The sequence below is a fragment of the Nannobrachium achirus genome, assembly GCF_963921795.1.
Source record: "Nannobrachium achirus genome assembly, chromosome: 11".
NCBI classification, from domain to species: Eukaryota; Metazoa; Chordata; class Actinopteri; order Myctophiformes; family Myctophidae; genus Nannobrachium; species Nannobrachium achirus.
The window spans coordinates 22,254,712-22,398,890 of NC_137820.1; the positions used below are offsets into that span (position 1 = coordinate 22,254,712).

Below are 144,179 nucleotides of genomic sequence, written 5' to 3' on the forward strand. Positions count from 1 at the left end.
GAGTGCATAGCTGCTCACATTGTGCTTCCTGGAAAATTTAAACATATTTTTGTATCCATTTAGACATGAAAATTATACAATGGATTTTCACATAACCTTAAATAAATGTAAATGTTTTGTTTTAACAAAAATAAAACAAAGTAACACTAATTAATAATAATACTAATTGCAGTATTTATTCAGTCTTAGCATTTCTCAAGTTCTTTAGTAAACAGTATCCCTGGAGGAAATGTATGTGCCCTGATACAAACGTGCCCAAGAGATAAAATAAAAAAGATTAACCTTCCCTAGGGGTGTCACAATATATTGTCCTACGATATATTAATATTAAAATGTGACAATAAGAATATTCTTATACATATTAAATATTGATTTAATATTTTATTTTATTATTATGTGTGTGTGTGTGTGTGTGTGTGTGTGTGTGTGTGTGTGTGTGTGTGTGTGTGTGTGTGTGTGTGTGTGTCCAGCTGATGCTCATTTGATGATCGTTAATATTACATGCATCAAAGCAATTATGCTTCTCCACTGTCAAATAGGCCAAGATGATGGCCATTGTTGAAGATAATTGAAAAAAGAGCCGATATTATCGGCATATAAAAACTATTTTATTAATACAATTTTGTATGACCCTCCATTGGACTCAAATAAAATTAGCTGACCTTCCCTTGGACTAAAATTAGAAAGGCATGACCCTCCCCTATTTTTCTCCATGGGTACCCTTCTTTAAAAACGGACCTGTCCCTAATTTCTATCGTTTATCCTGTATCGGGTATTAGTTCTCTCAGCTGACTGCATCACATTTATATCTTTACTGAAAATGTTTCTGTATATTTTCTGTTTACTAAAGAGCTAGAGAGAGGGGGAGGCTCGCATGTTACTGAACAAACACTCTGTAGCAATGATTGCTATCGCATTATAGGGCTCAACACTCATTTTAACAACACAATATCACTTATACCCTCTTTAATAAAGATTGACTTTGTCTGGCCGCAGGGGCGTCAATTGGGTATGGCAGGGGTATGCAGCTGCCATACCCTGCGGGTCCAGGGGGGAAAATACAAGTTACTTTGAAATATAAATCCATGAATGTCTCTTTGTCTATCTGTGCTGGTTATGTTGTTAAATTACATTAAAATAACTACAAATGCAAAATGTAACAATATTATAATTATATTCTCCTCATCTTGACATAATGGTAAATTCCCAGGTTCTGCAGGTCAGCTGCACAGGTGCAAACAATGCATTATTGTTAATTGTGGCACGTTTACTAACATGCCAAGTTTAGCTGCACTTGAACAACCGTTCCAGACTGCCATATCCAGCCCAAGAAACCATAGAAATTTTGGGGGAAAACATAAAATGTACTTCTTAAAATAAATGTATCATGCCTGTTGCTAAGGTATGGCAACATGACTGGTGTCTTGCACGCGCGCCTTATGTTGCCATACCTTACCTTTTTCTGAATTGACGCCTCTGTCTGGCCGTTGATGCTCTACACACCTGGGGTAGTGGCATTCCACAGAAACGGCCGCGGGGCTGGTCCTCACCACAGGGGCATCGCTTCTGGCGACTGTGGGTGCATAGTTCAGACTGAAGTAGTAGATGAGGGAATCATCAGTCATCTGGCAAAGAGATAAACACACTTCTACATGAAAATGGCTGAGCTCATCATATGACTATAACTAAAATTCGCAGTCCATTTGTAATGCGGAGAGTGCACAAATGTCACCAAATGGATCCATTTGGTTAACTTTGAAAGACTGAGTTAAATGAACACTGTGTATTTACTAGGGGCATTAACAAAAAAGCCGTGAAGTCGACTCAGTCGACTTCATTACACAAGTCGACTCCCTCCAGAGAAGTCAAAAAAATAAAAATAAAAATAAAATAAAAAAAAACGTTCTATTGCGAGGCGTTGTGAGCATGTAGATCGGCTATTTTCACAATTTCTGCCTCTATATATTTGACAATTTTGACAATGTTTAATTTGTCATTTTAGAGGCATTAAAAGTCCTTAAATTGGCACTTTAGAAATGTGAAGGTACCCTCTATACACTTAAACTTTATGTTGGTTTGTTTACAGTTGAGTGAGAAAACAATGTTTCACATTAAGTTAATCATCTGGGGACACCCCAAAATAATTTTGGGGGGTCATGTGTGATGTGATGACGTCATCAAACGATAAAGTCGACTTGAAAAATCACAAGTCGTTAATGCCCTAATAAGTACACACTTCTACATGAAAATGGCTGTGCTCATTATATGACTATAACTAAAATTCGCAGTCCATTTATAACGCGGAGAGTGCACAGTTAAATGAACGCTATGTATTTACTGTGCAGCTTTGAAACAGTATTATTTATTATGCATACCTCCAAGTGGCTATCACATCCTTCCAGTGGAGTTTGAAAAATCAACACTTGAGCTTGAGTGTCTTCCCCAACAGCAGCGCAGGTTCCCAGTGTAAGATCTGCAGGATTGATGAGGATGCCATTCCCAAAGAAATCTCTCTTTACTTCCACATGAGCGTTGTTGGTTTCGCACGCAACAGCCACAGTGACAGCCGGGACAGGATGTGTTATCGTAACTGTCCTAACAGTTTCGGATGGAGGTATGGGATCTCTTGGATAAGTCCATGTTAGTGGAAGTTCAAATACAGTTGTGGTCTGGATCGTCCGAGGCTGAGGCCGATCACGATCTGGTTCCACAGGATTTTGATTCCACGGCCATTGATGTTGAGGCGGTTGAGCATCACTCAAGCAGCCGAGCACGGCCACTGCCACAAGGCCCACAGCAATCCACTTCATTGCTGAGGTGTGGTCTGCAAAGTTCACCAGATGCTCTGAGAAGCATAGTGAGAGAACACATACTTTTATAATGAAGTGAGCATGTTTACTTGCCGGACTTACACGCCCCTTCTGGGGCCTTGGCAAAAAAAAAAAAAAAAAAGTAAACGTTCACATACTAAATCAGGTAGTCTATGTTAAGAAAGGAATTTGGTTGCGCATAGAGAATGCATACTGAGCTATGACATACTAATCCATTTAAAAGGAAGGTACCAAAGCTGAATGAATCAAAGTAATCAATGATATAACAAAGAATAGGCCTACATGAGCTGATGAGAGAAAGTATAGTGTGATTGTTTATTGACACTAAGCAAATGTAATTTGTGTAAGAAAACTTTATGTAAACAGTAGAGGTTCCAACATGATTCTAAAATAATGTCAGTCGCTAAAGGTTATCTAGACCTTGATTTAGGTTTGTGTGCCCTAAAGTATTCATTTAGCCAAAGTACATTCTGTGAAAACCTATACAAACAGTAGTGTCTGCCTGTCTACAACGCTTGCTCTTTTTGGGCAGGAATCAGATTTTTATACTTTGTCGCAGTTTAGTATGAAAACCTCCACCGGCCGTCCGTCCGTCCGTCCGTCCGTCCGTCCGTCCGTCACACACGTCACACCTTTGCCCTGCTCAATGTATACGTGTAACGCCTGATACTGAGGTGATGTGTCACTGTGACATCACAGATACTGAGGTGATGTGTCACTGTGACATCACAGGTGAGATCGCAGTGATGTCAGATACTCAGAGCAGGGATCTCCATATTTAGGCATAAACAGGTGACATCACAGTGATGTCAGATACTCAGAGCAGGTATCTCCATATATGGGCATAAAATGGATTCTGTTAGGGATCTCCATACTGTATATGGGCATAAAAGGGATTAGTGATGTCAGATACTCAGAGCAGGGATCTCCATATATGGGCATAAAAGGGATTAGTGATGTCAGATACTCAGAGCAGGGATCTCCATATATGGGCATAAAAGGGATTCAGATGGAGATTCAACTTCAATGAGTAACAATGGCAAACTGTCAACTGCCCGTATGTCTTGATAATTGGTAAAACAAACTTTTGGCCTATTTGTGGCTTATCATCACATCCAACCATCTTAAGATACTCAGCTAGTGGGGAATGCTCTCTTCCCTGGTGAGAATTGCCCCTTTATATAGGGCTTGTTTGTGTATTGTATGACATCACGCCACATCATCAGCTGTGGACTCTGTGATGTCATCGTATCTCCATATATGGCCATCTCCGTATATGGAGATATAAGTCGTCCATGCCCAGGTATGGGCTGGTGAGGTCAGACTTTGTGTGATGGGTAGGTTATCTCCATATATGGAGATTCAACATTCCAGGTGTAACTATGGCTGCCCGTATGACGTGAGAGGTGGAGGCTGTGATATTTGTGGAGATAAGCGACCAACGGTCGCTTATCTCCCGATTAGGGAGTCTTACTGGTATACCCAGACCCAGGTTAAGGCTCCATTGTGTTGGTCAGTGGTTCTCAAAACTTTTTTTATGTCAAGTACCCCAAATTATGTTGTATTTAGTTGCGACCATCAGGTCGCAGTTACTATCAAAACGTCCACCGGCTGTCAGTCAGTCAGTCAGTCAGTCAGTCAGTCAGTCAGACAGACAGACAGACAGACAGACAGACAGACAGACTGTCAGTCTGTCTGTCTGTCTGTCTGTCTGTCCGTCCGTCACGTCACGTCACACTTTTGCCCTACTCATATCTTTGACACCGTTGCCCCGATCCATGCCAAACTTTGCACACACCCTCCTTGGCTGCCAAACCACAACCTCCACCTCTCACATGGCCCTCTTCTAGCGCCAACATGAGGCCGATTCTTGCAAAACACATTTTTGGACACTGCCCTAAAATCACACAAAGCGGTATACAGTAAGTCTAGAGTCATGTCATCAACATCAATCTGTCCCATTTAGCGCCACCATCAGGGCGATTTTTGCTAGACACATTGGACACTGCTACAGATTTTGCCCTAAAATCACGCAAAGCGGTACACAGTATGTCTACAGTCATGTCATCAACATGGATCTGTCCCATTTAGCGCCACCATCAGGCCGATTTTTGCTAAACACATTTTTGGACACTGCTCCTACAGATTTTGCCCTAAAATCACGCAAAGCGCTACACAGTATCTCTAAAGACATGTCATCAACATGGATCTGTCCCATTTCCCATATTCCCTCCTGATTGGCTACCATTGCCTTCTAAAGTTTGTGTATGCGACCTGACGGACACTTACCTCCCGATTAGGGAGTCTTAGGGCGTTTTACTGGTATTTATATTTATATTGTATGAGCCCCTCATCTGAAAATATTCGGTGCCATACAAGATTTGTGTTGTTAAAACTCTTTCAACCATTTTTTCCAAAAATTGCTTGAAAATAGACCATCTACAATGAACTATTTTCAAACATCTGATGTACTGTATACAAGGGTTAAAGACAAGTAGTTAAACTGATTGTGATGCTATGGAACTCCCTCAAGGACCACAGACCCCACTTTGAGAACCACTGGTGTAGGTATAGACAATGTCGGAATGGAGAGCGGGCCCCCCATAGACAAGATGTTATGTTGATGTTTTATAAGGCCGCAATCGAATCCATATTCTGCACATACAGTGTATTGCTTCTCTGTATTCTTATATGGATTGGTATTTTATCAGTAAGAAGACAGAGACTGCCTGCCAACCCGTGAATACATCTTAAGGGGTCTATTTTGATTGTGTTAAGTACCAGCTCTTATGCCTTAACTTTAAGGCCTGTCCATACTGTCTCCGACCACCAAACCTTTCATCGGAAAGGTCCGGTTCAACTAGAAAATGACGTCACTCTCATCTTCTGAAAAGCATTACCCCGAATTAGAGTTCGGAAAGCTGCACGTCGGAAAGTCGGAACTCTCAGACGAAAAGTTCAGTGACAGTATGGACAGGCCTTTGAGTAAGAGCTGGTACTGAAGACAATCAAAATATAGCCCAATATAAATGTATCTTGGTCCCGTTGGCAATCAAATGTTTCATACAGTATTTTAATAATTGAGATTTTATTTAAACACATCAATTGAAAGGGTTTCAGGGTTAAAACATGTATCTGATTAGATTGAGACTGCTGTATGGACTTCTGCACCCTGCTATGTAATGTGCTCTTTGTCCATCATGATGACCACACACAGGTCGTAGAGACCTTGCAGAGGTCTCTACGACCTGCATTTTGTTGGCCTGAAATGTTTTCAGTCGCTGCCTGATTTCCATGTGTATGCAAGTTTGATTGGTGCCCACCAGTGACATCATTGTTAGCCGGATTTCTTTGTTTTCAAACACGATTTTTTATTTTTATTTTATTATCTTCAGAACAATGGCTTCCATTATAGCATGCTAACTTTCCAGAAATAAAAAGCATGCCGTTTCTATTAGCTTGGATTCCCGATCGATGATGTCACTGGTAGGCAGGTTTCTGAACTGTCCACAGCCTTCCTGAGAGACAGAGTAGACAAAAATGGTACCATATTATAATGAGCATTAGTGAGGACCAATTATATGAATATAGGTTGAAAATAGTTAGGCGTTCTTTGAGACAATGTCCTATGCAGAGGATTTGGATGGATGTTTATCAATCAGGTCTCTGTACAAGATGTAGCTTAAAGTGCAATTAAACTTGTTTACAGCTTTAGGATGTATAGTTAGTTACCTTCCCATGATCTATTACTAAAATGTTGGCAAAATATCTTCAATAATTGCTCGGTAGACTTATAGATTAAAAATGGATTACAAAAAACATGCTCCCCATTGATTTACATGGTACCGCAAAACAGGTCTCAAAGTCACAGTTTTACAGAACAAAGTGTGTTCTACATGCAGTATGTATAAAATTACAATAACCGGATCACCATTTCTTTTGGAGAAAAATAAAAGTGAAGATCTTAATTTTTCTATTTAGGAAGAACATATCTTCTGAGACAGAATCCCAGTGTTTGTTATTGCCCCATTCTGGACGGGTACACATTAAAGTGTTTTACCCCCTCAGGCTGGGAACACATTTTTTGTGTATTACAGTATGTACAGTATGTATGTAGTGCAGTCATTTTTGAAGAAATGTTTTTCCTGATTTTTTTCTATGAAAGCCAAAGGTGTAAGCTATCAAATAGTTTGGGAATTTTGTTTCTAACTGCTACAGAGGCTGAATAATACGTTTTCCAGAAAAAACATTTTCAAATTGGACTTAGGTCTTTAAGGCTTTATTCAAAAGGGACTTAGGCCTAAATGGGTTAAGGAGCGATGATAGGAGCCTTTATCAATAGTTTTAAGCAGATGAAAAACAATGCTTAAACAGTATGTGGGATTACCTTTTTTTCTTTTACAGTGCAACTACAGAAAATGTCTCACCAATATTTTGACTTATATCATAATTGTAACTACACAACCCAGACCTTTACTAAAGTTTCAATGTAGCTTTAAGGGGGTGTAGTCTTGTGATTTTGGACAATATTCCAATATTCCATTGGAATCAAATCATGAAATGAAAAATGAACATGGTAAACTGATCATTGATCAACAATATAGGAAACAAGAAGAGAAGCAAACATGGTCAGTAAGAGAACTAGTAAAACTGGGCTTTAAGGTTTTGGAGATATTCAGTAGTTTGGACATTATACATTTTCAAACTTTCAAAATAATATTTTTTCAGTTTCTTATTACACACATAGCAACATGTTTTTAAGAAATGTAGGCTTATATATTTGAATGAAAGAAAGTTTCATATTATAATAATTTAGATTTTATTTAAACATATGCAAATGCTTTTAGAGTTTTAAAAAAGGTATCTGTTCAGACTGACACTGCTGTATGGACTTCTGCACCCTGCTATGTGACAGGGCTTTGTTCCTGATGATCACACTGTGCAGGTCATAGAGACCTCTTCAAGGTTTTGTGGTTCAAACAAGCTGGAAATGTGTTCGGTCACTGCCTGATTTCAGTGACACTCAGTGGTTGTCACATGACATGTAAGCAGGGGCGTCACACCAAATTCTGGGCCCTGGGTACAAGGATTCACTGCGGGCTAACTATTGAAAAATAGCAGATATACAAGCTCACAGCGCGGCACCGAGTGCCGCGCTGCGAGCTTGTAGATCTGCTATTTTTGAAAAATCGTGAAATTGTCAAGGACCCCCAAGATGATATGTATTTGGCCACGGACCCCGATCTCAAAATATTTAGTTCCAGGGACCCCCAGAAGCAAATTTGAGTTAGACATGTTCGCTTAAAAAATACATATTATATTCAAAGATTTTCACAACTTTTCAAAAATAGCAGATCTACAAGCTCGCAGCGCGGCACTCGGTGCCGCGCTGTGAGCTTGTATATCTGCTATTTTTCAATAGATAAAGTTATTAGGGCCCCTCCACCTTGGCCCCCAGTAACTCAACCCACTTTCCTACCCCTTGTGACGCCCCTGCATGTAAGACACTATTAGATTGGTGATTTCCATATGTAATGGAATAATGATAGGCCTACATAGAACCACAATGGAAATAACCATTGTGGTTCTATGTATTAAATTCATCATAGCATAAAAGATAACAGACACAATAATACATGTCATCAACAAATACAAACACTATTAACTACAAAAACGGTGGGAAATTACATTTAACTCCCCTTGTGGTCTCCTGATAGATGCTTTTTTCAGGCCAACATTGAGAAAGAAAACAGTGTTAATGGATGATGTCAGGGCATTCCACATTTTGGTAGCAGTATAGTATAGTGTTTGGTGGTCTGCTGCAGACAATAACCGTAACCAACCAAAGCTGACCACTGCTATCAGCGAATCACATGTGGGATATCATGTCAATGGGTCCAATCCTTTATAAAAGTAAACCGTTTCACTGCACTTTTTTACAGCAACTGTAACATTGTGAATCACATTTCCTGTGAAGCCGAATGTTTGCCTTGTGGTGGTGGTTGTGCTGAGCGGTCTGTGTGCTGCACAGGGTTACATATGGCCCCATGCTCGTCCTCTTCCATCTAAACACACCCAGAAGCACCTGCCACCTCTAAAGTCACTTCCACAAACTGTACAACCTTTACCACCTGCTGCTGAACCTTTTAATACATGTGGGGTTAAGGACCAATACAAGATACAGTGTGGCCTCGAAGACATCTCCGCTTCTGACTGTAACGCTATCGACTGCTGTTGGGATGGACAAATGTGCTATTATGGGCAATCTGGTAAGTGGTTGTCCTTGTTTTATTTGGTTTTGTTTTCAAAAGAATCAAATGATTGATTGTTTTGACTTTTTTTAACCTTTTTATTTTTATCCAGTGACTCTACAATGCACCAAGGGGGGCCAGTTCATTTTGGTGGTGGCCAGAGAAGCCACTCTGCCCAACATTGACATCGGCTCCATTGCTCTTCTTGGTGAAGAGCAAGGCTGCCACCCCGTGGGTACCAACTCAGCCTTTGCAGTCTACCAGTTCCCTGTCACTGCCTGTGGAACCATTGTGACGGTAGGTGGGCCCTTAACTGGACTCACTATTGAATTTAAATGTGACATATTTGTTCTCTATCGCAGCAATGAAAATTAAAATACAGTTGACTTACTATAGGAACAACATGGTGTTATAATCTATGAAAATAGGATGAGATCTTCATACGAAGTGGCAATTGGACCTCGTGGATCTATCTCCAGGGACAGTACCTATGAGTAGGTGATTTTTCTTTTCACCCCCTTTATAAAGGGTCTCTATTAGAGCAGTGTTGTGCTGGAGCTTCGTGTTTGTTTAAAGTGCTTGGATTACATAATGGACCAGACAGTGGTGGAAGAGGCAGTAAAAGTATTAGTTTGGTACCAGGTCTCATAGAATGTGTTAAAGAATTTAGAACAATATCCTGGTACACAATTACGTTAATTTTGAAACAAATATGAATTTGAATATAATGCGATTGGTGAGCTGTTGACATGTTGAACCTGATTTTGTTAAGCCATTTTGCATAGCCGCTGCAGGGTTCAATTATTATAAGGGAATAAAAGTCACATCTAAAGTGAATCATAATGAATCTTTATATTTACGCGTCAATTTCACAGCTGACATTCAGGTGAATGAAGTAGAAACTATTGAATGTTCTAGGAAATAGGTATAATTTGTTAGTGTAATTTGAAGATGAGAAGACTGAGCTGAGGGATTGTATTCTAATCTCTAATCTTTGATTTTTGGGGAAATATAGAATAATTTTAACATGAATGAAATGAAACCATGTGAGATGTTTGGAGGGAAGCATACTGTAACAGCTTTTTGGAGCTGTTATCAAATATTGAATTAGTTTGAAATGTAATGAAGTGGGAGAATAAAGTAGCATAAAATGGAAATACTTCACAGAGGACAGACCTTGAGAAAAATGTAGTTACTTTCCACCACTTCCCCAGAGTCTGTAGTGTAAATTAAACAAAGAATGTTATATGCATGGTGTGGCCCCTTTATGTAACTTGTCAGTTAAATCTTTACTCACAGCAAAATGTAATAAACAGATGGTTCAGCTACTTCCCTGTGAATACTTATAATACATGGCACGATGAATAATTTGGTACCATACTTGACCCAGGTATATAGTGCATTCATTGAAATTAATAAACAAAATGTAACAATAACACTGACCAAGATTTTTCTTTTACTTCTTCTCAGGCTCACTGTTTGTTGTAAATACACTGGTTCTTCCATTGAGGTCAACGTTGTTCCACCACCTCTACCAATCGCTGCAGCTGGACCCTTGCAAGTGGAGCTCAGACTGGCCAATGCACAGTGTGCTGTAAAGGGATGTAACGAAGGTTAGTGGGACGAAGCACTTTTGTTTCTTTGTGCATTTGTTTTTGCATGTTTTGTCTTTGTCCAGTGTCTAATTAACTAATCATGCCTCTTTGTGGAGCAGAGCAGATTGTGTACAACTCCTACTACACACACGCCGATTACCCTGTCACAAAGGTACTGAAAGATCCTGTGTATGTTGATGTTCGCATCCTGGGGAGGACTGACCCCAACCTCATCTTGACTCTTGATGCTGGGCAACCACTAACGCTAACCCACTTAGTCTTCCTCAGTGGACCCTGATAGACAATGGGTAAAACTAAGACCACCTTCTCTGATAGTTATGTGAGGTGAGAAATATTTGTTCTGTTAATCAACAGCAAGCATTCAATGTTAACTGTTGGATCTTTTTCTTCATCCTCCAGGTGCCCATGCCCCGATACTTACACGACAGGAATCGTGCCGGTGGGTCACGACGTTGAGTTCCCATCCCACCACAGTCGTTTTGTTTTCAAGATGTTCACTTTTGTGGACCAAACATCAATGACTCAGATGAAGGAGAAGGTATGAGAGACAATCAGAAAAACATAAATCTGGGCGTTCTCATCACCTGATCTCCCATTTCAATATTCTATCCTGTGTTTTTACAGGTGTTTATCCACTGTGACACATCTGTGTGTCTAGAAAATTGTGCACCCATATGCCCTACCTCTAACAGAAAGAGTGAGTAATAAAGATGTATGTATTGTACTGTAGGCCTATATTGTATGTGTTATGAAGGAAACCCCAGACTGTTGAGCACTGTTACCTGTTATTGCGACCGTAGGGAGCAAGTTCACTATGAAACCCGGCAGATCCTGTCCGTCCAAGGCAGGCGTCTGGGTAACGCCTCAATGTCTATAGCTGACCTGTTGTGACATCACATTGTTGACCCATATTTGGCAATGCCTATATATGGACGCTCCCAGATGATGCCCTGTTAGGGGAACTACACTAAGGGTCTCACTTCACTTTCTCACTTCAATATGTTGATAAAACCGTGCAGCAGCACTGCACTGAACAAAGTGCGCTCTCTCTATCTATGAGTGTGTGTGTGTGTGTGTGTGTGTGTGTGTGTGTGTGTGTGTGTGTGTGTGTGTGTGTGTGTGTGTGTGCACGCCGCACACGTGTGGAGAGAGACAAAATCATTAGCGTCCTGCCTCGCTCTCAAGCACATATGAATTAAAATAAACAAATGTTACATCATACATACATCATACATACATCATACATACATACGTATGTATGTATGATGTATGTATGATGTATGTATGTATGATGTATGTATGTATGATGTATGTATGATGTATGTATGATGTATGTATGATGTATGTATGTATGTATGTATGATGTATGATGTATGATGTATGTATGTATGTATGATGTATGATGTATGTATGATGTATGTATGATGTATGTATGATGTATGTATGTATGTATGATGTATGATGTATGATGTATGTATGATGTATGATGTATGATGTATGTATGATGTATGTATGTATGATGTATGTATGATGTATGTATGATGTATGTATGTATGTGTGATTTTTTGCCCATATATGGAGATCCCTGATGTCATCAATATTAAGCCCATATCTGGGAATGCCAATATATATACATTATTGTGTCAGTCTAACCAGTGTGGCTACCGCGACACGAGTCACACTTGCAAATGAATTCCGTCCTTGTCCCTTGTATGCCTATGGAGATCCCTAATGTCATCAATAATAAGCCCATAGCTTGGAATGCCCATATATGGACATATTGTGTGAGTCTCATGTGGTCTATAACATAAGACATCTATTATGTCAGACGTCAGTCATATCCATATTTGGGAAAATATTTTGTCCACATTTTGTCCAACTTAAACAACCAACCACAACTTGAATCACACTTCCGTCCTGTGCGAATTCCATCCTGATGCGCGACCTCGCCCTTTAGGCCGTGGTCGCTTTTCGCCTTAGGGCGTCTTACTGGTAATAGTATTACTTTTCTCTATGTTAATTAGTCATCATAACAATCTTTGGCCTAAACAATCTCCTACGACTTTCCTCCAAAGAGCGACACTGACAGAGTATAAATGAATCTGATGTGAATATGAATGTGATGCATAATGCATTGCAAACTGACCAGACATATCTGCTCTTTGTAGGGAGAGAAACACAACAACGTATCTCTGCTGTCATGAATTCTCACAGGCCAGACAGTACCAGGGTTTCCAGTGGGGAACTGTGCTTCATTAGTGCACCATAAACATTCTTCTGGTCCCATTGAATGGCATGATAGACAGTTTGTGACCACAGTAAATATCTGACTGATGAAACACTCATGTTGTATTTGGTAATACTTTGGAAAATAAATATATAAATAAACATTATATTGCAGGTAACAAACACATGGAAAACCATTATTATCTTTAACCATTCCTGACAAAGCACTATATGTACCGAAATGCATAACATATCCAAAAGGCATTTAGATTTAGGTTTGACTGTTTGTATTGAACACTGAACCAATAGATAACTCAATTATCATTTTTTTTTTCTTATGTAAATAAATAGTTGAACTAAGGGGCACAAAGTAATTTTTCTAATGGGTAAAGCTTCATATGGGAAAATACAGTTAATTTCACACACTTGTAGACTTTTTTTTATTTTATAATTATCTTTTGTTTGCTGAATAGTTGGCCTCCAGTGCCATATTTTCAAACTCATATAAAATTCCACAGCATGCTTATTAATGAGGAATAATCAATAAAGATGAATAGGTCTACACAACTCACTCTTCATCAGGCGGAACGGAGCGAACAGGCTGGCTTCCAGGCTAATAATAAGTAGGGTATAATAACCCTTTAATTTTATCATAATGTTACCGTCATTGGTTCTCATAGTGGGGTCCGGGGACCCCCAAGGGTCCTTGAGGGAGTTCCAGGGGGTCTCAGAGATAGAAATAACATTAAATGGGGGTAGCCTAATGTCAAACTGGGGGTGCTTGAAATTAAAATCTTCTCTTATGGTGGTCCCTGGCATATCTTTTCAAATGGGGGCCCACACGGTCAATTTTGGGGGTCCTCCTTGGCTTGACATGAGAAGGTTTGAGAACCACAGCCACTGTGCTAGAGTAAAAAACTGACTCAATTGCCCACAATCCTTCAGTGTATGGGCGACTCTAAATCAGAAGGCGGGTCCTAGTGACAACCAATGGCTGTTTCCCTTGAGCGTAGAAGCGAACGTTGATTGGACGGCAACTATGCCAATTTCGCTAATAATGACGACGGGTCATCACAGAAACGCGGAAGCGTGATCGGCATCGAATCCTATTAACCCTATTTCAGTCGTTAGTCATTACCTCTCCAAGTTCCATGCGACTCCGGCCATTCAGTTGTTGTGCTGCCAAGCTATTACGGTTAGCTGGACTCACCAACCAACAGCATCACCTGTCAGCAAGTCCCCGTCGTCGGATACACACAAGGTTTTACTGCAGCCATCATCAATTGTCATTTCCCAAGCTCACGATGCAGACCACCACCACCACCACTTCGGGTGCCGAGACAGGAGGGGCTTTATCCAAAAACATTCCTACTCTTACAACAGAACAACCCACTGGAGTGGCGCACAAGAAGATGAAGACGCCAGCGGCTGACAGCCTTTTTGCCTCCGCCAGCGATCATAGCCGTCTGAGGACTCCGAGTCCCCGGGTGGACCACGGCAGTGATGACTCCGAGGCAGAGTCCTACCCGGGCGGGCGAAGCGAGGAGGTCGACAGGGAGACCAAGGCCAAGGCGTTCGTGTGGTGCCGAGACTTTCTGTCTGGTTCCTGGAAGAGCCTCCCCGAGGCAGACTTCCAGATCGACATCGTCAGGTAATCAGGGGTATGGATGGACGGGGAGGGGACATACACAGATGGACGGACCACAATGGAAGTAATGGTTTCGAGCTGTACTTTGTTTTATACTTTTGACAGATATTTAGCCTATATAATATACAGTATGTCCATTATGTGTATCCTATACAATACAGTATGTCCATCATGTATATCAGGGGTCAGCAACCTTTTTGAAATGAAGTGCCATGTTTTTATTTTTGTAGATGGATAGTCAGTGTGCCATGTCAACATAGATTTTATACTTCAGGCATATTTTGATGTCATGACATTGTTGTATAATGATCATTATTAGCAAATAGCAATAACCCAACTATCTCCTGGCCTGACTCCCTCCCCAGTCAAAGTTCAGAATTTTAATGAATGTAGAATTATGTGCAGGATGTAATTTGCTGTATATTAGTTGACTTCATTTAATTTACCAAGTTTAACACACTCTCACACTTCTGCCATTGTGCCAGTGGCTAGTGTGTCCGTGATGGAGGAAGTGCCCACATACAGCCCCAGCTAACGTTATGAGGCAGGGATCAACCTCCCTGTGCCAGTGCTGCCTACCCCTGATTTATATGCATTATGCACGTTTATCAATAAAAGCAGTCTATCAATGTAATAGTTAAAATATCGATATCGATATGGCATTAAAAGACAGATCATTGTCAAAGTCTAACGAAAACATGAGAAAAATGAATGGCAATTCAAATTAGTTTGAAAACGAATACCAGAGGTATAGCAATATCAAATCTGAAACATTACTTACCAGACATCCCCATAATACCCAGTCAAAGAATAAAAGAAAAGGAAGGCCCTGATAGATCAAACTTGAACACACACACACACACACACACACACACACACACACACACACACACACACACACACACACACACACACACACACACACACAAGCCTATATTAAAGACATGAGACTGACTCATGGCTAATATGACATGTATGCAATGTGGTGACAAGGGAGATTCGTTGCAGTATAAACATAATTGCAATTGGAGTCTGACGCATTTTATTATACAGTATGTTGTTTATAAATGAAGTACTGTAGTAGTGGACCACTGCAGTTGGAACAATGTGCAGCTTTCTTCTCCTAGACACAGTCCCTTTTCTGTGCAGATGGCCTCATTCTGCTGTCCCCCTTAAAAACAATAAAACTTGAAATTCTATTTATTTTGTGTTATGTCTTGCAGTGGTGGACTGAGTAACCTGCTATACATGTGTAGTTTGCCCGACCACGTTCAGGCTGTGGGGGAGGAGCCTCGCAGGGTCCTACTCCGACTTTATGGAGCCATTCTACAGGTTTGTTGTTTTGTTTGTCCACAGTATCTGTGAGTGTTTGTGCTAACGTTAATAACTACAAGTGCACATTAGCAGAATTCCTGCAGGGGAATCACAAGACCACCATTGTCTGACATCCTTAGGAGATAAATGGCGTAGCATACTAGAATAAGTCATACCAAGTTCCTGTCTGCCGTCAGTATTAGCAGGGTAATATAAATATTCCCTGTGCCTCTCCCCTCTACAAACTCAGTAACCGCAATAGCCTGCCATCCTAACAGTATCCGTCTATGTCTGTGCATGATGTGTGTTAGGGAGAGGATGCCCTGGTGCTGGAGAGTGTGATGTTTGCCATCCTAGCAGAGCGTACTCTAGGGCCCAAGCTCTATGGCATCTTCCCCCAGGGACGCCTTGAACAGTACATACCGGTAACACACACACACACACACACACACACACACACACACACACACACACACACACACACACACACACACACACACACACACACACACACATATCATATGTTTTCTTTCTTTCTTGTTCAATTAAAGTACATAATCACACAACCTTGGAAGTGTGTAACTTGCTTTCCAGAGATTGCATTCTGTTGTGTATTTGACCCTCACGTAATGTTTTCACATTTGTGTTTATCGCTCGTCCCATGGTTCTTCAAATATCTACCAGCTAGCTAGCTAGTACTAAGTACTAGCTATTTGACCTCATTTGTTTTGTTAGCATTGCTAACCCACTGTCCACTGGATCGCTAACAAGCTTCCAGTGGACATTTCTCAGTAACTGTAGTAACCGTAACCAAATCCAAATGTAGAAACCTGAATTTCTATCTAAATCTCTTCCCACAGAATAACCGTATGCGCACTGAGCAACTCTCAGACCCCTCCATCTCAGCTGAGATCGCTCAGAAGATGGCACGCTTCCATACAATGGTGATGCCCTTCAATAAAGAGCCCAAGTGGCTGTTTGAGACCATTAATACGTGAGGACACAAAACCTTTCTCATGCACGCACTTCCTCTGCATGTACAGTATAAATTGTTAGAATTCTGCACACACACTGTCACTGTCCGGGGGAAACCTAGTATATTCAAAACCTTACGTTTTGAATAAACCACAAGCTCATGTTAATACTTTTCATTGGTTAAATATTAAAAGAATATTAAAACCTAGCATCCCTATTTTTTTTGTCATATTACATGGACATTTCCCCAAAAAACTACAAAAACAGCTCTGGGAGCTTGCAGATGGGCTATTTTCGCAACCCTTGCGTGACACAGTAATTCGAAGTATGAAACCGGTGCAGTCATACTACAAAGTATGAAATGGGGCATTAATTTATGAAGAAAAAAAAAGATATATGGACATACTAGGTTGCGGCCCGACAGACGATATGCTACAATCTTTTTGTTTTTTATGACTTTATTTTTCAATTTTCAAATTTTCCAACAACATCAACGTCACATACAAACAACCCCTTCCACCCACCCACCCACCCCACCCCCCCTAGGCTCTAAAAAACCCCCACAGAAAACAGACAATATACAAACAAAACATAAAAACAAACATAAGCAGTAGGACAGGATATTACACTTTTGGACAGGGACAACTCCCGCCACTTTCATACAACAGTGGCTTCAAAAAGACAGAGTAGATAAGCACAGTACATTCTGATACTTAGTTAAAGGGATGTTCCTCAGCAAAGGCAATAAGAGGGGTCCAAGCTAGGACAAAGTTCTTGCTGGCTCCCTTGACTTTATACCTGAGTTTCTCCAATGGTATGAAGGAGAGGACCTCCTTCAACCATTGTGAGAAAGAGGGTGGCTTTTTGGATTTCCAATTAAGAAGAATTAGTCTGCGAGCCAGCAAGGAGGCAAATGCAATCTTGACCATGACCACCTCCAGGAACCTCCTTCCTTTTAGAGGGAGACTAATGCAGTGTCTCATCCACTGATTTCATTCATTCAGATACATGGACCAAGTGATGAAGCTGAAGTTTGTGCGAGAAGCACATGTGAAGAAGTACAATAAGCTAATGAAGTTGGACCTGCCTGCAGAGCTGGAAAGACTCCGGTGAGCCACAATTTTACAAAAATATATTTTGATTATTGGTACTCGTCGTTGTCAGCCATTTCTTTGTATATTTCTATATTATTTGTCATATCTACCCTGTGCAGTGCAGTCTTTGTTTTATAAAGCCTGAAAGGCAAACAGAAATGACATTTTGATTTGTTTGTTCCAGTGTTATTCAGTGAAAAACACAATTAACTCGTTAATCTTTATGACAACTAAAATGATTATGGTCGTGACAGCCCCAGGGTTAGCAACACAACGCAAGCACTTGGCATACGACAGTGTCGGACAGGACCTTGGGAACAAAAAAATTAAAATATAGTATAGTTGAAAATGCAAGGATATGCTATTTTGCTGTTGATGCAGGCAAGTAAATTAAGCACAGATTCATATTTTTATTATGAACACGAGGTAATAATAAGAATGACAATTAAATACGTACAAAGTACGTAAATAAGTACAAAGATTAACAAAGTAGTAAGCAGTGAAAATAAGGATGAGATGTGATAATGACAAAAAACAAATGTGACAAAAACGAGGCACTAATATAATGTTCATTTATATGATAAGAATACCAGGATAGAATGCCTTTTATAATACAATAATAATATGTACAATAATATAATGTTATTACCATACTCTAGAGGTTAAGTCACAGTATCTGGATAGCATAAATATATTGTAAACAATATTACTGTAAAATATAAAAACATACTGTAAACAATAGTATTGTACATGTTTAGAGCGTAACCTTTCACCTAATTCTTCCATGACTTCACCCCTGAATGTTTATATAATAATAACAACACTCTGACCTTGCCAACTAGCAGACGGACAGTTCTTGATTGTGGTTGATAATATCTTCATAAAATTCCCTTATCTTTACAATATGCATGAGTCTCATTTAGGGGAATACACACATGTGTACTGTATGCCCCCAGACTATGATGCAACATATGTTGTAACACATCCACTCCACGTATATTAGTTACTCCACGTATATTAGTTGCTTATCACCTTCACAGTATAGCCATTTGACATACTGGTAATATGAGCTGATACTATCAGTGTCTATTACTAGCACAGATATAGATCTAAAAACGTAATAAGTTCTCTGCTTGCCAGCATGGTAACGTATGCTTATGCTTGTAGATGTTCTGCGTGCAACACCTTCGTACGAAGAATTGCACATCAGGATTCAGTTAGTTCAAGTGAAGTTTATCTCCCCCTGTCAGGAATTGACTCATCTACCTCCATTATTATGGCCAAAACCTGTAGAAGGAAATGTAGGTGTATTTTTGCTTTATGGTTAATTATAGAGTATGCATTGTGGATTTACTTTTTTTAACGAACAGTGCTTGACCTGACTGCACACATTGGTGCCATGGCATTGGTCCAAGGGTTCATTAGTCCGAATTTGTTAAGAGTACTATGCCTAACTCTAACCCTAACCCTAACCTTAACCTCAGTAACCCTAACTAAATTCGGACTAATGAACCTTCAGACTTGGGCAGTCCCCCACACATTTACATGCAGCTGCTTTACTAAGAATGTCACTTGGCTCATACCGCTGATAACACTAGCTGTCATACAAGTAAGTCATTTGCCTCTAGTTTGAATGGGTTAAACAGGCACACTCAGCTGACACTGACAAAACCTCCCTTTAACTGTCACCGTGGTTGTGGCATTTCCTGATGTGGGTTTGGATTCCACTGACACACATTTCTAACTGGCAAAGTATCATCGTGGGTACCTCTTTACTCTCGATATGAGTTACAGTACACTTTGTTTTTTACCTTTTTTCATACCGAATAATAATGTTGAGTTTCACTGTCACTCACTATCTGTTCTCTTGTCCCTCTCTACCCACAACCCCCACTCCTCTGTTTGCTCAGCGAGTTGCTGGCAGCAACCCCATCCCAAGTGGTATTCTGTCACAATGATGTTCAGGAAGGTAAGAGCCTCTCTCGTCCTATCAGGCGCTTTGCTCATCCTCACGCTGCTAATTTGGGCTGGTTGATCCGCCCTCTTGGCGTCACTGCCACATTTCTTAGAACTGAGTTTCCTGTGCATGTGCAGAGCATATTCAGGCTCGGGCAAGAAAGGAATCAATCAGTCACATTTGACTTGCTTTGAGTCCAAGCTATCTCACGAGGACTGCTCAAGCATGTGCAACATGTCAATACTTTAAGACTTTGATGCCTCATATTGATTAAAAAAAAAGAATTGCCTTGCTTTTAATATTTTTATAATTTATGTTATGTTATGTTTTTCGGGGACTGACCATAAGTCCGAAGGTTCATTAGTCCGAAGGTTCATTAATCCGAATTTAGTTAGGGTTACTGAGGTTAGGGTTAGGGTTAGAGTTAGGCATAGTATTCTTAACAAATTCAGACTAATGAACCTTCGGACCAATGCCATGGCACCATTTTTTTCACCAACTTCTGGCTGATTTATTACTAAAAAAGGTGCACTAGTGTTCAAATGTAGCCTAGTTTGATCTCAATTTCTAATTTAGGACGGAATCTACACACTACTAATGGTTTAAGGGTTGCACCACCCGAAATACATTTGCAACATAGGCATAGGTAACAACTTAAATTTACACTTAGACCGTAGTAGGTGGGAAGTCCATAAAATTCTGAATGTCGTTTGGATGACTTGGACGTCTTGGAGGGTGAGGATCAGCAACTGTTTTGCGCCAGCCCCTTGTTTGATGACATAGATTTATACTCCTGCTTTCATTTTCCATGAGAATTACTGAGGATTACTAACCTGCAGTCAGAGACAGTTTTCCACCACAAGACCTTCTTTTTTCACACAATGATTACCAACACAACGAGTACTTTATTCTCCAAGAGTGGTAAATTACAATGATGATGAAGAGTGCTCACCAGAATGTAACCCTGACCTGAATAGCGTTATCATTTCATTAGTAATGAAATATTAAATAAATGATTTGCGGAAACTATGATAGGCAACAACCTTGTCCTAGATTGATCAGTCCGACTGTTTACATTATGTTCATGTAATGTGACAACACATAAATAATTAAATAAAGATAGCTTTAACTAATTGGCAGAAAGTGAAACCCTCATTTTCTGTAACAATATTTTAGTTAATGTGGACACCATTGTAACTGTGTAGCTAAGATCTTACAAGTATGTGGTGCAACTAAATAAAGACACAGCTTTATTATCAAACTAACTTTCAACCTATAATTTATTGTGGCTTTAGGCTCCCTAACTGAAGAGAGATCTTGTACACAGCTGATGCAACAGGCTGCTTGTGTGAATATTTTATTTTCACTTATTCTATTTTATTTGCTTCCACAGGCAATATCCTGCTTCTAGAAGACCAAGATCCTGCCTCAACAGAGAGACTCATGCTCATAGACTTTGAGTACAGCAGTTACAACTACAGGTGATGTGATGTGTGGTCTACTTGTATAATTTTGAGTTGGGAATCCGGGGAACCAGGTTTGGTTACATATTTAAAAATCCAGTAAAATATTTTGCCTTCTCTTTGTCAAGAAATGTTATGAACTGCCTCATATATATATATATACTGTCTGTCTCTAAAAAATGATTGATTGATTGAAGAATTTATTAGAAGTTTGCGTAGAAAAAGGTACAGTTTCATGACAGTACAGTTCACTGGTACGAGGTCAACTAAAAGGATAAGCTCAAGTAAGCACATGACCTATTTAAATTGAGATCCTTTTTTTTTACTCATAACGTTGATTGACAGACAGATAAAACACCGCACTATGCAGAGAAAAGATTTACACACCTTTAAGGCCTTCGGTAGGGCGTTCCACATTTTAGCGGCATAGCAGGAGAACGAATTTGACCCTTTGTTTAAGTCGAATCTGGGTTGAACGTGATCTGTGGAGCTGCCTCTGGTGTTGTAATTGTGGACATCCTTGACATTTTGTCAGGTACATGGGCATCTTAGTGGTGTATAAGATTCCACTTTTTTCTACTGTGTTTGGTTCTGGTGCCATTACTGATTGTGACAACTGGGGTGTTCTTTCCTGTAGGGGCTTCGACTTTGGGAACCACTTCTGTGAGTGGATGTATGACTACACATACAACCAGTGGCCTTTCTACAAGGCCACGCAAGAGAACTATCCAACCAGAGACCAGCAGGTTAGTCTAAGCACCTCCCACTCAAAACAGAGAGCAAAATCCTTCTGTATTCAGGCTAATACATGGTTTGGTCCACAGAAATTTTGTAATTTCTGCTGGAAAAAGTGTCAGCCAGTTGCAACAGTGTTTTTGAATTGCTGAAGCATAAATTAGGCTTTCGAGGAAATGCTGTGTAGGATTCACATAATTCCATTCTTCTATTTTCTTTCTGTTGTTAAATTGTATTTATGTATATAACCCCATGGTTCATACATACACTTTCTGTCACATGCAGAAAGTGACTGTATTAGACAGCTTGGTTTCTTACCTATAGACAGTATAGACTAAACTAGAGGGTATGCGCATGACATCATCGTACCTGGAAGTTATGCAGGGACGCCTACTGAGTGGCAAAAAACAGAGTCAGTATGAGACATGAGGAGTCAGTAGTAGGGAGGAGGAGTCAAGAGGAGTTTCCCAACGAGTGCTTCCAAACCCAATGCTTCATGCTGCTTTATGTTTTGCCACTCAGTCTAGATGAGTGGCATATGATGCATACCCTCTATTTTAGGGAGTGTTTTTCTGTCCACACAATGCCATCTAGTGGCTAAAAATGTCAACTGTTTCAATTGGTGCATAGGCCTACTGGGAGTCAATGCTCAGCAAAATATTCAGGAGATGTTAGAATAGTATGTTTGTACATCTACTTGGTGGTTTTGCAGCATAGCATTGTCCTGTGACATGAGATGAGATATTTATATGAGTGATATATATTCGTATAATTGACACATTAGTATAGTTGTCCACCCTAGCATTGAGAGTAAGTGGAACAGCCAAGGTGGACTCTCTTACAATTTCTGTTCACATAAAATAGGAATCAGAATAATTTCTCTTCATTCCAGTGGTTGCACATAAAGTTGCCAAATTAGACTGCAATACAAAATGCAACCATAAACAAATATAAAAAACGTATTTTCCAGAAAATTGTTTTGCTCTGTGTTGCAGCTTCATTTCATTCGTGGTTATTTGGCGGAGCAGGGGGGATACCCTGATAATGCCACACAGGAGGACCAGACACGCATCGAGGAGCAGATGTTAATTGAAGCTAATAGGTAGGAGATGTTAACATCCCTCTTCTTGCTGATCACTCTGTTAACTAGAGTAGGATAAATCATCACAATGATCAGGAATAAGAGAACAAACTTGAAAATATTTCTTATTACGGTAATTAAAGACTTCAACCATTTTCAACCCATCTTCACATGCTAAAAAATGTAAGGAGGGCTGTGGACAGATCAGACACCTACCTACCAGTGACATCATCGTTAGTTAGATTCTTTTTTTTTTTTCATTTTTTTTTTTTCAAACATTTCAAAAAATGTAATTAGATTTTTATTAACACGAGAACAATGGCTTTTCCAGGAATAGAAAGCCTGCAGTTTCTCTAAGCTTGGATTCCCAATCAATGATGTCACTGGTAGGCGGGATTCTGAACAGTTCTCCATGGGTACACAGAAATGGTGCCATTTTATCATGAGTAGTAGTGAGGATCAGTTATATGAAGATATTATTATTATTCTAAAATTAAGTCATACATTTAATCCAGAGGCTATAAAGTGGTGTGCAACGCCTCAAGTGATCCAGGTAATTAATAGCAACCTATGAATACAGTTGTGGTGTGTGATGACCAGTCAAAGTCAAGAGATTTGTGGCTCGGGTCTTGGGAGAACTGGCTGGATGGAAAAATAGATAATGGGAAGATACTGTTGTGGCGATGGTTAGTCTTGGATGGACTGCAGAAAGATGATGTGATTCTCCTTTTGTCTGATTTGTAGGTATGCATTAGCATCGCACTTTCTCTGGGGCCTGTGGTCCATCATTCAGGCCAGGATATCGAAGATTGAGTTCGGATACATGGTAAGCAGGAACATTTTAGTTCTCTTTAGCTGACATCTCCTTGATGATAAAACAATATCAACTGTTGAGACTAGAGGCGTGGAAATGTATCCTTTCTGTGTATTGATTTGGACGATGAGCATTACATAATAGATTAATAGCCCTCTAAAGTTTGTTGTTGATCTTCCTATTTCAGGAGCAACATCACATTGGACTGTGTGAAAATAAACTAGGCTTTCATGCTTCTCTATTACTATATGAGAGATATGACTGAGGTATTATATAGTCACTATGTTGTCACTGCCTGTAATAGAAAACGATTCTATAGATGTTAATTCTAACAACCTTACTGAACAATATATATTCTGAGCTTTATCCCAACCATTTATCAAAGAGAGAGGATCAATAATAAGAGAGAACCATCTGTTTGAAGTATCCTGAATGATTCATTCAGATTTTGAAAACAGTTTTTTCGCATCTGGTTATAAAAGGAGTGATAACACACAGAAAGCTACCACAGATGCAAGGCTATCACATACACTTGAGGTGTATATCTACCCAAAAATCCCTATGAGAATGAGAATGAATCCCTCCAGATGATACCGATGACCCCATATTTCGGGTCCTGGCTCACAGACTATAGGCAGAGATCAGTATTCAGCAACCGATCATAAATATGGGCACACCATATTGCCTATATTTATTGGTCTTAAAGCATATCAATCAAACCCTAATTACTTGTATAGTTGTAGCAATAACAGTTATAGATATATTGTCGTTTTAACCTATATGCGTTCTTGTCAGCTAAAATGTGGTGCTTGTGTTTCAGGACTACGCCCAGCGCCGGTTTGATGACTACTTCAGACTAAAGAAGCTCTATAGCTAAATTCCACCTCTTATTCATCTGAATGTACTGGCATTTTCTTTTCATCTTTCCATATGAACCTTCCAGTAGAACATCTCTCACTTAGTAAGTGAAAATTCTTCCACTAAATGTGAAGCTTTTAGAAATATTATCTAAGACATCTTTCAAAAATCGTTGACGTATCCAATACAATGCACCCCTGCTCTTGACAATTAATAGTGAATGAAAGGCAGACTGTTGGAATGAAGGAAATCTATTCCTGAATGTCATGCACAAGGACAACTCTGTATTGTTAGTCCAATGTAATGCACTTACGGTAGTCCCCAAATAGTGAAATGCAGTGAGAACAATCACCGCCTATTTTATTTGATCTATTGTTTACAAATGGCTTGCGGGGGGGACAGACTATTTGTTATTCCAAGCCATTTTTATCTAACACTTTTCTGTGTTGTGTTTTCTTTTTCTTGAGGGTCCAAAGAACCTCGGTGTTCTTTGTATTTAGTTTTTGAACTTCAAAAACATCTATTGCACACTCTGTAACTATCAAAACTGTAAATGGCTCTTCTCACAACTGCTAGATATGAGTTTTGTTAACAGACCGTACTGTACTGCACTGTACTTTTCCATATTGTATTTGAATCCACTGGTTTCATTTTGTGTTGTGTGTTACGTTTCATCCAGTGTTTAATTTCTCTCTCATTTTGATAATTTAATGGTAGGGCAACAGATGAGGCGTCAATCTCTGATATTTAAATACTAACTAGTCTACATCTAAACAACAATATCAGTGTCTTCATTTAATTGTATGTAAATGACTTAAAATGAGACGTTTTGAAAAGGTGACCTACAGGTAGCAGAAGAAGGAAACGATGATGATATCACAGTTAGAGGAAACTCCTAGATGTACAGTATACTGTATTAGGTATGTTAAATTTAATGTATATTGATGATATAATTATCCTTATATTTGTTTAGTGAGTTTACCATTACAAAACTGCTCAACCGCACGTTTGGGGTTGGGGCAGATTTAGCTGTTCAAACACCTTTCTGACAGCATTTTCAAAACATTTAGTGTTTATAACAATACAATTATAACTACTACTGTTTTTTCCACAATATTTGAATATCTGTTGCCCTGCCTTTAATGAGAGGTGAGAGCATTTAAAAGACAATATTGTTGTTTTTGCATGTTTGGCCCATTGACCACACATACTGTATTGGGCATTGCTGTAGATTTGTTTTTGTTTTTTAGGTTTAAATGCTTTGTTTTAATGCAGTTGAAAGTGTAGATTTACAAACAAAAGTCAAATATACATTACTTCATGCTAGCATTTAAGATTTACAAGCTTTCAATACAAATATATAAAAAAAACTGTGGTGTGCATTGAAAAATGCTGGCAGTAATTAACAATATAGCCTACAGAACTTGCAGTCGATGGGGTAAACATGCAAGAATACCCGTGTTGTCCGTCCTTTTACTGTAAGTTCTTTCATTTCAGACCAAGGACTTGAACTGTGTTTATGTGAGCATTAGAAATGAACATGTTTGACCAGGCTGCTGGCGCAGCGGTCCTAGGTCCTGACGACCTTTGCTGCGTGTCGTTTCCTGCCTCTCCCTCTTTCCTGTCTGTTTTCACTTAAAAAGGCAAATCTTAAATAAAGAAATTAACATGTTACCACGGAAATATTCAACAGCTGTGTGTAGATCGAGCATGATGCAAATAAATCTCAACTGCATGTATGGAGGATTAGATCCAAAGAAGATAATGAGGGCGAAAGAAAATGTATTGCAAAGCAGCAATGTCTTGATGTTCCCAGTTTTATAAGTGTATTTGCATCGGTTTACTCATCATCACCCTGGCCCGGATGCAATATTAAGAAACATGCTGAACAGTGCCTAACATAACATCCCTTTGCTCTAACAATTTAACACTTCTGTTGTTGCATTCTGTTTTGTTTTGTCGTTTCAGTTTTTGCCATGCTTTTTTTGTTGTTGTATCATTTTGTAGAACTAACTATACTGTACTTTAATTTAATAAACATACATGGTTTGTACCTATAACCAAAGATTACTCAAATGCTTTCAGATGTAAGTGAATAGATGGATATTACCCACCTCTTCAACCGATAAGCAAAACATTTAAAAGGGTAAAACATGCAATGATTTGTGAGCTTTTTTTCCTTTTTGGAAATTTATAGCTTATTATGACATGCCCAAAATAGGCACATCAGGTTGAAAGTGGTTAGATTAACCATAATCTAGGGCTGTCACGATATGACATTTTACATGACGATTAATTGTCATTCAAATAATTGGTGATTAACGATTTAATTGTGTTTTTGTCATTTGTCATTGGCTTTTAGGCTTTGAAGTTGTACATGGCAGATATGATATATAACCTAAACACACAAATACATTACTGACATATTTGACAACTTACTACTTAAAAAATAACATTGATTGTGGAAATAGCCGATCTACAAGCTCACGTGAGCTTGTAGATCTGCTATTTCCACTATTTCTGACATTTTTCAACATTCATGATTATGACGATTATGACAAAATAATTGCGATAATGTCAAATAATCACGATTAGGGGATTATGTCATAATTGTGACAGCCCTACCATAATCATGTTATGTAATGCTCTTCTGCTTCACGTTTATGTCAGGACAGTAACGTGAGCTCATCATGACGTGACTTAAAGCAGAGTAAATGGTGTAATGTTTCTTTGCCTCTTCACCCCGATCCAGGAATAGACCCGTCCGTCCCAAAGAACTATGCTGCACAGAGTTCCACGTGAGCACACTGTTGGCTATCTTCAGAGCAGAGGGGCTTCACATCCGAACAAACTACGACTTATTTGTTGTTTAGGTTCAAATGCTTAAACTTTAATTCAAACTTAATTAGCGTTTAATTGAGCTGTTGTACATTCTTTTTATGTTGTATGCTTGGTATTTTCCATTGGTACTTAGACACAGCTGTTTTATTCCCTTGTTTAGTTAAATATCAACAGCACTTGATCGAGGAATGAGACAGTAAGGAGAAGACCAGCAGATGTGTAGGCTGTACAGTTACAATTGTCCATCCCTGGGGTAGTTCAGAATTAAGAGGCATACTTTATGTCGATACTTAATTTTAAGATACGTCGAACAGATGCTACAGAAGCAATCTTGAATTTAGAGCTTGAAAGGTTTTGATAATTGGGAATATAAGCTCTGGCCTGGATTTATTACTACACATTGTACACTGTTGGGCAAATATGTGGGTAAATTGAATCATGGCTATTAATTCATGCATCTGAATGTGTATTCAGTATGTAAGCGAATGTAAATGAGGCCAATTTAGTGACATTTGCTGCTCAGTGGTATGGATCCACTCAGACGATATCTAATAATGCTGTTATTGTGGATCAACTCATGGTTGAAGTATGTTCTTAAGAGAATTCATGGAGCTTTTCTAGCAGCCATTCGGTGGACGGCATCACCAGGCGTGAGGGGTAAAGGAGCGCACAAAACTGAATCAGAGGAATGGGAAACCAGCAAGGCACTCCGCACTTATGGCCATGGAGACGGACATGGAATCATGGTCACAATTCAAACTAGCACACATGCATTTAATGTAAGTATAACTACTTGGATTCAACAGAAATACCGCTCAGACCAAGAGGAATCCCACCTGGCCGTGGGAATATTAAACTTCTGGGTTTCAGGCAGGGCTACCCGGTACAGGTCATGGCATCAGTGTAACTTCCTGGGTTAGAACCCTGTTGAGCCACGGTGCCTGGCCCAGGGTTCCAATCCAGGTAGTTAAATTGGGGGCTTATCCGGATCTTGTTTTGCTGGCTGATAATGGACAAAATCAATTATTCATTTGACCAAAATACCTCCATGTTGATACTGTGGGGAATATTGTATACAGTCTGTGTGTGGGGATGACTATTGGTGCTTTCACAAAATATTTACGCAATGAGATTTTTAATGAATATCAGTAATGCCTTTATAATAGCTAAGTGGGTAAATATTTGAACAGCTGAAACAGTCAGGTGAGAAAATTACATCGCTTTACAGCAATGCAGTTAACACTTGTGCCATTTTATAATATTATGATATCCAAAATCACATACAATATCTTATCTCATAAGCCCGACTACTGCATTTATGTCCAAGTTTATACTTAGTTTATATTGCTCAATTGACTAGGTGTGATTCCCCTTTGGTCAAGTGGTAGTTGTTTGGTTTCTTATGCACAGCATCCCAGGGAAAGATTACTGGCTGTTAGATGAGAACATTTCAGCATTAAAGTAAATGTGTTGTATTCAGTGGGCATAGTTGAATTAGATCAGCATTGCTTCATAATGGTTCTAATCTACACTCCATTTCTAAGGTGGATATCCGAAGGCTCTCGGAGTGCAGCGAATACTTCAGAGGCCTGTCCCAGTCCAGGATGAGAGAGACCTCCGACAGCCTCATCAGCCTGGACTACGTGCCTTCCTCTGTCTTCTATCATCTCTTAGAGTTCTCCTTCTGCGGCCAATTCCAGGTTTCCCAAGAGGAGCTTGGTGAACACATCCAGGCGGGTTGATTGAATTGTACCGCTTTCTCTGCAAAGCCAGTGTTAAGACGACACACACTCAACATACGTACCCACAAATCCACCCCAATTTCCCTCTCTTTCTGTCTCGCTCTCTTTCTGATGCAGGTGGCCAGTTACCTCCTGGCTGAGGGCTTCCTCTCAAAGTGTCTATCAGCCTTGGCAGAAGAACTCAGCCCCGACAACTGTTTGTCCTACCTGTCTCTGGCTCAGGAGATATGCTGTAATGAGCTGAAGATGAGTGTATTTATCTATTTGAGCAAAAACCTGCTAGAGTTGCACCAACTCATCAGGTACAGATTTGGTTTGATGCAGCATTGCTATCCTCACCTAGTATTTTGATTACATGGCCATGTTACTTTTACCTTTAACAGCACACCATATTCAATGTTGAGAATTTGTTACTGGGTTACTGTTTTCTGAGGCTCTGCGACTGGTTAATATGGTTTCCTCAGGTGTTTGAATGAGGAGGAGCGAGAGGAAGTAATTAATCTGAGGACACAGGGAGATCGGCGTCTCTGCAGTCTCAGGAAGGAGAACTTAACCACTTGGAATGACCCAGAAACGGAAGCTGCGCGACACATCTTCATATTTGAGGCGTCAGACGGTGATGGATATTGGCGCTCCATTGAACAGCTCCCTTTCAAGGCTGACAAGTGGTGTTTCACTACAGTAGTCCTGTATAACTATCTGTACATCATGGGCGGTTACAGACATCGCATGAAAAGGGGCTGGGAGTTCAAAATGGCTTGCTTCAGGTATAACCCCATCACTCATACCTGGGTCTCCACAGCTCCTCTGATCAAGGTGAGCCAAGTCTCCTCTGAAACGGACATCTGGCATTTTGGCATTGTGCACGAAAAAAGCTGCTGGTTGTCGTTCTGTCTTTCCAAATTCTCTTACATTGATTGGCTGGTACTTGGATTCCCTGGTGACTCCTGACTCTAGCACATCCCTCTACACTGCTGTTAATGTTACGACCCCTGGGAAGACGCATGGAGGTTTGAGTCCTCTCTGTCGATTGTAACACTGCCAGTCCATTTGTTCTGTCCCAGTAGATTGGGCCATTCTTTTGCAATGAAATGTGCTTTCAAGATTACATTTCTTTTAGTTGTGTGATGTGTGTTGTGATTGTGAACTCTGCCCTATAGGCTTGTCTCCTCCCTACCACTCACTGACTTCCAGTTCACCATGTCGCTGTCCCATGATGTGCCACTGGCCACTAGCCTTGGGCACTGCCTCTATGTGCTGGGAAACATCCAGAGGACAGGGGAGAAACTGGTTCTGCAGTATGACACCACACAAGGTAAAGCCCAACAGCAGCTCTACCCCAACAGAGAAAGATTATTATCAGCCCACAGTGGCCTGAGCCAGGTTTGTCTTAATTTGCTTTGACTCATGTCATTATTCAATTATCAAAATGTTGTAATCAGTGTTAAATTTGACAATTAAGGCCTTAAACAACCACTTCGCTTTTTCCCAAAAGTGACGCTACCTCCATGTCAGAGAATAGAATGAATCTTTATTGTCAAATCACATTACAAGTAAGGTGTGTACAATTGTGCGTGTTCATCATTGTGCAGTTAAAAGATTATTAAAGAGTATTAATAGAAAGGTCTGCTCTACTGAGTGCATTTTAGTTACATGATTAATACTGACAAGGCAAATAATAGCAAGGTATCGAATCAGCTGTGTTCTGACGATGAAAATGTAGCCTATTCAGCGGTTCATTGTATGGTGCTGTGTCACCTTTTCACAGGATGTTACATAAATAGGAGTCCCTTGTTGTTCTCCTCTAGACTCATGCAGGGGTGTCGCACCAAATTCTGGGCCCTGGGTACAAGGATTCACTGTGGGGCCCCTGTGCTTTAACTATTGAAAAATAGCAGATATACAAGCTCACAGCGCGGCACCGAGTGCCGCGCTGCGAGCTTGTAGATCTGCTATTTTTGAAAAATCATAAAAACCTTTGAATATTTCAAATCCTTCTAAGGTTTTTTTTGAAAAACCTATGTTTCGATGTCAGTGGAGCTCAAACCTTTTCATGTGCAGGACCCCCAAAATGGTATGTATTTGGCCACGGACCCCCATCTAAAAATATTTAGTTCCAGGGACCCCCCAGAAGCAAAATTTGAGGTACAAATGTTCGCTTAAAAATACATATATTCAAAGATTTGCACACATTTTCACGACTTTTCAAAAATAGCAGATCTATTTTTCAATAGCTAAAGTATAAAATAATTAAGGCCCCTCCAACACCTTGGGCCCTGGTAACTCAGTCCCACTTTCCTATCCCTTGTGACGCCTCTAGACTCATGGTCTGAGCTGCTCCCCACACTGACCAGAGCTGAAGCAGACCTCCCCACCCTCTACTTCCTGGGTGCCACTGACAGGCTGTGTGTGATTGGAGGAAACAACTCTGAGAATGTGGTGACATCGTTCTGTGTTCTGTCTCAAAAGTGGGGTCGGGTAAGAGCAAGAAGAGAGACTTTGTATAAATAAAACATCACTAAACCTCATAAAAATTGGCAAGAAGACTCTGTTAATGTTTATCTCTTAAGTATTTATTACAGGTCCTTCCATCATTCATTGATACATGCGTAACTAACGCTCGACCCTTCTCTCTTCCCTCAGGTGGATGGGACTCAGAAGATTGCCTTTGCAGGCCAGGGCACAGTTTTAGGAGAGCAGCTGTTCATGCCAGCCATAGAGTACAACAGCATTGTAAGGCTGAACCTCCAGACCCTCTCCCTGAGCACCCTTCCTCCTCTTCCTATATCCACCCGCTATGAGGCCGTCTTTCACCTACACTTTTGATACAATACTTGTTTGTTGCTGTTTCTCCTCCCCATGCATTTTGTGATTGACGAGAATACACAATCTGTATTCCAGCTTTCTAAGATATGTTTGGGGCTTTTCTGCCTTTATTTATAGTATACAGCAGAGGTAGGCAAACTTAGGCACTGGTACATGTGAGAGAGAGGAATTTTGGTTTAGCCAATTAAATAAAAGTCCCCTCACACCCCATAAAGGTTTTGTGGCGCAGTTTTTAGCCCAAGTAATGTTTTTCATGCAAAACAAATGCTTGCAATGGATTCAGAATCCTAAAGAACCTCTTGTTTGGCCCCTCACATGCTACTTAAAGCAGATTTTCTTTTTTTTATATATTTTTCTTTTCCTTTATAGTGAAGTCGATGGGACAGTGAATATACAAATGGCCTTAACTTTTTTTCGCAATATTTCCGGCAGAGAGGGCCTCTCATTCTGTGTACCTTAATGAGAAAATGAATAGAAAAAACAAAAATAAAAAGTGTGTCATGCCGTCACAGGTTCAACCCTTTTCTTTGAGCTTTTGGGCCTGTGGCTCCCCGACTAGTAGACAGACAGGAAACAGGGAGAGAGACAGGGAGTGACGTGCAGTAAAGATTGTCATGATTGGGAATCGAACCTGTGGTACACTCAGGTCAGGCTGCATTAGTGCCTATGTAGTATGTCCCTGTATTGCTAGGCCAGTGCTGCCCCAGCATTTCATCTTGAACGCAGTGGATGATTTCATTGATCTGGATATTGTGTGTGACCTTTTGTGAGTCAAGGCCACTACATTATAATGCCTTGTTTATATTTTACACATTTTTGGCACTCAAGATGCAGTACAAATAATGACATGGTGTGACAGCTAAACCTACCTCAGGTCGACACAATCTGAATTAGTATTTATTGGAGTGTCAAGATATGTTACATACATAGTTGAGATAAACAATGCATAATTGCTGATGAGGCGTTTATTCCTATTTCATTTTGTCTTTGTTCCCAAATTCAAAGGGGAAAAAAAAGCAGAGGGCGCTGTTTTTTCTTTTCTAAACCTAATATATGTTCTTCAAAATTGGTCTCACTGCTCGCTAGAAATAACAGATTTTCAAAAGGACATGTAAAGTTTTTTTTGTTGAAAATCTGTTATTTTAGGTCAGCAGTGTGGCATTACGACAAAGTATCCTATATTCCGGCCCCTAACATCACGCTCATGTCACAGGTGAACCTCTTGAGTCTGACGTCATGCTCATCACCATGACTCAGCCATAACCATATAAGGAGTGTTGTCTAACCTCAATTTGTTGTCATGGCATTAGCAAACAAATCAGTCAGCTCCATATGGGCACAAAAGGGGCATGCCCATATATGGGCATATACTGCTGACATCAGGGATCTCCATATATGGACATAAAGGGGACAAGGAATGACAGATACTGAGATCTCCATGGCATAAAAGGGACAAGGACTGACAGATAGAGAGATCTCCATATATGGGCATATCAGTCAGATCGGCGGTGCGACATACTGTAGGTCGCTTGCCGATGAAGCCGGTCGATTTGACATATGGCCCAAGTGAGTGGCACCAAAACTGTGGGAGGAGTAGTTCGGCAAAACAAAGTTTATCCAGGGGGGGTTAGAAAGATGGAACAAAGTGGAGAACCACACTAAATTGCCCTTATCCAGAGAATGACAGCTCATCACTGCCAAGTTTGTCATTGCATTTTGTCTTCTGACTTTTTATTAGCAGAAGTGATTTTGTACTGTAGAACACTGTGTAGGCATATGAGGTTACCATCTAACTATGGTGTCTGGTTACAAACAGAAGCTTTCTCTGAGGTGTGTGTGTGTGTGTGTGTGTGTGTGTGTGTGTGTGTGTGTGTGTGTGTGTGTGTGTGTGTGTGTGTGTGTGTGTGTGTGTGTGTGTGTGTGTGTGTGTGTGTGTGTGTGTGTGTGTGTGTGTGTGTGTGTGTGTGTGTGTGTGTGTGAGAGAGAGAGAGAGAGGCGGAGGGTTAGAGAACAGAGGAGGGGACAACTCTGATCTCAGTACCTGAGTAAAGCAACTCAAGGACACTGGAGTCACACAGAGCATACAAGACTGGGTCCAGAGGAATTTCACTGCCACTGTGACAGAAACCAATGTCACAGCAACCTTCCTAAGCTGATTATTGTGCATCTGATTCAAAAAAGGTAAGAGGACTTTAGACTCTTCTGCATGCATCTGAAGATAGATTGTCTGGTTGTTGGCTGTGGTGCATTTAAAGCTGCTTAATACCACATACGTGTGTTAACAGTAACACAGCTTTGAATAAGAATGAAATGACATGACATGACATGACATGACATGACATGACATGACATGACATGACATGATTTGTTGAATGAAGTGTAATCTGTAATGTGTCATGGGCCAGATATAGACCAAAGCAAAGGCATACAAACCTAAAAATCATTTACCAGGGTTCTTTTTTGAGAATATAGTTAGAGTCTCTAACTCATGGTTACCCATAATGTATCTGTTTAATCGAATCTCATTTTGCTCCACTTGCTTTATCAAGTAAAGCAAGTGTAGCTCCCTTTGAAATGTGGCCTGTACTCTCTGTTTATATTTTCATGCCCATCCTGGGCTTGAGCACATGCTTAACCGGTGCACTGCACCGCTATATCTGGTGGTTAACCTTTGTCCCACTTGGCTACTGTCCCCGTCATATGACATGGAAAAAGAAATCCAAGCTTACCTTGTCCTCCTGGCCCTAACAGAGATTTGTGTATGATCTGCAAACACTCATTTGTGGAATTTAAAGAAGACCAAAGTACTGTGAGATATTCTAAATGTAAAACCTCTACATAGTGTGTGTTTTTTACCTTGAAATCCTATATCAGCAGGGCATGTTATGGAAAACCATCGGAGGCAAATAGTACAGTCCAACCCCCTCCAGTAATACAATACAGCAATGAAACAGAACAATGCAAGGCTGACATAAAACAACAATTCCACCAATTCAGTTGGCTATGGCCTGCACTGTCGTATGCTACATAATTTGTATTTGAGATTTTAACAGCATCTCTCTTTTTGTCCATGGCCATTAAACTGTTACTGTGGTATAGTGGTATGGACCATATCAATATTGTTATTGCCCATTCAGTGCCCATTCTCTCTCTGGATGTTAACATTGCTTCAGTTTCAAAAAGGTACAGAGGTACAGTCGTACAATAATGCTAAAACACCCTGGGGGCTTTTTTCCATTGTGGTCCTGCATATTCAATTAATCAAGACATACAGTATAAATACATACAATACTATACAAGAGATCATCATTGTTAGGCAACAGTTTGTGTTGTCTTTTGACTTCAGGACAGAACTTGAACAGTGAGAGAGAGACCGAGAGGGAGATAGGGAGGTTGAGTGTGATGTCAGACCGGAGCTTGATCAGCGAGAGAGAGGGAGGGAGGAGACTAAGGAGAGAGCCTATTTCACCCACACAACCCGGTCAATGCAGGGTTCCGAAACCTAAACTCACTGATCGATGCATCCTAACAACCTTGGCAACGCTGGGCAAGCTCAACATTTTCTGTTGTGACTGACAAGTTGCCAGGCAACATTAAGTATCCTTGAATACCATTTATCTCTGCAAGTGGAAGAGATGAGCAGAGGTTGATAATGACTCTGGAAAATGACATTTTGTACTACATCACATGGTCTCACTGCTCGCCAGAAATAACACATTTTCAAAACATTTTGGATTAAGACAAGTAAGATTGAGGGGGAGAGGAGGCTGTGTGTGTGCGTGAGTGCTTGTGTGTGTGTGTGTTTTGAGCTCAATCAGGCTAATGGTTAACATTAGTTTGCTAGTTGAAACGACATAGCCCTTCATAGCCGAGGCTACTCGATGCAACAGATCAACTCACTGATTCAAAGAAATGTATTATTAGCCGATTCTGCTGCAGTAGTAATAATCAAGCAAGAGACGATACTGTCGACTGTCGTAACTGTAAATTGATAAAATATTGTTATTGTTGTGTTCAGGAGCTACCGAAGGAAAGTCCTTCGAGATGGCGGAGGCGCACCAGGCGGTGGGCTTCCAGTTCACCGTGCGTCCAGATGGCCTGGACATTAAACTGAGCAAAGAGGTCATCAAAAACATCTATCTGTCAGGGGTGACAGCATGGAGGAAAAGAGCTATACAGTTTAAGGTAATACATTTGAATACAGTTGTTCTCAAAGTTGGGTCCAGGGACGCTCAGCGGTCCTTGGGACGGTTCCAGGGGGTCCCCAGCAAATGTATTGTTAGTTAGGACCCAAATGGACCCTTACAGGATTGAAATGAAAAGTAGCCCAGCATGATTAGCTTCCAGCTCTGACCTAGCAGGGTTTCAGAATCAGCTCTATTGTCACAGGTTTACAGGTGTACTGTAAAGAATTGTGTGAAAATATAGATTTTTTTGTACAAGCTCCATCATTTGTAGTTTTCAGGAAAGGGAAGAAAACAGATAGATAGAAAGAAGAGTAGGGTGAAAGAATTAGCCTATAAAGATATACATATAGCGTAACGTTACGTATGAGAATAATAGCACTACATAAACAAAACTAAACAGCAAAAGGTGCAGCAATAGAACAGTAATAGACATAGGTCTTTGTGAAAACATAGTGCAGGTGAGACATGATGTTGGACAATGTTGTGTAACTCCATATGTCTATGTGAGATTTCAATGTGAATTAGTCTGTCATCATAGTAGATCATAGAGCATTTTTGACAGTTGTCATGTGGCTGTGAATGCAAGTTGAATGGCAGTGATTCAGGCCTGTTTGGAGAATGACATCACTGTTTTCCCTTTAGAATGGTGTGTTAACCGGAGTCTACCCTGCCAGCCCATCCAGCTGGTTGATCGTTGTCATCGCTGTCATGAGCACCTTGTACATCCGCATAGACCCCTCTCAGGGCATGATCCATAGCATCGCTGAGAACCTACCGCAGAGGTCAGTAATCTTAGCATTCGGTTATATTCACAGCATAAGAGTCACAGCTCTTAACAAAATGTACAGTTTGACTGCTTCAAACCGGAAGGAGAGGAACGCGTGCACACTGTTTATATGCTCCAAAAACTTACTTTTATTATAGGCAACTGCAACGTTTCGACTTTACGTCTTCATCAGGCAAAAGTTGTAGTAACAGACAAAGAACCCCTTATATACCGTACAAGACCATTAATTGATGGTAATGCATAACACAGTTTAACTGCTTCCCATAGTGTCATCTATCCACATTGCTCATTTGTAATCATGCGCATTTCTTCTCCATTCTCTCTTCCCTATTCTAACTATTCCTGTAACTATAATGTTACAGGAAGAATATTTCACCCACTCTTTTACACCTGTAATCATGTGAGATGACAATAAAGTTGATTCTGATTCCTATATCAAAACTGTATAAGACTGTATATAATATCTCACCTGTCACATTAGCCAAGCTAAAGCACACAATGTATCCCGGCAATCACGGTCAGGACCTGGACCAATCAGTGACGTCTCGATTGGGGCCAGATCGAGTCAAACCATGACTAGATAGATATGGCCTAGAATATCACCTGATTTCAACCAACAAAAATCCTGCCCACGAAAACGGACGTCCTGGATTAATCAGAGAGGGCAGGGTCCGATCGAAGCCAGATAAATATTATAACTAGTCAGATATGTCCCAGAATATAACCTTACATCTCATATCTCAACTAACATTACAAACAATAACAATAATCCTATAGCCCATATGACGTCCTGGTATGACGTCAAGATCATCCCCATATGGGCTGTGATCTGGTCTAGTTCTGAACGTCACCGGAGGACGTTATCATAACATCGCGTCATTTGGCTTGCAGGGATAACTACACTAAGAACAACAAACATTAGAATGTGAAGTGTTATATTTCACTTTGACCTCATGCCCTATACATGACAGTGTAACAAGAGTGTAACAGCATCGTGCCTTCTTCTGAACAGAGACAGCATGTCAGTGCAGACCCGGACCGTGTTGAGTGCCATCCTGTTTGCCACTGGTCTGTGGCTGTTCCTCATCTACCTCCTGAGATACACTCTCAAAGCCCTGCTCTCCTACCACGGATGGATCTTTGAATCCCATGGAAAGATGAGCCACTCCACTAAAGTGTGGCTGGTGCGTCTGTCCATTTATCTGTGTTTTTCTTAAGCATCTTTCCATCTATCTGTGAACTGTCTGTAGAGTCTGTCCGTCCATTGCACAGGAGGACAGCTAAAGCACTGGTTCTCAACCTTTTCAGGCCGCGACCCCCAAAATAATCATATTTTAACTGGGGACCCCCACCCTGACGAGCATTAAGTTGAGTCATTACATTTTGTATAACATGGTTCTATATTGTGAAAATAGCAGATCTACATGCTCACAACGCCTCGCAACGCAAGGCATTGTGAGCATGTAGATCGGCTATTTTTACTCGGTGCTCAGTGGTTGAGAACCACTGAGCTAAAGGACTATACATATTATCTGGTATATTTAGCTAATTAACTACTATGACTCAAGGTATACTTGATATTACTGTGTAGACCATTTTCCAAAGCATACCCATGGTTTGTTGGATTTTCAAGGAAGCCACTGGATTCCATTCATTCCCGTACGGCATGAAATCAAGTTGCTCATTTTAAAGCATAGATTTATTTGGAAAGTCCATCCAGAAATAGCCCCTCTCCCTGGAGAAAAGATAGATTTACTAAATGAAATTCCAACATACGTGATATAAACCATGCAATAATGTTCAGCAACAGCTATTCAGGTACTGTATGATGAAACTGTAATGAGCTTACGCCAGAGGTGTCCAAACTTTTTTCAAAGGGGGCCACAATAGAAATTATTAACATAAATACAATAAATACAATAAATGTCTCAGAATGAGACAACAGGGAACAAGGAATCCTGACTAATTATACTCCGGGAAAATTAATGAAGCTGCGGGCCGTATAAAATGTGTCCTCGGGCCGCATTTGGCCCCTGGGCCACACTTTGGACACCCCTGGCTTACGCCATTCATGGTCTCTATACCGGTATGTATGATATATGGATTAAACTGTGAATAAAAGGTTTTATACTAGCTTTGTCGTCATCTGTTTCCAGAGCTTGGTGAAGATGTTCTCAGGGCGCAGACCACTCCTCTACAGCTTCCAGACTTCCCTGCCAAGGCTCCCTGTGCCTAGTGTGGATGACACCATCCTTAGGGTGAGGCTGACAAGCTGTGTAATAGAGTCAGATTGTTTGCACTGTTCTTCCATAACTATAATTACATTGAGAGTCCAATCACATATCGCTATCGTTATGATTTACAGATAACATCAGTCCAATGTCCTGACACTTTTCCAACAGTTCCTTGAGTCGGTGCGTCCACTGCTTGACAATGAACAGTACAACCAAATGGAGATTTTGGCCAATAACTTTAAAGATTCCATAGCACCCCGACTTCAGAGATACCTCATCCTCAAATCCTGGTGGACACCAAATTATGTATGTATTCCTTAACGAATGGTTCAGATTTTGCAAATAATTCCATGTCACATAAACCGATATGTCACAGGGTGTATTTCTTATCCTAGGTGAGTGACTGGTGGGAGGAGTACATCTACCTCAGAGGCAGGAGTCCGATCATGGTCAACAGTAACTTCTATGTCATGGTAAGAGAGCAGCCCTATTCTTGACCCTTTACTACAACCTTGCACTTTGTGCGTTGCTCTGGGTGTCTGCTAAATGGAATCAATCCCAAAAGCCATAAACATGTTATGCCAGGGGTCTTCAACATTTTCAGGGCAAGGACCCCTTAGCAGAGAGAGAGATGAAGCAGGGACCCCCACAACTTTTTCATAGATTCCATATAGTTTCATCGTTTGACAGCACAATCATCAGTGTATTTTGGATTCATGTCAATTTGTGTTTTCAGATATTTAACCACTTGAACCGTCAATACTTAATAAACTTTACCTTTCACTCTGTACTTAGTCTGTACTTAGTCTGCTCTTTTCCCCCTCTACAACAGACCTCTTTGCCGAAAATAGCCGATCTACAAGCTCACAACGCCTCGCCTGTTTTTGGCTAAAGTTCTCAGAATATGGACGCTAGGGTTCAAGTGGTTAATATGAAAAAGGAGGAAAAAAAAAGGTTTCTATCACACAAAGATTTGGAGGACCCCCTGTAGTAACTCTGAGGACCCCCTAGGGGTCCCGGACCCCCTGTTGAAGACCCCTGTGTTATGCTATATTAGATATTATCCTTCAATGTACCTATATACTGTAAATGCCTATAGCCAAAATGGTGAAAACCCTGAATGTTATTTGTGTTATGCTTGTTTCTCTGTGGTTGAAGGACCTCCTGTATATGAGCCCAACACACAGGCAGGCTGCGCGGGCAGGGAATGTGGTCCATGCCATGCTACAGTACAGACGCAAGCTGGAACGAGGAGAGCACCAGCCTGTAAATGTCTCCATTATTTTACCTTTTGTTTGTGAATCACTCCACTTCTACACTCCCTACATCTTTCTAGTCCTGGGGTTCCCAAACTTGTTTGGCCCAGGGCACCCCAATAAATATTTTTTTCATCCGAGGCACCCCTACATTATATTCATCATTTTCACTACCACACCTTATATTTATAGCATATTTTTGCGATTATGTTGTGAGGAAAACGTTGAGATAATAGCCATTTTGATTAGAACTGACAGAAAATAACTTTGTACTTGAAGTTAAAAATGATACTAAATATTGTTTTAAGTGTCCAAATAAATTCCCGTCACCCACTTTGAAAACCCCTGTTCTAGTCCATGGGTCTTCAACATTTTCAGGCCAAGGACCCCTTAGCTGAGAGAGGGATGAAGCAGGGAGCCCCAAAGTACTACATGTTGTATACAATTGTGTTGCAGATAAAAATGTTCATAGCTTAGACTTGTTCGACAGCACTGTCATCATGTTGGAAGACATTGAACCACTTGAACTGTCAAATACTCTGCTCATCTTTTCTCTCTACAAACCTCTTTGCCAAAAATAGATTACAACACCTCACAGTGCGATGCATTGTAAGCTTGTAGATCTGCTATTTTTTGCTAATGTTCCACTCAGAATAGGGATGCTAGGGTTCAAGTGGTTAATGTAAAAAAACAAAGTTCTTATCACACAAAGAATTGGGCGGCCCCCCTGTAGTAACTCTGAGGACCCCCTAGGGGTCCCGGACCCCCTGTTCTAGTCCCTTCTCACAATTATCAAAACGTCTGTATACTAACTCCTAATAATATTTTTGTTCATTCTCTTAGTACTCTTCTGTGTGTTAACCTGTTTGCTCAACAAAAACTAAACTCATATTGTTCTCATTGTTAAACCTTATCCAGCAGTGGTTCTCAACCTCTGTTGAAGACCCCTGTTCTAGTCCCTTCTCACAATTATCAAAACGTCTGTATACTAACTCCTAATAATATTTTTGTTCATTCTCTTAGTACTCTTCTGTGTGTTAACCTGTTTGCTCAACAAAAACTAAACTCATATTGTTCTCATTGTTAAACCTTATACAGCAGTGGTTCTCAACCTGTGGGTATTTTCACAAAAATTCATCTGTGTGATCGAGTCAGACTAAATGTAATGCCTCAACTCCAAGTGCTTGTCAGGGTTCAAATATGATTACCGGTATGTTGGGGTGGTCGCGGCCTGAAAAGGTTGAGAACCACTGTTGAGAGAACCACAGTTTGAATGACATATCCCTCTTTGTCCTTCCCAGCTGCGGGCCCTGGGCATCGTCCCTATGTGTTCCACTCAGATGGAGAGGATGTTCAACACTACCCGCTTACCTGGGGTTGAAACAGGTATCATCATCCAAGCAACTTCAACCAGTTCAACCAGTCATGCACTGTACAATCCTCTGCGTTAATTTAACTCAAATGGGCCTTTATGGGATCCATTTGATTACATTTGTACCCTGGGATAAATTAATATGGAATTTGACTGTGTGTTCTCAAATGGGAGCATGCAGCATGCGTGCGTGCGTGCGTGCTTCGTAGTTGATTACACTTATGATATTTTACCTATTTTCTACCCTTTCTATGCTTTTCCAACATCGCCAAAAGTAACCGATCAGTTATTTTGTACTCTCTCACATTCAGACATTGTGCAGCACCTTAATGACCGGAAGCACCTGGTAGTGTACCACAAGGGCCGGTTCTTCCAGCTGTGGCTGTACACTGGGGGACGCCATCTCCTGCCCAGTGAGCTGGAGATGCAGTTCCAGAGGATCCTCAATGACACCACAGAGCCCCAGCCGGGAGAACTGAAGCTGGCTGCCCTGACTGCAGGGAACAGGTACTGTCCTCAACATCAAGGCTGTTTAGAATTTTTCTTTTTAGAACGTTTTGACTTCAATTTCAGTTCCTTTGAATTAGTTTAAATGGGGTTGCTACTAGTTTAGTTAGTTTTTTATTTTGTGAAAAGTTTGAATTATTTTTAATAAAAGATATTGGATACTAATAAAGACTAAAACTTCATTCTCCTCTATGATTTTTGTTATTATTAGTTTTAGTCAACACACAATACATTTTCAGTTATTGATTTGTTTATGTAAAGGCTCTTCTTTTATTGAGTTCAGTTAACTAAAATGTAATAGTTTTAGCTATTTCTGTCGTATAATTAACTACAATAATAACCTTATTGAACATGCATGCACACATACTAGCATACTACCACGCGCGCGTGGCCGCGCGCGCACACAAACACATGCACACGCACACAGGATAGTGAACTGTCAGGGTGCTCTCTTTCCCTCCCTTCTAGAATCCCTTGGGCCCGGGCTCGTATGAGGTACTTCGGCCAGGGAGTGAACAGAGCGTCTCTGGACGTGGTGGAGTCGGCTGCCTTCTTCCTGACGCTGGACGATGAGGCTCAGGGTTATGACCCTGAGAGGACCGGTTCACTGGACAGCTACGCCAAGTCCCTGCTGCATGGGAAATGTTACGACAGGTAGGCAGAGACAAGGGAAGCCTGTCAATGTGTTTATCTTTGGTGGAAAGAGTGCTAACATTTTTGAGCTGCGCTTCAGCGCTCCAATGCTTGACTGAGTGTGTATGTCTGTATGCAGTATACTCATACGCCTCGTATGAGTAGCAACAGCTGCAATACCGCTGGGTGACCAAGTGGCACTGTCGAGCAGCCTTGACATTAATGGACAACAGAATAATTCATAATGAAATAAACAAAATGTATAAAGGGCTGAAGTGGTTACTGCATGTTTGTAATGATAATACAAATCTACAAAGTAACTCTGAATGTAGAAGGAAGGCACTGGAGCAAGCTTTGATTGTTAAAGCCTTTTTTATTTACAGGGTGCAGGCAAATAAAGTGTTTTGATGTCTGTATCTTCGTCAGGTCATGATGACCTGACGAAGACGTATTGACATCAAAACGTTGTCACTGTATTTGCCTGCACCCTGTAAATAGAAAAGGCTTTAACAGTCAGAGCTTGCTCCAGTGCCTTCCTTCTACATATTCCAGTCCCGTTCCTGAGATGCACCGGACCAGCCTAAACTTAGTTACTTTACACCACTGGTTTTTAGTGCTGTGTTTCAATAATGAACTTATTTCCTTTTCACCCAGGTGGTTTGACAAGTCTTTCAATTTGATCTCTTACACCAATGGCAAAATGGGTGTGAACACAGAACACTCCTGGGCAGATGCACCAATCGTAGGACACATGTGGGAGGTACGGTACACACAAATACCCAGTGAAGTATTTGATATCAGCCTTAGTGTCTTTCCAAAGTATATTATTACTCAGTAATTCTATTCTGTCTGTGTTTATGTAGTATGTCCTTGCAACAGACTGTTTCCATCTTGGCTACACTGAGGAGGGACACTGCAAGGGTGATGTGAACAAGGGCCTGCCTTACCCCACTAGGTTACAGTGGCAGATTCCAAAAGAAGTATGACATTATTAACCACATACTGTATGATATAGAATACATTGTCATCATAGAGATACACTGTTTATGGTTTAATTCTGCCAAGAAATAAACTTGCCAATGCCCAACTGATGGCCTAACCTCAGTTGTTACCACTTAACAACTGTGCCTTAACTTTAGAAAGGTTTTGGTAAACATAGGCTGCCTTCAACAAGCCACAAGTATTGTTGAAAATGTGTTTTCCTCCCTCTTAGTGCCAAGAAATCACTGAGAGTTCATACCGGTTTGCCAAGAACATTGCTGATGACGTGGACTTCCATGGCTGTCTGTTTACAGAGTTTGGAAAAGGTCTGATTAAGAAGAGCAGAACCAGCCCTGATGCCTTTATTCAGCTGGCTCTGCAGCTGGCCCAGTTCAGGGTAGGTTCAGGGGTTTTCAAAGTCATATTTTCTTTTGGGAACATTTTAACAACACAAAATCGTGTATGAGGGACCGAGGTCCCTGGCACAAAAGTAGCCTAGTTTCAGATGGGGGTCGACGGCCAAATACATATTAATTTTTGAGTCCTTGACATGAAAGAATTTAAGAACCACTGTTATACAAAACATATCAGTGTTATTATGACACAATGCATTCACTACGTTAGTGGTTAATCACCGTTGTCTTTCCTCCATATCAACATATTGTTGCTGTCAGACAGAAAACACTTCCTAAACCGTTTCTTTTCAGGAAAGAAAAAGTGTTCCAATGGTTCCAATGTAGTTATTATTTAATATTTAGTCACAAACTATTGTTGATACTTGGGGAAAATACCAAATCTACAAGCTCACTATGTGAGCATGGCTAATAATAGGGCATCAACTTGAAAAGAAGAAAAAAACATAAAAAGATGAAATAGGGAGTGGTTTCTGCCCACATTAACTAAACAAGTGTGAATGTGTTCTTACTACAGGACCAGGGAGTGTTCTGTCTGACGTACGAGTCGTCCATGACTCGTATGTTCCGAGATGGTCGCACCGAGACTGTGCGTTCCTGCACCTCTGAGGCTGTGGCCTTTGTTAGAGCCATGGAGGACCAGGGGGCAACAGTAAGCACACACACACACACACACACACACACACACACACACACACACACACACACACACACACACACACACACACACACACACACACACACACACACACACACACACACACACACACACACACACACTTAACTTAAGCATACGTGTCTCCCTTTCATAGACAGTCAGACTTTGAACTATCCAATGTCAGATTTGAGTGCTAGCAGTGGATATCATGGTGACCCTCTGCTGGGACCAGGTGACCAGGACCCAGAGACAGAGGTCTGGTCTCCCTGTCAACTCCACGGACCCTGATCTCCTCAGCTGAGGTTTGCCCTTCATCCTTACGGAGGATGAATCTGTTTGCTGTGACCTTACTGAGGTTTGAATGTCCAGAGATAAGAGTTTGTTGTTTTTTCTTCTGTTCTGTGATCAGACTGCCCAGAGACTGTCCCTGTTCCGCCAAGCAGCAGATAAGCACCAGAACATGTACAGGCTGGCCATGACCGGCTCTGGTATCGACCGCCATCTCTTCTGTCTCTATATCATGTCCAAATATCTGGGTGTCGACTCCCCGTTTCTTAAACAGGTCAGTGGCAGTGGGTATGTACAGGTATTCTGTGCATTTTAGATATGACGCAAATCACAGACTGTCTTTCTTCTCGACAGTCTTCACTCTTCCATAACTCTATCTCTTTCTCTCCATTTATACTATATACAGTTACAGTATAGATTTGGAATAGACTCTGTGCATAACTGTAGTCCTGGGTTACCTGAAGGTAGTATACCCATTTCTGGTTCTGGTCCAGTTTCCCATAGCTTTGATTGATTGGCATGTCAGCAGATTTATTCCGAGAACACATATGAAGGTGTGGTAATATACTGTATGTGTTTCCAGTTCAAATCTGCTGCCTCACCAAATAAGTGAGGCTATTTAAAACTGAACTGGAACCCAGGACTACAGTTAAGTTCAAGGTGCAAGAGCATCTTGTAGCTTGAACTGTTTAGTAAATGGAATTTATTAATAAAAGAAAAACGTTGGGCGCATGTGTGTGGATCTTTTCCCTCTCCAGTGTTGCCTGTGTGATCCAGCACCCGTTTAAATATTTGTTTGGATGTGCATGCATCCCGTGGACTGCTACTGACATGATACTGACCGTGACATTGACATCATACCGACATGATATGGACGGACAAAGATATTGACATGATACTGACTCTTTTGTAAAAGATAATTTGTTATGCTCCTCAGACACTATAGCAGTATCAGTAATAGTAATAAAGACAAACGATAAAATAATATTCAAAAAACAATCAAATAATGATCAACAGTAGCAGTAGTACACCATTGTTGCCAGTAGAGGGCAGGGAGCTCACTTTATACACAAAGTGAGTGATTGTTATGCATTAAGCTTTATCACCCAGGCATTTGTCTTTGCACAAGGTTATCCAACCATGGCCAAGGCTGAATGCCAGACAAGAATTTGTTTATCATATAACCAACCATAGCCTTATTTTTTTTAAAGGAGAAAATAGCATTAATTTTGATCAACCCTTTAATTGAATAAATAGATTGGATTTCACTTTTGTCAACGAAGAAGAGCAGAATAAAAGACAGAAATGCCTGGTTCACACCATCTTATCCCTTTCTAACATCCCCTTTGACCTACAACACTAATCTCATCCTTGTTCTGTAGGTTCTTTCGGAGCCCTGGAAGTTGTCCACCAGCCAAACACCTCAGCAGCAACTCAACTTGGTTGACATCAACAAGTTCCCAAACTATGTGGGCGCTGGTGTGGGGTTCGGCCCGGTGAGTTAACACACAATGAGTTCAGTACAGTATGTAGCACCTGCTTCATAGCATGCTCGGCAAGAGGCTAGTAAATAGTAATGTGTTTATGTGAGGGTGATGTACAATGAAAAGGGACAATGGTGCCTTTCTGCCCCCAGGTGGCCGATGATGGTTACGGCCTATCTTATATCATTATAGGAGAGAACCTCGTTGCATTCCACATCTCCTGCAAGTTCTCCTGCCCTGAAACAGTAAGAACACCCAACACAGACTTGTATAACTATACAGGAGTTAGAAACTAATAAATACCAATAAAGTGACTATAGTTTAAATTGTTTCTCAATTTTTGTTTTATACTTCTGGTCAATTTCTCTTCCCTGTTCTTCCCCCAAGGACTCATTCCGCTTTGGTCAGAATATTCGGAAGGCCATGTTGGATATCCAAGCACTTTTTATGCCTGAAAACAAAAAAAAGGAGCAGCAGGGAAAGCAGACAGAGCTAGCTAATGGCAAGAAAGAAGCGTAACAGCTAACTATCAACTATGGATAACCCGCATAGACCTCTGCACCTTCAGCATGACTATAAAGCAGTGTTCCAGCACTGTTGTTGACTTCAGATTAGTTTGGTCAAGAACTGGTGGGTCACAAAACCACCTCTAAGGGTGGTGAACATTGTATCTGTTACCAAAGTTCAATTGCTCAAAATTGCTCAACAATGGCAATTTTTTTTCTTGCATTCGTTGTAATTTTGATATGAAATGATTTTGAAAAGTGGACTTTTTTAGGTCTTTGTCAATATGTGCATATGTAAACATGTAAATATCCTTGAAGCATTCGGTACTGTATATGTTGGGAAGTTTGAATCCTTTATTACGTGTCAGTATTTATTAATTAGCTGTTCTGTTCATATGTGTTCATTTTTTAGTCTGATGCAGCAAATAAAAGAAAATGCTTGCTAAAGCAAGAAGAAACACATTCATGAATCATCACTCATTATAGGCTACTGTGGGTTCTTACATCCAACAAGAAAGATAAGCTTGAAAGGAAAAACAGTGGGTGGATTGATGGCATAAAATTGCCTACAACCAAAGCGTTCGTTATTTGTTGTGTGGGATCATGGTGGGCTCGCTGAAAGCAGGCACATGTACGTTCTATAGTCTCCCAAATCTTTATCTATCAGAGTAGGTTTATTCTCCTCAAAACTGGAATGGCTTGGAATGTACCGTATGTATGTAATGTATGTAGGTGACTGGGATTTATTAAGACCGTAGCCCTGGAGGGGCCAGGAATGTATGTATGTATGCAGGGGCGTCACACCAGATTCTGGGCCCTGGGTACAAGGATTCACTGCGGGCCCCCCAAGAATGTTAACTGTTGAAAAATAGCAGATATACAAGCTCACAGCGTGGCACCGAGTGCCACGCTGCAAGCTTGTATATCTGCTATTTTTGAAAAATCGTGAAAATGTGTGCAAGAAACCTATGTCAAGGACCCCCAAGATGATATGTATTTGGCCACGGACCCCGATCTCATAATATTTAGTTCCAGGGACCCCCAAAAGCGGAATTTGAGTTAGAAATGTTCGCTTAAAAAATACATATATTCAAAGATTTTCACAACTTTTCAAAAATAGCAGATCTACAAGCTCGCAGCGCGGCACTCAGTGCCGCGCTGCAGCTTGTATATCTGCTATTTTTCAATAGATAAAGTTATTTGGGCCCCTACACCTTGGGCCCCAGTAACTCAGTCCCACTTTCCTACCCCCTGTGACGCCCCTGTATATGTACAGTATGTAGGTCCCCCCCCCTACAGCCAATGAGGGACCAGCATTCCTGGTGATGCCACTGGTGATGTCAGCAGAGTTTGGTATAAAAGAGTGTTCTTGGTAATGTCTTCATTAACAGCCAATGAGGCCAGCAGGGCACACCTCGTGTAGGCCATGTGTGGCCTGCTTGAGCGTAAGGTGCAAGTTGACAAGAGCCATTGTGCTGTCTTCGGTTTAAATCCCATTAGGCCTAGACTGTGTAACTTGAACTGTAGGCCTACTGTACTGTACTGTCGTGTGTGTGCGTGTGCGTGTGTGTGTGTGTGTGTGTGTGTGTGTGGGTGTGTGTGTGTGTGTGTGTGTGTGTGTGTGTGTGCGTGCGTGCGCGTGCGTGTGTGTACTGTGTAATCTGGACGGTCCATGGACCACCCCTTCATATCTAACAAAGGTCGGATGGGAGTAGCTGAACAATGAATTGGGGTCCTTTTGGGAACAGTATAATGTATAATATAGGCCTAATAATAATTCTTGATGAATTGAATACATAGGGACCACAATGAAAACATGCCCTCCTGGCTTTTTGTTATCCTTTTAGCATTATTGTAATATCAATTAATCATACAGCTGTATAGGCTACTTTAAAAAAAATGTTAATAAAGTATTCAATCAATCAATCAATCAATCAATAATGTATAATACAAATAATATAATGGATTGTTAACAACTTTGACACAAAATCCAGTTATTTTTGGACACTATGTAACTATGTGGCATTCTGGACCCTCCAGATGAGACCGTACCATCAGGTGGCGCAAAGGGATGTGACGATTGTTTAATATTAAAGTCATTTATTTATTTACATTGCGAAAAGGACCAACCTCATGAAACCAGAGGATGATGAAAATGGAAATGCATCAAACGTTAGTTAAAACCAACATTTGGGGCGGTTAGAATTTGCGGCTGACATAATCTGGAGACTAAGGCAAGCCTAAAGCAGAAATTTAACTGATAAGGCAGACGGACAGTGATCCTGGTGCGTAGCCTTTTATGTACTGGTCTGGATTCGTCTTCTGAGCAGCGATACGGGTTTACAACTTACTGTAGCCTACATTAAACCCTAAAGATGGAGTTTGGGGAAAGGAAGAGAAGAAGGAAGTCACAGAGCTATAAACTGATCACGGATGAAGGTAGGCGGCAGATTGCAAGACCTTGCAAGATGCGCGTGCTCTGTCTGGCTATTTGTCTGTCGCTGTGTGTGTGTGTGTATGTTGCACGCAGTGACGAATCAATAAACAATAGGTTTCGCCTCGTCAATATTATATCGCATACATTAGCAATGCAAAGCCCAGGTAACGAACATTTGTGACAATTAACGGAATTAGTTTGACATAATAAAGAAACTTTAATTGAACAATTATTACCTGTCCTCCTAATGTTCCAAAATGGGAGAACATGTGCATTCTAAAGGCATGCTATCACATCACTTTTAGGTTAAGCTATGCCGGTCTGTAGGCTATACAAAGATATCGGTTCCCTATCTAGTCAAGTCTAGACTCTACTTCATACAACCTACAGGTGGTGGAATCAGCATCAGATGGGAGGGGGCTGTGGCTGTGCAGTGTGCATGGCTAGCATCAGCATCAACCTGCACAATGCTCATTAAAAGAAAGCAATAATCTCCTATTCCAGTCCCTGTAGTTTTATTGGGAAATTCTGTTATCTTTTTTCTTTTCCTATCCCCCCCCCCCCCCCCCTCCCCCCCCCCCCCCCCCCCCCCCCACACACACACACACACACACACACACACACACACACACACACACACACACACACACACACACACACTATAATGGAACTATATTGGAAATGCTGTATTTTGTTATGCAGATTTAGAGCCAACATGTTTGGGGAACTCCAGTTGCTCAGATACCAATGGAGAGTGTAAAGATGCTGCTGTACCTGATGGTGGGTAGGCTACTGTCTTCGTAAAGATTCTGCAAAATTACATAATGTCCAGTGGCTATTATAATATCTCACTGCTCTCCATTTAGTTTGGTTAGGGGAGGAAAGCATGGAGATCAAGAGACAAATCACTGGCATGATGAGGCTTCTGAACGACAAGACTGGCAGGGTTTATCAACGAGTGGGCGCGGAAGTGGAGAGCTTGGAAAAGGAGCCCCGGCATGAACATCCAAATTGGCCTCAACAGCCAGCCACGTTCTCTCTCCCTTCAGAGGACCACCAGAACAACTGGGACTCAATGGAGGATCCGGAACCCTCGCCTTCATCATACACATCCAGCCCCACCCTCAATGGCCAGGCCTGTGACCAATACAAAGCCCTCAGGATCTTCAACAACAGCAAGGGCTTGATCACAGTGAATGAAGGTGATTAGAGTCCAAAAGCCTTTTTGGAAAGATGAGAACACTGCTCGAGTAAAATATTCTATGAAATATAAAAATCACACCCAATGTGAAGTGAGCGGTGGTCGTGCTTGCATAATGTCTTCAGACTAGGATTTAAGTCTAGGATGTACAGGCTACAGACACACACACACAATGCTATGGCAAAACATGACATGTACAGGCTACAGACACACATACGGCCATGCTATGGAGCGGTCTACCACCGCTCAAAAAAATAAATAAAATAAACTAGAATGTAAAAGCTCTGGTAAGGCTGTGCTTACAGTACATCTAACGCCAAAGTGGTTTGAACTGACCACAATTATAATCTTGAGAGCTAAATCACACTAGGGCTAACAAAGAATGATTCATCTGGCAATCTGACAACCGGTAGGAGAGTGTGCAAAATGTACATTATGGGCTGAGGGGTGGTGCTAATGGAGCGGTCACGGGGTCACCAAAATTAGTGGAGTTCATTGTCTGGGGGAGCGTGAAGATGCAGAACAAATCCCATTACAATCCAGTCTGGTTTTGACAGATGTCATTTGGACCAAAGTGGTGCACCAACCAACCAGCTGGCCAACACTGCCATCCTTAGAGCTTATTTAACCACTAAAATTAACCAAAACATATCAAGTTAAGAGGGATTTATTTGTGAACTCATTCGTCTCATACAGGTACAAGCAGCGTCGGTGTGGCATTTTCCGCATGACTGTGCAACATCATCTGCAGGGACATGCTGGGCCCCTGATTCAGCCCGGGAAAAAGAGTTGGAGAGGCCCTCATTGCGCGCTATAGAGAGAGATCTCTCTCTATAGCGCTTCTGCTACTCAAAGATTTGCCATTTCAGATCATGACAAGTGACAAGCCACTGGGCCAATTACATGAGTTATATTTTGTCGTTGTCGGGTGGAAATCTTGTATGTCCAAAACCGTTTGTTTTGTATTTATCATTTTAAAAATGATTTAAACTAGTCTACTAGATCTACAAGCACACAACGCCTCGCACCGCGAGGCGTTGTGTGCTTGTAGATCTGCTGTTTTCACTGCCCTGCTTCACCGGTATGATGAAGCAGGGCTTTGCTTTGCGAAAATATCTACAAATTTGAAACTTGGAGATACAAGGTTTCTGCCCGACAGTGACGATTTACTTTGTTGGCCACCCAGCCCCCAAAATGGAACCAAGGCCGACATTTTATTTTTTATTTTTTCCTAATGGCCGGCTTGGACTGGCCGGGAATGAACCGGCCGTTTGGGAGTTGTCCCACTTTTCCCAATGGCCAGCATGTCCCTGATCATCTGTATGCATTAGATCAGCGCTATAACCTGCGGCCCATGGGCCACATCATGTCTATGCGGCCTGTCATGGTCATACCAATAAAAATATATTTTGTCTACTTTCAGTGTGGATTTCTGTTTTTTTTTTTTTTTTTTTTTTAAGTTTATCTCCAAAACCACTAGGAAACCTTTTTCTTGTTTTATACGATACTTTTTTTTTGTTCCAAAAGAAGAAATCATTTCATCATTTCATTGTTAATCATTCCATAACAATCTGTCTTCTGTGTGTCTCCTTAATTTTTAGACTACTCATCTGTGTGTTACAAAACCAAAATAGGGCCGACATTCTTTTGCTTGGGGCCCTTTTTGTATTTTGCTGAGTGGCCCCTGAACCGTCTTAAGTTGAGTAGCCCTGCACTAGATAATAACAAAAATGTAAATAGTACAGTACTTTATGAAATAAATAAAATAACAATTAAGAAAGCAAGATAGACAACAGTGAATGTGCAAATGGTCATCAGCTCATTGTACTTGTAGTGCAAGTAGCAATGTAGACAATTTGCCTTTACAGTAGCCTTGGAAACCCAGACTTTACCACAAACACTCACAAATATACAGCTCAAAACACATTGAAATGCAGAGTTTATAGTACAGTATGTTTTAGCAGTTGGTTGTGAACTATTGTCTTATTGTCCCACAGAAGTAGTCCCTTCTGCGGCACCAGAACACTCTTGCTGTATGTGTAATTGTAAGGGCACCTTGCAGGCCATTTTGCAAGAACTACGTGCCATGAGGCGGATAATGCAGACTCAGAAAGGTCAGTATAAGTGACTACATATTGAACAAGATTCACAGGAAGAGAGTAATATTGAATTTACAAACTCTCATTTCCATTGTCTCTGTCTTTCCAGTATCCCCGGAGAAGCAAGAGAAGGCAGGCTCGCCATACCCCCCACGCCTTTGCCCCGGCCCTGTCCCGCGCCGGCGGCCTCGCAAGAGAAGGCCGATCTTCAAAGCAACGCTGCTGACTACGTCGAGTAGAAGTGCTACTGTTTCCTCTCTGCCACCGTCTCCAATTATAGCCTCACTCTTAGAGTCTGGAAGAACAGAGGAACACACGACAGAGAGAGACTTTTCCACACCCGACCCCATCTCTTCAGGGGTTTCTACACTGTGTGCTCAGAACAATCCAACTACTACTGCTGACAGTGATACACCTCTCTTCACAAGACAGTCTCAGTCTTCAGAGGTATGCTCTCTATGTCTAAGGCTAAACCACTACATCTTTTATCATCATCCCAAAGACTGAATATGTGATAGTTCCTACAATGGCATCTTGGGTGACAGCTGAAATGTTTTAACATTTAAGACATACATGGGCAACTGGCGGCCCGGGGGCCACATGCGGGTTAATATCAAAACAATCATATATTATTGATTTCAGCTGTTACAATTCCAAACATGCAAACATGACCCACTTAAATTTACTTAAGTCTATGGTATAGTAGTAGCTTAATGACTATAGTATGGAAGTATTCAAATGTTTGTCTTTTTTATGTCCAACATATTTGTATTTACGTTCATAAAGTTAACATAAGTATAACTAAATGCATTTGAAATTAATGTTACATTTCCAGATTCCAATTAAAAAATAACAAAAACGTATTCAGGATTCCAATTCAAAAGAAGCAAAACCAGCAAATCTACAAGCTCAAAACGTGTCGCAGTGCGACGCGTTTTGAGCTTGTAGATCGGCTATTTTTGCTTCTTATGTATGACATATACTAGAATGACAAAGTAGAACGTAGCAATATCCAATGTGGCCCTCTGGAGTGAAGTTGGAAATATAGTGGCCCTCTCCTCCATCATCAAAGTTGCCCACCCCTGATCTAAGACATAACTGTCCCATCAAAATCTGCCCCAGCCCCACCACTCCCAGTTCACAATCGTACTGTGTGTTCCCTTTTAAGTCGGAGGTGCGTCTGGCAGAGGACTATGATGTGTTTATCCCCAAGGCCCAGCTGGACTCTATCCTGGTCAACTATACACGCTCTGGCAGCCTGCTGTTTAGGAAACTGGTGGGTTTCCTCTGTTTCTGGAGCGAATTATGTTTCATGTGCTTGTTACAGTACATACAGTCTGAGATAAATGTAACCATATGGTCCCATAAAGGTCCACATGGTTACATTTGTACTCTCAGCTTTACAAATTGATAAAGTAACACTCTGGATTTTACTATGTATACAACTAATGGTCAATTATTTCAATCAAATTTAATGGTTTTCTTTCAAGAACGTTAGCATTTGATGTGAGTGGTGGGCCGATACCTTCATATTGATGGATGAACTATTTTTGACGTGTGTGTTTAGGTCTGTGCCTTCTTTGATGATCCTACTCTGGCTAACTCCTTGCCCAATGGTAAAAGGAAGCGAGGTCTCAATGATAACCGCAAGGGTCTGGACCAGAACATTGTGGGTGCCATCAAAGGTACAGAAAAGACCATACATTTCATCAGCCACACACAATATCTGCGGTAGTTAGTTCACTGGAAATGTGTTAATTTAACTCTAAACCCTCTGATTTAGCCAATGTATAGATAGATGACACGTTTTGTTACAGAACATATTGTGATGATGTTAAAATAAAGAAGTCTTGTGCACTGTGTCCAGTGTTTACAGAGAAATACTGCACTGCACATAGAATAGAGAAGCTCCCTGGACCTCGAGACTGGGTCCAGATACTTCAAGACCAGATTAAACTGGCCAGGAGACGACTGAAAAGAGGTATAGTAAGAATAATGTACTTCTGTATAATATTAGGTCTGGGAGATATGACTTCAAGTTCAAATCAATGTAAATCAATATACATTTCTATTAGAATTGTGTTGATTTATTGATATATACGAAAACAATTAAAATAAAGAAAAACTTGCTTCTCGATTATTATACAGTAAGTAGGTTATTGGTTCTAAATATCGGTTTTCAATATATTTTTCGGTTAATTTCCCAGCCCTAATATATAATACATACAGGTGAACCACAACATTCACTGGTCATTATGGAACAGTTCTTGCCAACATCTTTGTAAAACCCCTTTTCTCCTTTGGCTCATCAGATGCTACGGACAACGAGGATGCCTTCAGTAGACCACGGACAAGTATGAATGGACATTTGCACATATGCATTTGGCCTCAATTGTATATATTTTCCGTCCTTGTCCGTCCTGTGTGTGTGTGTGTGTGTGTGTGTGTGTGTGTGTGTGTGTGTGTGTGTGTGTGTGTGTGTGTGTGTGTGTGTGTGTGTGTGTGTGTTTGTGTTCGTCTGTCCTTCTGTGTACTGTACAGCTAATCTCGGGCACTGTTGTACCGATCAGACCACTTCATGTTTTGGCCTATAACTCTTGAAGCTTAAGTCGTACAATCAGCATATTTTTTCCCTGGAATCCTTGGATCATGACGCAACTCATAGGCCCTGTTTGTGCCAGATTACATTTTCTGCCATAGTGTGTTTCTTCAAAACACGCTATTTGCTACTACTCCTACAGACTTTGTCTCACACAAATTGGTACACATTATCTCTGGGGCCATGCGATCAAGATGTATTTGTATACGTTAGATTTTTTCCCATCTATGACCATAGCCTGGTTCCAGCCCATAGACCCCACCCACTCTCAGAGCTGAGTCTGAAATCAGGCTACTATGACCATAGAGTTGACCATGTTTGCGGGCCTTTAGACCAGCACACTTTTCTAGTTTATACATTTATTCTTAATTTTTCTTTATTTCAATCATTCACACACACACACACACACACACACACACACACACACACACACGCACGCACGCGCACACACACACACACACACACACACACACACACACACACACACACACACACACACAGAGGTATATAGATACTGTATACGTGTGTGTGTGTGTGTGTGTGTGTGTGTGTGTGTGTGTGTGTGTGTGTGTGTGTGTGTGTGTACACACACTGAATATGTTCTAATTATTATGTTATGTTTATGCATGTTTATATGACATTATTTGAGATCCCACATGTTTATTTTATCCGCTATTATGTCCGTTCCGTCATCTCACAAATGCCTTGCGCTGTTATCGCTGTAGCACTCAGCACTTACAGTAAGTGTCCCTCATTGCCAGTCCACCCACCACCATCCACTTACAAACACACTACACGCCATAATGGTGTCCTGTTGGGAATGTGACACCATCTAGTCAAAGGTGAGCAACATAATGGTTGCTCACTTTATTTCTCTTTTCTCATTTCAAGGTGAGAAACATCACTTTGTACTGGATGGCTTATTCACTGCCTCACATGCACGCTATCGCCATGACAATAGCCCTCTTGTCCAGCTTCCCAAAATGTCAGCTTGCACATCATGTGTGATGTCTCTCGCCTCTGTATCTCACCCTCCTTGCCAAGCTAGCCTTTGTTGTACCGTATCTCAGGTTTTAATTAAGAGAGAGACTTAAGAGATTGTTATGTCAACTACCACCCAAGATATACTATCATCCTATGCATACTTTGTATTTTCGTATGCATGTGTGGGCTGCTGTGCAGTTTTCTTTCATGAAGACATCACTGATATTTTTAATGTCTCTGAAAGACCACATACATTCTCTTCCTTCTTTTTCAGGCTGTGACTATAACAAGCCTGGAAGTGTGGTAGACACAGCGGAGAACGTGACTGGTTGACTGTTCAATGTGTGGATGTTGCCACAAAGGCTTTGCAGCAGATGTGTTGCAAGTGGCCAATACTTTCTTCATCTGCACCTCTAAATGTGTGCATTTCCCACTATAGATGGAAGCTGTTACTGCTCTGTATTGTAGATGTAAAACAACAACAACAACAAAAAACACCACAAGTGGACCAAATATGATGAGTAAAGTGCTGAATTAAATTCTCTCTGTGCGTGTCTCTCTCTGCCCTGTACCCTGTACACACTGGCTTTTATCTTTTTTTGACAACAAAACTTGCATAATACCCTTCACGTAATAAGTATTTTGTATTATAGTTATGACTTGAGCCATCTTGAATCTATATTGTTTTATAAATGGCTATGGACATCACTGTGATCTGTGATATGGTTATGAAGGCTTAAGATATAATTGTAACATTCGAATCTTAATTATGGTATACATTATGACATTATAACACATTGGAATTGCTTCATAACTTTGTACTGTAAGTGGGGCTGCAGGTTGGGAACTAATCTAAATAATGAACAAAGATAAATATTGTTAATTCATTATGGCAACATTTGTATATGTTTGCAAAAAACAGCCATATGTGGATTGTGCCTTTAAGTGACCAGTTTTTCAGTGGGTATAATATACGCTAATAGTCTTACATAGTGCAGCATCTGATTTGTTTCCACATATTGCATTCAGAAAATAAATATAATTCATATATTTTTGTCAATTTAACACTGCATGTGATTACGGATCACAATTTGTGCCTTTAGATTTTATACTTTAAGCATATGTTTTTACTCCTATTGTTCACTCATCATTATTCTCCTTTACACCTGGGGTTAGTGGGGTAGACCTGTGATGTGACAATTAAGTGTATTACTGTTACTGTTGTAAATACTGTGATAAACATTATTTCTTTTTGGCTTTTGCTCACTGTAGAACTTTTATGTTTACAGTTGCCTATGCTCATCATTAAACATGGATTCAGTGACCTCTGCTGTTTGCTTCCAAATTATTAATTTCAGACACTGAAATCAAGGTTTGGCAGATATTTGTCAGTCACACTATTACAAAATATATTTAGACAGATGCCTAGTGATGAAAAGTACACCAAGCAAGTAAATCAGTAACCCAGCTGATTTTATACGTTGGCAATATATCAGTATTTTGGCCTTTTGGGCCTAATTGGAGGGAAAATGCTCAATTAAAGGTACACTCCATTGTAGAGTTTTTATTGCCAGACTTCACAGTTCGTTAAAGGGGATGTGTAAGCCACCAGCGTGCAGGCGAAGGACCCTTTGAGATCTCTTCCCCCTCCTCTTTGTATCAAGAAACACATACTTTATTTTTTCAAGTTGCAACGCGATCAAACGTACACACATTATTGCCCCAGGTAATACTAATTCATACATCGGATATTATCGACCCGGTGGGGTAAATGTAATATACAATCGTCGCAGTTCTCGTCAGGCATTCTCCATGGACTCCCGATTTCTCCCCGATGCATTGTGGTAGCATCCCCGCTCTTCTAGGATCGGGATCCACCGCAAACGTGAAACTGGTAAGATAAACTGGCCGAGAGCAATTAAAGGGGAAATGTTGCAAGAATATAACTCTGCTTTGGTCTTAGATCCGCACGTAGAGCCGCTATAAACGTCTCTAATGTGACACACGATCGTAAACAGCACACAGGTCGCACGTTTAGGCGTGTTTTAATTCATACGAACTATGTTCTTGCACACATCGCATGGCGCGGGGCAGGAAGGGGTTAATTTTTTACCCCGCCGACATTTTTGTTCAGTTGCTCTCCCTGCTTCAACTTTAACTTGTAATGTTGCAACTGGCCGCCGTTACTCCGCGAACACACAGCGCACAATGCACATTCTCTACTTGTTATCAATGTAACTGGTAGATCTGTACACTATCTGCCTGTTATGTGTCGTGCAATGCTGTTATGCTCATCATTATCACGCACGCATCGATCAGCGTTTCATAGCAAACCCCAGTGTTAGCAGGCAGCGCACACAAAAAAAGACAACTGCGATTGTTCATTTTTTTAATATAAAATAAAATAAAAACTAAAATCTAGATGCAGTAGAATGTTTCTGTCCATGTGGTGATTGTTAAGCTTTATAAGACGTTTGTCCGAAAGGCTGAAAACTGACTTGATGCAGGGTATTTTTGTGCAAATGTTATTGTTCGCAAGTTTGCAGCATTCTTGGGTCTCTTGAACGCCCCCCTCCTAGGCCCGTCTAGTAAATCAGTTGAATAGCGTGACGATTTCATCGCCCGTCGTGTTATGCAATATGCTATGCATGTGTTTACATTTGTTATAATAATGATGTATTGATCACATTGCCGATGTTTATGTAAATCAATGAACATCGTAAATCGTGTATGTTTTTATATGTTGTGGATCGGAAATCTGTTACTCTGGCCTGAATTGAGGTTGCACACTTGCAAAGTTGTGTAAAAAATATATATTTGTGCACGAATTCAGATCAGTGCCATATAAAGTACTATAAACCCAATAGTTATGGGCTTAATAATAATAGTACTCTGTGTAAAATGACATAGAAAATACATAGGAAATATTAAAATAATACTATTATTTTAAAATGATAGTGTTACTATTACTGTAAGAATAGTGGTATTATATAGTGATATATGCCTACTTACTATTATTTTGAATGTGTTCATATTTTTCCACAGTTTGCATGGCCCATTAGCTTTCCTCTCAACTTGTCCACATTTTAAGCAAGGGTTTCCATGTACAGTATGTCTTCTTACTGTGTCTCAACTGTGCACTGGTCACTGTTCCTGCTCTAGTGGTGAAGACCCAGTGTTTATCCAGCCATGTCTGTGAGGGAGTCATTTAACCCTGAGAGCTATGAGCTGGACAAGAGTTTCAGACTCACTCGCTTCGCTGAGCTCAAGGGAACGGGCTGCAAGGTGGGTGTGTCGCCTCTCACTGATGGATCATTGCAGGGGCGTCATTTGGGGCATGAGGTGATGGCAATTGCCACCCCCTAGTATTCACATTTAACCTCAAATTCAATTATTTTATGCATATTGCACCATTTACCTGCTAAGACGCCTAAGGGCGACCTCGCCCTAAATGGCGAGGTCGCGCCATCTGTCTTGGCCATATATGGATTATGTTAGTGTGGTTCTCCTAACAGGGCATCATCTGGGATACAATCCCTTTTATGCCCATATATGGAGATCCCCAACATAATTCCTTTTATGCCCATATATGGAGATCCCTGCTCTGAGTATCTGACATCACTAATCCCTTTTATGCCCATATATGGAGATCCCTAACATAATCTCTTTTATGCCCATTATATGGAGATCCGCAATTAACCACTTAAAATGTGGCATGGATTTGGGGAATTTGATTATAGGCGAACGTTTTCAAACATTTTCTCTTTTAGCTACCAAACAAATAGTGAGAATAGTTGACCTACAAGCTCTCAACGCGCCGCTTGGTGCCGCATTTAGAGCTTGTAGATCCAATAAGTGGTAACTTCTTTTTTGCCATCCCCTATTTCTTTCTGAAGTTGCGCCTCTGGATCATTGTCCCTGCACTGCTGTATCATTGTCCCTGCACTGCAGGTTATGCTATCAGGCTGATAACGGGAAGGCTACAAGGATGTAGAAAATGTAAACAAAAGTTTATTTTCTACCACTTTTTCTAGTCACGTGTTCAAATACTGGATTCTGATTGGTTTAAAACAGTGGTAAATAGGCCAACAACCTTGAGTTGGCTTATGGACCCCGCCCACTGAAACAATTAATGATTGTAACTAAAGATCCTTGCAAGTTACAACTGTGTTTTCTTTCATTTATATGGAAAAAGTGGTAGAAAAGCAATTTACCATTCGAGGTCATGGGTTGTTGGCTGATTTACCACTGTTTCAGGGTTGTTTGGCACTCTCCTGCGGCTCGTGGCACAACCCTGAAACATTGGTAAATGAGCCAACAACCCACTCCCCCTCATGGTAAATGGCTTACGTCTTTGACTGCAGGTGCCGCAAGAGGTGTTGCAGAAGCTGCTAGAAGCCCTACAGGAGAACCACTTTCAGGAGGATGAACAGTTCCTTGGAGCAGTTATGCCCCGACTGGGTACGTCCACAACACAACAAACACACACACACACACACACACACACACACAGACACACACACACACACACACACACACACACACACACACACACACACACACACACACACACACAGGTTTTGATCAGCAAAATATGACTGGAAATGGTATTATGAGGGGTCATCAAGACTTGGTCTTGTCCATGGAAATGTTAGATTTACACGCCATTATAATTATCTTATTTTGATCATAAGACCCAATTACTGAATGTCAAGTATCCAGGTGTTCTATGTGTGACACTTATTTTCTATGAGACCATGGCATATTAGGAGTCCAACTAGTACTAGTGGTGCACAAATGTGTTATTTGCAAGGACCCCCTTAACTCTGAGAGTGTACAAATGGAACCAAGTGGATCCGTAAGGGTCCATTTGGTTCCATTTGAACACTCTCAGAGTTACAGACATGCTATGGTCATTCAGGGCTAGCTCTTTATGTGTTTCGGTAACATTATTGTCTGCTCATTTTGTATGTTTATGGCAAAGATTGAATCTTTTTTGTTGCTTGCAGGCATTGGTATGGACACCTGTGTTATCCCCCTCAGACATGGAGGCCTTTCATTGGTCCAGACAACAGACTACATTTATCCCATTGTGGATGACCCCTACATGATGGTATGCAGCTACTGTCATTGATGTGTGGTCTTAATTGCACACACTGACTGGAGGTTATCACTGTAATGCTCTGGGTATCACTTCTTCACTTCCCTAATCCTCCTTTTCTTTCCTCATAGGGCCGAATAGCTTGTGCCAATGTTCTAAGTGACCTGTATGCCATGGGAGTTACAGAATGTGATAATATGCTCATGCTTCTGGGAGTCAGCAACAAAATGTCAGAGAAGGTAAACTAAATATTTTGGATCCACTATAATAACATCTGTGAGTAACCCACACAAATATAATAATAACCAGCCTATAATAAAGTATAACCAGCCTATAATAAAGTAAAAGGAATGTTTACTTATCACCCTATTTTTGGGATAATAAAGGTATCTATCTATCTATCTATTTAAATAATATGATGATGTATTAAAGTTAGGGTAATTTTTGTAAACAATATAGTGCTTTAGTACAGAGACCCTTTGGGGTGATGATTGCACTATAAATAAAAATAAACTGAACTGAACTTTAGTCTTTTAGTCTCCAGGTGCGAAGTGAGCGGCGCTAACACGACACACATGCATATCTTTTTGTATGGATATTGATTTGTGTCCGTTATTGGTTCTCTCCCTGTCCGGTGTCCCTTGCAGGAGAGGGATAAAGTGATGCCACTGATCATTCAGGGCTTTAAAGATGCGTCAGAGGAGGCCGGCACGTCTGTAACCGGAGGCCAGACGGTGCTCAACCCCTGGGTGGTGATGGGCGGAGTAGCTACAACAGTCTGCCAACCCAACGAGTTCATCATGTAAGGCCATCTCACTGCACAGCTCCTAACTTAAATTCACGTTTTTCCTGATCAGTTTGCTATAACAAAAAACAACGCTGAACTAATTTTGATTTTGTCGACAAAAACTAAATGAAAACAAAACAAGAATCGACACACAGTCAATTTAAAATCTGGTGTATTGGTGTGTTGATGTTAGTGTTGGTGTTCTTTCTCATGTATATTTCATAATATTCTAACTTACTGTAGGCTATATGTCTAGGGATGGCCAAATGGAGATTTTTTCTTAACCGATAACCGTCAGGCCTTATCAGTTAATTAACCGTTAACCGTTAAGGAAATGTGTTAAAAAATGCGCTATTTTAGCGATTTAAAAAAGGAAAATAGGCCTACACACGTTTTTCCACATAATAAAGTGCTATATTTACACATTAAAAACCATAACACTGGGAGAAACAAGAATACAAATGTTTTCTAAAAGAAATGTGTTTTTGCAAAGAAACGGATTGAAATGATAAGTCTGTAATGTGACGCGCTGGTCGCCAGGCACGTGCGCACATACAGCAAAAGGGGCTTGAGCCCTTAACTTTTATCCGTATGAAAAGGCCCTTTTAGAAATGTCAGCCCATGCCTCTCTAAAATTCTGTGCACTCCCTGGACCCTGGCTATTGCCTAACAAAACCAGCATGAGACGCATGTAGCCGCATGTAGCAATAACTTCCAATCGTATGACTTTTGGAATCGTTGAATCGGCTAAACGTGATGTCCATTTCATTCATTTACTTCTCTCACGCCCGTGTTTTGTGTGTGCTGATGCAGCGATCATTGAATTTGCGACTCTGAGCTTTGTTATTTTCGCATAGCCTACTATGTAACCAAGACGACTTTAGCGTTCCTCACGTCATCAATGTAACATTAGAAAGTTGTGTTTTAAGCTCTTCTTAAACAGGATTCAATGTGACGACGCGGGTCTGTTTTGTAAAATCCAATCGACGAGGGAGCATGTTTCCTGATGAACAAGTCAGCGTGTACAGCCAAATCAAGCACGCAGCGGCAGACTCGCAGTTGTATAAATGCATGGATGTTACACAGATATTGGTGTCCAGAAATGTGTGACCACAGGGCCTGACCATAGAGTTCTAGGGCCTGACCTGTGAAGTGTGAAGGAATGGTGCTCCCTGCTGGACAAAATATTTAATTACACCAGTCTAGGATTCCATAGCCTGGAGGAGCGGGAAAGTCCCCTGCTATTGGCCCTAATGCAGTACCCCCCATCCCATCGTTTGGAGGGCCGCTTCCAATCATGAAACTAGCTCGGTTACCATGTGACATTGGACAGCCAATCGGCAAATAGGTCGCCTAGGTCGCCTGAATGTCTCGCCAGAAAATGATCTCTTTAATGATCTGGTTTACACCAGATAAAAATAATTATGCTGTGATTATGCTGTGACTAAAACTAAGACTACAATGGGACTAGTGGAGAAGAGATCCAGTAGAGGTAAAAGACAAGTCATTTTATGTTTGCTTGCGCTCTGGTGTTACGCTCTGAAAATAGCAGATCTAGATTGGCTATTTTAAGCATGCAACCATGTGAAAAATCAGGCTTTACGCCACCATCAAGGCCTTCCAAAATATTTTTACAAAATCAACTGTAGATATTTAGCCAACTAAAACTAGACTAACACAAACATTTCAGATTACTAAAATATGACTAAAACTAAATGGAATTTTATACAAGAGACTGTGACTAAAACTAAATCAAATTTTGCTATAAAAAAAAGACTGCGCTGAACCGCTATGTGATGTGATCCTAGGCCAGACAATGCAGTGCCAGGGGATGTGTTGGTGTTGACCAAGCCATTGGGGACTCAGGTGGCAGTAGCAGTGCACCAGTGGTTGGATATTGTAAGTCTGCCTGCTGTACTTTGGCCTCAGATGGTGCTGTCTCCAGTTGATTACATGGCGTTTGTGTTTTCTAACGAGTCCCTCTGCGATTTGTCTCTCAGCCAGATAAGTGGAATAAGATCAAGTTGGTTGTGACCCAAGAAGATGTAGAGCTGGCCTACCATGAGGCCATGATGAACATGTCTCGACTCAATAGGACCGGTACGTACACACACACACAGGGGCCTCACAAGGGGGTGAAAAGTGGGACTGAGTTACCAGGGCCCAAGGTGGAGGGGCCTTAATTATTCTATACTTTTAACTATTGGAAAACAGCGGATATACAAGCTCACAGCGTGGCACTCGGTGCCGCGCTGCTTGTACATCTGCTATTTTTGAAAAGTCGTGAAAATGTATGCAAATCTTTGAATATATGTATTTTTTAAGTGAACAATTGTAACATTTGTCAAATTTTGCTTCTGGGGGGTCCCTGGAACTAAATATTTTGAGATGGGGGTCCGAGGCCAAATACATATTTTTGTGGGGGTCCTTATATTCATTTACATTTGTTATATTGCTGTTGATGTACTGACACTTAATCTTGTTTTCTTATTGTGATGTTTATTTGCTTATTGTAAGTCGCTTTGGAAGCGTCTGCTAAATGCCTAAACTGTAAACTGTAAACTGTCCTTCACGTGAAAATGTTTGAGCACCACTGACATAGAAACAGGTTTTTCAAAAAGCCTTAGAAGGATTTGAAATATTCAAAGACTTGCACACATTTCACGCTTTAAAAAAAATAGCAGATCTACAAGCTCGCAGCACGGCACTTGGTGATGCGCTGTGAGCTTGTATATCTGCTATTTTTCAATAGTTAAAGCACAAAATAATGCGTTCCCTGTCTAAATGCGTTAAACACCCTCCCCCTATGAAGAACATTCGTGGGGGCCTGCAGTGAATCCTTGTACCCAGGGCCCAGAATTTGGTGCGACACCCTTTTTTATAATGATACCAACAACTTAAAAGTGGTGTAGAGGAGCTGATATTCATATTATAATAGCCAAGTGAGATATTAATATCTTACTTGGCTAGAGGGAGAGTCCCATTTAGATAAGTGATAGACAGATGTTTGGTTTCCTATGTTTCAACAAAAAAAAACTATACAATATAGCCAGGTTTCATTAGAAAGATATCTCCGTAACTGTCTCCATTTACCAAGTAACTGCTGTCACATGCAAAGAAGCCAGCCAAGATAATTAAGAATATAATTGTGGCCTGGCAAAAGGCGAGGTCTTTTTAAGGAAGAGGGGAAATATGGGCTAAAGCTAACTCAATCAGGTTAAAGAGGTGGTGCCATAGTTTTGTTCTTTTTCTGGTTTTCATGTGTGTCTATGAGGTTGACAGTCATAGGCGATTCTAGCCTCTTCCAGCGGGGGGTGCACGACCTCTATTACCTCATGCACGCGCGCGCAGCGCGCGTGCACGAAAAAAATTGCGGATATTAGCGGTTTTGTAATGTTGTTTTAGCGGATTTCTGCAGTTAATTTTGTACCCAAATGTAACACAATATAAACAAAAAAAGTGTAAAACAGGTGCTTCTTTTTCTAGACACCATGAGCATGTCTAGTATAGGATTTATTTACTTATTTTGCAGACAGAGGCAGCAAAGCCAAACATCAAGTTAATCATCATTCATCAAGCAATCAAGCAGTCATTTACAGTGTCAAATAAGCATTTCACAAAAACAAATAGTAGACACATCCTTATTACACAATGAACTGCAGCCTCCGGGTTTTGACACTTGCAAACCTTTCAATTATTTTCTGCACTTTAATTTCGTGTATTTTCTCAATCTGTAAAATGCCTATATCTGACACTCTTTTATCAGTCATGGTTGTCCGTAAATACGTTTTTAGTTGTCTCAAAGTAGAGAAACTGCGCTCAGCTGAAGCACTCGTAACTGGTATGGTGAGGTACAGTGTGTAGACGTGTTTTAATGTACCAAATGAATCAGAATTATGCATTCCCTTCTCTTGAAAAAAAGCAAGTTTCTTTTCAAACAGTGTCGTGTCCTCCATTTCTTTTTTTTGCGCACATTCTCTTCCCTGTACATGGAAGTCATTACAGAGATTTCAGCTTTCAGAACATCTGCATCAAGAGTGTATGTTTGACATACGTCTGTCACACTTTTTTCTGAAGGGCTATCTGAGGTTACAACATCAGCAAGACACTGGAGGATATGAAAATCGTTTTCAGAAAAGCGCCCCTCAAGCTGTTGTATGAGTGTGTCCAGTGTTCTATACAGAATATCACATCGGTAATAATCCGCTGCTGTGTTCGGTTCTACACGGCGGCAGAACCATTTTGGGCTTAATATAATAGGGTTTATAAAAGCATGATCTGACTGTCTTAGTCTTACCTTGGGCTGGTCAGGAGGAAATGGTTCAGTCACGCACAGTGAGACAAGAGTCCTGGCTGATAGAGCCTGAGGTCTGTGTTTTGTAGAGGAAAGTCAGGTACAAAATGATCCTCTCCATGTGATGTTTCAGGGCAAGCAGCTATATTATAATATCTACCGGTAGTCACGTCCATAGTAGTGAAGAGCTCGAACTCCATGCTTTATTTTTAACAGATGTTGTTTTCAATTTCAATACTGGCGCGTGGATATGACATCACATCAGGAGGGGAGGGGGGGGGCTGCCTGGAGCTGCCAGCCTCTATCACTACCACTAGGGGGTGTTGTTGTATTCGGTCTGAGTGGATGTAAAGTTACATTACAAAAAAAAAAAAAATCAAAATGGCCGCCTGGCGGCCAGGGGTTGCACGTGCACCCTAGGACACCCCTCAAAATCGCCTATGCAGTACTTCATTAAACCCCCTGGGGTGGTTGTTATGAGCAATTATGTATTCCCTTTGCATTTTGGATTTCCTCCTGGGTCACCACCCACCGGAACAACCAGGCATACTAAATGAACTGGTGGGCGTGGCCACATAAAAACCTAATTTTAACTCTTTCTGTACACTCTTTTGGAAAAAATCCTCCTCCTAGTATAATCATAATACCCGATAAACATGTTTTAGGGGGGAAATAAATCTTGGCACTGCATCTTTAAAAGCAAATAAAACACAAAAAACACAAATAGTAAATCACAAAAGTACAAGATGAGATACAGTAAGATAAACCTATATTGATCCCCACTTGAAAAAGTCAACCACAGTAAAGGCCTTGATTATACTTTGCGTGTCTGGGGACTGTCCCATGGTTCGAACTCCCGTTGGTCCGAACACAGTCGGCAGGTTAGCTACTCGCCAGCGTCGGCAGGTTAGCTACTCGTCAGCATCGGCAGGTTAGCTACAGTACTCACCAGCTTTAGTTTTACTGAGGTTAAGGTTAGGTTTAGACATAGTTTGACTGAGGTTAGGGTTAAGGTTAGGTTTAGGCATAGTTTGACTGAGGTTAGGGTTAAGGTTAGGTTTAGGTGGTCAGACCAAAGGGAGTTCGAACCAAGGACATGTTATCGCGTGTCTGTGTAATATTAACCTCATTATTATATACTCAAAAACAGCTTGTCAACAAATAGAAAATGTACTAAAATGTTATAGGGAGTGACTAGTGGAGATTAAAGAAATCCAGTATAACTAAAAGACAAGTCATTTTATGTTTGGTTGCGCTCGGGTGTTAGGCTCTGAAAATAGAATACCTGCCTTTGTAACTTGTTTTTTCCTATCCCCTAGCGGCCGGTCTCATGCACACCTTCAATGCGCACGCAGCCACAGACATCACAGGGTTTGGAATCCTGGGCCACGCACAGACGCTTGCGCGACAACAGCGAAGCGAGGTGTCATTCGTCATCCACAACCTTCCGGTCCTCGCCAAAATGGCTGCTGTGTCCAAGGCATGTGGGAACATGTTTGGACTCATGCACGGCACGTGCCCCGAAACATCAGGTGTGTGTTTGTGTCTTAACTGGCAGGGTGATATTCTTTCCCATAAGACAAGGCCCCCCTGTTACTACAGGGGGGCTGCCAAATCCTTGTGTGATAGGATCATTCTTTAAAATTACTTGAACCCTCGCATCCCTATTCCGAGGAGAACTTTAGCCAAAAATAGCAAATCTACAAGTGCTGAGAGGCGTTGAGAGCTTGTAGATCGGCTATTTTTGGCAAATAGGTTTGGTGTAGAGGTAAAAAAAGAGCAGACCAAGTACAGAGTGAAAGGTCAAGTTTACAAAATATCGACAATTTAAGTGGTTAAATTCCTGAAAATACACATAGACTGATGACAGTGCTGTCAAACAAGTCGAAGAAAATCTGCATAACGCATTTATACAATATATGTAGAGGGGGTCCCTGTTCATCTCTTTCTCAGTTAAGGGGTCCCTGGCCTGAAAACGTTGAAGACCCCTGCCATAAGACTTATCTCTTGTCACTGACCCATCTCTACTCTGCATCTTGCTTGTAGGGGGCCTGCTAATCTGTCTGCCTCGGGAACAGGCTGCCCGCTTCTGCGCTGAAATCAAATCTCCCAAATACGGCGAGGGCCACCAGGCGTGGATCATCGGCATCGTGGAGAAAGGCAACCGCACAGCCCGCATCATTGACAAGCCGCGAATCATAGAGGTGGCACCGCAAGCCGCCACTCAAAATGTCAACCCAACCCCTGGTGCCACGTCCTAATCCTTCCTCCCCCGCATCGTACACCGCCGGACCCCCTCAGACCTCTGCTGGGTGTTTTTTTTAGACACGTAAACTAGACAACCATCCCAGAGTGTTTAAAAACATATACACATACAGTATGTATACAGAAGACTTGAGTTGGTGTGTATCCAAATGTAATGCCATGCACCCGGCAGTGACCTTAAGAGCACGTCGTCACTCAACGGACTCAGACTACAACACAAGTTAACAATTGGTAAGAATAGAAACATGCATCCAAACCCATTTGCCTTTTGTGTCTGTTGTATTTTCTTTACTTTTATTTTTTCTTCTTTTTTTGTTAACTGAAAAAGAAAAACTAAAAAAAAAAAAAGCGTTTGATTAGCAGGCCGCTTCAGGTTAGAAATATGATAATCTGATACTGTTGATTCAATTTGAATCTGAAGAAGTCTGTCTTGCCTCTTTGGTGCTTTTAAAAAAAACATGCTGTCATCAAGCAAATGTGATGGCATTTTTGTTTGTCCATTCACTTTGTACAGTTCTAAAGCCTAGTTTTAGTTCATTGCTGTAACCGATGCCTTGTAACACTTTGAAAATCGACCAGAATGAGTTGCTTTTCTTTTTTTTCCTCACTTTGAACTATTTTGTATTGCCCTCATCCCCAACTAATAAATCAGTCGAATAGATACATTAGATCATGTATCAAATCACATGTACTTAAATAATTGATTAATAATTTGATTCCATACAAAACAATTGATGCAGGCCCAATGTGCTTTAGCACATAAGAATTGTTTGCAATACTGTTATCACAATGGGAAACCTTTTTTTCTGTTAAAGCGTTCTGTTCTCTTGAAGGTCCCAGAGGCTGTAAAAATCCGATTTTAAGCACATTTATTCTTTGTCGTACGGCCGTGCAACTGGCAGAACAGATTTTCAACTAGTGACAGTTGTATGACGAAGTATAAATTGGGCCTCGCCTACGAAGATTCCAATTGACAGCTGGTTACATTTTTATCTGAGTGATGGGATGATACGGTCCACGTTCCACTGGCAGAACCTTTCTAAAATGTCTCTAAGATGGATATCAAAAGGTGTAGCATCCCATCTTGACAATAAATAAAGCTGCTTTCTCTTACAGTGGATGAAGAGTTTTGTTTGTTTGTACAATGACATTGACACCAGTTCCTACATTGTGCCAGTGTTGCCAGATGTACGATAATTATCGTATTTGTACGATAATTTGACCCTCTGTACGATGTACGATCAATAATTCCAAAAATGCCCAAATGTACGATAATTTCGGCATATCACCAAAAAGAGCGTGAATTCACTATTTTCCCTGGCTGCTGATCTGGGATCTGGTTTGGCTTCTCAAAATAAGCCAGGAAATCAGTCAATCTGACACTAGATCTGTACTTGGAGGCATTAAAAACACCGGGTGCATCTTTCCATACCAGTTTCAGGCATTTATTTGTGTAAGCTCCAGGAAGTTGCCTGCCTCCACGCAGCAAATCTGATGCGTTTTTGTCTCGCAGGAGTCTCAAACAAGGTAGTTTCTTACACTAAAGACGATCTTTTGGGTGAAATTACGTTTTTACGCGAGTGATTTCTCTTTTTTTGCTGTGTACGATAGTTTCATGTCAAATACGATAATTCTGAGCCTCCGGTACGATAATTCAACATTTCCCATCTGGCAACACTGCATTGTGCATTGTTCAGACATGGATAACCAATGGCACACATGAGGTTTCAGTGGCACAATTGTTAGAGTTTTTTTTTACACATTCCCTCTCAGTTCATAGGCATTTTAGTGAGGGGGGCACGTGTGTGCTCCACTTTTGTCTAATAAAATACTCAATGTTGTGGATGTAGGCTATTAATCTACCCACAGTTTTTCCTTTCAAATTACAAAGCTTTTAACGAATCACTTTTGGACTTTTATCTTGAAAGTCCAAAAAAGAAAGCCTAAACACTGGTTCCCAAACTTTTTAGCTCAAGACCCAAAAGAGAAATTAGATGTTTGCCTGGCCTGGACCCAAACTAGGGAAAACGGCAGATCTACAAGCTCATAATGCATGCCTTGTAGATCGGCTAGTTTCACTACTTCTTAAACATTTTTGTTCTAATTTATGGAACGGCAGATCTACAAGCTCATAATGCGTGCCTTGTAGATCGGCTAGTTTCACTACTTCTTAAACATTTTTGTTCTAATTTATGGAATTTCTTCGATTTTTCTTTGATTTCTTCTAAAAATTACTGGGGAAAAAAATGTTTTTAATTCATGTAAAAGAAAAAAAAAAGCTTTTTTGGGAATGAAAATATTTTGAATAATTCAAACTAAAACTAAATCTGTCTGCGACGGTGCGACCCACAAATGGGTCCCGACCCACTGTTTGGGAAACGGTGGCATTGGCTATGGGGTCCTTGAGGGAGTTCCAGGGAGTCCCCAGCTAAATGATAATTAGGAACCAAATGGACCATTATTGGATAGGCTATGTATACTAGGCCAACCAAATGGAACCAAATGGACCCTAACGGGTTCATTTGGTTACATTTGTACACTGAGTTAAATTAACATTGATTTTAGAATAGAAATTGGGGTCCATACCATAGCCTAAAATGCATGTCAAACTGGGGGTCCTTGAAATTAAAATGGTTGAGAATCACTGCTAAAAATTGTGGCTTAATCTTCTCTTATGGGGGTCCCTGGCATATCTTTTCAAATGGGGGTCCGCGGGCTAATAAGAGTCAATTTGGGGGTCCTTAACATGAAAATGTTTGAGAACCACTTGAGTATTTTATCTTGAAAGTCCAAAAACAAAGGCCTTACAGAACCATTTACTTCCATTACTTCCGGCTAAAGCTCTTCTTGTTTGTTTGGTAGCCTAGCCTGCCAGCCTCTTACTGGTAAATGTTACAGTCTGTGGTTGTTGAAATCAAATAGTAGCCCGAAGGCGTTTGTTGAAATGGACATACTGAAGGCTGAAATCGCGAGGAAGAGAAAACTCATCGAAGATAGATCGCTTGTGGACGTGAGTGCTCGATAAACATGATTGTTTTCGTTAGCTAGCTAAGCTAACCAGGTTTTAGCCTTAGCTCGTGGCACTACACTACACTACTAGAGCAACAGACAGAGACACAAACACCACTTCAATATACATTTCTACCATATGAAAATAGCCGACCTAAAAGCTAACAATCATTGTGAGCTTGTAAGCTTGTAGATCTATTTTCAAAAGCTTTTTAACAAATGTTATTTTATATGGGACATTCTAAATAATGAGTACTGTAGTGTCTACTGTCTACCTTTGGTACTTTGAGTACATTTTGTTTCCAATACCTTTGTACTTTTACTCGACTACGTTTTCAATTCCATACTTGTTATATAATAGAGTATTTTTTTTACATCGCAAGTATTGATACTTTTACAACATTTGAGCACTTTTTCCACCACTGTTTTGAGTGAGTGTTGCTCTTTCCAGGTCTTTCTACCAGGCGGACAGGGTTTTGGGGTTATCATTTCTGTCATTTCGGTGAGGTTAAGGCTAGGCAATGTGTTTGTCAAGTTAGGTTTAGGCATAGTTAAAGTGAAGTTAAATGTTAGCGTTTAAGGCGAAACACCGAAAAAAGGGAGTAGTCCCTTTGCTTCATCTTATCTCAAGTAAATCAATCCACAGCGCCACCTGGAGGCCGTGGGAGGGACACATGACTGTTGAGAATGGAATGTATTGCACGCACGAAAAATAGATGTATTTAAGGCAGCCGAGTAATTCATTTTGTAACAACTTATACATTTGTGTGAAGTGAAATTAATTTTCTCAAAACCTTTTTATTTTTATAAAAAATGTAAAGCGCTATATTCTCATATTATTGCTATAATAATATGGTCCTCCTTGGGTTATTTTGTTGTCACTGTACATTTTGCACATGATGTATGCAAAATGTGTCCTGAGTCCTGACCACCTGGTTCCAATCGGGAGAGAAAATCCATTTATCAGATTCAATTTGATAGTTTTCCAAATTTGGAAATTGTAATTTTTCTGTTTTATCACTCACAATTTTGCTTGCTTATCCTGTATGAGTTCTGTCATATAGAGTTATTTACTGAGTGTGTACTCCATAAACTACCCAAAATGATTGCAAATTAAGCCTATGTGACCACTTGTACTACTGTACTTGGCTTCAAGTGAAATAAAAGCTACCTTTTTTCAGGATTCAAAGACATACTTCAAAAGGGCTGACTTGGCACGCAAGGAGGAAGAGGAATATTACAAAAGATCGGGATATAAGGTAATGAAGAAACCTCCACAAACATCCTACGTAACTCATTCAATTGTATACTCTGTATACTATATTGCATACGCACTCCTACACCACACTCTAAGCCTAGTGTTGTTGTGCATTTTTGGCCAAATAGAAAACCAGTTTTGGGGTTGATCAGGAGGTGTAAAACAGTGTTTGTGTCTGTGTTGACGGTAGGGCTGTCACAATTATTACATAATCGTCTAATCGTGAATGTTGAAAAATGTTCATTCATTGACAAACATGTTCAGAAATAGTGGAAATAGCCGATCTACAAGCTACAAGGCAAATATTTTGTCATAATCGTCGTAATCGTGAATGTTGAAAAATGTTCATTCATTGACAAACATGTTCAGAAATAGTGGAAATAGCCGATCTACAAGCTCACGTTGTGAGCTTGTAGATCGGCTATTTCCACTATCAATGTTATTTTTTTAAGTATAAAGTTGTCAAATATGTCAGTAATTTCTTTGTATATTTAGGTTATGTGTCATATCTACCATGTACAACTTCAAAGCCTAAAAGCCAAAATAGAAATGTAATTGTCAACGACAAAAACACAATTAAATCGCTAATCGCCAATTATTTGAGTGACAATTAATCGTCATGCAAAATGTCATATCGTGACAGCCCTAGTTGACGGTGCTGTTTCTCCTCAACCTGTATCTTCTGCCTGCACCTGTAGGTTCAGAAAGAGACTGCCCAGAGACAGGTATGGGATGGTACAGTAAAGGTAGTTGGCAGAGTGCATGACAGCGGGACCATCAAATGGACTGTGTTCCAAAAGCTTTCCCTTCCTTGGCACTTTCTCCATGGTCACCAGTCATCTAAAGACTGGCTAGGATGTGCACATAAATATTAACAAGTTGGGAACTTTCCTATTCAATAAAAGTTCTAATCTAATGATTGTCATAGCAACAAATTGTTGTTAATGGATCTTGCAAATTAGCATTGGTGCCGGTGGCAATCAGCCGCTGAATCTACTATGTGCATTGTATACATTTGTGGATGTTTCAACAGTATTTAAAACCTGGGTCAAATTGTATTGTTTTGTTTGTTTTTCTTTATCTTGCTTGTAGTTACACAAAGGTACAAGAGGGCAACAGGGCAGTGTAGGCTAATATAGGTTAGTTAGTGCTGCCAGAAATATTATACTATCAATCTCAATGTCTTTTGTAAACATTTAAGTGAACATTTACGGTATGTGAATGATCCAAATCTTGTGAATACCCTATGGTACTCTATGAGGTTGAAACACTCGCTAAGAATGCTCTGTGATTGAATACTGTTTGACCCAGGTCTGCTCTATTTTATTTTATTGCCATTTCAAATAGTTTGTCAGAAGGCAACAGGGAAAGGAAAGGAAAAAAACATGCAAAAACCAAATGGGACACAGCCAGAGTGTGGATTTCAGCATGAGATAATGAAATGTTCAGTATGTTTGCTATTAAAAATATGGTTATCAAGTTGTGCTTCTTATGTTGCACATGTGGAAGCAGCTTTCGTAGCTCTGCCAACTTTACGTTTTCCCTTGGTTTCATGTCACCGGTTTTGCATTGCCTTGCAACAATGGCTCTTGAGGAAAACGACATTTCGGTTTTGTTTTCAGCGAAAGAGTTTCAAAAGTATTACAAACGCAGCGTATTTGTTTTTAGCAAAGTCCTTTGTGCATTTGGAAGGCTTTTCATGACAAGGGTTTTTTGTGTTTGTGTTTTGTTTGTGTTTTAGATTGTGTCCTTCAAACCACAATCTAAGAGGGCTGAGATGCATGTGCCGTTGATAGCATGCTCTCGCAGCACATTTGAAAGCACATTTGAAATGCCCTTATTGGAGTATTTGATACTGTACTGAACACTGTACATCTGTTTCCACATGGCTAAGATACTGGTAGTCCTATATTCTTTTCTGACAGCTAAACAATGCCACAATATGGATATTAAGAAAATGTGGATGTTTGGTCTCATTGGTAAGTTGTGAGACTGCTTGCTTTTATAGAAACATCACAGGTGAGTAGATGAGCACTTGAATGTGTGAGCAGACCAGTGGATTAGGTCTTAAAACCTTCTAAAGTCTCCATGTTGTAATCTCTCAATGAAATGCGGCACACTTTCACAAATACACTTGTTTGCGATATCATTTGTTTAAATGGCAACCCTCTGGTGAAATTGTGACATTCTCTATGCTGTGTAACCAGAGGTGAGCTCTAACTGCATTTCATCCATTTTGTTTTAAAGACTGATAAGGAGGAGCAAAATGAGCCAGCCACCACATCTAATCCAGGGTTGGAGTTGGAGCTTACGGAAGAGAAGTTGCCTCTGATGACGTTGTCACGGCAGGAGGTCAGTGACCATATGACATGAATAACTTCCCACTACACCAGTTCCTCTGTTTATCTTCAAACCACATCATACAAAATATGAAAACCAATAATCCCATTGCTGTGGTCGTGAAGGTCATCCGACGGCTGAGGGAGCGAGGAGAGCCGGTCCGTTTTTTTGGAGAGTCAGACTACGATGCCTTCCAAAGACTCCGGAAGATTGAGATTCTGGCCCCAGAAGTTAACAAGGTATGAATGAATTATACTATTCTGTACTGCAAGGTGTGCTCCTTTTGAAGTCTTAGTCTGTTTCCTTCTGAAATTTCACAGTGGACACCGTGGGCCAGGTTTACTCATTATTCTTTGCCTATTTTCAGACACATTCTGTGCCTAGAAATGTGTTATTTATCCTGAGGTGAACTGGCCTGGAAGTGTTGTTTGCTTGTGTTGTGATCTGAAGTGTTTCTCTCCTTTATGCATAGGATTGTGCAAAGGGAGGAGATATGATGTGTGGTTCACTGGATTTACTAACGTTCTGGCAATTTGCTGTTTTGTTGTGGGAAATTCTCTCCCTCTAATAAGCATTAGAGGGAGGCTCAAAGACGCACACATGTGAAAATGTATTAACACTAGTAACACCATTTCAACTCGAGCAGTAAATCAAAATACAGATCCTTCTAATTCATTTTCTTCTGTAATATAACAAGTGAAACTTTCATATATTCTCTATTCATTGTGCATAGAGCTAAATATTTAGGACCTTTTAAAAAATCTTGAGTGGTATACTGCTCATGAAAATCAAACATCCATATCTCAAAATGTGCCATGGATGTGATCAGCATGTGCCTCTTTTGAGGTGTTATGGAAGCCCAGGTTTGCTTTGATAGCAGCCCTAAGCTCATTTTGTTCAAGGTTAATTTATTTTGTCTCCCTTGGGAGATTATTTTCTGTATTTGTGACTAGTGTCTCACACCTTCCTCTTCAAAATACAACAAAGATTCTCTCTGGAGTTCAGGTCAGGCCAGTTGGCTAGTGAGTTAAGCACAGTAATACTATGGTCAGTACACCAAGTTCTAGTAGTTTTGGCACAGTGGACAGGTGCCAAGTCCTGTTGGAAAAGGAAATCAGCATCTCCATAAAGCTTGTCAACAACGGAAGCACAAAGTACTATAACATATGCTATTAGATGGCTGTATTGACTCTGGACTTAATAAAACACATTAAACCGCACCAGCAGATGACATGGCACCGAAAACATCACGCTGGAGTCAACACAGACTGGTATATTGATATTTTCTGCTGTCATGTGTCCTCCTAGGGATTGAGGAACGACCTGAAAGCAGCCATGGACAAGATTGACCTGCAGTACCTGAACGAGATCGTGGGGGGAACAGTACCAGGAGAAATAGACACACAGTTTGACCTCAAAGTTCACGAGGAGAATACAACCATAGAAGAACTGGAGGTAGAGTGCTGTGTTTGTGTGTGTGTGGGGTACGATTTGAATAGCCTGTTGATTTATTTGTACCCTGATTCAGATGTTTTCCTAAAATCTAGGAATCATGATTCAATCCTCCTGTCTATATGTTAAATGGTGCATTTATATAGCGCCTTTAACCCTCTGTGTTCTAAGACGGTTTCTCTACCCCTGAGCCACTGCCGCCCCAGACTGTAAATGTATGTGTCTAATGTCTAATACCAAGGGTTACTTTAGTTTCAATTTCAACGTATTTTTTGAATGTCCTATAGGCTCTTGGAAAAACCTGCCTTGGCACAGGAGATGACAATCGTGACCAGGATATCATTTACCAAGTTTTGAGGGTAAGACTCGGAATGCATCAGAATTGTCAAATCACAACTTTACAGGCTTTACGTTTATTTTTTTGTGAGAGTGGTGGTATATACTATTAGAGCAGGGGTTTTCAAAGTGGTTGACGGGGCACCCTGGGGTGCCGCGACAGCAGTCCAGGGGTGCCGCGAGATAATTTGATAATATTTGAAATTTATTTGGACATTTAAAAATATATTTAGTATCATTTTAAACTTGAAGTACAAAGTTATTTTGGGTCAGTTCTAACCCCAAAGTTGCTATTATCTCAACGTTTTCTTCGCAACATAATCACTAAACTATCGTCACTGTCGGGGGCAGAAACCTTGTATTTCCAGGTTACAAGACCGTCGCACAAAACTAGTGAAAACAGCCGATCTACAGATCTGCTGTTTTCACTAGTTTAGTATATATTTTAGATGATAAATACAAAACGAACGGTTTCCAACCGACAACGACGATATGCTATAAATATAAGGTGCTGGGAGTGAAAATTATAATGTAGGGGTGCCTCGGATTAAAACGAATATTTATGGGGTGCCCTGAGACCAAAAAGTTTGGGAACTCCTGCTATAGAGTAAGAGCAGGATAGAAAAGAAAAACGTAGGATAGAAAAGGGTACATTGAATTATATATAAATGATATACACTGATGGCATATGTAGTAGGAGGGGGTATGTACATGTTTAGAACATTGGAATCAAATGCAGGTGTGTACATAATGCACATCTGCATTAAGCGGGATTAAAAAGTAGCAGCAGTTGCAGTGTTCTTAAATTGCAGTTCACTAGACCAGTGTTACAGGTAAGGGACATATGTCTTCGTGCACCAAGGAAAGGTAACACCATATTGGGTAAATGCACTGCCTTTGGAACTAGAGGGAGCTGTTTGATAATAGATGTGTCAAACAATTGGCTATCTTTGGAAGAGGCATTTAGAAAGCAGAACAATTCATCTTTATTCACTGGTTAATTTACACATCAGTTTATCAATTTCCATTAAATTGTTTGTTAACACATTCCTCCTGTATTCCATTCCAACTGGTGTTGTAGTTTCTCCTGGGTGTTTGGGCCAAAGATCTGAACAGCCGAGAGGACCATGTGAAGCGCAGTGTTCAGGGAAAGCTGCAGAGCGCCACTCACTCACAAACTGAGACCTATCTCAAACCCCTCTTCAGGAAGCTGAGAAAGAAGGTAACATTTCTACTGGAAGTGAGGAAACGACCTAAAAGGGGGAATTCTCACCTTAAATGCTTCACAATCACATTAGAGGGATTTAAGCACTTTGGGAGGGATACTACTTAAGATTAACTAAAGGTCTTATATTGTCCATATGAGATTGCATTTTGGCGCTCTGCTCCAATTTAAAAGTGTGCGCAATAGAGTATTTTATTATTCAGAAACTGTAACAGAATGGGCAGTAATGATCAGTAGAATTGGTTAAAGGCTTATGATTTAGTAATAATACATCACATTTATATAGCGCCTTTCTTAGTACCCAAAGTAGCTTACAACAAAAAAGCGACTTTATATTATTATTTAATTTAATCTATTTAATCTTTATTCTTTTCCAGAGTTTACCAGCTGACATCAAAGAGTCAATCACTGATATCATCAAATTTATGTTGGAAAGAGAATATGTCAAGGTAAGTAATTTCTAACTACAAAAATGTCAATTGAAGTTTCATATGACTTTGGGCTCATGCAATTTATATATACCGTACACGTATATTCCTTCCCAGGCAAATGATGCATATCTGCAGATGGCTATCGGTAATGCTCCTTGGCCCATCGGTGTGACCATGGTGGGCATCCATGCTCGTACAGGGCGAGAGAAGATCTTTTCCAAACACGTGGCACATGTCCTGAACGATGAGACACAGAGAAAATACATTCAGGTGAGAACCCAAGACCATCCCTAAACAAGATACACTAAAATACAGGGTGTTCATTTAACTATGAGAGTGCATAAATATAAGCGTTAAGAGGTAGAGAGTTAAATTGACACTTTCCAGTGTAGTCTTGAGGAAATAATAACTTGATAATTCCCAACTTGATTATTTTTCTCTCTGGTCTATAAATGAAAACGTTATTAGCTTGCCAGATGTTATGCTGAAGCGACGGGTCGACCTCCCTGAGATTCCAATTAACTATATTGAATTGAATGCGTTAACCACTTAAATCCTCTACACTAGACCTGAGTTGGGACGCTTTTTTCCATCTACACCAAATCTATTTTCCAAAAAACTCACAGCGCACCACAACATACTGTCTTTTGACTAATGTTCCTTCCAGAATGTGGATGCTAGGGTTAAAGTCGTAAAACAAAATGTTAAGCTCTGAGGATAGAGCTTTTTATAAATCTATTTCAATAAAATCACACAGACATATCATAGTGCCTCAAGGTCAATGTGCGTCTCCATGCACTAACTCTGGGGGGAAGAAGTCAGTCCAAACAAACAAAAATAATCCTATAACTTTATTGATATATCAGGATATATCAATAAAGAATCCATAGTCAAGTCAGTAATCGGACTTGAAAATATAGCTATCCAATTTAGTAGTTGCTCTTGGTGAGTGATCAGAATAAGCAGAGTGTTCCTGAACTCAAACTAGAAATCCCTTCATAATTGACTAAGCAATGATCAAATCAAACTGTGGTGCGCCGCGGATTAGCCGACATTATGTTGTTGCTCCACTCTCCAGAAGAGCCAAGGCATCACACTGTCTGTCTAACAGCACGTAAAAGTTTATTTCCGTTCCAACGGAGTACTCCAAAGCTACAGGTAGTGAATGTTCTTGTAATCATTATAAATATAACATCCTTAAATCCTTGTGCATTAGATTAAATGCTCCCGTTTGTCGTAAGCTGAAAGTGAAAGTGAATCTGATGTTTGGCACAGACGGTTGCTCCCCTCTTCTGTCCCCAGAACCAGGGTTGTCAACATTGGACAGTCAGAATTCAGGAGATTATTTGGGGGTAGTTTGAGGGGGGCGTGTAACTCCACAAACTTGCCTTGATGAAAGCAAGGCAGCGACATACTGTACTTTATTCCTTAACAATGAGAGGCATTAATACTGAGATTTATCTGAATATAAAAACGTTTTATATTGCTAAAGCAAAATAAAAGGTAATCTTTTGGAAATATAACTGAACTGAATCAAACCATTTGCATGATTGCCAATTAGCCTAGTTAGTTAGTAATAATCAATTTCTTTTTAAATGTATTACACAATAAATATTCAACGGAAGCTTTACTTAAGGTAGTGAAGTGAAAATAATTTATTATATCAACCTTTTAACAAGAAACGTTTTGTTTTAACCAAAAAACTAACACTTATCCTACCTTAAAATAAATATATAAATATTGTGAATCAAATCGCAATCGCAATATTAGTCAGAAAAATCGCAATTAGATATTTTCCCAAAATCGTGCAGCCCTAATCTCCAGTAGAATAGATCAATTGAAAGAAAAAGTGGCAAGAAGGTATACAAGGAGAGTGAAGTGCTAGAGGCTCAGCCGGTCTGATGAAGTTAGTCTTTGGTGGAAAATTGGAGAATATGCGGTTCTTTTGACTCTAATGGGGAGTTTATTGCACAGTTTGTGAGCCAGGAGGGAGAAGAGTCTAGGACTTGAGGAACTTTATCCTGGGTGTTTTAGGGAAGTGGTAGTCCAAACTATGAGAAAATGATGGGTCTAAAGTTTTCCGGATCATTCCGGTCATCTATTTTGGGACCTCCCAGAACGGTACGCCAGCCAGTTAATGTCCGATTTCCATAGTTGTTTTATAGGTTCTAAAACATTCAGTTCATTTATTACACTTTTAAAGCAGCCAGAATAACCTTTCTGACTGTTGGTTGGGGTCTTTCCTCACCTGGGACCCCCCAGACAGACCCCTGCGCCTATCTATCTCAGTAATCGCTCTGCTCCTGCTCCAGAACAATGTCAAAGATGAAATTCTAGGAAATTGCGAGTGTGGTTGCCTATTTATTGTCTTGATAGCCAAATTGTCATATGAAGCTTGACCAATCCTAAAGCTTGCACCACTGATTGGTTGGAAGTTTATCTAGTAAGAAAGAAAGAAAGAAAGTAGCACCACTCCCCCATTGATCTCAAAGGACTTACTCTATAATGGTGACGTCGCCAATGAATGCTGCTTCCTGATTGGCTAGAAGTTTATCTAGAAATAAATAAATTAGCACTAGTACTATAGTGTGTATCAAGGTATCGTGATGTCTGATTGGGTGAAGGGTTACAGAAGATGATGAGTAACACGGACAAGTACTTCAATGGGAAAACCCTTAGAGACAATGGTTACGTCAGATGACGTCCACTTGAAGCACTGGGAGCCACCATGGAGCACTCGAAGTATCACTGTTGACTGTTCAGCAATCAGCACCCCCCCCCCCAACACAACGTGTGTGTGTGTGTGTGAGTGGTGACAGAAAATACAAGCTCACAACGTGTTGCGGACTAGACGCGTTGTGAGCTTGTTAATCGTCTATTTTCTATGTGCATGGCCCCGTGAGACGGACAAAGTATACATACTACGCAGTCACTCTGTGCAGAGGATCTGCTGTGTTTGTAGAAAGACCATGTGACCTACTGTAACATAATGTTATTTTTCGGGGCGTGTCATCACATCTTTAAGTCCAATTTGAAATTGAAATGCATATAGAAGATGAAGTAATGATGTATTTTCTTTAATTTCTCTCCACAGGGAATGAAGAGACTAATGACTATTTGCCAGAAACACTTCACAACAGACCCATCAAAGTGTGTTGAGTACAATGCAACAAATTAAAAGGATATACTCCGTGGACTTTCAAAACTGTAGTGATAAGATTTCAACCGGATTTTCCATGACTGTTCCAATGAGTCAGGCTGAACCCATTCTATCAGTACATTATCACAATGATGTTAATTAATAAATGTGATGACGACAACCATTCATTCATTTTTAATAACTTCTGGTGCTTTTTCAATGTCTGACAAAAATAGAACCCCTGTCACAGTTACTTTTGATAGTTGCAGCCATGCAACCAGTCGAGGCAATGAGTGTAAACTGGTTTCACACGAGGGCAGGACTTTAGTGACTATGAAAGCATGACCCAATATATTAAATAACATGTTATTCCCCGTTGGAAGTAGTTCTTTGTCCTTGAACTTGCCAGAACATCCTGCAACCTTGCTTGTGGTTTACAACTGCTTGAGAAACACTGCCCAGGGGAAATAGGAAAAGGAAAATAAGGAGTTACCCATTTTTACTGAGTTGTTATGTTCTAGGCAGGGAGAAATGTCCTTTTGGTACAGGAAAATGGTGTACACATGACCTTTTTAAAAAGATTGAATATCTCAAGGAAGCTAGGCTGAAGTTGATTGTAAGTTTTATTACATCCAAGTCTTCTCTTTGTGGAAATGTCAAAACAATGTTTCAATAATAAAGCTTTGCAACAGCAGCTGGAACTAATCAAATCATCCTACTTGTCTCCATTTTAGTGCAATCAAATAATGTTTTTATGATGAGTTATTTTTAGATTATTTATATGATCCTGTGAGAAATAATCCCATTTCCAAGAGCCCACTGTACTACTTGGCCCCTATTGATTTTATTTCAAATTCAGAAGAATGTGTTCCCTTGTTCCACCCGCTGAAGAGCCAGGCTATTTATAGCATATCCTCTCTCATCCATTTGGTGTCACTATAAAATGTGTCTGTAGGAAAAACACTCCTAATAAAGGCTCACCTCTGCAATACCGTGTGACGTGGCTCAATAAGAACTGAAATGCATTTAAGTAGAATAGCTGATCAAGGAACAAGCCTATCCATCCGTCTCCTGTAATGTCAAGTATCATTTATGGATGAACCTCCACGGCACCTGTGCCACTGATGGAAATCCTTGCACGATGATAATGGAGTCACTGACCTTATTGCATTCAGTAACCATGGTGACCTGATCTGCTCCTTGTAGTTATTAGTGTGTTCCTCGGTGCCTCAGCCCACGTCACTGTATGTGCGTGTCAGTTCTGGAACACGTCACTACTAGTCAAGTCTTTAGCTGGAGAGAACAAAGGGTCAGGTGGCACTGCCATTACGGATCTGTTCTACAATTCTTTGGGGCGTTCCTTTCAACATGTACAAAGAATAGCAGCTCTATCACTGTAAGGATCTCCAAATATCTGTCGGGTACATGAATGCATATGAGGCCCACTGTAACATCATCTGACACATTATGTTGAAACGGGAGTTAAAAAGGCATTCAAAAAGCTCCTCCGTCACGTCACATCACACTTTTGCCCTTACTCTTATCTCTGTCACCGTTGGTCCTATCAATGCCAAACTTTGCACACACTCCTTGGATGGCAAATCACAACCTCCAGCCCTGATTTCTCACATGGCCCTCTTCTAGCGCCACCATCAGGCCGATTTTTGCGAAACACATTTTTGGACACTGCTCTTACAGATCTTGGCCTAAAATCATGCAAAGCAGTAGGTACACAGTATCTCTTAAGTCCTGTCATCATCGTGGATCTGTCCCATTTCCCATATTCCCTCCTGATTGGCTACGATTGCCTTCTAAAGTTTGTGTATGTGACGTGACGGGCGCTTATCTCCCGATTAGGGAGTCTTACTGGTGTTAAAACAGGAGTTAAAAAGGCATTCAAACGTGGTAGCATCCCGCTCAATGTCCTTGGTGGGTTAGCCCGTTAATGGCCCCGCTGCCAAAAGTGATCCTATCCAAAACCTGTTATTTGCATGCAATTTCAAACGAATAATGAGTTTCTTTGTGTGTGTTTATCGTAACTGTGGGGATGTGGGTTGGTTGTGTTATCTCTCAGAGCAGAAAGTTTTATTTTTCTCTCAACCAAGGTCAACCAAGCCAGGCAGCGCTAACTTACAGTAGATCGAGACACTTTGATTTCTAACAAAACCACCATGAAATGTGCTCCCAGATTGTTAATAACAGTTGCATTTATACATGTATTGTGTACTCAGGATGTTATGTTTTTAGGGGAATGATATGACAAGTGCCAATGGTATTGAACAAAATATTTTGAGATGGGGGAATGGGCGGGCAAATACATATTATTTTGGGGGACCATGACACTGATATAGCAACATACATTTTTTTGAATCGGCCTCAGGTCTTAATGGGTTAAGAGAATAATACAGTGTATATGACACAGTGTGTACATTGTGCCTCTGCTCTCTCCTCTTCCCCTACTGGCAACACTTGGCACATTGTACCCATCACACATTTGAGTCAGTGGGCATGACACATGAAGACACCTCTCTCCAGTGGGCCCATAGATTTTGCTGTGCAGGGAGTGATTTGTGGTCTAAGGAAGAGATTGAATAAAGGAAGGGACAATGTGGAAGGAAAAACGGGATGACAGGATGTGTTTTTAGTGTTTTCTTTCGATTTCTTTAGCAGCCTATCAAAGACTGCAGATACTGGGTGATCATGACAGAAAAATGTATATTTTGAGTAACCCCCTTCACAAATGTGTGGCATTCTATACTTGTAGCATGTGAAGTAAATTCAAGTGTGCAAACATATCTATTCATGTTAGTTCAAATTATATTGTCAGCTCGAGAGAGAGGTTGGTGGAAAAAAAATAGCATTTGTTCAGGCGTGTGAGTCATCTATTCCTGGGGAATCAATAAACAACTTCACGGACAATTATTTCTCCATAATGGAGTCTCCAAGCATGAAGCCATTTCCAAGGTCAAGCCATTTCCATATGTTTCCCTTCTTATTGTTCCTATCGGGCATAACTAATATGCCTCAGTAGAATGGTTCTTTTTCAATATTAGCTTCTGCCCATCCTGACAAGGCTGGCCTCTCTGTATTGTTTCTTCAAAACCCCAAAACCATTGGGCTCATTTAATATGTGTATTATTTTGTTCTATTCTCTCTCTGTCTCTCTCTCTCTCTCTCTACATCTCTGTATTGCTGCCGTCATCTCTGGGCCACTTGACTGTCCTGTTTGTTTCAAGTTGTGCAATGCGTAATTGCTTATGAAAGTACTTCACACTAAACTGAGGCCTGGTCCCTTTCTCTTGGCATCAGCCCTGTATTTGGGTTATGTTGCTCTAATGCTGCCTGTGATTCCTCATAACAATGAAGCTGTACCCCTGCCATTAGGGGCCCGGCCGTTCCTCTTTTTATCTCTGCATTGGCCTGCCATCTATGCAGACTTGCAGAGCCACATTAATGGCCATAAGATCTAGGCTAGCTGGTGAATGACTGCTCACTTGTCCCTTTGTTCCCATATGGAGTTGAGTGGGGGATCCATACCGTGTCATTAACACAAATCTCCAGGCCTAGTCGAAGGATTAGCATCATAGCCCTGTGTAATTGCATATACACACTACCAGCATGCCAATGTTGGGATTCAAGTCGAGTCTTGTTTGGATGCTTGTTGTTTAGAGAAATTTTTTACGCTTGATTATGTCGATATACAATTCACTTAGTTGAGATCATTATCACCCTATCCAAACTTCATGGTAGATTTCACAAAACGTGCATATTCCATGCAACTGTATGGGATATGTCAATGATGGAATGGATTATTATATTCCATATGAATAGACAGTTTCCCCCAAAATGATTGAATTCACTCCCACACAATAATAAATGAGACCACACAGTGCAAGTCCGGGTTTTTCTCTTACTGTATATTAAATCAATGAGCATACAAAATAGATGTCCAGTACAGTACAATAAACATGTGTCTCTTTTCTTTCTCAATCTGAATCCTCATACAATGTAACATCAGTTCACAAATATACTTCAGTAGGTACAGGGAAAATAGATTTGTCAAGCATTCATTGGACAGTTAAACATAACAATGGATCATGAGATGGTGTTGTGACTGAGTCTCGTGAACTCAGAAAGGATGTAGAATGTTTTGGCTTCTCATTATCCAGTGTCCGGGACACTTTGACATTTCGCTGGTCAATCTCTCTGTCCCTGTAGTGGGCAGATTCTCGTCACATGCATTAGTTATCAGATCACAACAAAATAACCTTGTCACTTGTAACACTGAAGTTGGTGTTTTAAATATAATAGATATTAAAATGTTTTTAACCCATCAAATTCCCCCCTAAAACAACAGCTGAAGGAGTTAAAGTGTCGACCCTAGAACCCCAAACAAATGCTGCCAAAGGGACAGAGAACTTATGGTTCACTATCAGCCAAATATTTAATTAAACTCTTTTCGATAGTAGAGTCAAAGAACTGTATATTTCCAAAGGTATTTAAATCAGAACATCTAATAATTGAATCACTTTTAAAAGTAGAGCTAAAAGAAAAATATAGCTGTATTTTCTTAATTATTAGTTATTATTAATTATTTTTTTTACAAAGGTTCAATGTCCCAAGGTTTGTTGAAAAATTCCCCATGCGATCAGGCGAGTCAAAACACATCAACACGTTCCCAAGTCATAGTTATAATTTAGGGCAAAACAAGACGAACTTGACTCTTCATCATTTATTTACTTTAACAAGACAAAAGAATTTGGGTTAAAGGAGACAGCATTCTGGTTTTGCCTACCCTAGTAAACTAGACTCCTCTGTCTATGAGGCTAGGTTTGACGCAGAACCAGCCGTGGGGGCCATAATTTCCTGCCCATCCCCGATTACCTTATGTAAGGTGTTCGTCCCTTGACATGGGGAGATGTCGGAAACCGGAACCTCCTTAAGCCAAGTGTTCCTTCCTTTTTACCCTTAAGGTTAGTTATTGGCTGCTTTTGTCCGAGTCAATTTCTGTAAGAAAACACTTTACAGCGGGAAAAACGTGTGTAATGTCTTTTGATACTCACGAAATACCATATAGAATTTCAACCTCCTTTTGACATTTCTCCTTTGGACAGACAATGAGGGTGTCTGTCAAATCATTCTCAATTATCATCAAAATCTGTAAGACAAAGGAAAAGAAAAGACAGGAAACAATCAATCAATACTGTAAGTAGTAGGTTGTGGGTAATGAGTCAAAATACTTTACGAAATACTTTAGACCGTATCAAACATTAAACAAGGGAATGTTGTTATTAACTGGAAGAGAGCAGGTCTAAATAATCTCTCACACACAGACCATCTGTCCTTGAAGGCTACAAATGTCTTCTAGCCACACATACGCACACGTACGCACACGCAAGCAGAGACAAGAGTGGGAGAGAAAGTGGGAAGTTGATAAGGTAGTTAAAATCAATTAATGTAAAATCTTAAGTAATAGAAAATCAATGTAAAATCAAAATCAATGTAAAATCACTGTAAAATCAGACAAACAGATAATAGGCAATCAGATAAACTCCCCCCTTGAACACACAATGTCCATTGTGTGTGAAAACATTAAAGCATAAATGAACTTTTAAATGAAATGATTTTTTTTTCTTTTTAATAATCAATAATCATACAATGAATTAATAATCTTTAATAATGATTTTTTTTTTTTTTTTTTTTTTTTAATAATGAATCCAACTACTGTACTGTATAATCCTAACATGGCCTAAGATGGGCTGGCTAAAATAATCAAAAGTGGGCTGTCTACTAGGGCCAAACACGATGTGCCCGTCGTCCCCGCAGACAGCATACCCTACCAAAATAAATCAAAGAAGGTAAACTGACAAATTAAACGCCAAAACTATACTAAACCAGCCCATTTTTTTATTATTATTAACAATAATTAATACTATTAGAATGAAGGTTACCGCCCTTAGAAACTTTGTGGCTGCAGCGATGTGGTCTGGTTGCAGCGGGCGTGTCACACCATAGAGTTCCATCAGGGTCAGAAAGGCCAGGGAAAGGCAGCCATGGTTCTGCTCCGCCCTGGACTCCAACAACTGCAGGCTCTATGAGTGGAGAACTGACAACAATACTAAATTAGGCATGAAATACAACTACTAGGGTTGGCACCGTGATCAGCCGATCAACGGGGTGCCACACATCTGAAGTGTCAGTGTCAGTAGTAAGTAGTCTGGTGGTGGTGGGAAAGAGTAGTCATTATCATAATCATCAACACTAGCCAAGTCTGCTGTTGGGCCTGCCACTTCTTTCCACAGCTGAAACAGGTGATTGTGTGTGTATTGTTCTGGGCCCTGTTAGTGTTTGTGTTGATGTTGTTACCTTGACTCAGTCCTTCAGGTCCATTCCCGGCTGGGGGATCCCGCTGATCACCACTGGGACCCCTCTTCGGGTTATGTGTTCGGTGGAGTGTCACTTGTCCATCATCCGACATTACGGCTCGCAACTTAACTAGTGGCTTGGGCTCTGGAACGATGTTGTTGTAATACCTGGCTAGTATTGTGATCTCATCTGTCGTTCTCCATAGCGGGTCATGCATAATGATCGCCTGTCTCAAATGGGGGCGTAAAGCGTCAATCAAAAGCTGATTAAGCACACTAGCATATCCTGGCAATCCTTTTGTGAAACCAGAGTGGCGGTCAAACTGAGTGGTGAAGTGATGGACGAAATCAGAGACGTCCTCACCCTGCCTCATCTTAATGTTAGTGATTAAGGAAAAGTCCACGTTACCTCTAACAAGGTCCTTAGCCTGATTAATCATAACCTGTACTGCGGCTTCATGTGGGGCGTACCTGACCTCACCTGCAGGGTTACTACCTTGGGCCGGCACAGGCCGCATACACTGGTATGGGTGACCGTCTGCCTGTAGCCAATCTAATCCCACAGAAATCTGATAAGGAAAAGCGTTAGGTGTGCAACACATAGTAATTAGTTTTCTAACTTCCCAGGTGTCTAGTCTTAGCTCCACAATTTCTGCCTTTACAGATTTTTCCCACTCATCAGGGTTGCTATGGATATCGGGTAAACGTTCAGCCGTGTCTCGAGCATCCACTGGGTACCAATTACGGTACACAAATGTAATTTTGCCATCCTCTGGGTACGCCAAAAGAGAATCGTTAATTTGACTAGGTGTGGGTGTGTGAACCTGTTCCCGACGCTCACCTGTGTACACTTTTTCCTTAGTGGGTGTATGGCCATTCTTAGTGGGTGTTGGTTTTGGTGGTTTGCGTGGAACGCCGGGGAGGGGCGGATTCGTGTGGTCAGCGGGATCTCCCAGCTCGACCTGATTACAAGGAGGAGAAAAAACAACTGAGTTATTTAAATCATTGTCACATCTTTCTCCTTCATGTTGCCTCCCCCCTCTCTCTACCCCCTTCCTATCAGATAGAAGTGTAGGTAATGAGGTTTGCATGTCAATGTGATGTCGTGCATTGATACCCCCCTGGCGTGGAGGCCCGTGAGTCACAGCCACAGGTGGGGGAGGTTGTGGTGATGGTGTTCGTCCAGCCGGGCCGACCTCACTGTTGTCCTTCACCTCTGGTGTGGCACGGTGTCGTCCAGCCGGGCCGACCTCACTGTTGTCCTTCACCTCTGGTGTGGCATGGTGTCGTCCAGCCGGGCCGAGCTCACTGTTGTTCGCCCCTGTTCTGGCACGGTGTGAGGAAGGCAGAGGCTGGCTGTCCGATTCTGAAGGCCTCTCCTTTTCTTTTCTCTCCCTCGCTGCCTCTCTTTCTGCAGCCGCCCAGCGCAGCTGCGCCAGAGCGAGAATCCCAAGCCTGGCGACCTCATTTTCGGCTTTCTTCAGACTTTTCCGTTGTGAGATTTTATCGATATGTTGATACAGTACTCCAGAAAATCTCGTCAAGTCCTCAGTCGTGAGAGAGTCATCATATCCGAATTCCTTTCTCCATATGGGCAAAAATGGTGCAATTGTTGGGCACCTAGAAACAATCTGTTTCATTTCCTCATCGTCTATCTTAGCCGTTACGGCTGTTATCAGTTCATTCTCCAAGCTTTGGAGAGAGGCTTCAAACTCAAAGGTGCTGTTCAGTTTGTAAAAAGGTTGTTTAGATTTCGGCAGGTGTTTTCTACCTCCCTGTGCATTCCCCATTTTCCAGCTGGTCGGATAGGAGGAGGATGAAATCAAAGCTAGTTTGCTTTCCACCTCAGCTGGCGGAATAGACGGAATAAAATAAAAAATAAGACTAAAAAAACGAAACACACTAGATAAGACACAACAGGTAAGCGTAAAGCATGAAGATTTCCGTCAGAACGTTCTGTTCTGGAACATAAAGGAAATCTACCAATTAAAATAACCACGCTATTTCTTATGTGATTAAGTGGCTTGAAACAGCCGTTGTTGGGTTATGCACTGGCCAAGAGATTCTCCCTTCAGAACAATTGCTTTTGTTCTGGGTACACTAAACAAAATCGTGTAAAGATTTCCTTCAGGACAGAAATAACTTTCGTCCTGGCAACACTAAACTGGAGTCTCGTGCTAAATAACACCAACTAATAATATGGACAAGCATGAATCTGTGACCAACAGTCTGCTATGTCCTCAGAACAGGAAACCGCAGTCCCTATTCTGTTACTCAAACGTGCAACAAAAAGCAACAAAACAATAGACAAAAAAAACATTAAACAATAAAAACGCAGCTTGGGCTAGAGGTAGCAATTCTCTAACTTAGCAGGTACAAATCTTTAAGTACTTGACCCATCTGTGATTTTCAGTCCAAAAAGGCATGAATAAAATCAAAACTTACACTGTGTGTTTTATACACACTTCTCAAGTCCCATGGTAATTTCTCCGCGCGCCGGAGGAAAAACGAGTGGGAGAGAATCCTTTCAGTGATAATCCGTGGGAGTTAGGGGAAATGTCTGATAATATCCTCGGCTGGTTGTTTCTCTAGCAGAGATGAACGAAGACTCCAAAACAAACTGTCCAGCAGTTTATCGAATCCATAAACGTCAACTCAGTAGAAATCCGCAAGAAGTGACCAATTGATGGAATGGATTATTATATTCCATATGAATAGACAGTTTCCCCCAAAATGATTGAATTCACTCCCACACAATAATAAATGAGACCACACAGTGCAAGTCCGGGTTTTTCTCTTACTGTATATTAAATCAATGAGCATACAAAATAGATGTCCAGTACAGTACAATAAACATGTGTCTCTTTTCTTTCTCAATCTGAATCCTCATACAATGTAACATCAGTTCACAAATATACTTCAGTAGGTACAGGGAAAATAGATTTGTCAAGCATTCATTGGACAGTTAAACATAACAATGGATCATGAGATGGTGTTGTGACTGAGTCTCGTGAACTCAGAAAGGATGTAGAATGTTTTGGCTTCTCATTATCCAGTGTCCGGGACACTTTGACATTTCGCTGGTCAATCTCTCTGTCCCTGTAGTGGGCAGATTCTCGTCACATGCATTAGTTATCAGATCACAACAAAATAACCTTGTCACTTGTAACACTGAAGTTGGTGTTTTAAATATAATAGATATTAAAATGTTTTTAACCCATCAGTCAATATTCGCTGTTTTCATTGAGCTATTCTTTGAGCTGATTCTCAACATAAAGTGAGCATCATTGGCCAACTGTGGCATATTCCAGACCATCTCTGTTCCTAGGTGACCACTCGCTCCACTTATTATTTTCCTGGAAGTGCCTTGTCTGTGGTCGTCTGCCAGCTTGCCTGTCTTTAATTAGTGCTTTATTTTTCTTTTGATCATGGGTCCTGGCTGGGTAATCGTTGCCAGGCTCCTGGACAGAGGTGGAAACCAATTACCTGTAAAGGCTTAGTGGGTATTTCTGCTCTTCTCTCTCTCTCTCTCTCTCTCTCTCTCTCTCTCTCTCTCTCTCTCTCTCTCTCTCTCTCTCTCTCTCTCTCTCTGGATGACTTGCTGCTTGTTACAACTCAATGCCCCCTTTTCACATTATTATTATCCAGAAGCTGTTATTACTGTTTTTGAAATAGGACTTAAATGTTTAAAATGTATGTACAAATATTCGTTTTTAGGGTTTCTGGCTTGTGTAATCAATCAATCAATCAATCAATCAATCAATCAATCACAGTTTATTTATACAGTACATTTCATAACAAGTGCAGTTCAATGCGCTTCTCAGATTAGGTTTAAAAATAAAGATGAAAAAACTGAACGCTAACAAGACAAATGAAAAGAAAGCGTCTGAAAATCAGTGAGTGTGCATGTGAGTGAGGGACACTGAATGCAGAAAGCTATAGTAAAAGCAACACTAAAAATGTGTGTCTTAAGATTTCTTTTAAAATCAGCCCCGTTTGACATATGTATGTACTAGATGGCTGAACATCTAGTACACACACACACACACACGCACGCACGCACACACACACACACACACACACACACACACACACACACACACACACACACATGCACAATTCTCTTCTGCCTTCTCTATATAGACAGTCTATGGTATATGAGCCAAATTCCTGTCTCCCTCTTGTAGAGGTTAATTTCAATGGATGTCATCACCGCCTCTTAAAATGCTAATTTTACTGGCTGAGCTCGAACAGACTAAAGGGTCAGAATATGAGTTAAAATGTTAAACGGTGCAATGAATCTGGCCAATCCTGGTTGGATCACACTTAAAGCAGTGACAATGGTCAATTTCAGAGAAAGTGCATGATGGCAAATGCAGGTATTGTACATAATTGCTTGGGTACCTCAGGGGTCCCATATAGGGCCCCATAGGGCTGAACCTACAGGGCCCGAGCCGATGATTAGCAGCAATACCTTTACAACAGACATTTTGGCTTTGCCCTTGAAGAAATCCATCGCATCTTTACAACAGCTTCCTTTAGTTTGAGACTGAGAGAGTGGAGATGAAATGTGAATGTGGAGGGGTGATGAAAGGGACAGAAAATTGATTGCACCACTTATATGTGATAGTCTGTTCAGTGCATTTCTTTCCATTGTCACTTGGAACAGCATCTGTCACAGGTTTACTTTGCCATGCAGCTTGAGACCAGGAGAGAGATTGGAGATGAGAGAGAGGTGAATGACAGTTTTAACCCCTTCTCTGACATCTCTATTTCGGGCATGTCATTATAGGTGATGTTTTTAAATGGCCGATCTACAAGTGCAGTCTGTTTTCATATTTTAAAATGTGAAAACACACACGCACGCGCGCGCGTACCTACGTGTGTGTGTGTGTGTGTGTGTGTGTGTGTGTGTGTGTGTGTGTGTGTGTGTGTGTGTGTGTGTGTGTCAAATTGTATTTATATAGCACCTTTTACAGAGAGATCTCACAAAGTGCTGTACAGGCATTGAAAGAAAAACACAATAAAAACAATAAAAGTAGGAAACAGGCTATACAGTTAGTTACTGAGAAATGTAAATTAAAATCAAATCCCAACAACAAATGCCTGTTCAAATAATAGCGTTTTGAGGTTCTTTTAAAAAATATCGACAGAGGCTGCAAATCTCAAGGCTTGTGGAAGAGCGTTCCAAAGTTTGGGGGCAACAGCTTGAAAAGCCTTATCACCTTTGGTTTTTAAATGAGTCCTTGGAACTATTAACAGACCCTGCTCAGCAGACCTTAGGGCCCTTTCAGGCTCATAACGATCGACCAGATCTTTTAAGTAGCTCGGAGCCTGATCATGCAGAGCTCTGTACGCGAGCACTAAGACTTTGAACTGGACCCTGAAATTAATGGGGAGCCAGTGCAGGGAGGCCAGGACAGGGGTGATGTGGCACCTTCTACTGGACCTGCATGGTGAGAAGTCTGGCGGCAGTATTTTGGATTAGTTGTAGGCGGTCCATGGAGGTTTTGCTGAGGCAGCCGTGAAAAGTGAGTTACAGTAGTCAAGCCGAGATGAAACAAAAGCATGAATGATCATTTCCAGTTCGGGGTACGTGACAATTGATCTAAGTTTAGCAATGTTCCTAAGGTGTGTGTGTGTGTGTGTGTGTGTGTGTGTGTGTGTGTGTGTGTGTGTGTGTGTGGACTATAGAGAGAGGGGGATGATACGTCCATCCCCTGTGGCTTAAATAAGCTATATATATTTGTTAATACATTTAGAATTTCTGTATTAAAATCGCCTTTTATCCATGAACTCTGCAAACTCAGAGATGATCTAATAGGAATAGGTCATTGCTTTGGCTGGGAGCTATTCGTTCACACGCCCTCTAAACTTACAGCCAATTACAGCCCACAGGAGAGTGTGAGAAAAGGCATTACATCCAAGGTGCTGCTGCTGCTGCTGCGAGCACAACTTGCGGCAGTACGCAGCAGTTTTGCGCTCGGATTTGTGTGCGAGCAGCAAGTGCCTGCCTCTCTCTCCTCTTAGTGAATGAATGCATGGATGACGATGATGAGGCGACATTAACATATTATTGGCGCTCATCATCATCGCAAAACCACTCTTGGCACAATCACACACAAACACAATTTGTCCGCACGCACAGCATGGACGGGCTGCAGACAGGCAACAACAACGCTGGAGTCAGTGCGGAGGAAAAGTACCGCGCTCTAGCCTACGACACAGCGTTCAGCACGCTGGTGGCAGTGATCGTGTACTCGATGGTGAAAGTAAGCCTGGACGGCATCAGGCAGTGGCGGGCGAGGATACCGGTTTTGATCATCGGATCGGGACCCATAGGGCTGACGGCCGCCCTCGTCGCTGTTCGCTCGGGCAAGGTGCTGAAACTGACCGTGCTGGACGAGAGGTACCGGACAGCCCTGCTCTGCCGCCCCCAGCAGATCGCCCTGGACCCCGCGAGCGTGGAGTTTCTGCTGGGACTCGGGGTCGACTTCGATAACGTGGAGGGGTGCTGGCACAACGAGCACTTCTTCACCAAGATCGGGGTCTTTCAGGAGTACCTCCTGAGCATCCTGGAGCAGAAGAGGCAGAAGGTGGACGTCAAAGTGAAGCTGGGCACCAAGGTACAGTCTCCCTCTGCTGCCCGAGAGCTTTTATAGCCTGTGTGCCACTACCACTTAATTACCTCTGCAGCCCAGGAAAACAGTAAATCAGGCTCCCATGCCGGTGGTTTGCAACCCTTTTCACATATGGTCCGTTATTTATTAGGCATTTGAGCCACAGACCAGATCAAAAACTTGGTCTGAGAATATTTTGTCATCTGTGTCTAAGATGTTGTCCACAATTCCATTCTGTATTGATGTGGTATAGGAGAGATAACAGGCAAATGTTGATCAAAATCTTCTACATGTAACTTCTACATTCTCCAAGTGTGTAGACTTCTTGTAAATTAAGTAATGCAGATGTTTAACAATAATTTAACTCTTGAGTGGGTGAAATGAAACCAAATGGACATATGTGGACCAAATGGGTCCATTTGGTTACCAACTCTCCAACATTTAGCTGGGGACCACCTGGAACCCCCTCAAGGACCCCGGACCACTGGTTGAGTGGTCAGTCAGTCAGTTGCCCAATCATAGTTTGTAGATCTAGCTTTAAGTGGTGGCCTAGTCCTAAATAATGCTTACCTTTATCAATAGGTAATAGGCTAAGCTATACATAGAGATGATTGAAAATGATATTCCACTCTAACAGTAACTGTCATACAATTATGATTTGTTATATGACTTACTACTTTGATTTGTGCTATATACTGTACATGTACACACAGCATACAGTGTGTGTATATCGATATTACAGAAATAGAGGGGGGGGGGGGGGGGGACTCAAATTATCCGCCACTACATCACATTTCAGCCACTGGGCGTGGGGTATTGTTGATGTTTCCTCACTGTCCCTCTGTCAAAACCTGATCCTCGCCAGTTAGGTGCCAACGATCTAAACCAGGGGTCTGCCTGTGTGTGTGTGTGTGTGTGTGTGTTTGTTGCGACCGTAGGTCGCATTTACTATCAAAACCTCCACCGGCTGTCCGTGCGTCAGTCCGTCAGTCACATGTCACACTTTTGCCCTGCTCATATCTCCACAACCGTTGCCCCCATCCACGCCAAATCTTGCACACACACTCCTGACCTGCCAAACTACTACCTCCAAGGACCCCCGCAGCTCCAGGGACCCCCAGGTCCCTGGGGGACCCCCAGGTCTAATTTTGCCCTGCTCCTATCTGCACAACCGTTGCCCCCATCCATGCGACATTTTGCACACACACTCCTTACCTGTCAAACTACAACCTCCAAGGACCCCCGGAGCTCCAGGGACCCCCAGGACCCTGGGGGACCCCCAGGTGTAAAAAATGACCAAATGTGCACAAATGACCACCCCAACGGGGCTGCTCACGGGGAATTCCTGGGGACCACCCACTCCTGGTGCTCCAGAACGGATGCAAAAGTGGTGGCGCCCCCAGTGGAGGACCCCCTCCACTGCAGCTCACATAAAATGCCGTAACTCCTACAGATTTTGCCCTAAAATCACGAAAATCACTACACAGCATGTCTACACTCATGTCATCAACATGGATCAGGAAGATTTAGGAAAAACACATTTTTGCCCTATTTGTGGAGATAAGCGACCTACGGTCGCTTATCTCCCGATTAGGGAGTCTTACTGGTGTGTGCGTGCGTGCGTGCGTGCATGCGTGTGGGTGCTGAGTCAGGCAAGGGTCCGATAGCCATCAGCATAGATGGTGACAGGACCAGTGAATGAAAACAAGTCATTGGGGGTTTCAAACAGAAAAGGGCTGCAGCCCAACAGCACACACTCTTTATCTGTCCATGAAAGAACGCTGCTATTTTCCACTTTATTTATGGGTCTCGCTATGAGCCAGTTTAACCCTCAGGGCAGACGTAAACACACTGAATGTATCTTCCTTGTCAGGCAGTGCTTTGATTTATGGCTGACTGTAAATTTCTATGGCAAGAGAAACCAGTGTTTCATATGACATCCCAGAGACCCAATATAACATACTTACATAACATCAGCGCTGCTGTAGATTAGGGCTTTGGATTCAACAAATCTCCCAAAACCTCTCCTTACCACCCGATGTGTCCTTACATACTGTAGACCACAGTGAATAATGTTAGTCTGAGAGTAGACCCTGAGGCCATTCCTCAGTGAGCTTTTTAAGGCCAGTGGAAAGTCAGAATGATTGGTCTAGACACACTGTGAAGTCCTGAGTGTTCATTGGAACTCTGAGGGTGTACACATGGAACCGAACAGACCCTTACAAAGTGAGTCAATTGGACCACAGGACCCATACAGGTCCATTTCCATTTGGTTCCATTTATGCACTCACAGAGTCAAATCAACACTGAATATTTATACTGTGTGCATGCTAGAACGTCACAGTAAAGGAAAATCCAATTCAAATGTACAAGAGAACAGTGCTTAAATCAAAAGAGGATAAGAAGTAATCCTGAAAGGATTTGTGCAGCAAGATGGGATACGAGATGGAAGTGCAAAAACATGTACAGTAATGGTCTTTAGTGTGAGATGCTGTGAGCAAAGCCCTGTGCTAAGCTTTTTCATTTTACTAGTATAGTAATAGGACATTCTATCTCATATTTGACCAGAACATTTAAGAGGTGAACATTTGACAAATGATGGACAGAATCGTGTTAAGGAAGTCACATTTTTCCCAAGGACCCAAAGAAGAGGGTCATGTCTCCTGTGCTGTTAAATGACTTTTTTCCCCTATTGATTACTCATGCCATAGAGTCTTAGTTCAATAATATTTTTCTGTATTTGTCACATTCCTAAAACAGTAAATTTAACCCCATTGATTCCGGATGGGGACCCCGAATGCATGGCACTGGATGGGGAAACCGTCTTTTTTTTTTTTTTTTTTTTTTACTTCTTAGGAACTAAAAATATTATTGAACTCAAGTCTCCATGTCATGAGTAATCAATAGAAAAAAAAGTCATTTTGGGGGTGAACTACTCCTTTAAGCCATTAACATTTTCCTGCTTATAAGATTTGACTGACTTTGAGGTAGAGACTAGATTTGGATGGGGGCGGCAGTAGTTGTTGGAGTAGTTGAAGAGTAAAAAAGTTGAAAACAAGTAGAAAAGTGTGCTAGTGTGCTAGCTCAGAGCACAGGTTCCGCCAGGCCGAGTTGCCTACCCAGAGCCGGCAACACTTTGATCATAGCTAAAGGGTCTTCAACAGGGGGTCCGGGACCCCTAGGGGGTCCTCAGAGTTACTACTGGGGTTCCTCCAAATTGTTGTGTGATAGAAACCCTTTTCTCCTTTTTTATTAACCACTTGAACCCTTCCATCCATATTCTGAGAACTTTAGCCGATAGCTGATCTACAAGCTCACAACGTGGAGGTTTGGTGTAGGGGAAAAAGAGCAGACTCAGTACTGTAAGTACAGTAAGGTTTGGTGTAGGGGAAAAAGAGCAGATTCAGTACTGTAAGTACAGTAAGGTCAAGTTTATTACTTATTGACGGTTCAAGTGGTTAAATATCTGAAAAGACAAATTGACATGAATCCAAAATACACTGATGATTCTGCTGTCAAACAATGAAACTAGGCCTATATATGGAATCTATGAAAAGGTTGTTGGGCCCCTGCTTAATCTCTCTCTCAACTAAGGGGTCCTTGGCCTGAATACGTTGAAGACCCCTGTCATAACCACTTGGAATGGGATCTGAAAAATCAGACTTATACATCATTATCCAGAGATAATACTGATTTGTGTGAGCCCACCATTCGTGCTGCTCCATTGTATCTAAGAGTAAACAATATAGCCCACACGCTAACGCTATTAGCACCAATGTCACAAAGGTCACATCCCCACATTTAGCAGAAAGGCCCTTTTTTTTGCAAAGAAAGAAAGCCTCTAAAAACAGAATAATTGTTAGACTGCGGTGTCACCACAGTCAAATATTTATTTTGCAACAATTGGCCTCCTGGTGGGGTGATGCTACTGGCCATTCGAGAAATTTGGGGCAGAGGTTTTTACTTACGCCTCCAAGGAGTATCGTTTGACCGTCCAACGGTGCCGGGCGGATGTTAGTTGCTCACAGACGGACAGACACACGGCCTGGCAGAGACAATAATTATCCAAAGTTTTCAAATACTTTGAACAAATTACAAATTTGTCCAAAATGTGAAAATATCAGATCTACAAGCTCAAAACGTGTCGTGATCAGCTATTTTCGCCATGCGACACACACTAGAAAGATGTTGTATGGTTATGTTGTCCTCTATGTAAAGGTTTGAATGAATATTGTGCAAGTTCAGAAGATTCATTTAACCTAGGCCTATGTCGTGTATCTATCAAGCTAGGGTAGATGCTATGTGGGAATCTTTAGAGCTAACCAAAACCACAACTCAAAGTGGCTCCTTTGTTTCATTGTTTCATCCGGTGGCACACCACAGGATCAAACAACGCCCTGATAGACAACATCATATAAAACATTTTGCAACTGTGAGGTGCACAGTTCATTGCACAGTAATGTGTTACTAGTCATCACTTCCGTGGCCAGCAGCTCCTCTTACCTCTCCTCACCCAGTGTCTCATCACTGCTGCAGGAGTCCCGGCTGCCCAGTCATGGTGGACAAGGTCACTTTGATCGCGCCAAACTTCCGTTTCGTTTAGAGTAACTGCCAAGTCACCCATTTCCTCCTGGTTGCGCAGAACATTGTGTTTAATGATTGATTCTTTTCCCTCCCAGCCTGTAGGTTTTGTGAGGTATTTTGAATGCAGAGAAGGGCTTTTGTGAAGCACCTGTTCTCTGCAGTCTTAAAGGATTAAACGTACGTAGTTCTTTTGGGTGCTCAGCTGATATAGCCCCAGGAGGCACTCTCAGTTTGGATGTATGGTGCACTGCCCCCTCATTCTCTGTCTTTCTTTCTTTCCCTAACTCACTCTCTCTCTCTTCAGTCTGTTGCAGGATCTAGACCATACATGGGCAACTGGCGGCCCGGGGGCCACATGCGGCCCCCACTTTCACTTAATGCGGCCCGCAGGTTGATATCAGAATACTGATTCCAAACATGGCCCGCTTCAATTACTTCATTATTAGCTTAACGACTTGTACTATTATTATTTTATTGTCTTTTTATGTCCAATGTATTGGTATTTTAGTTCATAAAGTTGACATAAGTATAACTAAATGCATTTGAAAAAAATATATAATAATTCAGGATTCCAATTAAAACAATTGCAAAAAAATAGAAGATCTACAAGCTCAAAACGCGGCCCACTGCGACGCGTTTTGAGCTTGTAGATCGTCTATTTTTGCTACTTTTGTGTGACATAGAATGATGAAGTAAGGCATTCATTTTACAAAAAAAATAAAATACAGATATGAGAGGTTTTGCCCGAAAGTATATGCAATGTGGCCCTCTGAACTAAATGTGTAAATATAGTGGCCCTCTCCATCATCAAAGTTGCCCACCCCTGATCTAGACGCTACTATTGTACTAAAGAGCAGCAATACATACAAGGACAGAAATAAGCTAATGTTAATACAATTTGTATTTATATTAGCTTTATTTCTGTCCATTTACTGGATGTGATGCTTGCATGGTACACTCAGGCCTTGTAAACCCACTTCAGTGGCTCATATAAACATGAACATGGGTGTTAGTGGCTCAGGTGGTAGAGCAACCACTTGGAAAATAAATGGGAAGTTTCCCAGTTTGATCCCTGAATCCCCCTGGCAAGACATCAAACCCTTAACACCCTTTTTTAAAATTTTAGTCCATGGTTCAATTCCCAGCCAGCCAGGTAATTTGCTCTACCAGGTTTGGCAGTGGCTCAAGTGGCCGGTTCGATCCCGGGCTCCGCCAATGTTAGTATCGAAGTGTCCTTGAGCAAGACTCTGAACCCCTATATTGCTCCCGATGGGCAGGTTGGAACCTTGCATGGTTTCCTCCGCCATCGGTGTATGGATGTGTGTGTGAATGGGTGAATGTAAACTATGTAAAGTGCTTTGGATAAAAAGTGCTTTATAAATGCACCATTTACCATTTTCAGCTACCCATGTATGGATGTGTGTGTGAATGGGTGAATGTAATCTATGTAAAGTGCTTTGGATAAAAAGTGCTTTATAAATGCACCATTTACCATTTTCAGCCACCCACTCTTACTTTTACGTCACACTCGGGTGGTGAGAAAGTGTTTGACAGAAGCAGTCAGTCATACTGTATACATTAGAGTAAAACAGCCACTGTGTGTGAATAATCGTCGTCTATTATTTCCAACCCTCACTCAGCTGTTCACTGTAAAATCCTGATTGTTAATTTTTGTACCCTCGCAGAGTCAGGGGCGTCACAAGGGGGGGGGGGGGCGGGGGGGGAGTGGGACTGAGTTACTAGGGACCAAGGTGGAGGGGCCTTAATTATTTTATACTTTAGCTATTGAAAAATAGCAGATATACAAGCTCACAGCGTAGCACCGAGTGCCGCACTGCGAGCTTGTAGATCTGCTATTTTTGAAAAGTTGTGAAAATGTGTGCAAATCTTTGAATATATATATAATTTTTAAGCGAACATTTGTAACTTAGCTTCTGGGGGGTCCCTGGAACTAAATATTTTGAGATGTGGGTCCATGGCCAAATACATATTATTTTGGCCATGGACCTGAATTCACATGAAAATGTTTGAGCACCACTGGCATAGAAACATGAGCGCTCAGGATCTGACTGTGTTCCTTTGTGCTCTCAGTTCACAGAGGAGTACCTCCGTCGCATGCCGCGCAGCGACTGGCCGCGTGTGATCGTGGTGGCTGACGGCTCGTGCGGTGACTCCTGCTCTGTGCTGGGCATCAGCTCTGACTACACTGTGGAATCCTGCCACGCCTACGGAGCTAACGCCACTATAGAGAGACTGGACCAGAGACAGGTCTGGACACTTGCACACTAATGGACACACACACATACACACACACACACACACACACACACACACACACACACACACACACACACACACACACACACACACACACACACACGCGCGTGCGTGCGTGCGTGCACACACAGACGCAAATGGATCCACTCTCTCACAGACACACACCAAAACATGCACACACTCTCAAAACACACACTAATGACTGCACTCAATCTCTCTCTCTCTCTCTCACACACACACACACACACACACACACACACACACACACACACACACACACACACACACACACACAAAGACGCTAATGGATGCACTCTCACTTAACACACACACACACACACACACACACACACACACACACACACACACACACACACACACACACACACACTTAGGTAATAACAAACAGGTTGTGGAGAGGGGAGAGGGCCTTGTGTAAACAGAGCGAGGACAGTACAGACAGGATATTGCTGTGTGGGAGAGGCGAGCTAACTTAGTTTGACCCAGAGAGCCGGTCTGAGCAAACAGCAACGTTGGACCAGCACAATAACTAACTAATAAAAGCGGTCGGCTATCAATGGTTGGCTGGACCCCATCTGCAGCACTACTGGCGTTATTGTAGACCGCTCGTTGACCCCGAGTGACGCAGCTGCTCTTCCGACACTGTCAGGTGACAGACAGTAAAGCCCAATTCATACTTCCGCTGCACAATGTTGTTGCACGTTGGAAATAGACAACCTACAAGCTCACAACACCTTGTCTTGTGAGCAGGTTCCCCTGTTTTTAGCGCACAACATTGCACATGTCGTCAACTGGTGCCGGAGAATCAATTAGGATTAAAGGTCACACACCGGTGAGTTTTTTCATGTAATTGATTCCCAGATTTACGGTATTTATTATAATTCTTTTACGAACTGGTGATTCGGAAAGTGTCCGACAGTTTGGTCTCAAACTCGGCGTGTGTCTCATCAGGGGCGTCGCCCTGAGTACAAGGATTCACGGTGGGCCCTCCATGAATGTTCTTCATAGGGGGAGGGGGTTTAACCCATTTAGACCGGGAACGCATTATTACGCGTTGTTTTGTGCTTTAACTATTGAACAATAGCAGATCTACAAGCTCACAGTGAGCTTGTATATGTGCTGATAAAGAAACCCTTTCCCCCGGAACAAGGACGATTTTTCACTGCAAATTATAGTATCAAAATGTATGAATGAGGCTACATCAACTACATTATATCGATAGTTTTGATGCGAAATAGCCAGCGTCAAGCTCACAACGCGATACACTGCGACATGGTGCGACGCACCGCCATGCGTTGTGAGCTTGTAGATCTTTTCCCGCTTTGTGACACTGCATCCATAAAAGTATATCAAGCCCTTAAATTTAGGCCGAGGATTATTGAACGCTTTAACTATTGAAAAATAGCAGATATACAAGCTCACAGTGCGGCACCGAGTGCCGCGCTGTGAGCTTGTAGATCTGCTATTTTTGAAAAAGTCGTGAAAATGTGTGCAAATCTTTGAATATATATGTATTTTCAAAGGGAACGTTTGTAACTCAAATTTTGCTTCTGGGTGGTCCCTGGAACTAAATATTTTGAGATGGGGGTCCGTGGCCAAATACATATAATTTTGGGGGTCCTTCACATGAAAAAGTCTGAGAACCACTGACATAGTAGTCTCTCAAGAACAGACTAACTGAGCTCCAGTTAAGTGAAAAGGACCTTTTCTTTGGCGATGGCTGGCCAGATTGCTGACATAGAAACATAGGGTTTTTCAAAAAATCTTAGAAGGACTCAAAAGACACTTATAGAATCGGGTCGAAATTATAATTTTCACGATTTTTCAAAAATAGCAGATCTACAAGCTCGCAGCGCGGCACTCGGTGCCGCGCTGTGAGCGTGTATATCTGCTATTTTTCACTGGTTAAAGCATTCAATAATTCTAGGCCTAATGATAAAGCAACTGTTCCCTGCTTCGGAGTTGGGACCGAGCATTTCTTCTCTTCCCCCTTGCCGGTGGATATGAATATGGAGCATATTCATCAGCTGTGATGTTTTTCACATCCTTTGCCAAAGGTCATCAGTCATGAATATAAGCAGATGGTTCCTGGTGCGATGACTCAGGGATAAAGCCCAGACGTCTAGAAAGGAGGGATGGTTATAGATGTAGAGATGTGAAATACATCTGCAGCACAATGCCCCTAAAAATATACTCAAACAACCTGGAGACAAAAACAATTGGTGCGGTTCAACCTAACAGCCCGTTAGACTGATGGAAGATACCTAGCTTATATTACAGTCTTCACCACAGCAGCCATCTCATTTCCTGCATAGCTCTTAAGACACAAGCAAAGGCTGTCAATTCTTAATTTGATACCCAAGAAGGCCTCGTTTCTGTATTTTCTTCTTTTTTTTGAGCGGTGCAAACCGCTCCTATAAGTGGCTGTGCGTGTGTCTGTAGCCTTTTTCCTCAGTGTTTTGCCATAGCAAAATGTGTGTGCGTAGCATCATGTTTGTCTAGTGATGTCATATTTTGTTTGTCTGTAGCCTTTTTCCTCAGGGTTTTCCCATAGCAAAATGTGTGTGTGTGTGTGTGTGTGTGTGTGTGTGTGTGTGTGTGTGTGTGTGTGTGTGTGTGTGTGGCATAGCCTGTACATCCTAGACTTAAATCCTAGTCTGAAGATGTTATGCAAGCACGACCACCGCTCACTTCACATTGGGTGTGATTTTTTCATTTGTATCTCTAAACAAGAAAACCGACCTTTAGCTTACGGTACCTTGCTTTACCACTGTGTCACTTAGAAGAGAAGACAGTAAATGGTAAATGGTGCATTTATATAGCGCTTTTAATCGAAGCGCTTTACAGAGATTGTGCATTACATTCACCCATTCACGCACACATTCATACACCGGTGGCGGAGGAAACCATGCAAGGCACCAACCTGCTCACCGGGAGCAATGTGGGGTTCAGAGTCTTGCCCAAAGACCCTTCGACATTAACTCAGGGGGAGCCCGGATTCGAACTGGGAACCCTTCGGGAACCCTTCGTGCTCTAATAACGGTTTCTCTACCCCTGAGCTATGCCGCCACACAGCCGCCCCACAGACAGTAAGAGAACAATTAGTTAGCTGATAAATAGTGAGATTACACCCTATTAAACTACCTTCAGTCATCACAGCCTCCTCATGGAGGAGAACACATCATGTTCTCCTCAGGATCTGTGCAGCTGGCTTCATTGGCCCTCTTCCTCTGTTATCCTCCAGTTATTGAATTTGCCTCCTAGGATATGACCTGTTGGCCTTACATTCCCATTCCACCTCGCCACCCCTCCTCCTCGCCCCTTCCATCTCCATTCTCCACACATTCTGTCTCTCCCGTACACGGCCCTCCGCATCCCTGGTCCGTCTCCCCTGACGACGATAGACAAAAATGCTGCTTTATCCCATTTGGTCTGGTTTATGTCATGGGAAACGGGATCAGCTCTGACTTGAGGGGAGGCAGGCGATTCAGGAGAGAAGGCGAGAGTGTTTTAGCATGATCATACTGTTTTTTCCCCCCATCATTTTCACCTAAGAATGTGCTAACGGTAACATGTGTATGTTAGAACATACAGTATTTACATACAGAACATACAGTATTTATGTGTGCAGTTAAGTTCATAGCATTAGCTTGTTGTTTGAGCCCCAAAGGCCTTGTGGCAGTGCTTATGTACACACATCTCATTGCTGTAATGATGACAGCAAACATGACAGTAATCCCATCTCTGGTGCTCGTAAAACTGCATTATGGCTGTGAATTGATTTGATCTAGGCGAGTAACATCTGCCCTGTATTCCTTTCTCTCTCCTCTACCTCCTCTGCTTCTCTCCCCGCCCCCGCCCTTCCAGGTGCCCACTCCAGAGATCCGCGCCCACAGCCTGTACTTTGACCTGTCTGCCTACGGAGTGGAGGCGCTCCGAGAGCATCGGAACCCTGCGGCAAAGGCTGGCTTTCATCTGAAGATCTACGGGACGTTCAGGAACCGCTACATGGCCCTGGTCTGTCCCACCACGGACACCAAGATGGTCCGCTTCCTCCGGCACACCGCTAACTCCTCTGTAAGGCCCTCTGTTTTTATATGCAATACTAGCCCGATCAATGCCAGTTATCTGTGTCAGATACCGATCCTGATTTTGGAGAGTCCTAGGACCAAGACCCATGATTAGTGATGTTTGAGCCTACAATTAAATGAAAATAAACACAATTAACCTTTATTTTATTTGAAAAAAGTATATATTGTATATCAAACTTCAGTATATATCAACTTAAACATAACAGTGCCCTTTGGAGATCTGATCTATGTTTTAACATCCTATATTAAAATGGCCTAATGGTGGATGGTGGACAGTGGATGTCACAAACGGATCAGTCAGTTGCCCTGACTGATCCACAACAAACTTGGCACAAACACTGTGGCTTGAGGTCAGGGGCCCCCAGGGGCCACAGGCATACGGTTGCTCCGATCAACACCAAACCTGGCACAACCAATGTTCAAGAGAGTGTCATGAGAATAGTCACCAGGGGCCATGTGTGGCCACATGCAGGGACCCCCAAGGGGCAACGTGTGCTCTATTTCTCCAAACCGTACCAAAGTTGGCACAAACACTGTTCAGGGTCTGGTATGAGAATAAAAAAAAACACTGACATATGAGGCACTACAGCAGTGTTAGAGCAGTATTTAACACTTCAAATGACCATTGGTCTTATCAGCGGACTAGATTTGAAGGCCGTGCAGTGGTCTGGAAATCCAGTAAAAAAGAAAAAAAGAAAAAAACTCTGGACACAAAACTGGACACATCGGCTGCACAATTGCCAAAACAGATCGTCATTGTCGGATGGAAACCTTGTATGTCCAAAACCGTTTGTTTTGTACCTATCATTTTTTAAATGATTTAAAATAGTGAAAAAAACAGATCTACAAGCACACAACGCCTCGCGTTACAAATTTGAAACTTGGAGACACAAGGTTTCTGCCCGACCGTGACGAGATATGGGTTAGGCTTTAGTCAGCGCAAATACAGAACTCTGCCCCTGAGAGATACAGTAGCAATGAAATGACAGAAAAGGGACAGAGGAGTTTGAATAATAATACATTACCGCCAAAAATGAATTTAATGAGTTGAGAAATTAATTTGGGGTTCAGGCCGTTTCCTGCTCCCTCTTATGTTGGGCCAGTTATGGGCCGTTGCTGCCTGCTTGGCAAGGCTGATATACTGTATGACATTTCCATCTTAATAGAGGAGAGAAGGCCTAATGACACAGGCCACAGATCTCCACCCTGCTTAATCTCCAACATTCACTCAGCTAATTGGCTTTGGACTGTTGTACGATTAGCATTATTTCTGGTGTGTGTGTGTGTGTGTGTGTTAGTGTGTGTGTATGTAGGTACCGTACGTACGTTAGGGCATTAACCAAAAAGTTGACAAGTCGACTCAGTCGACTTCATCCAGGGAAAGTCGAAAGTAAAAGAAAAAAAAAACATATTTTTTCATCATTATTTTTGCTCCATGTGTACGTGTGTACAGCGTTCAAACCGTAGGATTGCTTATTGTCTAGGGAATAATGATCTATCCTTTTCCAACTGTGTTTTTTCAATGGAATTGAGCACAGGGTTTCGGGTTTTGTCCCCCATTCACACAGTGTGATGACGTCATCAAACAATAAAGTCGACTTCAACTCAACTTTTTACTGAGTCGAGTCGACTTCCAAAAATCACAAGTCGTTAATGCCCTAACGTACGTGCATGCGTGTCTTTGTGTGTGTGTGTGCGTGCATGCATGCGCACGTGTGTGCCCACCCGCATGAGTGTCCAAGTGAGGAGAATGTGAACCAGCAGGGCAAAAGCAGAATAAAAAGGGGAAAGAGAGAGGGAGCCAGTAGACATCATCTGTGTGTGTGTGTGTGTGTGTGTGTGTGTGTGTGTGTGTGTGTGTGTGTGTGTGTGTGTGTGTGTGTGTGTGTGTGTGTGTGTGTGTGTGTGTGTGTGAGTGAGTGAGAGAGAGAGAGAGAGAGAGTAGTGAGTGAGAGTAGGCCATCTGCACCCTGCTGTTACACCACGGGGAGTAAATCCTCTCATCAGCATCACCTACAGCTGCCTCCATGTCCTCCCACAATGGCCGGCAGGAGCAGATGCTGCTGCCGAGCAGTTTGGTATTTTGACTGGCTTTCTGATGTCAAAATCCTAGTGTGATCACACAGCCTGCAGTCAGCACCGCAGCCTGACCAACCTTGGTACTGCTGTTGCTATGTGGGTGGCATTCATTCCACACAGAGCGCAAACATTCACACTCTTTTTACAACAACAGCCCACACACCAAGGCCAGCAGCAAGGCTAGGAGACGGTGTGTGACGAAGGATGTCGTTCTCACAAACAAACACACACACATGCACACGCACGCACGCACGCACACACACACACACACACACACACACACACACACACACACACACACACACACACACACACACACACACACACACACACACAAACACACAAACACACAAACACACAGACTCACATACACGTAAGCCTTGGTTACTTGGTAAATGATGACTGCTGGGTTGGGATGAAGAAGAGCAGATCTATGCTGAAAAAGAGAGTAAGTGGGAGAGAGACCAGAAGAGGCTAATTTGCCGGTATCTGGAGAATTGACACAACAGCACAAAATCAGAGGGGACAGGTTGTTTTTGTATTGTTTATTTAGACAGGACAAAAGTAAGACTAGAAACCGAGGAGAGAGTAGGGATGGGATGATGTGCGATATTATCGTTTATCGTGATAAAAAACACTCGTGATATTGTGATATCGTCCTCCGTCATGCACTGGGATAAATTCACCTTTTATTTGCCGAGCTGCCATATCCGGTACCACTTAAACTCTCTATAATTGTTAAAAGGTACTAATAATATATGTACTTGATAGTCTTTTTTCAGTCTCTATCAAATGTCTTTGCCAAAAAAATTGCCGAAGTGTTGCGACGCGTTGCGACGCGTTGTGAGCTTTTATATATGCTATTTTTTTGGCAAATGTTCCACCCCAGGATAATGGATTTTGATTATCGCGATAATATCGTAAATCGCGATTTCTTTTGTCACAATAATCGTGATATGAAATTTTCATATCGTCCCATCCCTAGGAGAGATTGCAATTAATGCGGTTGATGCTCAATGATGTCAAAGACTCATTTGACATTACATCTGGCTAAGTAAACATACAGTACATTATTATGAGGGATTGTTTACTAATGCACTAGCCCTAATAAACACCAGTGCATTCAGTAATGGACTGCTCTACCGTAAAGAATAAAAACGAAATGTCATCCTTTCATGTCCTTCTACTCAGATCATGAAGAACATCTTCCACCAGTCGTTCAACGCCTACAAGACAGACGTCGAGCCTCGTCTCAACGACCTGACGCTGCATCACATGCAGTGCAGCCGTCGGCTGTTTGAGATCCAGTTGTCACACAGACGGGTCAGCGCCGCGTACATCGAGGGAGACAACGTGGCGGTCACTGTGGAAGGCGAAGCGGCGCGTGTTCTCAATTTTGACACAGGTATCTGTGCACAGAACACAGCTGAATGTCATTGTTTGGAATAAGGATAAACACGTAGATGGGCATATGAATAAGATATGTATTACTTATTACGTGTGTGTGTGTGTGTGTGTGTGTGTGTGTGTATGTATGTCGGTGTCCTCTCTTGTTTAATACCGTAGCCCAATCAGGTACCAGCATCTCTGGCAACGTCATCATTAACTCATTTCTAGCCGATCCCGAGTATACTCGTGAAAAATACTCAAGTATTTAGAGTGCTGATCCCGAGTATACTCGCGTAAAATACTGTATATAGAGTAACGCTGGCGTTCTCACCCTATAGCCCGGCGGAAGCTCTGGGCACGATCGGCCTCGCCGATTCATCATCATCACGGATCCACGTGCACAAAATAGTAATCCCATAACATGGAGGCCGACGGCCGATCTCATCTTTAATGTCCATTATCTCCAAACAACACTTTTAAAGCCAAGGATGGCATTAGATTCTCGCTACAAAAACATAATAACAAAGGCATCGATCGGCCATTTTAGAAACGGCATGGGATGACGACCGCTCCCGTTGAATGACGTCATGACGTCAACCCGGAAGTGTTTACGCAATGGACTTCTGGCCTTCAAAATAAGACAATGGAGCGTATAGGAGCCTGCGAGCGGCACGCTAGACATTTAACCCGTTCATGTCTGGAGCACTAACAGGCAATGAGGGACCAGTATTCCTGGTGATGCCAGTGGTGATGTCATTGGCATGGGCATATATCATAATATATCAGTTTCTTTTTGAAAGTGGTGATGCCAGTGGTGAGCGCACCTCATGGCTTGCTTGCTCTGCTTGTGCACAAGTAGGCCATGTCGCTTGCGCACAAGTAGGCCATACATGGCCTACTTGTGCGCGCAACGCAAGTTGGAACCTCGACAGAGTGCATTCCTAGTTGTTACCTCCGGAAAGCAGTTTTCAAATTCATACGTCGTCTCCTATGATGACTGTATGAGGAAAAACATCAAAGGTCCCTATTTATAGAACAGAAAGCCATTCGTTTGGCTGGCACAAAGAGGACAGGTTGTTGAGGAGCAGCATCCTATGCTGAAAGAAAGAGTAAGTGCGAGAGAGACCAGAAGAGGATAATTTGCTGCACTGTATACAGTAGATGTACGGTATGTGTGTTTGTGTTTGTATGTATGCGTAAAAGGCCACCAAGTACAGCAGTGATTCACAGTTTGCACGCACGCTCACATGCAAACTGTGAATAGCTGCTGTATTTGGTGGCCTTTTAATTCTTATTTATATTCCCTGCAATGTCTTTCATTAAGAGCTTAAATGTATCCCCAAGGCTACAATTTAAGTTATTTCTGCACAAAAAGGTGTTATTACCCCTTATTAAATCAATTAACTGGCTATCTCTGAGATTAGTTTGAGCTGTCGACTGGTCTGCAGGTATGTATTATTTAGCAGGGGTGACTGACGTTTCGACATGCATCTTGCTCAGAGTCAAACTGTTTGAGGAAAACGCCACTCGAAACGTCTGTCACCCCTGCTAAATAATAAATACCTGCTGACCAGTCGAGTTCTCCGGGATATATCTGGGTAGTCTCTCCTGAAGTGCCCAGGGATTATTCTCTCTGATTCAAGTTGAGCACCTTCTACCTTCAACCGTCTGAAGTCTGCGTTGGACATCTCTTTTCCCCTATTAGTTTGAGTTGTTTTGTATAATGTCTATTATTCATGATGCCATTCTGCCTCTCCTCTCCTCTCCAGGTTGTGGGGTGAACCTGGGCATGCGTGGACTAGAGTCCCTGGGGACCTTTATCTACCAGACAGCCACTGCTGTTGACCAGAACGATGTTCTGGAGGCCCTGTCCGCTAAGATCCAGCACACCAGGCAGGTGGCTGAGACCTTCAAGCAGACAGGTCTGCTCCAGTCCATGTATGAGTGACATGGCAGCAGGACCTGGAGAATGAGTAGTATCGCAGCTCATGGAACCTGAGTGTGAGTCACGATGGTGGACGACGGTATCTTTGCTTGTGTTTACAGTGCTATGAGCCATGTTAGCGGTGGTGAGATGGATCGCTAGCAATTACGTGCTGAATACAGTTGTGTGTGCCTGACCTTATCGAGGCAGATAAGGATAATGAATGTGAGAATTTGACCAGAGACTTACCATAATTCTGGGTAATATAAGTGCCCAGATGGCCAACACAATAAACATGCACTGGATTGATGCCAACAGATATTGTTAATTGGTGGAGAGACCATAACTGAGAACAGGACTGTGCTGGTGGGCTCTTTTTACACCAACATATTATTGCGGATTTTCTGTTACCGAAGTTCTCCACGAAAAGTGGATAAGAGGGGGGCAGAGCCTATTGTCACGTCCAGAGAAATACATGGATTTCAAGGAGGTGTTTTGCTACTGTAACTGTGTAATTGTTGAAGAATGAATCTTTGACTTAACATCCAGGTTGTGGCTGACCGTTTGCAGTTCAGAGGTGTCAGAACTTAGACGAAGGGCAGACGAGGTTTTCCAGTGTCCCTGGCCCAGTGTTTGTAGACAGCTGTGTCTTAGACCTGTTGTAGTTACTGTCTATGTGTATGATTTGCTGCAAGAGCCAAACAGATCATGCTTGTGATTTGTTTTAGGTTTGGTTTGTGCACTGGGAGACAGTGACATCATGATTGGCTTTCTTCATGAGGCTAATTAGTAATGTACAAATGTGTGGGATGCATTCAACGAAGGAGTGAAACGGCGAAACGATACAAGCATATTTTGTGGAACTGAAACTTGAAACATTTAGTGTTGGGTTATCCTCTGTCATATGTAATGTTTGTTCACAATGTGTGAGTAGGGCTGTCACGATTATGACATTTTACATGACGATTCATTTTCTCTCAAATAATTGCGATTAACGATTTAATTGTGTGTTTGTCGTTGAGAATTACATTTCTGTTATGGCTTGTAGACTTTGAGGTTGCACATGGTAGATATGACACAACCTAAATATACAAAGAAATTACTGACATATTTGACAACTTTATACTTAAAAAAGAATATTGATAGTGGAAATAGCCGATCTACAAGCTCACAACGCGTCGCGATGCGACGCGTTGTAGATCTGCTATTTCCACTATTTTTTTACTTTAAAAAAATATATATGAACATTTTTCAACATGGAAACGACTATGACGATTATGAAAAATAATCGCGATTATGTCAAATAATTGCGATTAGACGATTATGTAATAATTGTGACAGCCCTGTGTGTGAGAACATCTGTGTGTCCTTTCTATCGTAAATGAACATCTTGTTTCAAAGATTGTATTGGTTGTGTATATTTAATGTGTGTTCCAGTGCACATTATTAAATGCATTTTGCAGGGATCCGATGTCACATTTTCACCTCAGCTCATCAAAAATCACTAAAATTAGTATATTTGTATGACGGTCGGTAAGTTTATAATATAGAATTTGTTATTGTGCCCTTATGTCCATTGGCAAGTGCCAAGCAAGAGCCTGTTTGTACACAGTACACACTGGTCTGATTGAAGTGATACAGAAAGTGTTATTTATGCAAAGTAAATTGTTGTTAAATTTGTTTAATAAAATATATATGGGCCTAAATGTTCTTTGTTTGTTTGTATATGTAAGTATTTTACATAGGTATTTTCTCTGCCTTTAATAAATACTGCAGAAAGTCTTTTTTAATCTTAATCTTTATACAGGTATTAAACGTTTCTTTGCCTCTCAGAATAACCAATATAGAGCAGTACTACCCTCTACTGGTCCAAAATGTGAACTGCGTCAGGTACGTGCATCAACTTGACAAGAGGAACATGATAGGACTAGGAGTCCACTCCAGTATAATCTATTATATTATGAATGCATTCAAGTAGAGAGGTAGAGGACTGCGGAATCTGTAACTGGATACCCAGAGTGTCCGTGGGAAGACAACACCATGGGTTCATTCAAGACATGTGTGGAGATGGAAAATGCTTAGTCTATTTTTCAGGGTCACAGCTAGGCCTACTGTATCCTGCTAACAGTCACTGCCGGCCTGCCTTACTGGTGGGAATGGATTTCACCCTCATTCTGACAAACAGTTCACCAAAGAGAGATTCAGAAGAACAAAATCATGTTGATACTCCTTCTGGTTACTACGTCGCCTCTGCTACTCCTACTAAAGCGTAGGCCTATTATCTCTGCCAGGCCTGATGAAGACCGGGAGGTGATTACATTTTTGCCCGTGTGTGTATGTGTGTGTGTGTGTGTGTGTGTGTGTGTGTGTGTGTGTGTGTGTGTGTGTGTTTGTGTGTGTGTGTGTGTGTGTGTGTGTGTGTGTGTGTGTGTGTGTGTGTGTGTGTGTGTGTGTGTGTGTGTGTGTGTGTGTGTGTGTCTGTCTTGCAAACCTTTTCATGCATGTGTAGCCGGTCAGAGCTGAGCCTCAGGGGCCACCATAGGTAGAGCTACACTATCCACTTCCTGGTTGTCAATCAAGGTTGACTATTTAAATGGGGAGATTGTTTTTACATTTTGTGATAGCAAAATGTCTTTACCTAGCCCCAAGGAAGGTTAGGCAGGAAGGGACAACACCCGGAAGTTTGGTACACCATGGGACGCCGCCATGACACTTTTGGGTGGCGGAAGTGACGAAGTGCTCATAGACGCTAATGTTATTTTGGGTAGCACTTCCGCCACCCAAAGTGTCATGGCGGCGTCCAGGCGGCGTCCCATGGAGCCTAAAACGCCCTAAAATGACGTTGGTGACTCTTCTTGCTGATACTTTCTTTGCCTAGCCCCTGGAAGTCACTTTGGCAGTGACGTCAGAATGGAAAGTGGATAAATGTCCCTTGATGATAAACGCGGGCGGTTCTCTCGGCTGGCTCCACGTATTCTATTGAAGTCAGTGGGCGCCGCCCCGCTCAGCGTGTAGATCATGTGGAATCAACTGCTCCTCCTTCCGTGGGCATTGCTAGTCGCTTTTTCGCCCCCCTTCTTTGGTTTGGGAAAGGCGATTAATGTGTCAGAAGGTGGATGGGCGGGCGGCACGAGGCTTTCTCCTCCTATGCAGTGCCCTCGCTATAGCAAATATGTGGAATCGAGCGCCACAGCCCACCAGGCCTCCCTCTTTTGTGCCTTGGTTTCATAGGGGGAGTGGTCTCACGTTCAGGGCGATTTTTTGGACTATAGAGACATTGACAGCCAAGAAAAATCCATCAGAAGGACTTCGCCGTCGGAAAGTTCACTTATTATTAAGCACCGATGTGCTCGGATATTTTTAATTTTTCAACGTGTTACACCCATAGAGTTATAATAAGTAGGCCTATAGGTTACACCACGGACAACCGCTTTTCGCTCGCGTCGCGCGTGTGTGTGTGTGTGTGTGTGTGTGTGTGTGTGTGTGAGAGTGAGTGAGTGTCGGAGATAGAGAGAGCGACAGATACAGACAGCGTTTATAAAAACTGCGTGTGTATGATGTTTTAAGCATTGTTGTTTCCCAAGTACTGGGTCTCGACCCACGGGTGGGTCGCGGAATGGGACTGTGACGTGTGTGTGTGCCAATGTTGTGTATTGTAACTACGTCTTCTATTGCAAACAGTGCTAAACTCTTCAATCAATCAATCAGTCTATACAACAACCTCGCGAATTTGCCTATACAGCCCCCACCCCCACACCACGCAAAAGTCCTCAATTCAACATATAGGCTACGTCAGTAAAAGTACAAAAGTATTGACTTGATTTCATAGGCAATTAATTGTTAGCCTACTGTCAAATCTTTTGTCCCAGTACAGTTTTTGCTGAAAGACTGTCAGCCCAGACTACACTGGACACCTTACACATGACAGTTCCTGGGTACCCAAAAAATATATGTAATGTCGGTACTGCCTATCGGTTCCTAGATGTGATGCGCAAAAAAAAAAAGACAGCACAAACAGCACAAATTGCACAATCCAAGCACCGCGATGCGTCGAAGCATAACGCTGGAGCGTCTCTGTGTTGAAGTTCGGCGGTCCTTCGGGCCACTCACCTCTAGAGTTCGGGCCACTTCTAGAGTTCACAGCAAGATACTGTGTGTGTGTGTGTGTGTGTGTGTGTGTGTGTGTGTGTGTGTGTGTGTGTGTGTGTGTGTGTGTGTGTGTGTGTGTTGCTAAAATGAAACTGAAAGTGAATTCTCCCCAAACATTGGCAGGCCTATTATAGTAATAATAATAACACAATTAGGCCATAAATGTGCAATTATGCAACTGGAGACATATTACCTTTTATTACCCAATAAATAAATAAATAAAGAATGTTTAAAAATAATGTGTGTGTATATATAATTAAAAAAAAATCTCTATTCAGTTTCAGCTAAAAATATATATTTTTAACCATTTTGGAACCGAAATAGGAACCGTTAGGAACCGGAACCGATAAGCAGAACCGGAACCGGAATGGTAAAAATCCAAACGATACCCATCCCTTGCCTGAGCACCACTAAACCCCTTATGTTGATCAAATATAGAGCAGTCGTGCCTGAGCGCCCACAGGGCGATCTGTTTTTTTTCCGACCCTGCTGTCCTCTGCCCAGCTCAGCCTCTGGCCGGACACCTAATTGTCCGGTTTTCAGAGTGGTGTTATTGCTTTAATGGTTACATTTACATATCATTTACATATATAGCTTATTGTGGATGAAACCACGGCGAAAGTAGTTAGATGAACTGCAGCTCAGATTTGCCCAAAAGACGCCGAAACGAAACGTCATTTAGCCAACAATGGAGCAAAGTAAATTAGTTAATAAAGAAGCGCAGAATTGACGAGTATTATCATGCACTTTGCAGCACTGTGTGCAGTGGCGTAGGGGAGGGGCACGCAACCCCCGCAATGCAGGGGGGCCTCCAGCAGAGGGGGCCCCCACACAGCACACACCCAAATGCTCCCTACTGCTCCAGTCTAATTCTCTCTCCCCCTCCCCCGCCTGCTGGCCCAGTCTCCACACAGCTGTGTGGAATGTAGTTAATGAGCACTCCTTTAGCTTTCCCTTACCAAGAAAGGAATATACATTTACTGCACCCAGCATTTAGCTAGTGGTCGTGTTGGAGCGCCTCAGTCCGCCAGCAGAGTTCATGTGCAACTTCTTCCAGAGAGATTGATTGATTGAAGACTTTATTAGAAGTTTGCATAGGAAAGGGTACAGTTTCATGACAGTACAGTTCACTGGTACAAGGTCAACTAAAAGGAGATCCTAGTAAGCTTTTCAGCTTATTTACATAGGAAACCTTTATGTATGACTCATATAACATTGAACAGATATAACTCCGTCATCATTTGCAAAAGGGCCCCCACCCCCCTCCTCGCAGGGGGGCCCCACAATTTTCAGGAATGATGTCAGCAAAGAAAAGGTAGAACGCAATGCATGTTTAGGTTTTCCTCTTGTCACTAGTAACAAAATAACTGCAGCTGAGCATAATTATATCCACAAGTCTCCCCTTCTCTTCCCCTCTCTCTGTTCTATTATTTCTGCTATGCCAGTCATAAATGGTAAATGGTGCATTTATATAGCGCTTTTAATCCAAAGCGCTTTACATAGATTGTGCATTACATTCACCCATTCACACACACATTCATACACCGGTGGCGGAGGAAGCCATGCAAGGCACCAACTAGCTCTGGTCCATCGCTTTCACCTCCCGCATTGCTCCCGGTGAAGCTCTGACAGACCCGTCGGGAAACGCATGGACTCGAGATTGTCGGCCCCTCCGAGCGCTCAATACCAGTCAAAATAAACAAAACCGTTTCACTACTCACCAAACCAAAGGTCGTTTTGCGCTGTTGAAAGTCTATTCTCCGCGGTGGTGAACCCCTCAGCACCCCACCTACTCTGTAAAATACATTATTTTTGGCATGAAATAAAGTGCATCCAACTCGACCGCCGCTTATTTCCGGGTTGTGAACCATTGTATCTGCGGTGGCCGCTAGGTGGCCTGAGGTGTGTGCGTTTTATTTCATGACAAAAATAATGTATTTTACAGAGTAGGTGGGGTGCTGAGAGGTTTACCACCGCGGAGAATAGACTTTCAACAACGCAAAACTACCTTTGGTTTGGTGAGTAGTGAAACGGTTTTGTTTATTTTGACTGGTATTGAGCGCTCGGAGGGGCCGACAATCTCGAGTCCATGCGTTTCCCGACGGGTCTGTCAGAGCTTCACCGGGAGCAATGCGGGAGGTGAAAGCGATGGACCAGAGCTAGGCACCAACCTACTCACCGGGAGCAATTAGGGGTTCAGAGTCTTGCCCAAGGACCCTTCGACATTAACTCAGGGGGAGCCCGGATTCGAACTGGGAACCCTTCGGGATTTATACCCTTCGTGCTCTAACACCAGTTTCTCTACCCCTGAGCTATGCCGCCCCTGCCAGTCATGTGGATTAGATTTCTAATGGGACAATTTAACTCAAGAATAATTGCAAAAAAGATACAGTGTAGGGCCATCATGAAATAAAATAATTCATGAAGGGTATTTGGGTGCATAATAAATAAAGGAGGTAGGCTAGTCTTAGTTTCAGGCCCGTGCAGCCCATACAGGCAAAATAGGCAGCCGCCTGGGGCCCCACACAGGCTGGGGGCCTCATGAGATTTTTTTTTTTTTTAACTAACATGGGCATGGTGATTCAGCAGTGATTCATGGTGGTCCATTGGCTAATAAGTGTCAATTTAGGGGTCCTTGACATAAAAAGTGGTGTAACTTGGAGGGCGCTGGTTTAAGCTTCGCTTGTTTAGCCTTGGATCAAGACAGTCATAGGTCAGTCTTGTTAACTCAAATATTTACTTCTGGGGGTCCCTGGAACAAAATATTTTGGGATGGGCAGGCCATGGAGCCGCTCCGTGGACCAAATACATATCATTTGTGCATTCCCAGGGGTTAGCTGACATTTGGTGGGTGAACACTAGGCACAATCATTGTCATTTTGTGCCATACATTTTAGGCAGATTACCCCCCCGGACCCCCTGCGGCTTAACACATTAAGAAAACAACAAGCAACAAAATGTTATTATTGAAATATTCAATTCTAGTTTACAGGTCTTTTAGGTTGAGTGTATCAAAAAAGCAACTGGCTTAAGGCAGCGGAAGCTTGTGATTGGCTGCGCGGAGGTGACGAAAGTCCGGTCCCTAACCCTAACCAGGGCCGTGCAGAGCAATCTGGAGGCCCCAGGCAAACTGCAGTTTGAGGGCTCTGGGTCAGGACCCATATGTGGGTCGCGGACCAATTTCTAGAGGTCGTGAATAAATGCTCCCTTATGTTTTGTTTCCTATATTTTAGCTTTTAATTATTTGAAAAGATTTAAAAATAATAATAATAATAATAATAAAATAAATAAATCCAGAAGTGTAATAGTCTATAAACTATAGCACTTTCCCCCAAAAGAATTCCAGAGAAAATAATAAGAGGAGGGGGGAGCAAATAGCAGTTGCATGTCTTTCTCTGGGACACTTTAACACATTGTTGACCTGGCCTGGAATTGTACCTGTGACAACCAAGATTCTGGTTCCCGAGGCATGCTCACTAACCACTCAGCTATGGATGGCCACAATGTTATATAGCCTACACTATTGATTGATTGATTGCTTGCTTGATTGATTGATTGATTGATTGATTGATTGATTGAATACTTTATTAGTCAGAATCAGAAATGTATAAAGCATGATCTTCAACTTTGAAAACATCTCTCACCTGAAGCTACTGTCACATGGCCAGGTAGAGTAATACGGATACGTAAGTGCATGTTTTGCAGTGGTTCTCAAAGTTTGTCTTACATGAAATATAATAATATAATGTCAAATGTATGAATGTGTGTCCACATACAGTCTGTTAATGCTATGGATTGGAAAATACATTACATACATTCCTTTGAAAGTATATTCGAAGTTAAACATTACATGACATGACCATGTTAACAGCCTTTTGTTAAGGGCCTTTTTATTATTTCTATATGAGGGTATGGAGAGCTTGAGTTTGAGAGCTGGAGGGGCACCAAATGGATTTTGGGGGCCCTCAAATCGTTAAATATAAATATATACAGTATAAATCTTTTTATATTTTTAAGGAGACTAAAGTAACTTGTGACATTAAAGCTCCTTTCTGATAATCAGTGCCCATTGTTGCAGCGTGGTGGCCAACTTCTTTCTGGTGGTAATTAGCTACAAGCTGTCTGTGGCAGAAATTTGATCTAAGGATGGTTGCTTCATGTTAAATAACACACTTCAGCTCAAGTTTCATACACTATGAAACCTATGAATTGAATCAGTGTTATAGTGTTTTAAACACTTCATAACTTAATTATTATAAGAATAAGAATAACTTTTAAGTGCATGTTTTGCAGTGGTTCTCAAAGACAAAGTTTGTCTCACAGGAAATACATGTATGAATGTGTGCCCAGACTGTCCACATACTGTACAGTCAGTCGGTTAAGGCTATGGATTGGGGAAAAAATGCATATATCCATTCGAAGTTAAACATTACATTGCATGACTATGTTAAGAGCCTTTTTACTGTTTATTTATATTTGACTCATGGGGCCCCCTGGGAGTTTCTGTTTGAGAGATTGAGAGGCCCCAAATGGATACTTGGAATTGTTGGAGTTGAGGCAAAACATTTAGTTTGACTCGGTTCCACAGATAAATATTGTGAAAATAGCTCATGTTTTTATTTTCTAGGTAGTCAGTGTGCCATGTCAACATACATTGTAATGACAATTCTGACATATTTTGATTGTCAGGCATTGTTATAAGGATCATTAGACTCCCCGACTCCCTCCTCAGTCAAAGTTCAGAATTTTAATGAATGTAGAATTGTGTGCAGGATGTAATTTGCTGCAAATTATTTGACTTAATTTAATTGACATTAAAATAAAAATCCTCTCTCTCACACTTCTGCCAGTGTGCTCACCCTCCCCTGTGCCAATGTTGGCACCCGTGCCTAAGGTTGCCTACCCTTGTTGTAGATTGTCTATTTTCAAAATGTTTGCACCTTTCTTAGATCAAAATTTGACAATTTGACCAATGCTTGACCATTTTTATGGTAAAGTTTGTTATGTTACTTTTGATGTGGTAATGGTCTTATTAGATTATTTATGTATTTAGGTATCAAGAGTCCTACAATTGTCACTTAAGAAATGTGCAGATAACCTACACTTATACTGTATTTTTGATAGAATGATTTAATACTTTATTAACAGTTTGCAAATAGGTGTGTGTGGTATGATGTGGTTTGATTTTACAATGATTGCTAAAAGGATAACACAAAACCCCATGGGCTTGTTTCCATTGTGACCCCTGTTTCCAGGCCCATTGCAAGTTGCTGTCCTCTACCCTGAGCCACCCTAGAACCAGTAAGACTCCCTAATCGGGATATAAGCGACCGTCAGGTCGCAGCGTGATTTTCGGGCAAATGTGTAGGAGCAGTGTCCAAATGAGCAGGGTATTCCCTGAGCCAACCCATTACCCACTCTAGAATAATGAGCAGGGGTTATGTGAGTCTTATAATAATAATAATAATAATAATAAAACTTTATTTGTATAGCACCTTTCATGACATGAAATGCAGCTCAAAGCGCTTTACAGAGCAGAAAATGAAGCACAGGTGCTTAACAGAGAAAAAGTAAAATAAAATAAAATAAAAAATACAGAATAAAAAGAAATAATTAAAATGATTACAATAAAGCAGAGAAATAAAAACATAGAACATTGAAGAGCAATTTCAGAACAGTGCGGACGTCAATTAGCAGCACAGGGATTTAAACATTCAGCTAAAAGCAAGAGTAAAGAAATAGGTCTTGAGCTGTGCTTTAAAGCTATCCACAGGCACAGAGGCTGCCTGTCTTAGGTGTAGTGGGAGTTTATTCCAAGCTGTCGGTCCGTAGAAGCAGGTGTGAGGTCTAGTATCACCTTTGCATCTTGAGCACGGGTTAGTTGTTAGGACTAGTAGTAGCCTGACCAGTTTGTTTTGAGAGGTCTGAGGCCTTGTTTTGAAGGCCTTTATGATGCTAAAGTACCATGAGGTGCATTCATAGTCAAAGTGACATTGGATGAGTGCTCATTAAATATTGGTGATATATATCACCTTTAATATTGGTGCTATATTGCACCTTTAATATTGGTGTTATATAGCACCTTTAATATTGGTGCTATATAGCACCTTTACATATTGGTGCTATATAGCACCTTTAATATTGGTGCTATATAGCACCTTTAATATTGGTGCTATATAGCACCTTTACATATTGGTGCTATAGCACCTTTACATATTGGTGCTATATAGCACCTTTAAATACTGGTGCTATATAGCACCTATATTGGTGCTATATAGCACTGTTAAATACTGGTGCTATATAGCACCTATATTGGTGCTATATAGCACCTATATTGGTGCTATACAGACTATAACAGACGACACTCTCCATTTTTTAGAGTGTATATTGCATAGATGTAGCACCTTTAATATTGGTGCTATATAGCACCTTTACATATTGGTGCTATATAGCACCTTTAATATTGGTGCTATATAGCACCTTTACATATTGGTGCTATATAGCACCTTTAATATTGGTGCTATACAGACTATAACAGACGACACTCTCCATTTTTTAGAGTGTATATTGCATAGATGTAGCACCTTTAATATTGGTGCTATATAGCACCTTTACATATTGGTGCTATATAGCACCTTTAAATACTGGTGCTATATAGCACCTTTAAATACTGCTGCTATATAGCACCTTTAAATACTGGTGCTATATAGCACCTATATTGGTGCTATATAGCAACAAAAAGGGTTCCCCTATGATTACGCCAAAGAACCCCTGAAGAACCTTTTATTTTTTAGAGTGTATATTGGAATTCCCATGTTAGTCTGAGGCCTTAGGGTTTTTCCGTGCTAATCAGTCTAAACGCGCCAAATTCTGCTCAGATGTAGCCCAGGGCTTGCTCTAATGATTTAAATAGGGCGCCCGAGTCGGCGACATTCGGGGTCGCCACAGCTGCCAAATCAAGTTGGGCTCCCATTGACTTTCTATACAGGAGGAAAATACCCAGAAAAACACTTTTTTTTCCTACAACACATTGTGGTGTGAATTGAGCTTGTAGATCGCACAACAAGGAGCTAAATAGCACCTCAACCAGATTAGATTATTAGATTAGATTAGAGTTTATTGTCATTGTAACAATACAGTACAGGTACACAGGCACGGTTTCATTTGTCAACGATCAACTCATTTTCAAAGAACAGTACACATACAAGTACATTCACAGTACAACGAAAATGTATTTGTGCATTTAAGGGAGCACGCTGCTGCCATACAGTACATACAGTACCACGGCGCTGCTATAGCCCTTTCTTGCTGGAAAAAAGAAAAAGAGCAGGAGAGGAGGGGGGGGGAGGGGAGGGGTAAGGACATGAGGGTGAGTCAAAAAAAATCAAATATTCATCACGGTCATGAGCTCACTGATTATAAGTCATAACAGGATAACCATTTGCAAAAAACACTCCTTAGACAAAACATGTTCAAGCCTTGCAGGAGGGAAAGGGGACAGAGGAATCCAGAGACAGATGTAGTGTCGGGTTTATCAGTTTGACAAGGTCACACAGAACATAGAGTCTCTTGATGTAACGTGCTGTTGACTTAACACGCGTTGGAATGCGATAACCATCCCAAAGAACCACTGAAGAACCCTGAGTTGCTATATGGCACCATTAAATATTGGTGCTATATAGCACATTTAATATTGGTGCTATATAGCACCTTTAATATTGGTGCTATATAGCACCTTTAATATTGGTGCTATATAGCACCTTTACATATTGGTGCTATATAGCACCTTTACATATTGGTGCTATATAGCACCTTTAATATTGGTGCTATATAGCACCTTTACATATTGGTGCTATATAGCACCTTTAAATACTGGTGCTATATAGCACCTTTAAATACTGGTGCTATATAGCACCTTTAATATTGGTGCTATATAGCACCTTTACATATTGGTGCTATATAGCACCTTTAAATACTGCTGCTATATAGCACCTTTAAATACTGGTGCTATATAGCACCTATATTGGTGCTATATAGCAACAAAAAGGGTTCCCCTATGATTATGCCAAAGAACCACTGAAGAACACCTGAAGAACCCTTTTTTTTAGAGTGTATATTGGAATTCCCATATTAGTCTGAGGCCTTAGGGTTTTTTCGTGCTAATCAGTCTAAAAGCGCCAAATTTTGCACATATGTAGCCCAGGGCTTGCTCTAATGATTTAGCTAGGGCGCCCGAGTCGGCGACCTTCGGGGTCGCCACAGCGGCCAAATCAAGTATTATCATCTTGGTTACACTGAGGACTAGTGTATCAAACACCGGTCTTGTCATCAATGTTCGTCTCTGCCGGTTACTGGGTCCCTGAACCCTTGCTGCTGCTGCCCTCGCATTCACCTCCTCTCTGCTCGCTGTCTCCTGCTGAATAGCCTGGGATCACTTCACTTTTCGGGGTTGTAACCGGTCTGGAGCGGAAACCACAACAAATCATGTTGTAGTACTCAAAGGACTACAATTTGCCGGAACTATCCACCGGAAACAGTTTTAACCCAGACAATACAGAAAATACAATGCACATTCAAAATCAAAAGAACAAAATAATAGAATGCAACAAAAAGAAATGGAAAAAACTGAAAAAATTATAAAACTCTCTTTTTTCACCCTATCACACTGAGATACACTGTGTACCGATGTGCGTGATTGTTGGACAAAATCTGTAGGAGGTTCTGCTCTGGCACCCAGGGAGTGCACGTGCACAGTTTTACTGCCATTGTGCCAACAGTGCCAGATATACGGACGGACGTAATAAAAATAAAAATAAAAATAAATAGTAATCTAGGACAGGGTGCAAAACATATTTCGGCCATGCCTTTCAGCCTGGCGGAGACAACAATACAAACAATCCTCACTGCGTAACAGTTCTTCTGCTCACAGAGCCCTGCTGATGTAAGGTTGCACCAAATGTTGTGAGTTGGTCAGGTTGCTTCTGCAGCCACATGCATGCAACTCTGCCTAACTGTTTCTCTGCCTCCCATTGATGTCAGAATATGACTCACTGGGTGGCTGTAGTGAACTAGGCTACAGCTCAATACAACGAGCACGATAAGTATCATGCGTGTTTTAGACATGTATTCTAAACCTTTAAACCCCTCTGAAATTTCTGTTACTCAATATGTCACTTTACCACTGTGATACCAAAATCAACTCTCCATCAAACTGACTTTAATGCTTCATATGTTCCATTGGATACTGGCAGTCTTTATTGAGATGGAGGGAAAATAAAAACAAAACCTTTTCCCAAAATTAAAGATCATGGAGTTAAATGCAATCAAATAAAATTGATCAGCATTTAGATTATTGATTACTGCCCCTAGAAACATTCTTTTCAATGTTCAATGTGCAAGTCCTTTTTGTGAGTTTAGAGTGTCGTTCTCTGCAGCAAAACCAAAAAGAGAAATTGCACAAGTCACTTTGCATTTATGATTGACGTCCCCTGCAAAGGGGTCTGGTTTGTATTAGCCTACTGCACACAAGAAACCTGTATACATACATTTCACATTAAATGACAATTTACAATTACAATTTCGGCAATTATAGACGTTCTTAATCCTCTTAATGCATCAAATGCATAGAAATAGTAATCTAGGTCTAAACAGTATAATATGAAAAATCTATAATCTGTTCATTAAGTTTATAAACGACCTGGCAACTGTCTACATAACATGCTATCTAAATTACATTTTTGCGAGCCTTTGCAAAAGTGTGCACGGTTATCAAGGCTAGGGCAAGTGCTACGGCAAGTGCTATGGGCTAAGGCAGTCAGTGGTTGCCAAACGTTTTAGCTCGAGACCCAAAGAGAGATTATACGTTTGCCCGGGACCCAAAACAGCAGTTCTACAATCACACAATGTATGTCGCTTTGTGCCGCGTTTTGTGCTTGTAAAGCGGTTGTTTTCACTACTTATTAATTATTATATTCTTTTGGAATTTCTTAGATTTGTTTGTTTGTTTCAAAATGTATATGCCTACAATTATTTTAAAAATAATTATTAATACATATACATACATTAATATATATATATATATATATATATATATATATACCGGTATATATATATATATATATAATATAATATATATATATATATATATATATATTATTTGTTTTTATTTTATTTTTTTATTTTTTTAAATGTATATATATGTAGGAAAATAAATGTGTATTTTGACTGTGACCCACAAATGGGTCCCGAGAGAGAGAGAGAGATGTTGCTTCCATTTCCTGTAATAGGCTGCTACAATTTCAAAATAAAACGTGTGTTGAATGATCACCATAACATATATCCAATACAATTACTCTTGTTTTGAAATGCCCACTGGTATGACAGGAAGCTCTATTGGGCTCTATCTAGTGCTGCTTATGGAACACAGGCTGAAGAGACGTTCTGAATATTAAACAACGTGGGCATTATGGAATATAAAGTTTCAACACAAGACTTTGGGACAACAGTTAATATTTACCATGCTCTCTGAAACCAAGACAGTGTAGAGATTGTAGGCATATGGAACAAAGAGTGCCCAACTGCTCTTTTGTCTTCCTCCTTACTTTAGCAGGTGAGTTAAAGCTATACTGTGTAAGTTACTAAACTAGTCAGTCGCGGTATTGCTTTTTTCGCCCGTTTTTCGCCCGGAGTCACCGCGGACCACCGGAGCGGCGCCGCAAACCACCGCAACCGATACGAATCCATGGAGTGGTAGAACGTAATTTTCTGAGCAGGATTTGGGGAATAAGAGGTTAAGAATCCTTCGTAAACACTGGTTGCTGAGGGAAGCTACTTCCTGAAGAGTCGGTTATTGGCCGGTAGTGTATCATCTGTGTATGATCTGCGATGTGATTGGCCAACGTATACACAACGTATACAGATGATGCAGATTACGTCATTTTGCCGGGAAATCCCGCCCCTGTCACTGCTAAGAAGAAAACATATAAAGAGAAGGCTTCAGAAGCTGAAAATAACGGAGTGGGTGTTCTAAAACTTTAGCGATTTAACAGTTAGGACAATTTTAAGATTTGTTTTATAAAAAAAGTTACATGGTATAACTTTAAGTATTAAAATAATGCTGGCTTTGCAGTGATGCATCCCTGTCATTTAAACTGTGTGCTGTCATTAATGTAGGCCTAGTTGTCTTAATGGATGATATTTATAATGCTTTTTTTTGGAAAAACAGCAAAGTTGTAGTGTGATCTGTGAAGATTAATGTGTTTGTTTTGGAACGTCTCAGTGCTGTGGAAGAGTTCATGTGCAACCTCTTCCAGAGAGAGGTGGAGACACTAGAAACTGCTGGATAGAAACGACACAGAGCAGTTGTTGGTAAAAATCTAGTGTTGGGGCCTGGCGGGGGCTTGTTACGCTAGTGTTACGGTTTTACACACACACACTGTTTCATTTTGTTATGGTCGAAGCCGATGCTTTAGTTTAACTATGAGCTCTTTAGACACCATAACGGCATAAGAAGATAGTGTTGGTTCTAAATTAGAGCATTTCAGGGACTCTGTGGGTTCCTTTAGCTCCTGGGGTTCTAAATGGACACTTGTTAGGGTCTGTAATTCTGACAGTGAAACACATGGAACCAAATGGACCTGTACAGGTCCATCAGAATATCCCTCATTCATTACAGAGGTTGTGGTTGTACTTTGGTTGCGCAAAGACGCCTGAAACCCACCTGAAACCCCCCCAAGATATGCGCACGCGCATGGAGGGGGGCCCACGTGGAGGGGGGGCCAGGTCTTTGATCTTGACCCCCCTCCCAAAAATCTGAGCATGACCCCTACCAGATACCATTCCATTTAGGGTTTTAGGTCAGCAAACTAAGACCCATGGGTGTTGACTTGGTGGCATTACAGGTTATGTTTACTAGTTCTTACCCGTTCAAAGATATGAGCTCCGAAATGATGTGCAGTGTGTGGGTTATGGGGTGTGCACTGTGCACACAGTATATGAGGGATGGAAAGTAACTTTAACTGGTGCTTGCATGATAATATGTAGGAGCATCAATGTAAGAAATACCCGTTTCGTTTAATGGCTACAGAGATACTGTGTACCGATCTGCATGATTTTTGGACAACATCTGTAACAGGGCCAGACAACAACCCCCCCCACCCCCCCACCCCCCCCCCCCCCCCCCCCCCGCCTACACACACACACACACACACACACACACACACACACACACACACACACACACACACACAGACACACACACACACACACACACACAGAGCTGGTTAAACATTTTGCCTCAAGCTAGATGCAGAATAGATGTGCCTCATGCTAGATGCAGAATAGATAGTAGATACACCATAAAAATGCTAATATACAGCATACGATTTGTGAAAGTGACAAACGGGCTTCACAGTTATGTCAGGTGTGTTCATATGCTAATGGTGATGCGATTTCAGAGCACACAGTATATGAGGGATGGAAAGTAACTTTAACTGGTGCTTGCATGCTAATATGTAGGAGCATCAATGTAAGAAATACCCGTTCCATTTAACGGCTACAGAGATACTGTGTACCGATCTGCATGATTTTTGGACAACATCTGTAACAGGGCCAGAACCCCCCCCGCCCGCCCGCCCGCCTGCACACACACACACACACACTCCCCCCCCCCCCCCCCGTGTGTGTGTGTGTGTGTGTGTGTGTTTGTGTGTGATTGTGCATGGCCTGAACAGCGCCCCTCCCTTAACATGTGTGGTCACAAAAGGTACTGTAGGCTAATATAGATACACCATAAAAATGCTAATCTACAGCATACGATTTGTGAAAGTGACAAACGGGCTTCACAGTTATGTCAGGTGTGTTCATATGCTAATGGTGATGCGATTTCAGATCAATTGCTCCAGCCACTGAGGAGAAACGCTGTTTCAGACAGACAGACAGACACTCACTCAGACAGACAGACAGACACTCACTCAGACATTCGCAAAATTATAGTATAGATATGCAGCCAGAGACGCCCTCTAGAGGCCATCTCACTGTTAACTCCATTAACATTGCTTTCTATGACTGGCTCCCTGGCAGCTTGACTTGAATATGCCTCTTGATTGGTTCCCACGCTTTGGGGAAATCCCCACCAACACATTTCACAGTTCTCTTAGGATAGCTGGTCTTTATCTGGGCTTGGGCAGTTTTAGGGGTGGGGTGGTCGGACAGCGGAGTGGATGCTAAAGAGTGATAGGCCTTGATTTGTAGTCAATAGAGGTGAGAGGCGGTGACCTGCTGAGATCTATTAAACAGTACACCATGCCAGCCTGTCCAGGCCTCTTGTCTAACAGACAGCTAAAACTCTCCCTCCCGTCCCCATTCGCTGGGTCTAATTAAAAACATTAATCGGCTAGCTGTGGCCTCCAAGGCCAATAGGCTGCACCTCTGAACTGGCCCCGCTGTAGCACGAGGCCCTTTCATTAGATTAAACAACAATAATGAGAAAATCTTTTATCTTTGCATATAATTAAAACTGGGATGAAGGACAACTTAATCAATGATGGGGAATGACAAGTTCGTAAATGAATTAGACCTGCCAATGGGGGCTTGGCACCAATCAATGGCAAATGTTAAGCAGACGTAGGAGGGCAGGGAGAGGCTGTTGTCACGGCAACGTGCCTCTCAGTCCCAACATGCACAATAATACATCAAACTTATACAGTGCTTTTCTAGGTAGGATACTCAAATGCTTTACAAGAACTAAACAAATAACTTTATTAAAATAAAAGAAAAAGAAAGAAATATATATAAAAAGGGAAACATAATAAATTCTGCAAACTAAATCGTTACCAATACATTTCTTCACCAATGTGTTTCCAAAGGTGTGTAATAATATGTACTAAAAGGTTGAAATTCAACTCCCGGGGGAAACTTTATAAAAAACTGATGAAAGTTTGTGTCCCATTAACTTTACTATACAGGAAAAAAACACAGAAAATAAAAATGCTTTAAGTAGCATGTGAGGGGTCAAACTAGGGGTTTTTCATGATGCTGAACCCATTGCAAGCATTTTTTTTTTGCACAAAAAACATTCCGTGGGCTACAAATGGCCCCCAAAAAACTGTGAAAAGTGATGACTCGTCACCAAACCATCGTTTTGTGGGGCAGTTTTTAGCCCAAGGAATGTTTTTTTATTGGTAACGATTTAGTTCGCAGATTGGTCAAATATCTTATAAAATCCCCTTATTAATAGAAAATATATGGAGCAACGCCAGAGGTTGCTCCACTGATCTCGTTCAACCCAGATTCGGCACAAACATGGGGTTAAATTAGTTCTACTGCTATGTCACCAAAATGTGGAATGCCCTACCAACAGCCATCAAGAAGTGTGACTCCTTGACATCACAAATGAAATGAGCCCTCACATTTGTTTTCTGTATATAATAAGTTTATTGCTACTAGTAGTGTTGATGATTTCTTGTATGTTATTGTATGTCTTTGAATGTCTTGATGAATTGAATACAGGGGACCACAATGGAAACATGCCCTTCTTAGGGCTTTGCCTTTTGTGTTATTCTATTAGCATCCTTGTACAATCGTACCACTGCACTATTTGCAAACGGTTGACAAAGTAGATGAAAGGGGATTTGGTGGCAGTGGCGTCAGTTCAGAAAAAGGTAAGGTATGGCAACATCACTGGTGTCTTGCACGCGCGCCTTCGCACGCGTGAAAGACACCAGTCATGTTGCCATACCTTAGCAACAGGCATGATACATTTATTTAACATTTTCTATGGTTTCTTGGGCTGGATATGGCAGTCTGGAACAGTTGCTCAAGTGCGGCTAAACTTAGAATGAGGTTAATGGATCATGGATCTTTTACTCCTTTATCAACTTGTGTCTGTTCACGAGTTGCATGTATGTGTCCTTGTGTGCTGCATTAGTGCTATCTAGTTAAATAAATATTCAGGTTGGCATAGATCAAGATATAGACAATTCCACTTAGCTTGCACTAAGGTAATCAAGTCATATTTAAAAGGGAAAACTATTTGTGACAAGCACTTTAAAGTGAAACAACCAGAATGTTATTTTGTGGTTTCTTTGTGGTGTCATTTAGCCACAGGAGGGCAGTGTTGTCCTTTGAAATGGCACCAGGGCTCTGTGAGTTTGGGTGCAAGGCCAAGAAGCAAACCCTACACTGTAGCCGCCTCAGTCTGAACTAAGGCAGAAATAACTTGGATTTTCATCCAAGTTTGCTGCAGGATTTTCTTTACAAAAAGAGAAACAAATATCACTGTTAAAATAAACACGGGCTGGTAAACACTGGACTAATTATCAAGGTAACATTGTCCTGAATCTTGGAAATTCAGTTACAGCATTTGGCTATATCAAAGCATGAAGTTATTCTCAAATGAACAGATCTAAAGGCATAAGTGCAAATGTTAAGTCATGAAGCCTATAGGCCTACCTTATTATTTTGAAGTTTTGTTTTGTTTTGTGAGCAAAACATTTTCATGTCAATGACCCCCGAAATGTACTAGGCCATTTGAAAAGTTGTTGTGCCAGGAACCCCATAAGAGAACATTGTCAAGATTTTTTTTTTTATATATTGCAGATGTGACTGACTGTTTTCAAATAGCCGAAATATAAAATAGGGCTTATATAGATACCGTTATTATCTCATGGAGGGAAAATCAGGCTCAAGTGTTTAACCCTGCCCGCTTTTACTGTCTGAGGACCATCTGGAACCACCTCAAGGGACCTCTGGGGGTCCCAGGACCCCACTTTGAGAACCAGTGCTTTGCAGGATTTCTATACAAAACGCCTACACACAGGGAGTAAGAGAAAACACCCGTGTTATACCAGAACTGTATCGGCTGTGCCGTGGAGAGCATGTGTTTTTGAGAAGATGGGAAGGCGTGTGAACACGAGACGGTATTGACAAGCCTTCAGTCGCCGTCCTGACATGCAGACAGGAAGTCACTGTCACATGACTGAGGTATCGGCACCTTGTCCGATGGCACACAGGGTCTCTTGTGTTTGCTGCCAGCACAAACACGGCCTAAGTCATTCATATACATGCACACATAAAGAGAGAGTGATAGAGAGAGAACACGCAGGAGAAAAGGCAGACAATTGGAATTGGTTGTAAAAACCCCAACGTTTCTGGAAATAGTCAAGAAACTATGTTTTTTAGTGCACCGCGTGGCTCCATCAGTTAAATATCCTTAAAGGGGTACTGTCACTTTAAAAAGTCATCTTAAAATATGAGTTAATATTTTTATGATGTCATTGGGAATGCGCAATTATAAGCCAATCAAATTAATTGACTGTACTTATACTTACTGTACTGGTCAGCTGTTGTTGGGGGTGAGGGCAGATTACACTGCGACATGAGTTTCAGACTATTTCAGACTGTTTTCAGAGAGACCACGTGACCCACTGTATCAATTTCGGGGCGTGTCAGCGGCCCTTTAACCACAGTGGCTTGGGTTCAAATCCAAGACAAATACCACCTCCCCCCGCCCCCCAATAAAGAGAATTAATTCATTGAATGTGATGTACAGTATTAAAAATACTAAAGAATGAGAAACAAAATTCTTCATTTTAATATTTCTCATTCTTCCTCTTGCCCCAGTGGAAACAGAAAAACTAATAAGTTGAGCCCCACAGTCGGGTTACTGGCTGCCTGACCCGCGCGTCAGCGAGAACAATTATCAGTTCCCCTATCTGTTCAGCTCTTTTCTGTTCCATCACACTCGCGCGCACAATTTCCCTAAACTGTCACAGCTAATAATTGGGCCTCTCTGTCAGCGTGGAAATCAGCCCCGCTGTTCCAACTAAAACACACATCCCTCACCCCTCCCTTCATCCTGCTCCCCTTTCCCCCCCCCCCCCCCCCCCCCCCCCCAGCCACCAACCGCCCCCGAACGGTGGTGCAGTGGAAATGAGCCCCAGTGCTCCAGCATAGTGCACTATACTGTATAGTGTATACAGTAGTGTCGCACCAAATTCTGGGCCCTGGGTACAGGGATCCACTGCGGGGCCCCCATGAATGTTCTTCATAGGGGGAGGGGGTTTAACCCATTTAGACTGGGAACGTATTATTACGCATTATTTTGCTTTTAACTACTGAAAAATAGCAGCGTGGCACCAAGTGCAGTGCTGCAAGCTTGTAAATCTGCTATTTTTGAAAAATCGTGAAAATTTGTGCAAGTCTTTGAATATTTCAAATCCTTCTAAGGCTTTTTTAAAAACCTATGTTTCCCATCTCAAAATATTTAGTTCCAGGGACCCCCCAGAAGCCAAAAAAATTATACTGGTACATATATTCAAAGATTTGCACACATTTTCACGACTTTTCAAAAATAGCCGATCTACAAGGTCGCAGCGAGGCACTCGGTGCTGCGCTCTGAGCTTATATCTGCTATCTTTCAATAGCTAAAGTATAAAATAATTAAGGCCCCTCCACCTTGGGCCCTGGTAACTCAGTCCCACTCCCCCCCCCCCCCCCCCTTGTGACGCCTCTGACTATATACTATCACCACCTCCTCTACCCTGCACTTCTTCCTTCCTTCTTCCTCTCCCCGGTCCCCAGTCTTTGTTGGGCAGGCACGGGGGTGGTGGTGGTGGTGGGGGTGGGGGTGGGGGTGGAGTGGCTGTACGTGGTGTGACAGTGGTAGCCTCAGGGCCAGGTTGCTGTTGACAGGGACGAGGGCCTCTGATTTGAGGAGAGCCGTCACACCAGCGACTGCTGCTGCCTCCCAGAGTGACACCTCCCCGTTACTGTGGGGAAGGAGGGGGAGGGTGGTGGACGCGGTCATGTGTAGGCCTATGTGTGTGTGTGTGTGTGTGTGTGTGTGTGTGCACTTGTGCGAGTGTGTGTGTGTGTGTGTGTGTGTGTGTGTTGGTTAGGAGTGTTGATGGAGGGGTTGACGGACTGACTGACTGACTGACTACACTTCTCAGGACAGACAGGGAAAGTTTTCCCTGATGAGCTGACAGGCGGCCCTCGTGTTGAGCACCTAACTGGGCTGCAGGAAGGCTCGGAGAAAAGTACAGCACAGGTGGAGACGAGAGAGAGAGGGAGGTGGGGGTGGAGATGAGCAGGTCAGGCAAAGGCAGGAGTTTTAGGGTGAAAAACGGATGAGCAACTGCGGAACATGCAGCCCTAAACCCTCTCACGTGTCATGGTTTTGTGCGTTCGTTCTGTGCATGCGCGTCCGTGAGTGTGTGCAAGCGCACGTGCCTCCGTGGTGTGCGTCTGTGGGTCTTTCAGAGGTGGAACCGTGTATATCACTGCACTACCTTATCTAATTTCATTAATGTGATCTCCTGTCCATCTCCTGACGGCTTAATGGCCATTATTTGTGGGTCCCTTCAAATAAAGGCCCAGCAGTAAATTGCAGTCTGTGGAAATTGAGATATAAACGCCACCCTGCGTTACTGTGTAATATCTTTCCCTTTAATTAACTGAAAGCCACACTGACATTTATTGGATTGCAAGTTACTTGTTAATGGCAATAAATTGCGGAACAAAAAAAAAATCATTGCTTATTTTACATCAATAATTTGTGGACCTTTTGCTAATGATTATTCATTACTCGCCTATGGGGACTGTCGTGTTTTGTGAGTTAAAGTGAATGAAGAATTTGAAGATTTAAGCAGGCGGTGTCTACTTAGTGATACAGCTTTCACTAATAACTTAGTGAAAAGCCTCTCACTTGCTTTTCCATTCTCACATCTTTTGCATCTTTTGCTAAACTTAAAGGAGTAGTTCACCCCCAAAATGACTTTTTTTCTATTGATTACTCATGCCACGGAGACTTGAGTTGAATAAAAAAAGAAAATTGTATTAGTCACATTCCTAAGACAAAAATTTGATTATAGTAAATGTACCCCCATTGAATCCGGATGGGGATCCAAACGCATTTGGGAATGCGACAAAAAACTAAAAATACTATTGAACTCAAGTCTCCTTGGCATGAGTAATCAATTTTGAGGGTGAACTACTCCTATAGGCTAAGTGAAACTTCCATGCGAACTGAATTATGAGTACCAAACAATTCTTTTGAAGAAGAAAAATAGTACCCACAATTTATCTATAATTTGTTCTGTGACTTTTTTCTTTAACATTGTGAGCATATGAAACATGAACGTGTCATATTAATTTAAGCTGCTTAATTTTTGCTCCAAATGGAGGGTCTTGAACAGAAACGTAGGCTACTGTATACAGTAGCTCCTTTAAACGGTGACATTAATGGATGTATGGCCTGAGCGAGAGTGTCAAGTGAATATTTGTCTTTGCTGACAGTTTTAATCCTCCTTACGAGTTGAAAGTGTTGGGCTAGCTTCACCTTTGGCCTCCACGCCACGGCGACAACAGCAAGCATGCGATGCATTAGACCAATCTATCAGCAGGACTTTTAGTCTTGGGAGTGTATTACTGTACCTGTCACCTTCAGCCCCGTGGAAAGGACAATAGATGGAGTGCATCACATCAAGTATGAAAAGTCATTTATTACTGTCAATGACAATCAGAACTCGTATGTACTGTAACATGCAGCGGGACAAGTCTAATATATTGCGAAACCTGTACCAGGATATGAGATGTTGGCCTAATATGCAGCCAAGGTTGGAACATTGGGTTGAATTTTGATTCATAAAAAAAGTTATACAAAAAGAATATATATCTATTGTGATCCATTACAATTACGGGTGTATTCTATTCAAAGCTGACATAAAGTCAGAGCAGTAAAGGTTACAAAGTCGCATGCTGCGTGCGTGCGTTGCGTGCGTGTTTGTATAAGTACATGAACAAAATGCAATTTGATTTTAAAATACAGAACAATTGTCAACAAATTTGTCTTAATACAGCTCTGCTCAATAATTACCAGTAAGACTCCCTAATCGGGGGATAAGCGACCGTCAGGTCGCATACACAAACGTAAGAAGGCAATGGTAGGCAATCAGGAGGGAATGTGGGAAATGGGACAGATCCATGTTAATGACATGACTTTAGAGTACTGTGTACCGCTTTGTGTGATTTTAGGGAAAAATATGTAGGAGCAGTGTCCAAAAATGTGTTTTGCAAAAATTGGCCTGATGGTGGTGCTAGATGGGACAGATGCATGTTGATGACATGACTGTAGACATACTGTGTACCACTTTGTGTGATTTTAGGGCAAAATCTGTAGGAGCAGTGTCCAGAAATGTGTTTTGCAACAATCGGCTTCATGGTGGCACTAGAAGAGGGCCATGTGAGAAATGAGGGGTGGTTTGGCAGTCAATGAGTGTGTGTGCAAAGTTTGGCATGGATCGGGCCAACGGTGGCGGAGATATGAGTAGGGGAAAAGTGTGACGTGACGGACAGACTGACAGACAGCCGATGGAGGTTTTGGTATTAACTGCGACCTGACGGTCGCAATTACTCTGTAAATTGTGTGTAGACGTATTCAGTAGATATTGGAGCCCAAGTAAAAGAAAAAATAAATAAATAAAACCCATTTAAGGGCTACACAAAATGTTTTTAACAATATTAGGAGCATGCAATATTATTGCAGACCCCCAATTATTACGCATTGTCTTTCATTTGCTACTGCTTCCACACAGTGAAATTCTGGACATTAATTCACCTCTGAGAGTATAAAAAATGTACCGGTAATGCTCCAGATATGACTGCATAACAAAGGAAGAAAGAAAAACCAAGTGATACTGTACAGCAAAGGACCTCCTTCCATTCTTGTTGTTTGTTTTGTGTGTGTGTGCGTGTGTGTGCGCGCGCGTGTGTGTGCGTGCGTCACATCAGTTGCCACCAGCTTGCCAGATGGAAGAACATATTCCCCGCTGTAGCAGGCACCCGTCAGGGGCCGGTGGCCCCTCATCAGCCACTGCCACTTGGTTGGCGCTGGCATTGATCTGGCGTGGCGGGAACAGAGATCTGACAGCCCTGCCACAAAAATCAGAGGCCTCAGATGCCAGGCAAAAAAGCGACGGGGGATAGAACACCCCCCCAACACACACACATACACATACACACAATGTCAAAAAGAGCAGTCAGTCTTATAGCGTATACAAACGCAGCCAGGACCTGTCAGCATGCATCTGGCTGACAAGGCTCTAGATGGGGACTAGGGAGGAAGGGAGGGTGGGGTGGGGGTGGTCGGGGGGACGAGTCGACGACAAAATACACAGTTCAAATTAGGCGTGATGGGATGCGAGTAATAGGACCAGCTACATCCTAAACTGATGACCCCTCTCTCTCTCTCTCTCTTCCTTGACCTCTCCACATTGCCACCTCTTTCTCTCTCTGTGTGCCTTGTGGGTGCCCCTGGGTGTTTGCCCGGGTTATCCCCTCTCTCCTCCTGCCTCATCAGTTGTCTCCTGTTCGGGAGACATAGCTGCGTGTATGACCAGAGACAGGCCTCCAAGAGAGACGTCTCTCTCTCTCTCTCTCTCTCTCTCAACCCCCCTCACCTCTCTCTCTGATGGTATCGGCCCCCCTGCGTCTCGCGTGCTTGTCTCAAGTGCCTCTTACTCATCCCTTCTGATGCCTCCTATCACCCTGCGAATGAGCTACAGTGACAGGGAGAGAGAGAGAGAGAGAGAGATGGAGAGAAACAGAAAGGGCAAATGAGAAAGAGAAAGAGGGTGTGTGGGGCGGGGTGTCATTTAGAGGGAGCTGTTTATTTTGCAAGGCTGACAAAAAAAAGGGGGAAAAAAAAAGAAACTCCCCGAAATGCTGAGTGGGGATCAAGTTGAGTAACATAGACTGTGACTTTTTCAGGGGGGAAACAACCTGCTTTGGTAAACTTGGAGTGACTTTGGAATGATCTGGAAGCTCCCAATCATATGGTGGAATGTCACCAGGGGAAATGCACTTCAGCAATTCAGGGCCGCGCAACGGAGTGAATGCACGACTAAAAACTGTCTGAAATGACAGGTCAATGTTTTGAGAAGCTGCAGTTCAAAGTGTCATCTCTCTCTTTGTCTCTCTCTCTCTCTCTCTCTCTCTCTCTCTCTCTCTATATATATATATATATAGCCCTTACCCGTTCAAATATATATATATATATATGCTCTCTCTCTCTCTCTCTCTCTCTCTCTCTCTCTCTCTCTCTCTCTCTCTCTCTCTATATATATATATATATATATATATATATATATATATATATATACAGTATATACATATCTTTCTCTCTCCTCTTATTAGAGTTTTGCACCCGTCTCATATCTGCATACTTACACACTGCCCCAAAATCAGCCCTGTGCAATCTGATGGTTTGTCAAAAACGAATGGTCAGGCATGTTGAACACACCACATCTGTTTGCCAAGAGCTGTGGTGTCAGATCATTACACCTCCAAGGTGGTATTACAGAGACATGGAGAGGATTTCATAAAACAATCTCTGGACCTCTGAAACAAATTAGTTATCTTAAATTAAATAACGTTATTTTTTTTAATCACATTCCTAATCACATTAAACAACGTACGATAGAGCTTACTAATTTCCCAGAAAGAGTCAGGCTCAAATAAGATCATGGTAGGTTTACGTGGAATCACCAGCTTGCGGCAGATCTCGTATTAAAACCCGCTTTTCTTCACATGGATCTTTAGCTAATCCGGAGTTATCCCTGCTCCCTTTAGATAATATTAGCTCAGCCTTTCCCTACACAAAGGGAATAAATCTCATCGGCCATCTGGACTGTGCTTTTACAAGATGATCAATTTCAATCACAGGAAATTAGATGAGTGCTTTATGTATTTGACAAATAGATCATTGGCCTGTTTTACCTCTGACCCGAAAGTGATGCTTTGCCAGAGTATAATCTCTTTAGAATTATTGGAGCGCTCAATTAGCCAGATTAAATGACACGGCCAAAAGAAACATGCTACTAATGAGGAGGGGTATAGCAGAGACTGTCCCACTCCCACCACAGCCCCACGGTCTGTCCACATGCGCGGTCTCTACCTTCATTCCAACCTGTCTTTCTTTCTCACTCTCTCTCCCCACTGAAGATTGTGCCCAGGGATGTTAGAGAGGCAGGGGCTAAAATGTCTAAAAGGGCCTTTTGGTGGAAATATCGAAAATAGCAGGCCTCCATGCTCACAACGAGTCGCAGAGGTCGGCTATTTTCAATGCGTGATACCACACTGAACTAAGCATAATCAAGTCAATACTGGAGATGAGGCGTAATGATATGGATTTCAGGTATGGCATGGAAAGAGGGCATTTGCATTTCTTTCACCTTAGTAAGAACTGCATTCATGGTCCGGAGAGGGCACCGTTTACTGACGGATAAAAGGGCAGGGGCTCAAGCCCCCTTTGATGTATATACGGTATGTGCACGTGCCTGATTGTGCCTGATTTACAGTATACGTGTATTTGGTCGAGTCACATCTTATCACTCCAGCATCATGTGCACGGTTAGTGTTTATTCGAATCCAGTCAATTTGTGTGTGATCTGTGTAAGAGTTGGTTTGTATGCTTACTTTAGTGCATCAGCGAGTGTTTGTAGGATATATGTACACTTGTGCATGTGCGTGTGTGTGTGTGTGTATTGTGTTCATAATGGTATTGGTTGGATGGTTTCAACTGTATAGTCAACTCTATCTGTAAAAGGTGGATATTTCATATTGTCAGTGCCTAACTGAGACACACAGTAGACTACTTGAGAATGCTCTCAAAGAGCTGTGACACCAAGAAACTACTGTATTTACTCTCTCTCTCTCTCTCTCTCTCTCTCTCTCTCTCTCTCTCTCACACACACACACACACACACACACACACACACACACACACACACACACACACACACACACACACACACACACACACACACACACACACTCACAGATATGCAATCTACATCTTTCCTTTCTCCATTGGGGTGAAAATCCATTCACACACAACCCCCAGAAGGGGTGAGAAGCTCTCAGTTTTCAGCCCATTACAAGCTGTGAGTGCGCGTGCGTGCGTGCTTGTGTGTGTGTGTGCGCATGTGCGTGCTTGTGTGTGCGCACGTGCATGCTTGTGTGTGTGTGCGTGCGTGCGTGCGTTTGTGTGTGTCAGAGAGAGAGCAGAGGCCTTCTGGGTGCAGTGAGACCATGTCATTATCCATTGAGTGTCCCTCTCCAGCCGCGGCTGGGCCAGATCAGAGGGGCAGTAGAAGACGGGGGCTCCTGGGGGCCGTGTTACTGTGACTGTGACTGTGTCACCAGAGCTGCTCGCTGGCCACTAGCTGATAATCAAACCTCAGGGGTCCTCTCCTCCAGGCCAGGGAGAAAAACAACACACATCAACAACACATGTTCACAATGAATGCCCTCTATACTCCCTCCCTCCCTCCCCTCACTCACTCACTCAGACACACACACACACACACACACACACACACACACACACACACACACACACACACACACACACACACACACACACACACACACACACACACACTCATGCACACATGCACGCACGCACGCACACTGTTTGTCGTTGTTGGGTGGAAACCTTGTATGTCCAAAACCTTCCTTTTTTTGTTATTATTTTAAAAGCGATTTAAAGGAGTAGTTCATCCCCAAAATGACTTTTTTTCTATTCATTACTCATTTACTATCCGGAAACAATGGGGGTACATTTATTGTATCAAACTTTTGTCCTAGCAATGCGACAAAAAATTAAAAAATATATTATTGATCTCAAGTCTCCATGGCGTGAGTAATCAATAGAAAAAAAGGCATTTTGGGGGTGAACAACTCCTTTAAAATATTGAAAATAGCCGATCTACAAGCACACAACACCTGCGATGCGAGGCGTTGTGTGCTTGTAGATCGGCTATTTTCAAATTTTGTGCAAGACTTATTGTGTGATGAAGTAGGGCTTTCATTTATGAAAGATCACGCTATTTTGAGACTTGGAGATACAAGGTTTCTGCCCGACAGTGACGATTTGTACTGTTATACTTGTGACGACAAAAATCAACATTTTAGGATGGCGTTAAAAATTTTCAGAAAACAGCTGAACAATAGCAGAAAATATCGCGGATCTACAAGCTCACGAGTATTTAACCCTTCCAGTGCCAGCCCCTAGAGGGCGCCAAAGAATGCCAGGGTATCTCCCATAGGCGAGCGCATTAGCATCCGGGGACTCACGTTGCAGTGACGCGCGTGCTCACGTTCGTGCACGTCATGAAAAGGTCCCGGATGAAAATGGCTATACTATTAGCTTTTTCTCATTTAAAAGATCATTTTTCGGCGATTTTGCCGTAAATAAACCTCGCGCCGCCTCCCTAAAAACACAATCCAGAGAAAATTACCTTCAAAGATGTGGGTTTGCATTGGATTCGGCGGCGATTCGCGGCGGCGTTACTCGTTTACGGCCGGCCGGGGGGCGGCCGGATCTTGGTCACTGGATGGAAAATTTAGGCCGGGGCTTCAGTAGGCCTCGGATCATTTTATTCATTTCATTAAAAAAGCCGCATTAATTCGGGATCGGCACACTGGACGTCGTACCGCCGGCGGCGCCGAACATTCGGTGAACATTGGGGGGCTCAAAAATGTATTTTAAACCATTTTTAATGGAATATATCGTCGGACCATGTAAAATGGCTCGCTGGAAAGCGTAGGACGAGCCAGGACCACCCACGGCTCTACAAGCAGCTCAGGGTAAGTAAAATAATTTAAAAAAAAAATTGTATTGGATTGAAATAAAGCCGAACTAGTTCGGGATCGGCACAATAAGAGTTAACAGGGAAAAATCTTAACACAAACACCTAAACCTAACATCTAAAAATGTCTAATCTTAACACTATAACCTCAACCTGAATCTTTTCTCTACAAATATTTATAAAACTATAACACAGGAGAGAAAGTGAGTGAGATACTGTAGATTTGATGGTTTCTTTGGATTCACACGAACGAAGTCTGATTACCAGACATGTTAATGGATAACTTGCCTCATTGAGTCACACCAGTGCGGTGGTTTGAGGTTATAGAACTCCCACAGGTGCCATGTTAGGACACAGTGTTAAGCCTGATTAATGCTTATAGCGACAGTGTCGCACCGAAAATAGAGCCATTCTACAAGCTCACGATGTATGTTTGTAGATCGGCTATTTATAGGTGCGCGGCACCGCACTGCATCAAAGTTTAACCACTTAAACCCCATAGGCCCTCAGGGCTCTATACTAGTATCTTTTCAGTTTTCTGTTATTGTGCGCAGAAGGCTTTCACTGAAAATAGCAGATCGACATCTGTTCATCACATGCTATCTGTTATAAACCTTTGCATTTAAATATGGATTGTGTCTAAATGAGCATAATTTTGTCTCTGATGTAAAGGCCCATTCCTACTGGGCCAGATAACAGATAAGTGGATGGTAAGATACAGATAAAAAAAATGTCTGTCACAGATATTTTTTTTTATCTGTGACAGATATTTTTCATCTGGAGAAAGAGATTTTTGTATCTGTTATCTGGCCCAGTGGGAATGGGCCTTTACATTTATTTGAGTTCCCAACAGGGACGTGCTGGCCATTGGGAAAAGCCAGACAACTCCCGACCGGCCGGTTCATTTGGAAAAAAATAAAATGTTGGCCTTCGTTCCATTTTGGGGGCTGGGCGGCCAACAAAGTAAATCGTCACTGTCGGGCAGAAACCTCGTATCTCCAAGTTTCAAATTTGTACATTTTTTCGCAAAGTAAAGCCCTGCTTCATCATGCAAGGCCGTTGCACAAAAGTATCCATATATTTTCCATCCTCTGCTAGCTGTACACATCGTGCTCCTGTGTGATCTCCAATAGTGATAGGCAGAAACAGGTGCTAAACCTCCTTCCCCTTAATTATTATCCCTTAATTCCAGAGGCCGCCTAGACAGGGCTGACACACACACGCACAGTCGCACACACACACACTGACACACACAACACACACACACACACACACACACACACACACACACACACACACACACACACACACACACACACACACACACACACACACACACACACACACACACACACACACACACACACAGGGTCTGAGCCATAAACCCGCTTCTGCCAGTGGCTGATGCATGGCACCCTGTTGACACGCAGTAACAGTGATGTATACCAGTGGATGAATCTCTAATTAAGCTTTGGCAAGGACTCCACAGTTACTTAATGCCACACTTCATTATCTGCCCACACCCCCCACTCCAATGCCACGGCTCTGCCGTTGATTTAAACTAATGTACAAAAACCTCCGCACTGTATTGCACCTGTTTCTCCCCCTCTCTCGCTGATTGCAGCTCTGCATGGGGTTTTATGTAACTTAGGTGTCCGTAACGGTCTAGAGATGGCTACATGTGGACCTTGTCTTGTGTGTGTGTGTGTGTGTGTGTGTGTGTTCGAAAGGTGAGAGGAGGTTGCTACTTGGTTGCAGAAAATAGCTGATCTACAAGCTCACAGCGTGCATAGAGACAAATGCTTGTGACAAATGGGTATATAAATTATGCATGTTGAATTATTTTGGACCAATTCTAATTCAAAATGTGGGCCTGTCTTTCTCTTGTGATCATGAAACTGTCTTTTGAAGTTTGGCAAATTCATGGCATAAACTGTCAGTTCTTATTATATAACCCTTTGTGAGTTGATGGAGTAGATCTAAAACTTGCCTGCTGCTGATGAACCACATATACAGTACAAATGTGTCCATTTGTAAGAGCTTTACTCTCGTTACACTCAATTACAATTGAATAAAGATAGTCTTTGATTTTCAAATGCTTCCGTCATACAGCCTGCATGTGCAAAGTAAGCGCTGAAAATTATTGTTAAGGGAACATTCAGAGATTGTGGAATAGTTGTCTGGCTACACAAGACAAATAAAAGGTATAAACATGACAATTACGCCTAGCAGCCACATACCATAACAGCAAATTGCTTTAAAGTGAGATCAAATTAAGTACCACAATTACAAAGCTGCAAAGTGTATGATGAAAATGTAAAGGCCTATGGAGTCACCAAAATATGTATAGTGCAAATAGCAGTGAATATTATGAGGTGAACTATAGCAAAAGAAAGTTGTGCTGTGTTGCTGAGCATGTATTTACAGGTTAAAGACAGGTGGGTCCTTGTTAAGAGCTCTGATAGCTTAGCCTTGAGGTAATAAAAACTTTCC

At 41.7% G+C, this 144,179-nt stretch overlaps 9 protein-coding genes across 10 annotated transcripts in view; 8 read left to right on the top strand and 1 right to left on the bottom strand.

Annotated features, from left to right (window-relative positions):
• The window catches only part of LOC308294818 (uncharacterized protein), a 7,430-nt gene extending 4,599 nt beyond the window's left edge, over positions 1-2,831 (bottom strand). Inside the window, exons 1-3 of the mRNA XM_080737693.1 lie at positions 2,376-2,831; positions 1,504-1,625; positions 1-28 (exon numbers count right to left, since the gene is read on the bottom strand). The exon at positions 1-28 is cut by the window's left edge and continues 76 nt beyond it. Of these exons, the coding sequence (XP_080593819.1) occupies positions 1-28; positions 1,504-1,625; positions 2,376-2,810 (585 nt within the window). The 5' untranslated portion in view covers positions 2,811-2,831. The remainder of the gene's footprint in view (positions 29-1,503; positions 1,626-2,375) is intronic.
• Positions 2,832-7,456: 4,625 nt separating this feature from the next.
• Positions 7,457-11,242, top strand: LOC308294221 (zona pellucida sperm-binding protein 4-like; the record flags this gene model as incomplete). The annotated part of the gene is given in 7 exon segments (XM_080736948.1): positions 7,457-7,463; positions 9,195-9,379; positions 9,479-9,576; positions 10,553-10,695; positions 10,797-10,919; positions 10,922-10,985; positions 11,098-11,242. Coding segments are annotated over 7 exon segments (765 nt in total).
• A 2,834-nt stretch (positions 11,243-14,076) lies between these two features.
• Positions 14,077-26,917, top strand: chkb (choline kinase beta). Its single transcript, XM_080737695.1, has 11 exons — positions 14,077-14,575; positions 15,796-15,904; positions 16,198-16,311; positions 16,747-16,880; positions 17,866-17,970; positions 19,866-19,924; positions 21,306-21,393; positions 22,013-22,121; positions 23,106-23,212; positions 23,936-24,017; positions 24,826-26,917. Exons 1-11 carry the CDS (start codon positions 14,229-14,231, stop codon positions 24,880-24,882), a joined length of 1,311 nt encoding a protein of 436 aa, XP_080593821.1. The 5' UTR covers positions 14,077-14,228; the 3' UTR covers positions 24,883-26,917.
• A 1,341-nt stretch (positions 26,918-28,258) lies between these two features.
• On the top strand, positions 28,259-32,272 carry LOC308294222 (kelch-like protein 23; the record flags this gene model as incomplete). Its single annotated transcript, XM_080736949.1, is given in 9 exon segments — positions 28,259-28,483; positions 29,249-29,437; positions 29,564-29,748; positions 29,911-30,364; positions 30,366-30,426; positions 30,429-30,456; positions 30,607-30,761; positions 31,767-31,924; positions 32,090-32,272. Coding segments are annotated over 9 exon segments (1,638 nt in total).
• A 4,044-nt stretch (positions 32,273-36,316) lies between these two features.
• cpt1b (carnitine palmitoyltransferase 1B (muscle)) lies at positions 36,317-47,591 on the top strand (the record flags this gene model as incomplete). Its single annotated transcript, XM_080736950.1, has 18 exons — positions 36,317-36,457; positions 37,102-37,241; positions 38,259-38,430; positions 39,403-39,504; positions 39,649-39,786; positions 39,876-39,953; positions 40,639-40,746; positions 42,038-42,122; positions 42,420-42,615; positions 43,084-43,269; positions 43,903-44,008; positions 44,112-44,228; positions 44,462-44,626; positions 45,160-45,294; positions 45,710-45,862; positions 46,971-47,084; positions 47,225-47,317; positions 47,460-47,591. The coding sequence occupies 18 exons, from the start codon at positions 36,317-36,319 to the stop codon at positions 47,589-47,591; spliced, it is 2,361 nt and encodes a 786-aa protein (XP_080593076.1).
• Positions 47,592-49,953: 2,362 nt separating this feature from the next.
• bend7 (BEN domain containing 7) lies at positions 49,954-57,231 on the top strand (the record flags this gene model as incomplete). Its single annotated transcript, XM_080736951.1, has 10 exons — positions 49,954-50,017; positions 50,718-50,795; positions 50,882-51,217; positions 53,214-53,330; positions 53,425-53,545; positions 54,438-54,591; positions 54,883-55,000; positions 55,183-55,296; positions 55,628-55,669; positions 57,173-57,231. 10 exons carry the CDS (start codon positions 49,954-49,956, stop codon positions 57,229-57,231), a joined length of 1,203 nt encoding a protein of 400 aa, XP_080593077.1.
• Positions 57,232-58,749: 1,518 nt separating this feature from the next.
• Positions 58,750-70,450, top strand: sephs1 (selenophosphate synthetase 1). Its single transcript, XM_080736650.1, has 10 exons — positions 58,750-58,792; positions 60,061-60,183; positions 61,263-61,359; positions 61,908-62,011; positions 62,131-62,238; positions 62,647-62,801; positions 64,595-64,685; positions 64,787-64,886; positions 68,400-68,612; positions 69,127-70,450. The coding sequence occupies exons 2-10, from the start codon at positions 60,088-60,090 to the stop codon at positions 69,339-69,341; spliced, it is 1,179 nt and encodes a 392-aa protein (XP_080592776.1). The 5' UTR covers positions 58,750-58,792; positions 60,061-60,087; the 3' UTR covers positions 69,342-70,450.
• Positions 70,451-72,192: 1,742 nt separating this feature from the next.
• prpf18 (PRP18 pre-mRNA processing factor 18 homolog (yeast)) lies at positions 72,193-83,229 on the top strand. Of its 2 annotated transcripts, XM_080737703.1 has the most exons (11): positions 72,193-72,355; positions 73,536-73,613; positions 75,860-75,964; positions 76,078-76,191; positions 77,261-77,407; positions 77,692-77,763; positions 78,822-78,962; positions 79,343-79,414; positions 79,511-79,666; positions 82,491-82,618; positions 82,853-83,229. In XM_080737703.1, the coding sequence occupies exons 1-10, from the start codon at positions 72,290-72,292 to the stop codon at positions 82,572-82,574; spliced, it is 1,035 nt and encodes a 344-aa protein (XP_080593829.1). In that variant the 5' UTR covers positions 72,193-72,289; the 3' UTR covers positions 82,575-82,618; positions 82,853-83,229. The 2 variants fall into 2 exon arrangements, with proteins under 2 accessions (XP_080593829.1, XP_080593828.1); XM_080737702.1 differs by having other exon boundaries at positions 82,491-83,229.
• Positions 83,230-95,049: 11,820 nt separating this feature from the next.
• LOC308294225 (uncharacterized protein) lies at positions 95,050-113,492 on the top strand (the record flags this gene model as incomplete). Its single annotated transcript, XM_080736952.1, has 5 exons — positions 95,050-95,526; positions 102,196-102,372; positions 106,270-106,479; positions 109,764-109,977; positions 111,731-113,492. 5 exons carry the CDS (start codon positions 95,050-95,052, stop codon positions 111,907-111,909), a joined length of 1,257 nt encoding a protein of 418 aa, XP_080593078.1. The 3' UTR covers positions 111,910-113,492.
• Between the last annotated feature and the right edge of the window lie 30,687 nt (positions 113,493-144,179).

Coding starts and splice junctions, on each gene's coding strand:
- chkb (XM_080737695.1), top strand. CDS start 14,229: ATGCAGACCACCACCACCACCACTTCGGGTGCCGAGACAGGAGGGGCT. Junction 16,881..17,865: donor CTGTTTGAGACCATTAATAC/GTGAGGACACAA, acceptor TCATTCATTCAG/ATACATGGACCAAGTGATGA. Junction 17,971..19,865: donor GCAGAGCTGGAAAGACTCCG/GTGAGCCACAAT, acceptor CTGTTTGCTCAG/CGAGTTGCTGGCAGCAACCC.
- prpf18 (XM_080737702.1), top strand. CDS start 72,290: ATGGACATACTGAAGGCTGAAATCGCGAGGAAGAGAAAACTCATCGAA. Junction 75,965..76,077: donor TGACGTTGTCACGGCAGGAG/GTCAGTGACCAT, acceptor GTGGTCGTGAAG/GTCATCCGACGGCTGAGGGA. Junction 79,415..79,510: donor TGGAAAGAGAATATGTCAAG/GTAAGTAATTTC, acceptor ATTCCTTCCCAG/GCAAATGATGCATATCTGCA.
- sephs1 (XM_080736650.1), top strand. CDS start 60,088: ATGTCTGTGAGGGAGTCATTTAACCCTGAGAGCTATGAGCTGGACAAG. Junction 62,239..62,646: donor GCAACAAAATGTCAGAGAAG/GTAAACTAAATA, acceptor TGTCCCTTGCAG/GAGAGGGATAAAGTGATGCC. Junction 62,802..64,594: donor CAACCCAACGAGTTCATCAT/GTAAGGCCATCT, acceptor ATGTGATCCTAG/GCCAGACAATGCAGTGCCAG.